General features: G+C 42.4%; 1 protein-coding gene and 1 pseudogene across 5 annotated transcripts; one reads left to right on the top strand and one right to left on the bottom strand.

Annotated features, from left to right (window-relative positions):
* Nucleotides 1-34762: 34762 nt before the first annotated feature.
* On the top strand, nt 34763-69427 carry LOC110504034 (Friend leukemia integration 1 transcription factor). Of its 4 annotated transcripts, none has more exons than XM_021582831.3 (10): nt 34763-35016; nt 37564-37652; nt 45617-45828; nt 46187-46344; nt 47118-47321; nt 53724-53792; nt 62912-62971; nt 64758-64817; nt 64965-65012; nt 66841-69427. In XM_021582831.3, the coding sequence occupies exons 2-10, from the start codon at nt 37608-37610 to the stop codon at nt 67368-67370; spliced, it is 1386 nt and encodes a 461-aa protein (XP_021438506.1). In that variant the 5' UTR covers nt 34763-35016; nt 37564-37607; the 3' UTR covers nt 67371-69427. The 4 variants fall into 4 exon arrangements, with proteins under 4 accessions (XP_021438506.1, XP_021438507.1, XP_021438508.1 ...); XM_021582832.3 differs by having other exon boundaries at nt 34785-35016; nt 46190-46344; XM_021582833.3 differs by lacking the exons at nt 34763-35016; nt 37564-37652 and adding an exon at nt 41646-41852.
* An 18735-nt stretch (nt 69428-88162) lies between these two features.
* LOC110504036 (ATP-sensitive inward rectifier potassium channel 1 pseudogene) lies at nt 88163-95278 on the bottom strand (annotated as a pseudogene). Its single transcript, XR_016491496.1, has 2 exons — nt 95129-95278; nt 88163-91607 (listed from the first exon to the last, which is right to left on the bottom strand). The product of XR_016491496.1 is annotated as an ATP-sensitive inward rectifier potassium channel 1 pseudogene (transcript).
* Between the last annotated feature and the right edge of the window lie 6134 nt (nt 95279-101412).

The following is a 101412-nucleotide window of genomic DNA, read 5'->3' on the forward strand; positions in this document are numbered from 1 at the left end:
TTAATAAAGGGGGAGGAATGCGATCCAGATCTCTTCTGATGCCCTCTCAATGCTGTTTCAATTATCGACGTTGGGAGTTCAAAGGGGAGGCCCCGATACACTTCTGCTCCACATGAAGCAGCTCTCATCACTTGGCCTCATGCCTTTCACCTCCCCATTATTGTGCCACCTTTTTCCGCTCAGCCACTCTCTCTGTCTTTCCTTCTCTCTTTGGCTCAACTGCAGTCATGCTTTACATTAAACAGATAGTGAACACCCTGCCATCGTCACCAGTAAACCCCATCATTCAGTGGGAACTTTTTTATTGCTAAATGTACTTTCACCAAAGTCATGGTGTTACTTGACATTCACAGTTTCCCTCCTGATTTTTGTCTTCGTGAAACTACAAATATACAGTGCATTCGGAAAGTACTCAAACCCCTTGACTTTTTTCACATTACGTTAGGATACAGCCTTATTCTAAAATTTATTAAATAGTTTTCACCTCGTCAATCTACACAGAATTATTCCTACTGGCAAAGCAAAAACAGTTTTGTCAAAATGTTTGCAATACATTTTTTAAATAAATACAATTTGACATTTACATAATTATTCAGACCCTTTACTCAGTACTTTCTTGAAGCACATTTGGCGGTGATTACAGCCTTAAGTCTTCTTGTGTATGACGCTACAAGCTTGGCACAACTGTATTTGGGGAGATTCTCCCATTCTTCTCTGCAGATCCTCTCAAGCTCTGTACGGTTGGATTGGGAGCATTGCTCCTCAGCTATTTTCAGGTCTCGCTAGAGATGATGGAGGCCACTGTGTTCTTGGGGATCTTCAATGCTGCAGAAATGTTTTGGTACCCTTCCCCAGATCTGTGCCTTGACATAATCCTGTCTCAGAACTCTATAGACAATTCCCGCTACCTCATGGCTTGGTTTTTGCTCTGACATGCACTGTCAACTGTGGGACCTTATATAGACAGGTGTGTGCCTTTCCAAATCATGTCCAATCAATTGAATTTAGCACAGGTGGACTCCAATCAAGGTATAGAAACATCTCAAGGATGATCAATGGAAACAGGATGTACCTGAGCTCAATTTTCGAGTCTCATAGCAAAGGGTCTGAATACTTATATAAATAAGGTTTTTCTGTTTTTTATTTGTGATACATGTGCAAAAATGTCTGAAAACCTGTTGTTGCTTTGTCAATATGGGTTATTGTGTGTAGATTGATGAGGAAATTGTTTTATTTAATCAATTTTAGAATAAGGCTGTAACGTAACAAAATGTGGAAAAGGTCAAGAGGTCTGAATACTTTCCAAAGGCACTGTATGTACTCTTGTTATTTATTTCACAATGTTTTACTTTAGGCATCAGGAGAGTTCTGCAGGTCTCAGTCCTCAATGAATTGACATAGGGTTGGGATGGTATAGTTGGCACGCTTTCGATTTTGGGGTGAACTATTGTGTTTAAACTGAGGTAAAAAGTAAGAGCAGTACTTCCCAGGGTTCCTTCCCATGGATCAGATAAGCCAGAAGAACATCAGAAATCATTCAGAATATCATTAAGAAGATCTCTCAGTCAGTCCTGTTCTCATCTCTCATTGACAATATGCGTCTGTCATCCCAATTCCCAATATTGTTTTAATCAACACCCTCCCCCTCTCCCCAACGGTGTCATGTGGTGTGTTGAGTGGGTGCAGACCATGAAGCCTTTGTCTCACTTTCTCATTTTTGGATCTTCTAAAGATAGCACTGACAGGTGATATTAATGGTCTTTTATTAGCAGTGTTCTGATTGCTTTAGGTTGGGCTGCGTTCATCCCTTTCTAAGGAGAGTGAGAATGGGGAGTTCTCCTCCCACTCCCCTCACACAGGAGATGGCCACTCTCTTTGATATGATGCCCGAATCCTTTCCTTTCCCCCCCTGAAGAAACTGGCCCGCAGATGTTGCTACGCCGACTACAAAGAAGAAGCTCTTTATGAGGAGAACGTCTATTTTGGTCCCTGTGTGTTTCTGTTTCCGAGATGTGGTGCTTTGAGAGGTAGAGACCTGATCTTTTAGCTCAAGACTTGTTTTATTCCTTGCCGAGATATTTTTTTTTATTAAATCCCCAATTCAAATTACTGAAGTGAGGATGTCATATTGTATTACATTATCCATGTGCGATCACTGTGGTAGAGTTTTAGGTCGTTGAAAAGGCTAAGAAGCTATACTGACATTGGGAAAAAGAAAGTGTGAAACACTGGAGTACTAAACTCAATGAATACTCAAGTCATAGAAAGGCTCTCTGTATTGGTTTGAGTGTGTTTATACAGAAGCGGCAGTGGTTAGATACAGTGACTTGCGAAAGTATTCGGCCCCCTTGAACTTTGCGACCTTTTGCCACATTTCAGGCTTCAAACATAAAGATATAAAACTGTATTTTTTTGTGAAGAATCAACAACAAGTGGGACACAATCATGAAGTGGAACGACATTTATTGGATATTTCAAACTTTTTTAACAAATCAAAAACTGAAAAATTGGGCGTGCAAAATTATTCAGCCCCTTTACTTTCAGTGCAGCAAACTCTCTCCAGAAGTTCAGTGAGGATCTCTGAATTATCCAATGTTGACCTAAATTACTAATGATGATAAATACAATCCACCTGTGTGTAATCAAGTCTCCGTATAAATGCACCTGCACTGTGATAGTCTCAGAGGTCCGTTAAAAGCGCAGAGAGCATCATGAAGAACAAGGAACACACCAGGCAGGTCCGAGATACTGTTGTGAAGAAGTTTAAAGTCGGATTTGGATACAAAAAGATTTCCCAAGCTTTAAACATCCCAAGGAGCACTGTGCAAGCGCTAATATTGAAATGGAAGGAGTATCAGACCACTGCAAATCTACCAAGACCTGGCCGTCCCTCTAAACTTTCAGCTCATACAAGGAGAAGACTGATCAGAGATGCAGCCAAGAGGCCCATGATCACTCTGGATGAACTGCAGAGATCTACAGCTGAGGTGGGAGACTCTGTCCATAGGACAACAATCAGTCGTATATTGCACAAATCTGGCCTTTATGGAAGAGTGGCAAGAAGAAAGCCATTTCTTAAAGATATCCATAAAAAGTGTTGTTTAAAGTTTGCCACAAGCCACCTGGGAGACACACCAAACATGTGGAAGAAGGTGCTCTGGTCAGATGAAACCAAAATTTAACTTTTTGGCAACAATGCAAAACGTTATGTTTGGCGTAAAAGCAACACAGCTGAACACACCATCCCCACTGTCAAACATGGTGGTGGCAGCATCATGGTTTGGGCCTGCTTTTCTTCAGCAGGGACAGGGAAGATGGTTAAAATTGATGGGAAGATGGATGGAGCCAAATACAGGACCATTCTGGAAGAAAACCTGATGGAGTCTGCAAAAGACCTGAGACTGGGACGGAGATTTGTCTTCCAACAAGACAATGATCCAAAACATAAAGCAAAATCTACAATGGAATGGTTCAAAAATAAACATATCCAGGTGTTAGAATGGCCAAGTCAAAGTCCAGACCTGAATCCAATCGAGAATCTGTGGAAAGAATTGAAATCTGCTGTTCACAAATGCTCTCCATCCAACCTCACTGAGCTCGAGCTGTTTTGCAAGGAGGAATGGGAAAAAATGTCAGTCTCTCGATGTGCAAAACTGATAGACATACCCCAAGCGACTTACAGCTGTAATCGCAGCAAAAGGTGGCGCTACAAAGTATTAACTTAAGGGGGCTGAATAATTTTGCACGCCCAATTTTTCAGTTTTTTATTTGTTAAAAAAGTTTGAAATATCCAATAAATGTCGTTCCACTTCATGATTGTGTCCCACTTGTTGTTGATTCTTCACAAAAAAATAAACTTTTCTATCTTTATGTTTGAAGCCTGAAATGTGGCAAAAGGTCGCAAAGTTCAAGGGGGCCGAATACTTTCGCAAGGCACTGTAGGTCTCACTCCGACCCAAAGAACTGTGAGTTTGTTGCAGTCTGACTGTGAAGCAGAGGTCTTGGGAGATATATTATCTTTAATTAAGGCACCAATCCCTTTGGCAAGTTGTCTAAACAGGCCTAAATAGGCCTACTAAATCAGACTAACATCCTCAGTATTTGATGGTTTGGGAGCGTGCAATCGCTCCAGATGGTTCATGTTTCTGGAGTGTTTCATGAGGGATGGCCCAGGACAGGGATCTTCTGTTTAAGCATTGCCTTGACAGACCTGGTTCCACAGAATCACATGCTGAACCCCCTCCCTCCCTCTCTCTCTCACCCCTTAGTCAGGGGCTGAGTTCAATGCATTTGACTGTTGCTATTCTCAGCTCACAAGTTGTTGTCTTGAAATATCTACAGGGTCATGACACTGTCACAGTACTATTAAAACAAATGCATCCCATTTCACCTCTTGAGTAAAGGGGACAGAAAGTAAAAGTCTTTTTAATGCCCCTTAAACTTTGGTAGAAGAGCAATGCAAATGCATTTTTGGAAGTTGTGGCACGTATACAGAGTTTGATTTTGACCCAATGGAATGTTTGTTCTCAGCCTTTTAATTCAAGATCAGCAAATGTACCAACTAACCTCAAGTTGCAACACAGGTATTGAAATCATCCCCTCCATAGGTCTCTTCTGAAATACAACAGTGTGGTAAAACATTTCAGAGTTAACTGACTGCCTTAAACTTAGTTTTAGCTCAAGAAGCAGAAAATAAAGATGAAAGAAGGGGAGAGAGGGGGAAAGGAGTAAAGAGGAGGAAGAACAAGATGCTGAGTCCAGCGTGCCCTTGATAAGCTGCTGGCAGAGCTCCAAAACGAACACCCACGCAGCCCCCTCCTCTCCTCTGTCCAGTCCCAGCCTGGGCCCCGGTCCCAGCACCGGCACTAACTATTCCTCTTCATTAGCTGCCTAGAACGAGATGCTTGCCATGTAATTAGAAGAGGGGTTTTCTGAATGCTTGTGAAACACATACTGTCATTAGAGACGTGAGAGAAAGCTGGTGAAGAGAGAAGAGGGTAAGAGAGCAGCACAACGTGAAGCTGGAGAGAGAGGGGTTGACAATGTCGTGTGTATAGGTGACAGGGAGGTCAGGCGCAGGAGAGTCAAAATGGAGTGTAAATGGAGTCTTTTAATAAATGTCCACGTAACATGCTCCATAACAAAAACATTTACAGACTTAAACAAACATGGGTACGAGGACCCGTCACGCACCTATACAACATAAAACTACACTGACAATAAAACAATCTCTGACAAAGACATGAGGGGAAACAGAGGGTTAAATACACAACAGGTAATGAATGGGATTGAAAACAGGTGTGTGGGAAGACAAGACAAAAACCAATGGAAAATGAAAAATGGATCAATGATGGCTAGAAGACCGGTGACGTCGACCGCCGAGCACCGCCCGAACAAGGAGAGGCAACGACTTCGGCAGAAGTCGTGACAGGGGTCAGCTGGAGTGGCTTGCCTGCTTTGTAAAGAGGGAGATGACAGTGTAAAACAGCCTCCCTTGTGACCCTCTCTTTGGTGTGTTTTGGACAATCAGTAACTCCATCCTAGTCCCGTTGTGTTAGCTCTGATAGCAACATAAGTGACACAAGTAGATCTGCCAGGCTCACTCAGCTCATCTATGCTGTGATCTGTGAAGGTGCAGCGAGGCTTATCAACGGCAGGGCGATGAGAGGGAAGATGTTGATGCTTGTCAGTGAGTGATTTTCACCAGGGTCTGGGTAGTGTCCAGTCCAGAGCCTATGCTTTCTTCCAGTCTGCCCTGGGAAAGACATCACTCCTGCCACCCCTCACTCATACGCTCCCTTATTCTTACCAGGCCTTGGTTTCATTAACATATCTGAAGGGATGTAAACTTAGCTCTACAACCCCCCATAATACTATAGGTACTCCAGCTGCTACAACGATGGAGGCCTGCTAATGCTCACCCTGAGAACAGCAGAAGCCCCTAACCCATGGTTCCCTCTTCCCTTCCCTTCCCTCCGCTCCCTCCCTCCCTCCACCAGGTCGGGCTGAGAGAAGTGTTTATAGAGCCAGAGCCTATAATTAATGACAGGATAGTTCATTTGAGTCCTCGTTCTGTTCTGTGGAGGTAGATAGATACAGCCAGGGGGTTAGATTACAACTGCTTAAATAATACCCCCCCCCCCCTCCCCTCTCCATCTCGCCCCTTTTCACTCACACTCAGTCTTATCCCAACATAACCGTCCTCTGGAGAAGTGTTTCTCACTAGCTTTCCTCCTGACTATCCCACTTGGCTCCCCTTCCCATGCCCCCCTAACCCCCACCCCATTTCCACCCCGCCCCCTTACTGTGCAGCGCAGGAGATATTTTTAGCCCAGAGTTGATGTTTTAAGGATGTATAGTACATCCTGTGCCATGATTCTCTCTGTGAGGAAACGGGATGCTCTCTGTCTTCCCCCATTCTTCTTTCCATCCTTCCCTACCTCCCCTCACATTCTCTCTCCCTCCACCCCTCTCTTTGCTTAGCCCCCCCCCCCCCCTCTCTCTCTCTCTCTTTGTCTCTCTTTCTCTTAATTCAGTTCAAAGATGCTTTATTGGCATGGGAAACATGTTTACATTGCCAAAGGAAGTGAAATAAACAATAAATAAAAGTGAGAAGAAACACAAAACAACATTAAACAAATGTACAGTATTGCATTCATAAAGGTTTCAAAAGGATAACGACATTTCAAATGTTATATTATCAGCTATGTACAGTGTTTTGACATCTTGCAAATAGTTGTTGTCACACAGCTAGGAGTGGTGGGTGCGGAGTCAGGAGCAGAGAGCAGAGGATTCATAGAAAACCAACTTTATTTTGGTGAACGGGTAAGTGATCAACACCAACACAAAAAAATATGACCGACCCAAAACAGGACACCAAAAAGGTCAGAGAACATACTACACGCAACCATCCACAGACAAACAGAAAACAAGCCCGCACAAAAGCAGGCGGGCCTAACCCGACTTAAATAGCCCTAAAACAAATCTCAAACAAGGAACAGGTGAAATCAATACAGACATAACCAACAGAAAAGGAAAAAGGGATCGGTGGTAGCTAGTAGACCGGTGACGACGACCGCCGAGCAGGAAGTCGTGACAGTTGTGGTATTAAAAGTGAGGGAAGATAAGTAAACAGATTCATATTGGTTGTATTTACAGTGTTGTTTGTGCTCCACTGGTAGTTATGTTTTCATGCCAAAGGGTCACAAATCTTGCTGCTGTGTTACTAGTCCAATGCTCTAACCACTAGGCTACCCTGCTGCCCCAAAGTATGGAAGTTCAGCTCAGTTTCCACCTCATTTTGTGGGCAATGGGCACTTAGCCTTTCTGCTTTTGAGAGCCACATCTGCCTACTGCGGCCTCACTCAATAGCAAGGTTATGCTCACTGAGTCTGTATATAAACAAGGATTTTCATAATTTTGGGTCAATCACAGTGGTTAGGTATTCTGCTACTGTGTACTCTCTGTTCAGGGCCAGATAGCATTCCAGTTTGCTCAGTTTTTTGGTTGGTTCTTTCCAGTGTGTCAAATAGTGATCTTTTTGTTTTCTCATAATTTTGTTAGGTCTAATTGTGTTGCTGTCCTGGGGCTCTGTGAGGTCTGTTTGTGTTTGTGAACAGAGCCCCAGAATAAGCTGGCTGATGGGATTCTTTTCTAGGTTCACCTCTGTAGGTGAGGGCTTTCTCTGCCTGGCCGGTTCCCCTCTTTCCACTGGGATTCTCTGCCTCTAACCCTATTACAGGGGCTGAGTCACTGGCTTACTGGGGCTCTCTCATACCGTCCCTGGGAGGGGTGCGTCACCTGAGTGGGTTGAGTCACTGATGTGATCATCCTGTCTGGGTTGCCCCCCCCCTTGGGTTGTGCCGTGGCGGAGATCTTTGTGGGCTATACTCAGCCTTGTCTCAGGATGGTAAGTTGGTGGTTGAAGATATCCCTCTAGTGGTGTGGGGGCTGTGCTTTGGCAAAGTGGGTGGGGTTATATCCTTCCTGTTTGGCCCTGTCCGGGGTGTCCTCGGATGGGGCCACAGTGTCTCCTGACCCCTCCTGTCTCAGCCTCTAGTATTTATGCTGCAGTAGTTTGTGTCGGGGGGCTAGGGTCAGTTTGTTATATCTGGAGTACTTCTCCTGTCCAATTCGGTGTCCTGTGTGAATTTAAGTGTGCTCTCTCTAATTCTCTCTTTCTTTCTCTCTCTCGGAGGACCTGAGCCCAAGGACCATGCCTCAGGACTACCTGACATGATGACTCCTTGCTGCCCCCAGTCCACCTGGCCGTGCTGCTGCTCCAGTTTCAACTGTTCTGCCTCATTATTATTGGACCATGCTGGTCATTTCTGAACATTTGAACATCTTGGCCATGTTCTGTTATAATCTCCACCCGGCACAGCCAGAAGAGGACTGGCCACCCCACATAGCCTGGTTCGTCTCTAGGTTTCTTCCTAGGTTTTGGCCTTTCTAGGGAGTTTTTCCTAGCCACCGTGCTTTTACACCTGCATTGCTTGCTGTTTGGAGTTTTAGGCTGGGTTTCTGTACAGCACTTTGAGATATCAGCTGATGTACGAAGGGCTATATAAATACATTTGATTTGTGGTGGAATGTGTGTGCATTGCTTTTCTGGATTTGTTAATTAGTTGGTACCATCCTAATTCTGCTTTGCATGCATTGTTTGGGGTTTTACGTTGTACAATAATGTTTTTGCAGAATTTTTCATGCGGTCTCAATTGGGTGTTTGTCCCATTTTGTGATTTCTTTGTTGGTGATTGGACCCCAGATCTCATAACCATAGAGAGCAATGGGTTTTAGAACTGATTTAAGTATTTTTTGCCAGATCATAATTGGGATGTCGAGTTTTATGTTATTTTTAATGGCATAGAAAGTCCTTCTTGCCTTGTCTCTCAGATCGTGCACAGCCTTGTGGAAGTTACCCCTTGTGGAAGTTACCAGTGCTGTTGATGTTTAGGCCAATGTAGGTACAGTTCTTTGTGTGCTCTAGGGCAGTAGTGTCTTGTTAAAAAAATGTAGTTGTTGTCCTTCCAACAGAACTTTTTTGGACCAACATTACTTTTGTCGCACTGAGATTAATCATCAGGGTCCAAGTCTGGCAGAATCTGTGAGCTGCTGTAGGCCCTCCTTGGTTGGGGACAGAAAGGGAAACTGAATGCATTCAACCGAAATGTGTCTTCCGCATTTATGAATCAGAGAGGTGTGGGGGGCTGCCTTAATCGACATCATTGGCCCCCGGGGAGCAGTTGTTGGAGGATAACTGTCTTGCTCAAGGGCAGAATAGCCAAAAACAAATTCCGCCTTGCCAGCTCGTGAATTTAGATCCAGAGACGTTTCGGTTACTGTCCCAATGCTCTTAACATTAGGCTACCTGGCGCCCATAGAATTACCAGATCATCTGCAAACAGTAAACATTTGACTTCAGAGTCTAGTATGGTGAGGTGTGGTGCTGCAGACTGTCCCATGCCCTTGCCAATTCATTAATATACTGAATATGTTGAAGAGGGTGGGGCACAAGCTGCATCCCTGTCTCACCCTACAGCTCTGAGGAAAGAATTTTGTGTGTTTATTGACAATTTTAACTGCACATGTGTTGTTTTTGTACATTGGTTATATAATATCATATGTTTTTTTCACCAACACCACTTACATCAATTTGTATAGCAGACCCCGATGCCAAATTGAGTCAAACGCTTTTTTTGGAATCAGCAAAGCATGTGAAGACTTTGCTTTTGTTTTGTTTTGTGTGTGTCACGGATCCCTAGGAGTGGTGGGTGTGGAGTCAGGTGCAGAGAGCAGTGCTTCCAATGAATATGTTTTATTCAGCTGGGTCCAGCCAACAACCAGGCAAAATGACAAAAAAAACGATAAGTCCCCGAACCAGGGAAGATAACCGACAGCAAACACGTAAGCGCAAAACAATAATACACCACTGGCATAAAGGATAAGCCCGCACAAAAGCAGGCGGGACCTGGGAGTTTAAATAGCTCCTAATTAACAACAAATAAGATACAGGTGAAAACAATCAAGACGGTGGCAGGTAGTAGACCGGTGACTACGACCGCCGAGCGCCGCACCTTCGGTGGAAGTCGTGACGACAGTGTGTTTGTCAATTAGGGTGGGCAGGGTGTATACCTGGTATATCATACAATATTTTGGTACAAGTGGAAGTTACCCCTTGTGGAAGTTACCAGGGCAGTTTGAAGTTTGAGTCTGCTGTTGATGATAGTGCAGAGCATTTTTCGCGAGGTTACTGTTGATCCAGATTCCACAGAAATGATTGGCGTTGACTTTTTCTCTACTTTTGTGAATTAGGATGATCAGACCTTGGTTCCAAATATTAGGGAAGATGCCAGAGCTGAGGATAATGTTGAAGAGTTTAAGAATAATCCATTTGAATTTCTGGTCGGAATATTTTATAATTTCGTTTAGTATACCATCAAACCACAGGCCCTTTTGGGTTGGAATATTTGTATTTTGTCCAGTAGCTCATCCAATGTAACTGGAGAATCCAGTGGGTTCTGGTATTCTTTAATAGCTGATTTTAATTTTTGCAAATGATCATGTACAGTATATGTGTTTTCTTTTTGTTCTTTGTTATATGGCTGAAAAGGTTGGAGAAGAGGTTTATCCATACATCATACATGGGGCGGCAGGATAGCCTAGTGGTTAGAGCGTTGGACTAGTAACCGGAACGTTGCCACTTCATATCCCCGATAGGGTCGTTCTGCCCCTGAAAAGGCAGTTAACCCATTCTAGGCCGTCATTGAAAATAAGAATTTGTTCTTAACTGACTTGCCTAGTTAAATAAAGGTAAAATATCCATACATCTCCATTTTGGATAGATAGCTCTTTGTGGTGTTTGTTTAGTGTGTTCCAATTTTCCCAGAAGTGATTTGATTCTATGGATTCTTCAATCACATTGAGCTGTTTTCTGACATGCTGTTCCTTCTTTTTTCTTAGTGTATTTTTGTACTGTTTTAGTGTTTCCCCATAGTGTAGGTGTAGGTTCTGGTTTTCTGGGTCTCTGTGTTTCTGGTTGAATAGTTTTCCGAATTTCTTTCTTAGGTTTTTGCATTCTTTATCAAACCATTTCTCATTGTTAGTTTTGTTTGGTTTTCTGCTATAATATTTTTAATTTGAATCTTAGCTGATAGGTAAAATATACTGTTCTGGTTTCCTACTGATAAATTTACACCTTCAATATTGCAGGGAAATATTTTGTCTAGGAAGATGTCTAGGATCGATTGGATTTGTTGGCCAATTGTTTTTTGGTAGGTTGTCTACTCTACCCATGTTTTAATAACATACAGTTTGTTTGGCTTCGATACATCATGGTGGAGTATTGGTCTGTTCAAGTAGACAGTGATTTGCTGTATCTGATAGGGGTGTCAGTGGGCTGACTGTGAACGCTCTGAGAGACTCTGGGTTGAGGTCAGTGGTAACGTAATCTACAGTAGTACTGCCACGGGATGAACCGTAGATGTACTGACCGTAAGAGTCCCCTCGAAGCCTACCATTGACTATGTACTGACAGAGATGCAAGAGCTGTGACCCATTTTTTGTTGCTTGTTTTGTTGTAGTTGTGTCATGGGAGGCATATTTGGGAGGGGATGCTGTCACCTCCAGGTGCGTGCTTGTCCCCTTGTGTGCTGAGGGTGTCAGGCTCTTGTCCAGTTCTGGCGTTTAGGTCACCACGGGCAAGTACATGTCACCATGCCTGGAAAAGGTTGAACTCCCCGTCTAGGATGGAGAAGCTTTCTTCATTAAAGTATGGGGATTCTAGTGGAAGGATGTAGGTAGCACAGTGAATTAAACATTTCTCTGTTGAGATTGTTTCCTTTTTAATTCATAACCAAACGTAAAATGTTCCTATTTTGATTAATTTAATGGAGTGGGTTAAGTCTGATCTTTACCAAATTATCATACTCCCTGTGTAACACCCGGTGGATGGAACTACAAGCTCTCTGTAACCTAGAGGGCAACCAAAGGCAGATGACCTCAGACCTTGTATATTCCAGGATGAGATAGTAAAAACGTTCTTCCATAGTGTCTAGTATTGTTTTTGTGTGGTTTAGGCATAGACCATTACTCTCTCTCTCTCTCCTGCCCTGTTGCTGATTGTGAAGACTCAGAGGGTTCAAATCAAATCATATGTTATTGGTCACATACACATGGTTAGCAGATGGTGTTGCGAGTGTAGAGAAATGCTTGTGCTTCTAGTTCCGACAGTGCAGCAATATCTAACAAGTAATCTAATAATTCCACAACAACTACCTAATACACACAATCTAAGTAAAGGAATGGAATAATAATATATAAATATATGGATGAGCAATGACAGTGGCATAGGCAAGATGCAATAGATGGTACAAAATACAGTATATACATATCAGATGAGTAATGCCAGATATGTAAACATTATTAAAGTGGCATTATTAAAGTCACTAGTGATCCATATATTAAAGTGTGCAATGATTTCAAGTCTGTATGTAGGCAGCAGCCTCTCTGTGTTGGTGATGGCTGTTTGACAGTCTGATGGCCTTGAGATAGAAGCTATTTTTCAGTCTCTCGGTCCCAGCTTTGATGCACCGGTACTGACCTCGCCTTCTGGATGGAAGCGTGGTGAACAGGCAGTGCCTCAGGTGGTTGTTGTCCTTGATTATCTTTTTGGCCTTCCTGTGGCATCGGGTGCTTTAGGTGTCATGGATGGCAGGTAGTTTGCCCATTGTGATGTGTTGTGCAGACTGCACCACCCTCTGGAGGGCCCTGCAGTTGTGGGCGGCAGGATGCTCTCAATTGTGCGTCTGTAAAAGTTTGTGAAGGTTTTAGGTGACAAATCAAATGTTATTTGTCACGTGCTGAATACAACAGGTGTAAACCTTATCGTGAAGTGCTTACTTACAAGCCCTTAACCAACAATGCAGTTAAGAAAAATAAGAGTTATTTACTAAATAAACTAAAGTAAAAAAAATGGGTGGCTGGAGTCTTTGGCAATTTTTTTGGGCCTTCCTTTGATACTGCCTGGTATAGAGGTCCTGGATGGCATGAAGCTTGGCCCCAGTGATGTACTGGACCGTACGTTTTACCCTCTGTAGCGCATTGCGGTCAGAGGCCGAGCAGTTGCAATACCAGGCGGTGATGCAACCAGTCACGATACTCTCGATGGTGCAGCTGTAGAACTTTTTAAGGATCTGAGCACCCATGACAAATCTTTTCAGTCTCCTGAGGGGAATAAGCGTTGTCATGCCCTCTTCATGACTGTCTTGGTGTGTTTGGACCATGATAGTTTGATGGTGATGTGAACACCAATGAACTTGAAGCTCTCAACCTTCGCCACTACAGCCCTGTCGATGAGAATTGGAGTGTGCTCGGCCCTCCTTTTCCTGTAGTCCACGATCATCTCCTTTGTCTTGATCACCTTGAAGGAGAGGTTGTTGTCCTGGCATTGTGGTTGTTCTGTGTTTAATATAGGCCTCTCATCATTCCCCTTACCACCAGGACCGTCTGTGCGGGCCAGGGGGGCCCACCAGTTACTGTCAGCAAACCACTTTATTCTATATGTTTACTGTTTTGTGTTTGTGAACATACAGATTACTGCCAAAATAAAGGAAACACCAACAGAAAGTGTCTTAATAGGGCTTTGGGCCACCACAAGCCAAAAAAGCTTCAATGCACCTTGGTATAGATTCTACAAGTGTCTGGAACTCTTTCGGAGGGATGCGACACCATTCTTCCACAAGAAATTCAATAATTTGGTGTTTTGGTGGTGGAAAATGCTGTCTTAGGCGCCACTCCAGAATCTCCCATAATTGTTAATTTGGGTTGAGATCTGGTGACTGAGACGGCCACGGCATCGTTTTCATGCTCATCAAACCGTTCAGTGACCATTCTTTCCATGTTGATGGGGGTATTGTCATCCTATGGGGGTATAGCCATGGTAGCCAAAATAATTGCCTGCCCAATGGATAATTGTCACGGTATTCGTCGTCGTCGGATAAGGAATCATCGGACCAAAGTGCAGCGTTGTAAGCGTTCATGCTTTCTTTATTAAAACTGAACACTATAACAAAGAGAATAACCGAAACAGTTCTTTCTGTAAGGTGCAAACACTAAACAGAAATTAACTACCCACAAAACCCATGTGGGAAAAAGCTACCTAAGTATGGTTCCCAATCAGAGACAACGATAGACAGAAACAAAGAAATACAAAAACATAGAAAAAAGAACATAGAATGCCCATCCAAATCACACCCTGATCAAACCAAAATAGAGACATAAAAAGCTCTAAGGTCAGGGCGTGACAATAATGGTGCCGGGGGGATGGCTGCTGTTTTTCGGGCTCCTAACCAACTGTGCTATTTGTGTGTTTTTGTAAGTTTGTAACTTATTTTGTACATAATGTTCCTAGTACCGTCTCTTATGACCGAATATCAGAACAGAACTAAGAACAGATATAACCCTTGGTTCACTCCAGACTTGACTGCCCTTGACCAGCACAAAAACATCCTGTGGCATACTGCATTAGCATTAAATAGCCCCCACGATTGTCACGATCGTCGTAAAGGGGAGAACAAAGCGCAGCGTGGTGTGAATACATGATTTAATGATTGACGAAAAACACGAAGTACACTGAACGTATTCGGCCCCCTTGAACTTTGCAACCTTTTGCCACATTTCAGGCTTCAAACATAAAGATATAAAACTGTATTTTTTTGTGAAGAATCAACAACAAGTGGGACACAATCATGAAGTGGAACGACATTTATTGGATATTTCAAACTTTTTTAACAAATAAAAAACTGAAAATTGGGCGTGCAAAATTATTCAGCCCCCTTAAGTTAATACTTTGCAGCGCCACCTTTTGCTGTGATTACAGCTGTAAGTCGCTTGGGGTATGTCTCTATCAGTTTTGCACTTCGAGAGACTGACATTTTTTCCCATTCCTCCTTGCAAAACAGCTCGAGCTCAGTGAGGTTGGATGGAGAGCATTTGTGAACAGCAGTTTTCAGTTCTTTCCACAGATTCTCGATTGGATTCAGGTCTGGACTTTGACTTGGCCATTCTAACACCTGGATATGTTTATTTTTAACCATTCCTTTGTAGATTTTGCTTTATGTTTTGGATCATTGTCTTGTTGGAAGACAAATCTCCGTCCCAGTCTCAGGTCTTTTGCAGACTCCATCAGGTTTTCTTCCAGAATGGTCCTGTATTTGGCTCCATCCATCTTCCCATCAATTTTAACCATCTTCCCTGTCCCTGCTGAAGAAAAGCAGGCCCAAACCATGATGCTGCCACCACCATGTTTGACAGTGGGGATGGTGTGTTCAGCTGTGTTGCTTTTACGCCAAACATAACGTTTTGCATTGTTGCCAAAAAGTTCAATTTTGGTTTCATCTGACCAGAGCACCTTCTTCCACATGTTTGGTGTGTCTCCCAGGTGGCTTGTGGCAAACTTTAAACAACACTTTTTATGGATATCTTTAAGAAATGGCTTTCTTCTTGCCACTCTTCCATAAAGGCCAGATTTGTGCAATATACGACTGATTGTTGTCCTATGGACAGAGTCTCCCACCTCAGCTGTAGATCTCTGCAGTTCATCCAGAGTGATCATGGGCCTCTTGGCTGCATCTCTGATCAGTCTTCTCCTTGTATGAGCTGAAAGTTTAGAGGGACGGCCAGGTCTTGGTAGATTTGCAGTGGTCTGATACTCCTTCCATTTCAATATTATTGCTTGCACAGTGCTCCTTGGGATGTTTAAAGCTTGGGAAATCTTTTTGTATCCAAATCCGGCTTTAAACTTCTTCACAACAGTATCTCGGACCTGCCTGGTGTGTTCCTTGTTCTTCATGATGCTCCCTGCGCTTTTAACGGACCTCTGAGACTATCACAGTGCAGGTGCATTTATACGGAGACTTGATTACACACAGGTGGATTGTATTTATCATCATTAGTCATTTAGGTCAACATTGGATCATTCAGAGATCCTCACTGAACTTCTGGAGAGAGTTTGCTGCACTGAAAGTAAAGGGGCTGAATAATTTTGCACGCCCAATTTTTCAGTTTTTGATTTGTTAAAAAAGTTTGAAATATCCAATAAATGTCGTTCCACTTCATGATTGTGTCCCACTTGTTGTTGATTCTTCACAAAAAAATACAGTTTTATATCTTTATGTTTGAAGCCTGAAATGTGGCAAAAGGTCGCAAAGTTCAAGGGGGCCGAATACTTTCGCTAGGCACTGTATACAAAATAATAAGACGAACGTGACTGCTAATGACACACAGTGCTAACATGCAACATAACATAGACAATAACCCACGAACCACAATACAAAACAGGCTACCTAAATATGGTTCCCAATCAGAGACAACGACAAACACCTGCCACTGATTGAGAACCATATCAGGCCAAAACACATAGAAACAGACTAACTAGACATGCAACATAGAATGCCCACTCATATCACACCCTGACCAAACAAAACATAGAAACAAACAACGCAAATAATGGTCAGAATGTGACAGTACCCCTCCCCTAAGGTGCGGACTCCTGCCGCAAAACCTAAACCTATAGGGGAGGGTCTGGGTGGGCATCTGGCCGCGGTTGCGGCTCTGGCGCGGGACGTGGACCCCACTCCACCATAGTCATTTCCCTCTTCAAGGGCCTCTTTAGAGTGGCGAACCTCGCCTCCGACCTTGGGTCGAAGTCCCTAATTAAAGGCCCCACTGACTGGACTGAGTAGTGCCTCTGGACTGAGGGGCAGCTCCAGACTGAGGGGCAGCTCCGGACTGAGGGGCAGCTCCGGACTGAGGGGCAGCTCCGGACTGAGGGGCAGCTCCGGACTGAGGGGCAGCTCCGGACTGAGGGGCAGTTCCGGACTGAGGGGCCGCTCCGGACTAAGGGGCGGCTCCTGGCTGGCTGACGGCTCTGGCGGCTACTGGCTGGCTGACGGCTCTGGTGGCTCCTGGCTGGCTGACGGCTCTGGCGGCTCCTGGCTGGCTGGCGGCTCCTGGCTGGCTGGCGGTTCCTGGCTGGCGGCTCTGGCGGCTCCTGGCTGGCTTCCGGCTCCTGGCTGGCTGGCGGCTCTGGCGGCTCCTGGCTGGCGGCTCCTGGCTGGCTGGCGGCTCCTGGCTGGCTGGCGGCTCCTGGCTGGCTGACGGCTCTGGCGGCTCAGGACAGATGGGAGACTCTGGCGGCTCAGGACAGACGGGAGACTCTGGTGGCGCTGGACAGGCGGGAGCACCTGTAGGGACGAGACGGAGAGACAGCCTGGTGTGGGGGGGTGGCACCTGATAGACCGGACCGTGAAGGCGCACTGGAGATCTTGAGCACTGACCCTGCCCAACCTTACCTGGTTGAATGCTCCCCGTAGCCAGGCCAGTGCGGCGAGGTGGAATAGTCCGCACCGGGCTGTGCTGGCGAACCGGGGGCACCATGCGTAAGGCTGGTGCCATGTATGCAAGCCCGAGGAGACGCACTGGAGACCAGATGCGTAGAGCCGGCTTCATGGCACCTGGCTCGATGCCCACTCTAGCCCGGCCGATACGAGAAGCTGGAATGTACCGAACCAGGCTATGCACACGCACCGGAGACACAGTGCGCTCCACCGCATAACACGGTGCCTGCCCGGTTCCTCTCTCTCTCCGGTAAGCACGGGAAGTTGGCGCAGTTCTCCTACCTGGCTTCGCCACACTCCCTGTGTGCCTCCCCCCAATAAATGTTTGGGGCTACCTCTCGGGCTTTCAGCCACGCTGCCGTGCTGCCTCCTCATACCGGCGCCTCTCTGCTTTCGCTGCCTCCAGCTCTGCTTTGGGGCGGCGATATTCCCCTGGCTGTGCCCAGGGTCCTTCGCCGTCCAGAATCTCCTCCCAAGTCCATGAGTCCTGCGTCCTTTGCTGCTGCTGCTGCTGGCCGTTACCACGCTGCTTGGTCCATTGTTGGTGGGTTATTCTGTTACGATCGTCGTAAAGGGGAGAACAAAGCGCAGCGTGGTGTGAATGCATGATTTAATGATTGACAAAAAACACGAAGTACACTGGACAAACTATACAAAATAATAAGACGAACGTGACTGCTAATGAAACACTATGCTAACATGCAACATAACATAGACAATAACCCACAAACCACAATACAAAACAGGCTACCTAAATATGGTTCCCAATCAGAGACTACGACAAACACCTGCCACTGATTGAGAACCATATCAGGCCAAAACACATAGAAACAGACTAACTAGACATGCAACAGAATGCCCGCTCATGTCACACCCTGACCAAACAAAACATAGAAACAAACAACGCAAATAATGGTCAAAGTGTGACAACGATATACAACTTTTCAGGGAACTTAGGAACCAATATACACAGTCAGTTAGGAAAGCAAAGGCTAGCTTTTTCAAACAGAAATTTGCATCCTGTACCACAAATTCCAAAACATTTTTGGACACTAAAGTCCATGGAGAATAAGAGAACCTCCTCCCAGCTGCCCACTGCACTGAGGCTAGGAAACACTGTCACCACCGATAAATCCACGATATTCGAGAATTTCAAAAAGCATTTTTCTACAGCTGGCCATGCTTTCCACCTTGCTACCCCTACCCCTGCCAACAGCTCTGCACCCCCCACAGCATCTTACCCAAGCCCCCGCCCTTCTCCTTCACCCAAATCCAGATAGCTGATGTTCTGAAAGAGCTGAAAATATGGGCCACTATAAATTAGCTGGGCTAACAATCTGGACCCTCTCTTTCTAAAAATTATCTGCCGCAATTGTTGCAACCCCTATTACTAGTCTGTTCAACCTCTCTTTCGTATCGTCTGAGATCCCTAAAGATTGGAAAGCTTCCGCGGTCATCCCCATCTTCAAAGGGGGAGACACCCAAACTGTTATTGACCTATACCCATCCTGCCCTGCCTTTCTAAAGTCTTCGAAAGCCAAGTTAACAAACAGATCACCGACCATTTCGAATCCCACCGTACCTTCTCCGCTATGCAATCTGGTTTCCGAGCTGGTCATGGGTGCACCTCAGCCACGCTCAAGGTCCTAAACGATATCAAAACCGCCATCGATAAAAGACCGTACTGTGCAGCCTTCTCCATCGACCTTGCTAAGTCGTTCGACTCTGTCAATCACCACATTCTTATCGGCAGACTCAACAGCCTTGGTTTCTCAAATGACTGCCTCGTCTCGTTCACCAACTACTTCTCAGATAGAGTTCAGTGTGTCAAATTGGAGGGCCTGTTATCCGGACCTCTGGCAGTCTCTATGGGTGTGCCACAGGGTTAAAATCTCTGGCCGATCCTTTTCTCTGTATATATCAATGATGTCGCTCTTGCTGCTGGTGATTCTCTGATCCACCTCTACGCAGACAACACCATTCTGTATACTTCTGGCCCTTCTTTGGACATTGTGTTAACTAAACTCCAGACGAGCTTCAATGCCATACAACACTCCTTCCGTGGCCTCCAACTGCTCTTAAATGCTAGTAAAATGAAATGCATGCTCTTCAAACGAACGCTGCCCGCACCGTCTGCCCGACTAGCATCACTACTCTAGACGGTTCTGACTTAGAATATGTGGACACCTACAAATACCTAGGTGTCTGATTAGACTGTAAACTCTCCTTCCAGACTCACATTAAGCATCTCCAATCCAAAATTGAATCTAGAATCAGCTTCTTATTTCGCAATAAAGCATCCTTCACTCATGCTGGAAAACATACCCTCATAAAACTGACTGTCCTACTGATCCTTGACTTCGGTGATGTAATTGACAAAATAGCCTCCAACACTCTACTCAGCAAATTGGATGTAGTCTATCACGGTGCCATCCGTTTTGTCACCAAAGCCCCATATGCTACCCACCACTGCGACCTGTATGCTGTCGTTCGCTGGCCCTTGCTTCATATTTGTAGCCAAACCCACTGGGTCCAGGTCATCTATAAGTCTTTGCTAGGTAAAGCACCGCCTTATCTCAGCTCACTGGTCACCATAGCAACACCCACCCGTAGCACGCGCTCCAGCAGGTATATTTCACTGGTCATACCCAAAGCCAACTCCTCCTTTGGCCGCCTTTCCTTCCAGTTCTCTGTTGCCAATGACTGAAACTAATTGCAAAAATCACTGAAGCTGGAGACTTATATCTCCCTCACTAACTTTAAGCATTAGCTGTCAGAGCAGCTTACTGCACCTGTACACAGCCCATCTGTAAATAGCCCACCAAACTACCTCATCCTCATATTGTTATTTATTTTTGCTCTTTTGCACCCCAGTATTCTATACTTGCACATCTATCACTCCAGTGTTTAATTTCTAAATTTTAATTATTTCGCCACTATGGCCGATTTATTGCCTTACCTCCCTAATCTTACTACATTTGCACACACTGTATATAGATTTTATATTGTGTTATTGACTGTACGTTTGCTTATCCCATGTGTAACTCTGTGTTGTTTTTGTCGCACTGCTTTGATTTATCTTGGCCAGGTCACAGTTGTAAATGAGAACTTGTTCTCAAATGGCCTACCTGGTTAAATAAAGGTGAAATCATATTATTTTTTTAAGCAGCGATTATTCACCTGCAACTGGACGAAGATTTTTTCTTACATTTTTTCTTTAACGCAATGGATATACTTTTTTGAGACCAGGCCCAAATCCCCTTCATTTGCGTGAAGAAAAAACGGCGGGCGAAGATCAGGGCGCCTTGTTAGAATTTGTCCGCCTCTACCATCCGTTATATTGGCCAACATGCAATAGCTGGAGAATAAACTGGATTAGCTCCGTTCGAGACTATCCTACCAAATTGACTGTAATTTCTTATGTTTCACTGAGTCGTGACTGTACGATGACACAGATAATATGCAGTTGGCTAGGTTTTCCGTGCATCAGCAGGACAGAACAGCTATGTCCAGCAAGATGAGGGGTGGGGGTGTTTGTCAATAACAGCTGGTGAGCGATGCCGAATATTAAAGAAGTCTCAAGGTATTGCTCACCTGAGGTAGAGTACTTCATGAGCTGTAGACCACACTATCTACCAAGAGAGTTTTCTTCTATATTATTCTTAGCCGTCTATTTACCACCACAAACCGATGCTGGCACAAAGACTGCACTCAACTAGATGTATAAGGCCATCAGCAAACAAGAAAATGCTCATCCAGAATCTGTGCTCCTAATCGCCAGGGACTTTTAATGCAGGCAAACTTAATTTGGTTTTACCTAACTTCAACCAGCATGTCACATGTGCAACTAGAAGGAAAAAAACTAGGCCACCTTTACTCCACGCACAGAGACGCATACAAAGCTCTCCCTCACCCTCCAAATCTGACCATAATTCTATCCTCCTGACTCCTGCTTACAGGCAAAGCCTAAATCAGTACCTCAAAACCTCGCTCAGTACGGATGTGGTCAGATGACGCGGATGCTACAGGACTGTTTTGCTAGCCCAAACTAGAATTTGGCATTGAGGAGTATACCGCCACAGTCACCGGCTTCATCAATATGTGCATCGACGACGTCTTCCTGACCATATGTACATATCCCAACCAGAAGCTGTGGATTACAGGTAACATCTGCATCGAGCTAAAGGCTAGAGCTACCGCTTTCAAGGAGCGGGACACTGATCCGGATGCTTATAAGAAATCCTGCTATACCCTCCGATGAACCATCAAACAGGCAAAGCGGCTATGACACTCGTTGGATGTGGCAGGGCTTGCAAACTATTAAGGACTACAAAGGGAAACTCAGCCACTAGCTGCCCATTGACGTGAGCCTACAAGACAGGCTAAATGCCTTTTATGCTGGCTTTGAAGCAAGCAACACTGAATCACGCACGAGAGCATTAGCTGTTCTGGACGACTGTGTGATCACGCTCTCCATAGCCGATGTGAGCAAGGTCTTTAAATAGGTCAACATTCACAAGGGCGCGGGGCCAGATGGATTACCAGGATTTGTACTCGGCGCATGCACGGACCATCTCAATCGCACTCCACACTGCCCTTTCCCACCTGGACAAAAGGAACACCTATGTGAGAATTCTGTTCATTGACTAGAGCTCAGCGTTCAACACCATAGTGCCCACAAAGATTATCATTAAGCTAAGGACCCTAGGACTAAACACCTCCCTCTGCAACTGGATCCTGGAATTCCTGATGGGCCACCCCCACGTGGTAAGGGGTAGGCAACAACACACCTGCCACGCTGATCTTCAACATGGGGGCCCCTTAGGGGTGCGTGCTTAGTCCCCTTCTGTACTCCCTGTTCACCCACGACTGCGTGGCCAAGCACGACTCCAACACCATCATTAAGTTTGCTGACAACACAATGGTGGTAGGCCTGATCACCGACAACGATGAGACCGCCTATAGGGAGGAGGTCAGAGACCTGGCAGTGTGGTGCCAGGACAACAACCTCTCCCTCAACGTGAGCAAGACAAAGGAGATGATTGTGGACTACAGGAAAAGGAGTGCCAAACACACCCCCATTCACATTGACAGGGCTGTAGTGGAGCGGTGGAGAGTTTCAAGTTCTTTGGAGTCCATATAACCAACAAACTACCATGGACCAAACATACCAAGAAAGTTGTGAAGTGGGCACGACAATGCCTTTTCCCCCTCAGGAGACTGTAAAGATTAGGCATGGGTCCCCAGATGTTCAAAAATTTATCCAGCTGTACCATCGAGAGCATCCTGACCGGTTGCATCACCAACTGGTATTGCTCGGCATCCGACCGTAAGGCGCTACAGAGGGTAGTGCGTACAGCCCAGTACATCACTGGGGCCAAGCTTCCTGCCATCCAGCACCTTTTTACCAAGCAGTGTCAGAGGAAGGCCCTAAAAATTGTCAATGACTCCAGTTACCCAAGTCAGACTTTTCTCTCTGCTACCGCACAGCAAGGGGTAATGTAGCGCCAAGTCTAGGTCCAAAAGGATCCTTAACATTTTCGACCCCCAAGCCATAAGACTGCTGAACAATTCATCAAGTGGCCACCTAGACTATTTACGTTGACCCCCCTCCCCCTCCCCCTCATCTCCTTTGTTTTTACACTGCTGCTACTCGCTGTGTATTATCTATGCATAGTCACTTTACCCCTACCTACATGTACCAATTACCTCGCCTAATCTAAACCCCGCACATTGACTCGGTGCTGGTACCCCTGTCCATAGCCTTGTTATTTTATTGTGTTACTTTGATTTCATTTTTTACTTTAGTTTATTTAGTAAATATTTTCCTAACTCCATTTCTTGAACTGCATTGTTGGTTAAGGTCTTGTAAGTAAGCATTTCATGGTAAGGCCTATCTATACCTGTTGAATTCGGCGCATGTGACAAATACAATTTGATTTGATTTAATTTGTCTTCTTGTTACTCATTTATTGAGGCACCACAAGGCATGCACTCATCCCCACATGCTCTGCTGGATATACACTGCAGCAAAACAAAGACAATTAATCCCCCCAAAATAATTGTATTCAGAAAAGAAACATTTCCATTGGTCATATTTTTTGAACACCTGTTGTATTCGGCGCATGTGACAAATAAAATTGGATTTGAATGGATGTTAATTGCCTAATTAACTCCAGAACCACACCTTTGTGGGAGTACCTGCTTTCAATATACTTTGTATCCCTCATTTACTCAAGTGTTTCCATTGTTTTGGTAGTTACTATATTGTAGGTAATTGCCTTGTCGAGTCGTGCCTTGTCTTCTAAATGCTAAATTCGCAACTGCATGTACAGTGCCTTGCGAAAGTATTCGGCCCCCTTGAACTTTGCGACCTTTTGCCACATTTCAGGCTTCAAACATAAAGATATAAAACTGTATTTTTTTGTGAAGAATCAACAACAAGTGGGACACAATCATGAAGTGGAACAACATTTATTGGATATTTCACCTTTTTTAACAAATCAAAAACTGAAAAATTGGGCGTGCAAAATTATTCAGCCCCTTTATTTTCAGTGCAGCAAACTCTCTCCAGAAGTTCAGTGAGGATCTCTGAATGATCCAATGTTGACCTAAAGGACTAATGATGATAAATACAATCCACCTGTGTGTAATCAAGTCTCCGTATAAATGCACCTGCACTGTGATAGTCTCAGAGGTCCGTTAAAAGCGCAGAGAGCATCATGAAGAACAAGGAACACACCAGGCAGGTCCGAGATACTGTTGTGAAGAAGTTTAAAGCCGGATTTGGATACAAAAAGATTTCCCAAGCTTTAAACATCCCAAGGAGCACTGTGCAAGCGATAATATTGAAATGGAAGGAGTATCAGACCACTGCAAATCTACCAAGACCTGGCCGTCCCTCTAAACTTTCAGCTCTTACAAGGAGAAGACTGATCAGAGATGCAGCCAAGAGGCCCATGATCACTCTGGATGAACTGCAGAGATCTACAACTGAGGTGGGAGACTCTGTCCATAGGACAACAATCAGTCGTATATTGCACAAATCTGGCCTTTATGGAAGAGTGGCAAGAAGAAAGCCATTTCTTAAAGATATCCATAAAAAGTGTCGTTTAAAGTTTGCCACAAGCCACCTGGGAGACACACCAAACATGTGGAAGAAGGTGCTCTGGTCAGATGAAACCAAAATGTAACTTTTTGGCAACAATGCAAAACGTTATGTTTGGCGTAAAAGCAACACAGCTGAACACACCATCCCCACTGTCAAACATGGTGGTGGCAGCATCATGGTTTGGGCCTGCTTTTCTTCAGCAGGGACAGGGAAGATGGTTAAAATTGATGGGAAGATGGATGGAGCCAAATACAGGACCATTCTGGAAGAATGTCTGCAAAAGACCTGAGACTGGGATGGAGATTTTACTTCCAACAAGACAATGATCCAAAACATAAAGCAAAATCTACAATGGAATAGTTAAAAAATAAACATATCCAGGTGTTAGAATGGCCAAGTCAAAGTCCAGACCTGAATCCAATCGAGAATCTGTGGAAAGAACTGAAAACTGCTGTTCACAAATGCTCTCCATCCAACCTCACTGAGCTCGAGCTGTTTTGCAAGGAGGAATGGGAAAAAATGTCAGTCTCTCGATGTGCAAGGTGGCACTACAAAGTATTAACTTAAGGGGGCTGAATAATTTTGCACGCCCAATTTTTCAGTTTTTGATTTGTTAAAAAAGTTTGAAATATCCAATAAATGTCGTTCCACTTCATGATTGTGTCCCACTTGTTGTTGATTCTTCACAAAAAAATACAGTTTTATATCTTTATGTTTGAAGCCTGAAATGTGGCAAAAGGTCGCAAAGTTCAAGGGGGCCGAATACTTTCGCTAGGCACTGTATATTCAGTTCTCCATTTCCCAACAGTATGTCATAACACTGACTGTCAAGAACACCTGTGACCAAACTCTGAACTCTGGACATGTTTGGTACTCAACTCTAACCCAATGTCTTTCCTATTGGTATCTGAACAAATCCAGTAAAATTGGATTCTTCTCTGCTGTAAATCTTATTTATTTCACCTTTATTTAACCAGGTAGGCTAGTTGAGAACAAGTTCTCATTTGCAACTGCGACCTGGCCAAGTTGTCAGTTTGCCTAAATTATTCAACGTCTAAATGTTTTGGAAGTTAGTGCGTGTTGAACAAGTTTGATGTTTGTTCCAATTCATTGCAGTCAATTTCTGTATTCCTTTTAATGGTCCTCTGGTTACTAGCTTACTAATAATCGTGAATAGACTTACATGAGGTTCTCAGTCTGTTCCTAAGCTCAACTGTGCCCTCTATCAGTGGAACACCATACTACAGCCATTTCCAAGCCAGTCCTCTCAGTAGCATGGTAAAGTGAAGAAGTGCTATACGGTTTGAAGTGGCAGATTACATTTGAATAAACGTTTTTTTCACAAGACCTGCTCAAGCTGAGAACTTTGATTCAGGCATGTTCTGAATTGGACTCTATTTATCTTTCCCCAAAACAATTTACACCAAATGACTGAAGTGGATATGTAATCAAGCACTGTGTTGAATACATTGTCTTTACGTACACAAAGCACATTATAATAACTAGTATGGCCACCTACTGGCTTCAACGTATCCTGCAGTCAGACCCAGAGAACAGCACAATATGTTAAAACTTTATTCAACAGATATACATATGATGACAGTGACACTGTCTCTTTAAGAGGCATGCAGGAATGCAGTGGTTTTGCCCAGGCGTTTGGGGCACTGCCCTTATAATTGCACACAAACACAACCTCTCTCTCTCACTCTCAATTCAATTCAAAGCGATGTATTGCCATTGGAAACACATGTTTACATTGCCAAAGCAAGTGAAATAGATAATAAACAAAAGTGAAATAAACAGTAAACAACACACTTAAAAGTATCAAAGCAATAGACAATTCAAATCTTATAGTATGGCTATGTACAGTGTTCTAACAATGTGCAAATAGTTGAAGTACAAAAGGGAAAACAAATCAACATAAATATGAGTTTTATTTACAATGGTGTTTGTTCTTCAATGGTTGCCCTTTTCTTGTGGTAACAGGTCACAATTCTTGCTGCTGTGATGGCACACTGTGGTACTTCGCCTAATGGATATGGCAGTTGATGAATTTTTAAATTCTTTGTGGGTCTGTGTAATTTGAGGGAAATATGTGTCTCTAATATGGTCATACATTTGGCAGGAGGTTAGGAATTGTAGCTCGGTTTCCACATTATTTTGTGGACAGTGGGCACATAGCCTTTCTTCTCTTGAGAGTCTGGCCTGCCCACGGCGGCCTCTCTCAATAGCAAGGCTATACTCACTGAGTCTGTACATAGTCAAAGCTTTCCTTAATTTTGGGTCACAGTTATCAGGTATTCTGCCACTGTGTACTCTCTGTTTAGGATCAAATATCATTCCAGTTTGCTCTGTTTTTTGGTTGAACCTTTTACTGAAGTGGGCTAAATCAGGGTCAACTTTGAGTTTACATCCCAATATTACACTTTATATACATTACAGAAGACTGAAATATTCTCTGTTTAGGGCCATATAGCATTCCAGTTTGCTTTGTTCTTTGGTTGGTTCTTTCCAGTGTGTCAAATAACTATATTTTTGTTTTCTCATGATTTGGTTGGGTCTAATTCTGTTGCTGTCCTGGGGCTCTGTGAGGTATGTTTGTGTTTGTGATCAGAGCCCTAGGACCATCTTGCTGAAGGGACTCTAGGTCTGTCTCTCCCTATGTGATGTATTTGTCTTATCTCTCAGATCGTTCACAGCTTTGTGGAAGTTACCTGTGGTGCTGATGTTTTGGCTGAGGGAGGTATAGTTTTTGTGTGCTCTAAGGCAATGAGAAAATCTAGATAAAATGTGTATTTCTCGCTCTCTCCTCTTTGAAGTTTTTGAGCCCTGTCCTCTGGAAGGATGTGTGTTGTTGTTGCGGCTGATTTTCATTTCACTCAGCGTTTTGGAAAAACAATGCTTGGCATCAGTAAACTGCACCGTCTGTTTACCCGTTCACACTTTTTTTTTGAGAGAGAGAAAGAGAGAGAGAGAGAGAGAGAGAGAGAGAGAGATGGGGTATAATAAGTGAAAGGATATAGGCTTAGTAGCTAAGGATATAGTAATGTATTATCAAGTCTCCTGAAGATCTGCCAATGGAACTAAACATATTGTTCAAATATATAAATGCATGTCTTAGGACATGCTTCTTCTCATCAACATGCCTTGTAAGATGTTTAAGACACAGAGCTAGCTAGGTAAGTTGCTCTAGCTTGGACCAGAGAGCCCTCTAGTGGTCTGAGGTTGAATGACTCCTAAAGGAAGGGGATCAATAGTGGGTTCCTTTATTAGATCCAGATTTGACTGTCTGAAGGCACAGATGAATGATTTTTGTAGTCTGGTGAACAGCCCACATCGAGAGAGTTCAGGCTGTCAGACATGTCTGGGGGGGACAGGGGCCTCAAAGTAAATGCCTGAGAATGTATGGCACGGTAAACCTGAGAGCCCTACTGCCTTCAGCCGCCTTCCAGGGAACAACACAAGTCTTATGGAGCAAAGCAGCTAGATCAAAATTAGAGGTGACAGCATATTCATTTCATTCTGTGTTTTTCTTTAAGGGCTTTTTAAATGCTGTTGAATGATGAGCGGTCAGTAGATTTATAGTCCAGGGATGATTTAGGCTTTCTAAATGGCATTACTCTCTACTGCTCGCTCCCTCCTTTTTTTTCATGGAGTATAGGCATTTTTGAAGGCTTTATTCCATCCCCATGTAGTTTGTACAAGGATGAATCCCCTTGTGTTTTACTATTTTGAGTATTTGTGTAAAGTGAACAGCACCTTGGTTCCCATGTGCAGTAAGGAATAATGGCAGCCTTCTTTACACTTTTGTACTCACACAGAGAAACGTAAACACACAGGGTAAGTACTATTTGATTACAAGTGGGATACACGTTTAAGGTGTGGTGAGACAATGGTAAGGCATGTAATCAACACACGCACACTTTCAGTGATTTTCATGAAAAGCATACCAGAACATATTGTGTATAATGAGAGCTTGTATTTGCTGTCTGAAAGATAACCCTCTGGGCAGCAGCCAGCGTGGCCTTCATATAAAGGACTTCTCATTTCTCCATGAGGTCAAAGAGGGTGTATTATTGATACTCTCAGAGCGTGATGAGTGGCAACACATCAGGGATGCCATTACCTTCAGAAATGTTTGCCTCATGAAAGGACTGCAGCGCTTTAATTTAATACTTCCCTCCGCAAATTATTATGACACACGCGAGTGTGTCTCTGATTACACAGGGTGGGATTGATGGGGGCATTTTCCTCTCATCGTCTATGAATTTATATTGCATACCATGAATCTGGAGCATTGTTCTTCTACACATTCATCTGCAACAGTCCTTTATGAAAAGAGGATTGGTGAGACTTATATAGGCATTATAGTCTTCTCTACTCATAGTCTATAGCCCCCCCTCTACCCACTCCCTCCTTACCCCCCTCCTAGGACCAGAACTCCCCAGAAGTCACGGTTTTAAAGTTTGGGTCTTTGGGTTTAACTACACTGCATCTGGGCTTGACGGGGGCTAGCGTGAAAAGATGTCAAATTCCGCCCTGCCTTGCTGTGCCTGGTGCCACGCTCCAATTTTCTCTGCCCCTGAGGAGTTAGCTCCCATTGCAGCCCTGTTTCTATCTCAATATCCAGATTATCTCTCCTGGTAGCTCCTCCAACTAAATAAATAACGAATTACAGTTCAGAGTCAGTAAGGGGCTTAATTTACTCCAGTCGATGTAATCAGAGATGTCTGTACGACGTTGCTGCCACAAAGTCCGAAATACAACTGTTTTGGTGGAATCCCAGGAGAGGGTGTGGAACTTTGGAACAACCCATGATGTTAACACCAGTCAGAGGGCCTGCCAGTGGAATGGAGATGTGGCACAGACCGGAATGCATACATGTTTTTATATAGAGCAAGACAGAGAGAATGGCTAGAGCCAAGAGATACAAAGAGAAAGCTAAAGTCTAGCTACTGTAACAATTACAAATATGCAGATCATGTAGCTGTAACACTAAAACTAGCTTACAAGTGAAAATCTAATCAATGGTACCTGTGAGTTTTTTTATATATATTTTTTTTTACTTTCTGACGTTAGATTGGAAAGCAGATTGGATGGCATCTCTCTGATTCAGAATCAGATGAGCATACCTATAGGTCTTCTTTTTTGAGAACCATTGTTTTTACTGTGTCACATAGGCAATGCAATCAATCCAAAACAACACAAATGTTCCCCCTTCTTTCACAACCCCATCCCCAAAAATACCCCTTACGGCCCCACCCAATCCCCAACCTCGGTCAACACATGAACTCAGCAAAAAACGAAACGTCCCTATTTCAGGACCCTGTCTTTCAAAGATTATTCGTAAAAATCCAAATAACTTCATGATCTTCATTGTAAAGGGTTTACATTGTAAACACTGTTTCACATGCTTGTACAATGAACATGCACCTGTGGAACGGTCGTTAAGACACTAACAGCTTACAGACGGTAGGCAATTCAGGTTACAGTTCTGAAAACTTAGAACACTAAAGAGGCCTTTCTACTGACTCTGAAAAACACCATAAGAAAGATGCCCGGGGTCCCTGCTCATCTGCATGAACGTGCCTTAGGTATGCTGCAAGGAGGCATGAGGACTGCAGATGTGGCCAGGGCAATAAATTGCCATGTCCGTACTGTGAGACGTCTAAGACAGCACTACAGGAAGACAGGACGGACAGCTGATCGTCCTCGCAGACCACGTGTAACAAGACCTGCACAGGATTGGTACATCCGGACATCACACCTGCGGGATAGGTACAGGATGGCAACAACAACTGCTCTAATTACACCAGGAACACACAATCCCTTCATCAGTGCTCAGACTGTCCGCAATAGTTTTAGAAAGGCTGGACTGAGGGCTTATAGGCCTGTTGTAAGGCAGGTCCCTACCAAACCCACCGTCGCTGGATCAGACAGGATTGGCAAAAGGTGCTCTTCACTGACGAGTAGCGGTTTTGTCTCACCAGGGGTGATGGTCGGATTTGTGTTTATTGTCGAAGGAATGAGCGTTACACCGAGGCCTGTGCTCTGGAGTGGCATCGATTTGGAAGTGGGGGGTCTGTCATGGTCTGGGGCGGTGTGTCACAGCATCATCGGACTGAGCTTGTTGTCATTGCAGGCAATCTCAACGCTGTGCATTACAGGGAAGACATCATCCTCCCTCATGTGGTACCCTTCCTGCAGGCTCACCCTAACATGACCCTTCTGCATGACAAGCCACCAGCCATACTGCTCGTTCTGTGCGTGATTTCCTGCAAGACAGGAATGTCAGTGTTCTGCCATGGCCAGCGAAGAGCCCAGATCTCAATCCCATTGAGCACGTCTGGGACCTGTTGGATCGGAGGGCAAGGGCTAGGGCCATTCCCCCCAGAAATGTCCGGGAACTTGCAGATGCTTTGGTGGAAGAGTGGGGTAACATCTCACAGCAAGAACTGGCAAATCTGGTGCAGTCCATGAGGAGGAGATGCACTACAGTACTTAATGCAGCTGGTGGCCACACCAGATACTGACTGTTACTTTTGATTTCGACCACCCCCCCTTTGTTCAGGGACACATTATTCAATTTCTGTTAGTCACATGTATGTGGAACTTGTTCAGTTTATGTCTCAGTTGTTTGAATCTTATGTTCATCCAAATATTCACACATGTTAAGTTTGCTGAAAATAAACTCAATTGACAGTGAGAGGACGTTTCTTTTTTTGCTGAGTTTAATATAGAAAACACACAGAAGAAAATTAATTTAAAAAAATAACAAATCAACACTACAATTAAATAAAATGTACACACAGTAAGATTTATGACCAGTATAACAACATCAATAAAGCATTTTTATCCCACACTTGCACCATCTCAAGGAATTCAGAGATTTCTGAAGCAGAAACTTTCCACGTTTCCAGAGTAGTATGTTTGGCTTTGTGCACGCGGGCAGTGGATAACTCTAACATAACCACGTCCTGAAAGTTTACAAACCATTTCCTTATATGAAGGTCATGTGGTGGCAACCAGCACTGAACAACAGGTCTTTTGACAGCAATCAACCCAGCCAGGCAAACTTTCCATTGTTTCTCATTCAGATACATACTTGGAACTACATCTCCAGCACCACCCTAACATCAACATACAGTGAGTATAACAAACATAAGAAACACCTTCCTAATATTGAGTTGCAGGCTCAATTCTTCAGGCCATGGACTCTACAAGGTGTCGAAAGCGTTCCACAGGGAAGCTTGCCCATGTTGACTCCAATGCTTCCCACCGTTGTATCAAGTTGGCTAGTTGTCATTTGGATGGTGGACAATTCTTGAAACACACGGGAAACTGTTGAGTATGAAAAACACAGCAGCATTACATTTCTTGACAAAAGACGGTGCACCTACTACCATACCCATTCAAAGGCACTTAAATGTTTTGTTTTGCCCATTCACCTTCTGAATGCCACACATACGCAATCCATGTCTCAATATTCTCAAGGCTTAAAAATCCTTCTTTTACCTGTCTCCTCCCTTTCATCTACACGGATTGAAGTGAATTTAACAAGTGACATCAATAAGGGATCATCTCTTTCACCTGGATTCACCTGGTCAGTCTATGTCATGGAAGAGCAGGTGTTTTTGTATACTCAGTGTATGTGAAAATGGCACGTTTCTATGTTTTACAGTAAAAAAAAGATAGAAGATAAGTGTTTCCAGTGACATCATCAACCAATTAGTAGACAATTAGTAGGCAATGCCTACTAGTAACTGGTTAAAATCACATGAATCACACTGATGATGTCATTGGAAACACTTATCTTCTATCTTTTTTTTACTGCAAAACATAGAAACGCACAATTTTCACATACAGTATGTTGATGTTAGGGTGGTGCTGGACATGATGAATATGAAGCTGAAAATGTTTGAATTGTCCTTTAAAGTAACAAAGGAATTTGTTCAAGGGTTTCTAATCCCAGAGGTGCAATGTTGCGAGATTTCGGGGAACGCTTGTGAAACAGACCAATCAGACCAAGCCTGGGTTTGGGGTTGAGAAGTCAATGAGAGAAGTGAAAAATGATTTCTTAGTTGTACATTTTCTCTCTATCTAAAGGCAGAAACTAGATACGAGCCAGTGTCTTAAGTAGTCGAGCATGTTATTACTCCAACCTTGTGAAAGAGACAAACTGACACTTTTAGATTTTAGTCAAAAACAACTTTATATTGAAGTAGTGCTTTTGATTTGACGGCCTGCCTTTGCGCAGTCAGGCACGAAACGACCATTACACCCGACGACGTGTTTCTATGCATGAGCTTAGCTAGCCAACTTTGCCATTACGTCGACCAGAAGTGTGACCTGGGATTTCTATTGGAGAAGCAGTTTTAGCCTATTTTCATACTGTACTGTCTTTGGTCACAATTTTATCAATCATATCAGAAAGAATAGATGACCTTTTCCTCCAAAACTCATAAACCTCAGGACCATCCCAAATCATATGTTTATATGTGCCAAGTGTCCTATTGAGGGAACATAGGTCACAATTTGAGCTTGGAGCCTGTTTTGCATTCAATCTTACCAGTGGTGTCCATTGCGACCTATGACAGAGCTTAAAATAAATAAATTGATGATTTGAGTTCTTTGATAAGTGAAATATATTCTTCCAGATATTATCTCAATCAATAGCCTCTTTATCAATAGCCAAATCCTTTACCCATGTTTTAACCATTGAAATAGCTCACACAAAACATCTGGATGGGAATGTAAAAATCCACTCTATCACAGGGTACCCATTGGTCTTCTAAAAAGGAAAATAAAGTTACCATATTAGCTATAAACTGTCCCGCTATAACAGTAGCATCAGTCATGAATGCCATTACCCATTTCTGTCATTAGGTTGACTTATATTGCAGATTTCAAAATGTCAAAGTTCCTCACCATTTTAACTGGAATTCCTATAGGTAGACTAGTCAGTCCACTGTTTTCTTTTCCTGGTGTCCTGCTAGGAGGCTCTTGGATGTGAATGCGTCACCAACTTTACAATGTTGAAGTCATGTGTATGTTTTGTGGGCTTTGTTTTTTAATGATCCCCCCCACCTGTATGGTTCCACACTTCAGTTATCTGTTACAAAATCAACAGATGCTCAACAGATTGTCTTAAAAGAAGGCTACTGGAATATGACTGTAGCCTGTCATGGAACAGAAGGAAACAGTATTGAGAAGTTGAGAACATTGTCAGTTAACGGATGTTAGAATTTCGGGTCATTGTTCTGTAGAAGCACAATCATGTAGCAACTGATGCTATTTTTAATAGGAACACCTTGACCACATCAGTGCACACCAGCCATGGTACTACAATAATCTACCAGCTTTGACCCATAGGCCTAGGCTACAACATGCATCCAATACAGAGTATTGATGCATGGGTTAGGCAAAGTGCCTATACCTAAGACATATGTAGATAACTGAAAGCTTCTCAATTTCACTTTGGTTGTCCTGCGTTAAATGATGACCTTAATGAGGCTGTAAAATCCTATGCTTGGGCAACTTTTCTCCCTGTGAATTGCCCAACATCCTTTGAGGGACTCTTGGGTGGAGGATAAGGGCACTGTGTAGGAAATGAAGTTACTGAACTGAGTGGGGTCAACTGAACAGGAAAAACAAACTCACTGGAGACACGTGTCTCTGTCAGGAGGCCACGAAGCGCGGATCCTGCTATGGCTGCAATTATTCATGCGGGAATTATCACAAGAATATCTCCATTGTTGGAGACATTTCAAAGTAAAATAAGAGAAATTTAGATTTTTTAAAGGTTTTACATTTAATTCAATCGGACTGTACTGTTGTAAACACGTAAAGGGAAATATAACTTATTCCATCAGACATTATGTTATCACTTTCTGTGTTTGAAAATAACACATTATGTTTAACAACAGAAAGGTTTCATATGGTTGATATCATTAAGATCTCATTTGTGGTTTCAATGTTGGCATGATATTTCTTTTGATAAAGCATTTTGTTTAAGTTTTGTACAAAAGTTCACTCGATGTCCTGTTGTATTCATAACGTAAACATAGCCTACGTGGACAGGTGTGTAGAAATGCCTATTTATTTGTCCTAAAAACACTTGGTGGCCTTCAATATCCCCCGAAAGGGCGGCGGAAGGACATTCGGCCCTATTATTTTTCCAATTTAAAAGTACCTCTGACTATTTGCCTTTTTTATGGTGCTGTTTCTATTTCCTACACGATTTTCCTTATTTCATGGTTCATTTGACTTGCAACTCCGGCTCCCTCTCACACTAAACCCAAGGGGAGTTTTTTCACTCACTTCCCATTGGTTGCCGACTGGCGGCTCTCTCATCACAGTAACATTCCCATTCATACACCCCGCGCTCCATACACCTTCTCAAAATAACTTACTGTCATCCATGGTAACGACTTTGAATAGACGGGACAAATTATTTAAATTGGGGAATAATTAAACTGAAATAATAGACGACTGACAACATAACGACAGGTGAGTGAGGAAATTACATTTGTAAGATTGCGACCCGTAGGCTATTCTAACCAGCCACAAACCTCTGTGTATGCTGTGTGTTTGGTGACCATAAATCAATTCCACTGTTTTGTTACTAATTCTGGATTAATGTAGCCTGCCTTTTCATAAAACTATCTAATTTATCAAGATTCAATGCCAGTCTGGTTTCCATTTAGATTAAACAAATGTTTTGCAGGCTATCATCTGATAAAAAATTACATTTGGTTTATTTTTCGTTTACAAGTCATGTTTGTTTTCGAAATGTGTTTTAGTTTGTCCTAATATAACTTGCTTTCGTGGTTGCTTGATGAGTGAAAACTGTGGTTAGAAAGAAGTGCAAAGATTAGGGGAAATCAGTTCGTTCTCGTGTATGATGGATAACAGCAAGCTCTCGTACAAGGTAATATGCTTAAAATGTAACACTAGAGGTTTCCAGTCCACGGGCTGTCTCAGAGGAAAGTCACTGCAGTTATTCAACAGTCCTCCTGAGCCGCGAGTCGGCTAATTGGCTACATATGCGGAATTCTATGCTCTTTTACCATTTAGAAATTGGATGCATTTGGGAAACTTTATGAGGCGAGCCTAAAGTTTGCCTACAGGAGCTGAAAATACGAAACTTGTTGGTCCCCTACAATTATAAATCCTGCCACGATCATAAATAAGCCTCTTGGATAATGTATCAGTGGCCGGTGCTGAGGCAGATATTCAATAACCAAAACATTTCAGCCAAACGTGAAAGCATTCTATAAAATATGTGATTGTGGGCCTATAAAATATCTGATCAGACACTAGTCAGTCCGTGTGTTTTACATGTATTTATTTGTTTAGAGATTGCTATAACATGAAATCTGGATGTTTAGTGGTCCATTTGTTTTCATCGTATTTTGAACATGTGATTATTTTTAACATAATGCCGCTGTGGATTTGGGGGCCCTGCACAATGCATTTTAGGCCTATAGTGACAATTTATACTTTACCTTTCGGTATTCCCCGTTTTCACAATGACAGTGAATGTCTCCTGTCAGTGGATGTGAGTCGAAATTAATGAGTCTTTGGCCGCAATCTTTGCACTGACAATAAAAAGTTCGTTTTCATTATCCACTCGTTCTGGAGACCAGTGTTTGTCTCAGTGTAATTTGCTTGATGTTAGGAATGTTAAATGCTGCATGTGCCAGCCTTCTTGATAATTGCACACTGAGGGAACCGCTAAAGACACCGTCCTCGAGCTGCCCTTTCACCCTAGACTTTGTAAACTGCACTTATTAAAGCGAAAAGTGTTTCAATATGTGGTAAGCTTTAGGGAGAAACGTGATGGGGGTTGGGGTTGGGGCTCTGCTGCCCTGCTTTCTCCACATGAGTTGTCTATCGAGAAAGTTAAAGTCAGTCAACCATGGTAGTGGTTCTGGTTATCATGAACAGTGGTATCATGCATGATAATATGTGATTGGTTGTTAGATTATCATTGCGCCACCAAATATGTGACGAAGGAAACAACACGGCAAGGTAGGTCACATGTCTGAATGAATCAAGTCTGTGTCCAATAACTTACAGTGGGCCTACGAACCAAATCTGACCCTATTCCTTATTTCAGTGGAAGTGGTTGCACGGAATGGAACGCAATTCACAAAACCGCAAGGTGCTCGTGCGCGGTCCTGGGATCGCTCTCTAGCTGTGGTGGTTATTGATAATTGTTTCCATAATTTACCCTGATATCACAACAGCATGAACAATAGCAAAAGGCTTCCGAACGTAAAAAGGTTTTCAAATTGTTTATTTAATTGAAACCACAATATGTGGTCTGAGGCTTAGAGACTTGGCTAAAGTCTATATAAATAAAGAATTTTACTTGAGGGCGAATTGAAAAAATATCTAAATAAACTAATTTGATAACACCCAGAGTGCAGAAAACTGGACTGTTAGCCTGAAGGGAATATTTTCAAGAGATCACAGCCATTGAAAATGCACAAAAGTTTGCATATTTAATTTAACATTAAAAAAATGAACTAACAAAAGAGTCGAAGAAGTATGAGTTAATTGATGAATGATGCTTGAATGCTGGCTGTGTGGATGCTAGTCCATTATGAAGAGAGGTTGTTAATGGTCGATTGCATTACTGAACGAGTGGTCAGGAAAGTTTGTTATCCCAGTGTTACGTCAAGCCTACTGTAGCTCTTTTACCAATAGGAAGCGGAGTCATTCTTCCACCAATCAGACATAGCTATCATAGCTATTTAGACGTGACATATTGGCATGACATAACATGTATTATTCTCCACACTATAGGCCTTATTTGTCATTACACTGTTATTACATAATTAATTATTATCATATGCATTGAACCACAATTGATGATCAATATGCACATTATTATAAGTATTGTTATGCACAATATTAGCATATTATGAATATGTTTTATGAATCTATTTATTTGTGTTATAATTATTTTAATGCATTGTTATTTTATAACATATTTCACTCTTTCAGTTTTTCCCTATTTTTGTGTTAATATTCCTCTACTCTCCCCAGGGCCCGTTGAACACTGTTGAACACCTCTCGGCCCTCTCGGTTCTATGAACATGTTTCAGACCGTGCCTGACACTTCGTCTTATGTCAAGGTAAGACAACATCGTCTCTTCGAGCAGGTAATTTTGGTGGACGTTCTGGGTCGTCCCTAATTTTATATTCATGAGGATACTTTGCGAATAATTTGCATCTGGTTGTCATTTTTTAAATCTCTATCGGTATGCCTACCTTACGCATAATATGAGAGGTATATTGAATAGGTATCCTATCAATTAAATCTAGGCACAATTGCCTCTCTCTATTCCATTGTTGTTATCATGTTATAACCGTTCTGCAGAATAGTCCTGTATTCAAACATTGTATGGTAGTCTACTGTATAATGTGATTCTGTTAATCTATCTGGACATCAAGTTTGATTTAATATCTTTGCGGGACCGGTATAGCACATTATTATATTTGACATCATGCAGTTTTTGTTCTCTCTCCGCCACAATCTCAAAGAATGTAAACAAAGCAAATAGTGCTGGTTTTCAGGTTTAAAACTCTGTGCATTGAATCACATGGTACAGCGTGTAATTCTTGCAAGCGGACAATGTGTAGGCCTTGGGACGATTTGTTTGAAACGAAATATGCATTCCCATTGTTAATCTTAAATCCCACATTAAACTGCCCAATCCCGGACATGCCATAATCTGACTTTGGAAAACTATCAGGGTACGTGCAGACGTCATGTTTTATGGGAATGTGTTGTGTGAGTGTATATGCCTTGTCATTGTTCTGCCTGTTGAGTGCTCATCATAACACATAAACATTTCGCCAGGCTATTATGTGAGTCAGGCTGTTTTAAAATACTATTGGAAATGTGATGCCATATCTTTCATAGATCATTGGTTGAAGACCAATTGCCTATAGGCGGAGCATGTCTGCTTGTGAAAATGAACAATTGTGCTTAGTCAAGCCATTCATAATATCTTTATAATCAAAATATTCCAAGAGTGACTTGTTATGTTTTGGCGACTTATTTCCCTTTGCATATAAGGGCTCTTTTCATACAGTCATAACGTTTGTAGCGCTCTGCAGAAAGACTTAATTTTCACTGGCCACATTGCTTGAGTCCTCTGAACAATTCACGATTTGTTTTGGGAGACTTGAACAGCAAGGAATGTTTGAGGAGAAAATGTGTTTTGAAATTACCCTTTTTGCTCCCTAAATAAGACAAAGGGGCAATGACTGGGAAACCAATCCAAGAACCTGTGCGAAGTACTCTTTGGTTAACCACTGAATGCTTAAGATTCCTTAAGCAACCCACATTTCAGACAAAGTAGGTCAGGTCAATGAATATCGCATTGCCCTCGTTTTAATCGAAACGTTCATTTAATTATTTTGCATTTTCGTGCAAAATATTGGTTAGAATGTGAACCAGGCACGCCTCAAGGCAAATTTTAAATAAATATGCTGCTTCATTCAAGCGAATCCATGGTCTAGCATTTGTTTTGTTAGGTTAAGGCCAGGCGAGGCTCGAGCTCTCCAATAAAAATAAATCTCAAATGAATTATGGCCCCGAGCAAGGGACCAGACAGTTAGGTCTTGTATGCTGCAGTCTCTGCTTTTTGCCCTGAGTATTTTACTTGTTTTTCTTTTTGCCGAGAGAGGGAAGGGGCTTACCAGAACTCTGAAGTCTAATGAACAATCTTAAATGGCCGATCCATATCTATGGCTATGTAAGCCTAGTGGTTAAAATAATAGGCCAAAAAGGTTTGTCACATAAATTAATTTATAGAAGTGGAATTTTGTAGGCCTAACGTTTGTTTGGTCTTTTCTTAATTAATATTTGTTCACGAACAATATAAACAAAGGCCTTTCAGTATGCTAATAATCTTGACTAATAATTATGATGAATATCTATAATAATACCGGCATAATCATCGCCGTTATAATTTACTCTTAGATCATTTGATTACATTATGGAGATGTTTAGGCCTATATAGGCTATTCTTGCGCACTTGTAAGCAAGTGAAGTGGTGAAGTGCTGTAAATTCACGATGAGCAAAAGGGCAACTATTTAAAAACTGAAACTAGTAGTATCCACCCACTTCTTGTATTATCCAATGGAGGAGCTATGGCTTCCCACAGCTCGTGGTAAGAAATGTCTGGCTGTCAAGTTTCAGCGTCAAGCCAGATGTTATGTGGTTCGCTATATAAACCAACTTGCATCTGCTTATTGGCCTCCGAAAATGTTTGTTACCACAGTATTCATTATGGCCTTGGCGGAACCCGGGATAGCTTTTCTCTCTTTGCATAAACCTGCATGTTTCGTGCGTAATGGCGAGAGTAATTTGATTAGCGATAGCCTAGCTCTTACTTAGTCTTTAGTTTTTTTTAGTGATTTGCCTCGCTTACTGTGCCTCTATGACCAACTCAATCAATATTGGCAGGTGATTTCAGAGTTTGGTCACATTATTCCTCAAGTAACCCCAGGTGTCAACAAATCACACAAGATTGTGTTAGCGTTCTACGGGTTGTTAGGCATATTGGAAATAGACCTACTTATATGGCCCAGAAAATGACAGACATTCACTATTAGGCATACTAGTCAATAGGCTATTTAAAATAATAAACATCTATTATTTTCTAAAAGTTAAGCCATGCTATTGCCCTCTGCTATTGCAAACTGGATTAAAATGGATAGCATCTATAATGAATATTATACCATGACATCATTCGCCCTACTTTTATTTTGAACTAAAATTAACGAAATCCAATACAAAACCAAAACAGTGGAATGTTGAATTAGAAAAAGTTACGGCCACTAAATAGTTAAACAAGGTGTCTCCCTTAATTACACGAAGCTGAACTGGCCTCAGGCAGGAGAAGCCTTGACCCCAAGCAGGATCCAGATGTGGTGGTCTCGAGGGGGCCTCTCCCGCAACAGACCCCCAAGTCGAGAGCAGACAGACCGGCCCGTCTGTCAGTCGCAGCAGCGCAGGCTCGGTTTGGCCGCTCTGTGGCCTTGCCGCTCCCTCAGGCAGAGCCCTATTGGTCTGGTCACGTTCAGAGCTGGCTCCATGTCTAGCATCTGAGCTGAAATTGTGTCTGAATTGATGAGGGCAATTTCCAAAGGTAGAGGAAAAATGGTTGGGGGTGGGGACAGGAGATGTTTGTCCATGGCTCCAGGAACCTAAGGAAGAAATTAGTTCAACTATAGCCTAGACCTAATAATACAATAATAATAATAATAATAGAAGCCTATAATAATGTAATAACATGTAATAGCAATGTAATAACATATCATGGGAGTAGGTATACTTCATCATTACATTAATGAAAACCACACACATTTATTCATGAACTAAACTCCAAACATATTTAGAGAGGGGGTTCCCCTTTGCAATATTTGGAAATATAAGCCTACAATCCATCATAATTCCCTACTGTGTTGGATAGCAGACGCACACGTGTAGAGCGGACCTTGATCTGGGGCGCTGCGTGCTTGGATGTTATTAATGGTGTTTCAGGAAAACGTCACTGAGGCTTGGAAAGCTATAACAAAGAGCATCAACCCTTGCCACAGGTAGTTCAAGTTCTTGTTCCTCTTGGTTTGATTTACAGTCAATTTCATCAGCACTCTTGAGGAAAACATCTGTCTGCTTTGAAAGTGAAACTCTATTTTATATCTCCATCTCGCAGTGGAAACGCGAATATAAGATGTTAAAAGAGCAGGGGATGAATTAGGCTAAAGTAAAATCAAGGGGGGGAAATGGACGCATTGTATTAAAAGCAATGAGGAGATTATTCAACATTATGGAATCACATAACAGTCTATACCAGTTTAAATTGTTACTTTTTCATCGGCAAATGAATTTAACATAATACATGTATATTGATGGTATTGTTGAAACAAACTCATTCGCCAGTGTCTGTGACGTTTGTATAAAAAATGACACAAATGTAGCCTACAACAACATGTGCACAACGCTGGCAACCATTCTGTAAATATTTCAGAGTAAAAACATTAACAGCGGAGGAAACACGCAATTGTTTTCCCTGCTTATCTCTTTGGGACAAGTATCCTGCTTTTTGGAGCTGCAATGAAGGCAGGGCTTGCAGTGACACACATAGCTTCCTTCTCAAAGCGGTGACTTCACTTCCCAAATGTAGAGAAAAAAACCATCCGGTAACTGTCTCTTTCTCTCTGCGACATATCGGGGACTGGAATTAATTCAGGAGCGTGTCATGTTTGGAATATTGTTGGGGTTCGCTGAAAATTGCGCAAAATGGACGGAACTATTAAGGTAAGGGTGGAAGACTGGGTGTACGAATTTGTGAGAGCTTTGCTTTTCGGAGTTGCGCCTCCTTTTAGCATGAGTTGCTATGTCTGTGAGCAGTAGCCTACAATGTTGGGCAATGAACGTTTTGTTTTTGCTCCGAAAGCGGTAACCAGATGTCCTTCTTTTTTTACTATTTATCCCGAAGTTTCCTTTTCCGTTAGGAAACGTTGAAAGGGAAAATAAGCTTTGGTTGGATAAGAAACGTTTAAGACTCGATATATGCGTTCAATGTTGGAACGAGCGCGTAGATGCACATCTGCAACTAAACAAAGTGCTAATTTTATTCAGTGGAAAGTATGTATTATATATCAAAATGGAGAACAATTATTTGTCTCCAGTTGAAATAGTGTTGGCTAGGGATTACGCAATATGTAGGCGATATATTGCTGTGCGGTTAGATGAACGTGCGTTTCTTTGTAAGGTATGGTGTGTCAAAGATGTGGCTGCGCAATTGTGGTGGCACGGTGCCCGGGAATCCTCTCACAGTTCGTGGTTCAAAACGTTACTGATGGTGTACAAGGAAGTAGAATCCATGCGTAAAACCATAGCTTTTTAACGCATATTTTCGGTTGTAAAACGAGTGTTGAACACTTGCCATTTTTAATAGCCATATCAATAGCCAGAATGTCATTTGGAAATATCACGGAGTGATTTAGAAGCGAAAACTGCACATCTCCTTCTTGTAATTCATGAATAACAAAAGGCTCATAGTCTTACCTGGGTAGTTATACTTAAATTGAACACAGAAGGTCATTCATAATAGGGAGCGCTCATATTTTAGTCTTGAGGGACGGGTATTCAAGCACGGTCCTCCATGTATTGAAATTCCAGATGCATGGCTATGCAGATGTTTGTTGGTTAGGTCACTGCATTTCGCACCACGGTATTGTGTCTTGACTTTGAGTAGACATAGCCGATTGTCAAATATAGTTATTCTGCTCTTATTTCTAACTAACTGGGCTATTATAATACCCATGGAAACGTATTGTTTTGCCAATGTGTTTTCTTTGGATGTTGAAAGAAGCGGGGTTGTGTGGTTGAAGTAGCGGCTGGGTGTGGTGTAAATTTTGGAACGGTATAAGCTTTGACTGCACAGAAAAATTGAATTAATATTAAATCATTTTCACCCGAATGGTTTGTGATTGTTTAATACACAAACATGCACAAATAGAAACATTTAGGCCTTGTGAAATGATTGTTAATATTCTGATAAATTGTGATGATGTATAACAATGATGACTATATAACAATAATATAACAGCAATAATTAATATATTATTATGAATGTATCAGGACTGTGCATGCACTGTGTGTGTATTTGATTGGCTACAAACTGTATTCAGACTTTACTCATCAAAAGGGGGGGGGGGGGGTATCGAGCCATGAGAGCTTCCTGTTCTCCACAATCTGGTTTCCTGACAGGTTTCCCTTTCCTCCTCAAACAAAGGGCAGGAATGCCTCCTGAATCGCATGCTGATGGGTGTGTGTGGAGGACACAATAGACGTGTGCAGTCTGGATGGAAGTGGTGTACTGGGTACTGGCACTTGGTACTGGCACGCATCGTGAGGCATTTGTGATCCAGGCCGTTTGGCTGTAAGGCATCTGTGGTGGCCCAGGCACGTGGCAACTTCCACTGTCACAGTTTCCCAAGAAGAGTTTAGGAAGACCTGTTAGTTTATAAATGAGGGTTGTGAGCAACATGAACCTATGTTGAGTTCATAATGGCATCATATGGTACCACATAATCATTGAAAAGTACTGTAAATCATTTAGAGAATGCAAGGCTTGGAGTGCCTTTCTGTTTGTTCCCAGTGAATATTATGTTGTAGGCTACTTGAATAGTCTACATGGGAAGGGATGTTAGCACAAGATGTTCAGGAGAGAAGAGTGTAGATCAATGAGTGTAGATAAATGAACTTTATCTCTGTCGCACCCTTACCATTGGCAGTGTGTGTGTTCCACATTGATAAAGAACACACATTTCAAATAGACTCAGACTGGTGTTTTAGATTGTCTGTTTGGAAGTGCATACACTCACATTATTTAAAAAAAACCTGTCATCTTGATAGGCACATGCTGATATGTCAGTGTAAATGTAACGTGCAACAGCCATAACAGCAGAGCTGCCCTTATCAGGAGACATTGAGACATTCCCTCACTGCTCTCAACATATCATCCACAGACCAGGCTAGCTTCTGTATAGACTTCTCTGATAGGGCATATGGCTACCAGACTGCTAGTGTGCAGCTATGATGGTTTGACTGATGAAATCACTGGCATGTCTGTCCAACTCTGAGGGCATTATCAGATGCTGTCACAAAGTATCATCCATCCAGCCCTCCCAATGAATGGCCTTAAAAGCTGTCGCCTTGGTCAGTTTAGAACCGGTGGCACATTACAGGCACATACAGTCAGTGTTAGTGAATGTACATTGAAGCATTAGTTTGCTGGAAAGTACTGTACTGTATGTGAATATGCCGTATTATTCTGATTAGCGGTGTAGATAGAAATCCCCATCCCAAGATTAGACTTCTCAGGAGATGAGTACACAGGCTGTAAACAGCAGACTGGCCACTGTATGTATCACTGCAACTCCAGTCCACAGGGAAAACTCTGCTTAACTTTTTCACTTGTTAGGACTCATTGGCTCCGGTTAAGGGCTTGTAGTAAGCATTTCACCTGTTGTATTCGGCGCATATAACAAATACAATTTGATTAGATTTTTGAAATCTAGCCCTTGTAGCCTTTTTGATCCATGTTTGCTATTTCGTGAACAGTCAGACGTGTTTTGTTGCATACATACAGTACTTTGTTCTTCGACGGGGTAAGAACTGTGCTAATGGCACATATTTGTCTTGATCTAGGATGTTATCTTTTAAAATATCTATAATCCCTCAAGATTACAGACATCTGTGTAATCTGTGACATCAGAGGCTACCAGATCAGATGTGTGTCAGACATGAGCCTAATCCTTGAAACAGCTTAATTGTAATGACTCTAGATCAGTTTGTCTCTGTTGCTGCTGCTTTGTTTCACTAAAATGTGTCATTGACAGAGCTGAGGCAAGGCAGAACTCACCAGCTCCTTCATTCATAGTAAACAGAGGTTTTAAAATGGATTTAGCTAAAAGGCTGCCACAGTCTATACAGGCATAGCCGTTTACCTGCATGTCTCATAAATACTGTACATCTCTTTGGCTCTGTGTATAGGTTGTTGCATGTCAGATCATTGGAATAGCAAGTATTGTATTCCCATTAGCCCATATACATCTCTGGCAATGATAGATCTGATATGTATTCCATGTATCAGTTACCAGACATGAGACAGAACACGTGGACACAGACAGAGGAGAGTTCCAGTGGAGCCACTGCACTGGGGTCAATGTAGAACTTACCCCCCTGCTGTTCCTGTTGATTCTTCATCTGCTGTTCCTTCTCTGTGGAAGGAAAACGCAGACTAGATCTTGCTGTGCATAGTAGTCATCAGGATTTTAGTCATGTTTGAAGTCATGGTAACATCAACAGGAAGCTGTAGTTGCTACATAGGCCCAATCACTGTATACACAAACCCCTTTGGATGCCAGATTGCGATATGACACATAACTGCACATAATTACTGTAAACAAAATGGATCTACAACAAGTGAGAGATTGAAGTTGTGAGATCACAGGTTCTCTCTGTTGTTCTAGAGGTGCCCCGCTATAACCTGTTCCTCCTCTGGCCTGCAGGAGGCACTGTCAGTGGTGAGTGAAGACCAGTCCTTGTTTGAGCCTCCTTACGCTGCTGCTGCCCCTCTACCCAAGACAGACATGACTGCATCTGGTACACAGGACTACGTCCAGCCCCACAAAATCAACCCATTACCCCCTCAGCAAGAGTGGATTAACCAGCCAGTCCGAGTGAACGTCAAGAGAGAGTATGACCACATCAATGGATCCAGGTATGTTCAGCAGTATGCACAGTCCATCTCACTAGACTCCAGCTCTTATGTCTTGTCGTAGTATGTCTTCGACTCTGCTGATTTGAGTTGATGTTCCCTAGATTAGTCTAGATTCAAAAGGATAGTTGATCATAACAATTGCTTGTGCTCAGTGAAATATAATTTTTGTCCACCTTCTGCAGAAAGTGAGCTGTTCATCTACCACTAACTCACCTGACACTTACATTTCATTGGGCTAGCTCAAGTTCTGCTCCATTGGCCCTGTGGTTGGTCTATATTGCAAACCATTTTCATCTGCTTAGAGCCAATATAAGGATCTCTTGTCTCTCTCTGACACTGACACTGTGTGTCTGTGCAGCAGGGAGTCCCCAGTGGACTGCAGTGTGGGGGGTAAATGCAACAAGCTGGTGGGGGGCAATGACACATCTCAGATGAGTTACGGAAGCTACATGGACGAGAAGAACGCTCCGCCCCCCAACATGACCACCAATGAGAGGAGAGTCATCGTCCCCGCAGGTAACAATGACTTCTATAATATAAACCGCATGGTATTTCTTTATAATGAATGAAAATAACATGTTGTTTTTTCTTTATTTCCGATGTTATTAATTGCTCAATAACTAGACCTATAAGTACTATGACTACATTCCAGGCTGCGAGAAAGGTTTATTTCTTAGTAATTTTTCTTCCTAGTCAAATGGAGGGCCTATAAACATGCTCTTAATTGGCATACATTTTCTGATGTTGTAGAAATGTTTTTATTAGCCCCGGATGTATTTAGCTATGTCACGGGTGAAGGCTCTTTCATGCTTTTGTTAGTCATGTTTTAGTTTACTCATGGGAGTACGACTAAACAAGTACAGGCAACAGAGGTCTGTTCAGTCAAAGAGCTCTTTACATTGGCAAATTGATCCACATATTACAGAGTATTATTTATGAGGGATAAATGCTTTGGGAAACGAAAGCGATTGATGGAAGCGATTGATGGTCTTGGAAGCGATTGATGGTACATCAGATATACTGTAGAATAGATGCAGGTGTATGATTTCACTCCATCAAAGTATTACATAGGCTACACAATCTGGGAAAGGATGGGTCGGATACATTCACTGAAAGATGGATGAATGAATAGCTAGTTAAATAAACAAGTGAAAATAACGAATGGATACATTAGCCATAATTTGGAAATAATTATGAGACCAAAACTTGAAATGCATTCTCAATCACTGTGAAAAGACTAGATTGTCCCGTGCTGTATACACTACCTCTGTCTTCTTGTATTTCTCCAGATCCGTCGCTGTGGTCTCAGGATCATGTCCGCCAGTGGCTAGAGTGGGCCATCAAGGAGTACGGCCTGCTGGAGATGGACACGGCCATGTTCCAGAACACAGACGGCAAGGAACTGTGTAAGATGAGCAAGGACGACTTCCTCCGACTGACCACCATGTACAACGCTGAAGTCCTACTCTCTCATCTCAATTACCTCAGGGAAAGTAAGTTCTGGCAGCCATTTGAATTGATCTATACTGAACAAAAATATAAACACATCATGTGAAGTGTTGGTCCCATGTTTCAGGAGCTGAAATAAAAGATCAGAGAAATGTTCCATAAGCACAAAAAACTTATTTCTCTCAAATTTTGTGCACAAATTTGCTAACATCCCTGTTAGCGAGCATTTTTCCTTTTCCAAGATAATCCATCCACTTGACAGGTGTGGCATATCAATAAATTGATTAAACAGCATGGTCATCACACAGGTGCACCTCTTGCTGGGGACAACAGGTTACTCTAAAATGTGCACTATTGTCACACAACACGATGCTAGAGATGTCGCAAGTTTTGAGGGAACGTGCAATTGGCATGCTTTTTGCAAAAATGTCCACCAGAGCTGTTGCCAGATAATTTAATGTTAATTTCTCTACCATAAGCTGTCTTGTTTTAGAGAATTTGGCAGTATGTCCAATCGGCCTCACATTCGCAGACGTCGTGTGGGCGAGTGTTTTCCTGATGTCGTTATGAACAACGTCTTCTCCTGAGTGGCTCAGCGGTCTAAGGCACTGCATCTCAGTTCTAGAGGCATCACTACAGACCTGGTTCAATCCCGGGCTGTTTCACAACCGGCCGTGATCGGGCGGGTTTGGCCGGGGTAGGCCGTCATTGTAAATAAGAATTTGTTCTTAACTGACTTGCCTAGTTAAATAAAGGTTATGTATATATATATATATATATATATATATGAACAGAGTGCCCCATGGTTGCGGTGGGGGTATGGGTAGGCATAAGCTACGGACAATGAACACAATTGTTTTGTATTGATGGCAATTTGAACGCACAGAGATATCGTGACGAGATCCTGACGAGGCCCATTGTCATGCCATTCATCTGCTGCCATCCCCTCGTTTTACCATGATAATGCACGGCCTCCTGTATATAATTCCTGAAAGCTTAAAATGTCCCAGTTCTTCCATGGCCTGCATACACACCAGACACGTGTACGACAGCATGTTCCATTTCCCACCAATATCCAGCAACTTCGCACAGCCATTGAAGTGGAGTGGGACAACATTCCACAGGCCACAACAACCTGATCAAATCTATGCAATGTGTCGCACTGCACGTGATACTGACTGGTTTTCTGATCCACGCCCCTTATTTTTTTTAAGGTATTTACAGTATTTACAGATGCATATCTGTATTCCCATTCATGTGAAATCCATAGGTTACATTGACTGATTTCCTTATATGAACTGTAACTTCGTAAAATCTTTGAAATGGTTGCATGTTGCGTTCATGTATTTTTTCAGTATATGTCAGTGATGGATAGTAAGACGCTAGTTTCTCAATCATCTTTATTCTCAGTGTGGTAACAAACAATAACAGAACAGAAGTTCTCTGTCTCTTCCATTAGCCAGTTTGTACTGCATTCTGACATTGACATACGTCCAATCTCGTTCACCCGGCCATGTGAGAATGCCAGAAAACGTGGTTTACCCACTTTGAATGTTTTACATTGGTCTTTTGCCTGGATTGGTTTTTCATATAGTGTAGAGGAGGCTTAAATAGCACAGACATTTCAGTCTCTGTTTCTCAGGGCATCGCCCGTGCTTTTGGATGTGAACAGAGTATGCCGAACCAAGGGAAATTAAATGACTCACTGTGTTTTGTCACCATAGTCATCATGTTACAGTCGCCAGACAATGATACAGCCTTACTGGAAAACTGGACCCCATTTCTCCAAAATGGCCGCCCTGCGGGCCTTGGCACATACAGCTATTCCAGCCATGAGGACTTAAGAGTTTTTTCCCTGTAGATAACCATCATCTCTGGACTGTAACCCGCTCTCCCTCCACTCAGGATTGCCTTATTCCACATAGGCCACAGTAAGATGAAGCCCAGGTGCATTGCCTCAGGAATCACGCGAGTGAGTGAGGTCTGTGTGTTCAGCAGAGCACAGGAAGTGTATCTGTAATATACAATGGAGGCAGCTTTACTGATTAATTGGAAGGCCTTTTGTACATTACGACCTCACACGTTTTGGCAGCGAGACACGGCTATAAAGAAACAAGGTTTTGCTGCACCAATATGCAAATGCAATCTATAAGCAAGATACCAGGAGGACAGGCAGCATCTGGCATCTCGTGGAGATTATCTGGAACTGTGTACCATTCTGTGCTATAGAGTTCAGGTTTTATAGACATCCACTGCACTTAATGGAGTTGGTGGATGGCCATCACAAAACATACTAAGCCATAATGTTGGAGGCCATCCATAACATCAGTTATTTCAGTAAACCAGTTAATATTTCCATGGATGTCCCACCCTCTATGTATGACAGTTATCCTCTGCTGTTTGCACTGTACTGTATAGAAAGAATAGCAGCTGCAAAGCGTCATGACATGGAGCAGGGTGGAGCCCTAATGGCTGACTCATTTGAAAGTTTCTCCTAAAAATTGTGATGGGTCTTGCTGTGATGTAATGGGAACATTATTCTGTGGGTGTCAACAGTTTTCTCTGTGCTGTGCGTGGCATCTGGGCCCAGGGAATAGGGATGGCTGCTGTGAGTATAACAGCCCCATTGTGTTACAATGCAGCATGGACTGGAGGCTCTATGTGTTTGAATGACCGCCGCTGGGCCCTCTTACTCTCAGCAGAGCAGTTTTCATTAGGAATGGTTGCCGCGGGACTTAGCCTGGCTTAGGCGTCCTGCACTGCGGCTCTACCCCCGCCACCATTCTTTTGATTTAGTTGTTGTGTGTTTTGGAAACAGAAGAGATGCTTCGGAATCCTCGGCTCGGGTATTGAAATTGCTTTGGACTCCTTCCCAAGCCAGGAGACAAATGCTCTCTCTTCGTCCCGTGCCAGGCTGACCAGTGGCAGGCCTTTTGAGAAATGAGCAGCATTAGGGCGTATATTGACGCGGGGCGGTGAGCTCGCGTTGAGGTGGGAGGAACTGTGTTAGTTAAGGCACGACGTTGTAAGAGTGTGGGGACTTTCCAGGGTTTACCCTGACCTCAGGGCCGCAGATATGAAACTGAAGCCGATCTCTTCCCCCTGCAGCACAAACAAACACAATCACAGACACGGAGCTAGCCCATCCAGAACGCAGACCTCTGGCTTCACTCACGAGGAGAGGTGGAGCGGGGCTAAGCTCTCGGTTCCGACTCAGACACACAGGAGAGGGAGAAGCAGGCCCTGGAAGTTTTTAGTGATTACAGGCCGTCTGATGCCTCACCCTCTCCTGTCCTCCGCCTCTCCACTCTCCTCCCAACCTGACGACAGCCTGTCCTCGACGAGCTGGAATAATTTCATACACATCTGTGTACATTATGTGTGTTACTTTGGGGTCTGTTTATTGAAACTCTGATTAACATTCTTCAGTGTCATTAAGCTTATTCACAGTAGGCCCGAGCAGGGCAGGGACATTTCCCCTCCCTGCGGCTATACGCTAAAAGTAAAAACACACGCCTGTCTCTTTTGTCTTAGTCATACACATATAAAAGTTTATGCCAGCAAGGCATTCTGCACATATCTGAATCTCTGTCTCCAGCTGCGAACAGTAATAAGGGTGGTTGCCTGTGCATTATTTTGGCCCCATTGTTGGTCACTTATCCAGATTTTCTACGCGATGGCCTCCCATTCTCCAATGTGCTTTCAATTTGGGGCGCAATTTGAGAATTTGTTCAAATTAGTCTGTCAGGGAGGGACTGCGGACTGTTTGCTTTATTGCACCCATGTAGGTCGGTTTGATACCACATGTGCTGGAACGAACCAAGCACAGCACAGTGAAACCTCCAACAAGGAGAGACTGTATCCTCAGACACAGAGACAGGAGAAAGGGGGGAGAGAGAGAAAAAGAGAGAATGAAAGAGTGGGAGTTTTTATTGAAGTGCATGGAAATAGCCTGAAGTGGCTCTGATTGAGTGCCATAGGAGAATAGCTGCATTGCTTTCTTTCCCAGGTGTCCCTGCTATGGTCTGGTCTGCTCTGTGTGGCTGACTGTGGCTGGAAGGATTTACAGAGTGATAAGTCTGGGCTCCCAGCCTCCCGGGCTGCCTCTGCTCCTGATCCTACTGCTGCTGCTGGTGCAGCCCACTCGAGTGTGGGACATTCTCAAGACCTCAATAGTTTATGCAGACCATAAACATCTGGGCTGAAGGCTGCAGAGGAAAAGGAGATCTGGAGTTCTCTCCTTCGCAGCAAGTTACTCCCAATCTCTCTCTCTCTCTCTCTCTCTCTCTCTCTCTTTTTTTAAGTTTTTATGGAGCTCCTCCTGCATTAGTTATTTCTATTGGCAGATTAGCACTGCAGTGGAGGGGCTCAGAGGCCTGGCTGCCTCTTGTTAGCTGTTAGGTACCATTACACAGCACCTCTGGTTGGTTTGGCGTTGGTCAGGGAACCGGGCTAATGTAGTCTAATTACTGGGGTCTCCTAGGCCTCCTTTAAGGGGCATTGGCTTCATCGCCCAGGTGGGTGCCCTTCAGATTGTTGATGGAGAGAAGGGTATGTACATGTTTGAGGGGGTGTGGGACTTGAGAGGGGTTTGTTGATAGAGAAAAGGGTATACATGTGTGAGGGGATAGTATAGATTTTAGCTTGGTAGGATCAACATCAGGCCAGGGCTTAGCAAAGGTCAATGACGTCTAACCATCTCAGAAGGATGTCTGTCAATATTATGGTGTGTCAAGATGGAGGATGAAGGGGCAGGAAGCGTTTTAGACTCATCATTTAGAGAAAAGAAAGAAAACAAAACACTGCTATTGGAGGTATTATGTAATAGAAGTACAGACTTTTGGCAGATGTGGCTCGGTTGGAGGAGGCTGAACATCAGCCAGTCATTCCACTGCACAGTCAGATTACTGGGATGTGTTTTCGAGGGGGAAGAGCACGTCCAAATAAATAGGCGGTTTAGCCAAGCCTCCCTTGCCCAAAGTGTCAGTGTTGGCGCTCCCCATTTTCTCTTTCTCCCTCTTTCCCTTGCTCCCTCTCTCTCTCCCGTCCTTTTAATAGCGGTCCCAGTGTTCTCTTTTGAATCTGTTTTCTCAGCAGCTCTGCCTGTCTGGGGCGGCCCCCATGTGGAACCCAGTAGGGCAGTAGTTAACCCTAACCCCGTCTCTCTCTCTCTCTACTACTTTTTACTATTCTCTCTCTCACCCTGGAGATGGGTTGGTGCCGTGCCTGCCCCGTGCGCTTACACTGAGAGTGTGGAATAATTTTTGTATGGGGAGCTGCGTTTGATTGCTGTGCAGGGATCCTGCCTCACACAATGCTGCCCCTGTTCACCAGCCCCAGGTCCAAACCAGGGCCAGAGCCTTGGGGGTGGTGTGGGCTGTGGTGTTGCGGGATAGGGTGGGGGTTAGAATATGTGTGTAGAGCCCCCGCCTCCCGCCTCCCTCCGCCAACCCGCCAAGAAACAGACCCCAGATCTGCATTGCTGTGGGCCCCCCCACTCCCCCCCACTCCCCCCCCCCCCTCCAAAATGAGCAAAGGCATCCTGCATTCCCAAGCTGTAGCCTATACTGTTATTCATCTCTCCGTCTCCTGCCCATTCAGAAAAACTCATAGAGTTCCTTCCTAACCAGCAACTCCCAATAGTAGTAGTCTTTGTCTTAAATTTTACACTCCCCATAGTAGTACTAGTACTGGTATTTTCCCAGTGCATTTTTGTTCTGTTTTTCCACTCTGATTTATGCGTCGGGGCAGCTAAAGTTAAGAGAGCATTTTGGTGCCGCCCAGGGTGCCTGTGTAAGTAGAGGAATGCAGAGCACAGTTCTGCTCCATAAGGTAAAATGAAAAGCTAGCCATTATGCTATTATAAATAGTCTTGGTTTCTGGACTTTAATAGTCAGGAGGTTTGTGGTGGAATTGTTGACTCAGCACAGCATTCTGAGTTTAAAGGATTACATATAAAAAATATTGCTGGGTCGATTCTTTATTGGATAGAATGGATTGATTGTTTACAATGTACCATGGGCAGTTTTTAAGTATACTTTTCAGAGGCATCTCAAATTAAAGGCAATTGAGATCTACTTACACTAATCAAGGATCTTCTTACTGCCACCTACTGGGTATTGGCCAGTGTTTCTACTCACAGCTAATAGCATTGTACACTGCATACCAAACATTAGAAACACCTTCCTAATATTGAGTTGACTCCAATGCTTCCCCTAGTTGTGTAAAGTTGTCTGGATATCTTTTGCGTGGTGGACCATTCTTGATATACCTTTATTGGAAATTATTGAGCGTGAAAAAACCTGCAGTGTTGCAGTTCTTGATGCATTTCTATACTATATAACCTATTAGCCAGTATATTTTAGGAATCTTGCCCTATGCACAGATAACTGTAAACATTTTTTGATCATACAGCTCTGACGTTGTGCCCATCTGGCGTGTTGCAGGTAGCTCATCATTATCCTACAACACTCCATCTCACACGGACCAGTCTCCACGCCTGGCTGCCAAAGAAGGTAGGACAGCATTATTTTCTAAAACCTTACTGCTAATGTTAAATATGGGCAACAGTTTTCTATTTCAGAGGTGTTTTTATAGGGGTCTATGCTTCCTTTTTTGAAGAGAGCCAGGTATATGCTGAAAGAGTGAGAGAGTGAGAGAGAGAGAGAGCGAGAGCGAAAGAGAGAATGTGAGAGAGGACAAGAAAGAGTGTTCTCATTTAGCACGATCATTTAGCCAGCATCATTTAGCCAGCACGCTCCGCTCTGTCTGCCAGCCCCTCAGCGCACGGTGGTCTCAGTGTGAGTGCCAGCTCCCTCTCTGCTGCCACAGAGGAGAACAGGCCCAGGTCCTGGCAGCACCAAGCAGAGACACAGCTATTGACAGGTGTATCTTTTGTACAGGGGAATAATATCAGGCAGCGCTACCCCAGTCTGTGCTATTCATGGCCTACCTGCACATGGAGGAAAGCGAGGGCCACCTTACAATGGAAGGGAATTAGCAAAACAAAAGGCATGCCGTGGCTAACCTCCCCATCCACAGGGGGAGATATAGGAGGATAGGGTGGGGGGGCTCAGTGAGATAGCACGTCTAAATAAGGTCATTTTTGTGGAGCGGTGTACTTAAAGGACAGGTGGGTCAGCCACAATGTAAACAGAGACAGAAAGGAGACAGAAAGGGAGATGAGTTGTTTTTGTTGTCACAACTTTGACTCAATCTAAGAGGGAACATGTGGTGGTAGGGAGGAAAGGTTTTTTGGCGGTTGATGTGTGTATTTGTGGAGGTTTTGGAGGGCAACTGTTACACTGAGCATTGTAGGGCACTGTTCATTGTTTTAACATGTAGATTTGTGTTCTGTGTTGTTTGGTGTTGATGAGACATGTTCATTCTCTCCGATCAGATACACTGATCAGTCTGGAAGACAGGGTTTTTTGCAGACAGCTAAAATGTGACTTTATGATCCATAAATAACTCTGAATGTTTTTTATTTAACTAGGCAAGTCAGTTAAGATCAAATTCTTATTTACAATGACGACCTACCCCAGCCAAATCCTAACCCAGACGACGCTGGGCCAATTGTGCACCGCCCTATGCGACTCCCAATCACGGCCGGTTGTGATACAGTTTGGAATCGAACCAGGGTCTGTAGTGACGCCTCTAGCACTGAGATGCAGTGCCTTAGACCGCTGTGCCACTCTGAGGAGACACTTTGTCAAATGCGCATTTGCAGTGACATTTATCAAATCACATTTTATTTGTCACATGCTTCGTAAATGACAGGTTTACCAATGCATTCCCAACAATGCAGAGGGAAAGGAAATGGAGAAATAATAGAAAAGTAAAACGCAGAATAATAATAAAATTAATAATAGACACACAATGAGTAATCATAACTTGGCTATATACAAGGGGTACCATTACCGAGTCAATGTGCAGGGTTATGACGTAAGTGAAGTAGATATGTACATGTACAGTGCATTTGGAAAGTATTCAGACCCCTTGACTTTTTCAACATTTTATTACATTACAGCCTTATTATAAAATGGATTAAATAAAAACATGTCCTAATCAATCTACGCCCATAATGACAAAGCAAAAACAGGTTTTTAGAAACTTTTGCAAATTTATTGCAAATTAAAAACAGAAATACCTTATTTACACAAGTTTTCAGCCCCTTTGCTATGAGACTTGAAATTGAGCTCAGGTGAATCCTTTTTCAATTGATCATCCTTGAGATGTTTCTACAACTTAAAGTCCACCTGTGGTAAATTGATTGGGCATGATTTGGAAAGGCACACACCTGTCTATATAAGATCCCACAGTTGACCGTGCATGTCAGAGCAAAAACCAAGCTGTGAGGTCTTAAATGAAAGAAGTTTGGAACCACCAATACTCTTCCTAGAGCTGTCCGTCTGGCCAAACTAAGCAATCAGGTGAGAAGGGGAGGTGACCAAGAACTCTATGGTCCCTATGTCAGAGCTCCAGAGTTCCTCTGTGGAGATGGGAGAACCTTCCAGAAGGACAACCATCTCTGCAGCTCTACACCAATCAGGCCTTTATGGTAGAGTTGCCAGATGGAAGCCACTCCTCAGTAAAAGGCACATGACAGCTTGGAGTTTGCCAAAAGGCACCTAAAGAACTCTCAGACCTTGAGAATCAAGATGCTCTGGTCTGCTGAAACCAAGATTGAACCCTTTGTGGTGGTGGCAGCATCATGCTGTGGGGATGTTTTTCAGCGGCAGGGACTGGGAGAATAGTCAGGATCAAGGGAAAGATGAAAGGAGCAAAGTACAGAGAGATCCTTGATGAAAACCTACTCCAGAGTGCTCAGGCCCTCAGACTGGGGCAAAGGTTCACCTTTCAACAGGACAACGGCCCTAAGCACACAGCCAAGACAGCCAAGACAACTTGGTGGCTTCTGGAAAAGTCTCAGAATGTTCTTGAGTGGCCAAGCCAGAGCCCAGACTTGAGCCTGATCAAACATCTCTGGAGAGGCCCGAAAATAGCTGTGCAGCAACGCTCCCCATCCAACCTGACAGAGCTTGAGAGGATCTGCATTGAAGAATGGGAGAAACTCCCCAAATACAGTTGTGCCAAGCTTGTAGCATCATACCCAAAAAGACTTGAAGCTGTAATTGCTGCCAACGGTGCTTCAACAAAGTACTGAGTAAAAGGTTGAATACTTATGTAAATGTTATATTTCAGTTTTTTAATTTGAATACATTTGCAAAAATATCTAAAAACCTGTTTTTGCTTTGTCATTTTGGGGGTAGATTGATGAAGAGAAAAAAAACGATTGAATCAGTTTTAGAATAAGGCTGTAACATAACAAAATGTGGAAGAAGTCAAGGGGTCTGAATAGTTTCCTAATGCACTGCAACAAGGAATAAAGTGACAGATAGTGAACAGTAGCAGCAGCGTTTGTTATGAGTCAAAAAAGTAATTGCAAAAAGGACCACTGCAGAGGTTGCTATTTGGTTAACTATTTAACTACATTTTTTGCAGTCTTATGGCTTGGGGTAGAAGCTGTTCAGGATCCTATTGGTTCCAGACTTGGTGTGTCAGACCCGCCTAAGCCTGTGTTAGTGTCTGTGAGATGAAGTACATATCCTTTACATGTGGACTGTGAAGTCACCACCATATACAGTACATGAGAACAGGTTGCAATAACACTGATAGCCTGGCTCACAGGAAAAGGGCATATCTAGCTGGGAAGAGAGGAAGAGACTAGGCTGAGTTACACTGTTCTCACCCTGGTTCATATCATCATGGGCGTGCTCGATGAGATACTTTATGTTTCTGAATGATTTTATTCAGGGTTTTTTTAGACAATAGACATAGACAAAATACATGGGCGCTAAGATTCTGCAGTGTCACCTCTGACCCCGTCTTCCTGGTTCTCAGTGGCAGGTATTTGGACTGGCAGATCCAGCAGGTCAACTCCCCTCAACACCATTTCCCCAACACAGAGAAGTGGCTACCATAATAGTGCTCCTTCTTCTCCTAATCCAAACTCAGTCACAACCAAAATTCCATAAAAGCCTTTTTCTTCAAGAAATGCCAGTATTGAGACTTTTATCAACTTTCTATCGCCAGATGTTCACAGTCATATTGCCTGTAGAAAAGGGTCACATACCATCTCAGCTCTGTCAGGGTATAGTAAGCACCGTTATTCAGCAGGAGACCTCCAAATCTTTTCCAGACTGTCTGATGTAAAAACCAATGTTATGAATAAAAGTGAGCATATAAAACATGGAATGCAGCAGCCATGAAAAGTGTGTGTGCGTGTGTTCATGTGCTTGCTTGCCTGTGTGTTGAGCTAAAGGGTACAGGGAGATAGTTTGGAGATTCAGTGATTTACCACATGGCTCCTCAGTGGTCACAGAGAGGGAAGCTTTAGCGATTGATGGGCTATTCTTTGTCTTTTATCTTTCCCTCTATGGCCTCCCAAGTGGAGAACTGCTGATTTACATTGGTTGTATAGCCAAGCATACATACAGTACTCTATCCATTGTATGTACATTGTGTCTGCTAAAGCTTGGCAGCTGCCTCTGCCAAGCTCATATAGTCAGCTCTTTTCCTTTCTCACACAGATGGCTTTTAAAGCACCTGCATACAGTATAAAGAGCCCTGCTCTGTCTGAGTCTGTCTTTGGCTTAGACTGTGGGTTAAAAGCGGTCCATGACTATGCTTCTCTCTCGTTGGTGCTCAGCGCTTGTTTTGAATAGCTGGTCTGCAGTCAGGTCTCCCAGGAGGAGCAAGCATTGCACCACACCCCAGCCCAGAGTGGAAACTGGCTCTACTCAGAGGGCCTGGAAAAAGAGGGAGAGAGAGGCTCCATACTTCTGGGGTGTCTGTTGAGTTTGCATGGCTGACTGTATTCCTGACCTGGTGTGCTCATCTGGACTCTGGTCGTCCTTCCCAGTCTGTCTGCCTGGCTTCCCCCTTTCCTATCATCTCTTCTCGTTTCCTCTCTACTCCTTTCGTACCCTCTCCTCTCCTCTCCTCTCCTCTTCTGCCCTTGAGCAAGGCAGTTAACCCCCACAACAACTGCTCCCCGGTTGCCGATGAAGTGGATGTCGATTAAGGCGCCCCCCGCAACTCTCTTATTCAGAGGGGTTGGGTTAAATGTGGAAGACACATTTAGTTTGAAATCATCCAGTTGACTAAGTATTCCCCTTTCCCTTCCTCCTCACCTTCCGTCTCCTCTCGTCTACTCTGCTGAATGGTGCTCCGCATAGGTCTCATGTCCACCCCTGCCCTTCTGGTCTGACTCAGACCCTAATCGAATCAGGAATAGGAACTTCCCCACTGTCTATAGCGGTGAACCCTTAATATGAGGATATTGCAGGGATGTGACCCTCTCTCATGTCTAAAGGCTACATAGTGGAGCCGAGTGTAGTCTATCCAACCACCTCCTCTGCTCTTTATCAGACAGTAGCGGGATTCAACGCCATTGTTTTCTTTTCAGATTCCAACATTGTGTTTCGTCTGTCTGGGTCTCTTGAGTTTCTCACTCTCTCTCTCTGTCTCTCTCTCTCTCTCTCTCTCTCTGTATCTGTCTCTCGCACTCTCTCTCTCTCCCCCTTCTGTTTGTGACCCTTCTCTTGGAAGGAGGTAGCCCCTGTGTGTTTTTTCGCAGAGGAGGGGGAGCGGGAGAGGGGAAAAAAGGGCTAGTAAAACAAAGAGAGGTTGTCTGCAGGCAAGGCAAGCAGGAAACGCAACTCTCCGAGGACTCTCCCCCAGTCGTTGCTACTTGGCTATCCCACCAGCCCACTGCAGATTGGACCTGACAGCCTCTGCTGAGCGACGGCCGCCCGACTGTTATTCCTCTCTCACTCTGTCTCTCTCTCTCTCACTCTTTCTTCTATCACTCTCTCTCTGACTTCTCTCTTCTCCCTCCCCCTCTTTCTCTACCACTCCACCCAGCTCCCTCCATCCTACCCCAGACCCATCTGACAGTGAGAGAAAAGAGAGACCCACTCTTTGTTTAGTTCTTCCAGGTTCAGGCCCATTGAGTCAACTCTGGGGTTAATAGTTTAAAAAGCAGAAAGAGTGAGATGTTCATGAGATCTCTTTTTAGGGAAATGTTTCTGCTGAAGGACGGTTTTATAAAGCACAAACACACATGAGCAAAAGGAAATTAGTTGAAATAACATCCTGTGAAAGTGTGATTAAATACACTGTTTGTAATTATTTTTATTGTAGATATGTAATTTATGTTAGACAATAAAACAAGTTCTAGTGACATTGCTTCTTAGAAAGCCTGATTTTTTATTTTTTATTACAGCTTTAAATCAAGTTTGTGGTTGAGAAGTACTCAACACTAAAGTAGATGTGCATTTTGATTTATTCAATGTTGGTTGAAGTAAACCAGTGGACGGTCTGCATTTCCAAATGTTTGTTTTATAGGAAATTACATGTTTCTGACCACGAGAGGGCAGTGTTGGATAATGTTTTGAGAAGCCATGACATGGCTCTCAACCAGTTGTAGATGCGGAGGTCACTGATGAGTCAGACGGAGCTAGTTGTGACAAACCCTCCTGTAATAGGTGGGTGTCTGCATCACCACGGTGAAGCATGTTAAGTTCTAGCTGTCCCATTGGCTGTATATGTAGCGTGACACACATGATTTAGAGCCTTAAGTCTTCACATTAGACACCTGCGGTGTCTCTTAACTGCATGTTGAGCTCAGCAGGGGCTTATATGAGCACCACTTATGTGACCAAACATAAAAACAGTGGTGACATCATGAGATTTGAAACATTAAAAATATTAATGTAGTCATTATAACACGATGGAAGACTAGTAGGACATTACATCAGCTATATGTAATATTAGTAGGACATTACATCAGCTATATGTAATATTAGTAGGACATTACATCAGCTATATGTAATATTAGTAAGACATATCAGCTATATGTAATATTAGTAAGACATTATATCAGCTATAAGTAATATTAGTAAGACATTATATCAGCTATATGTAATATTAGTAAGACATATCAGCTATATGTAATATTAGTAAGACATATCAGCTATATGTAATATTAGTAGGACATTATATCAGCTATATGTAATATTAGTAGGACATTATATCAGCTATATGTAATATTAGTAAGACATTACATCAGCTATAAGTAATATTAGTAGGACATTACATCAGCTATATGTAATATTAGTAAGACATTATATCAGCTATATGTAATATTAGTAAGACATTACATCAGCTATAAGTAATATTAGTAAGACATTACATCAGCTATATGTAATATTAGTAAGACATATCAGCTATATGTAATATTAGTAAGACATTATATCAGCTATATGTAATATTAGTAAGACATTACATCAGCTATATGTAATATTAGTAAGACATATCAGCTATATGTAATATTAGTAAGACATTACATCAGCTATATGTAATATTAGTAGGACATTACATCAGCTATATGTAATATTAGTAAGACATTATATCAGCTATATGTAATATTAGTAGGACATTACATCAGCTATATGTAATATTAGTAAGACATTATATCAGCTATTTATAATATTAGTAGGACATTACATCAGCTATATGTAATATTAGTAGGACATTACATCAGCTATATGTAATATTAGTAAGACATATCAGCTATATGTAATATTAGTGGACATTACATCAGCTATATGTAATATTAGTAGGACATTACATCAGCTATATGTAATATTAGTAAGACATTATATCAGCTATATGTAATATTAGTAAGACATTACATCAGCTATATGTAATATTAGTAAGACATATCAGCTATATGTAATATTAGTAGGACATTACATCAGCTATATGTAATATTAGTAAGACATTATATCAGCTATATGTAATATTAGTAAGACATTACATCAGCTATATGTAATATTAGTAAGACATTACATCAGCTATATGTAATATTAGTAAGACATTATATCAGCTATATGTAATATTAGTAAGACATATCAGCTATATGTAATATTAGTGGACATTACATCAGCTATATGTAATATTAGTAGGACATTACATCAGCTATATGTAATATTAGTAAGACATTATATCAGCTATATGTAATATTAGTAAGACATTACATCAGCTATATGTCATATTAGTAAGACATTATATCAGCTATTTATAATATTAGTAAGTCATTACATCAGCTATATGTAATATTAGTAAGACATTATATCAGCTTATGTAATATTAGTAGGAAATTACATCTGTTAGATGTGTGTCTTGCTTCACTGGCTGTTATATGTCCTCCTGTCTAGTGACTTTTTGCATGTGGTACAGTCTTAGCCGATAACAAAGCTAAATGTCAGGGTTGCTATAGTCGTTGCCAGCCAAATGAAGGTGAAATTGCATCTACTTTCAATTTAGATGGGAATGTGCAGTACTGTTTTTGATGCCTTGATGGAGAAAATATGCATCTTGTTTTATCTGCACGTCAAGGAGATTGATTACAACTGGTAGCAATTCAGGTACCCAGACAGCATTCAATCAGTTGGGAACCTCACAAACGTAAGGCAATTCTTTCCAGTTGCAGCATCTTACAATCATAAACTACTAGAATGTCTATCTGTCTGTTTGTGTGTCAGTTTGTGTGTATTTTCCCCTCCCGTTTGTGGTCACCATGGTGCAACCTGCTCATGAAACTGTCATTTCATCGAAGACATCTTGTTGGTTCCTTTAGTTTTGAGACATAGTTGTATGTCAGATAAACCCACATAACCGTGGCCAGATATCCTGCTGCACAAGGTTTCTTGGACAGGGCTTGGATAGGCAGGCAAACCTTTTTATAGCCAGCTCTTGGCATCACTACTCTGCCTTATTTCCGTGACAATCTCGTTGCTTGTTTAAAGCCAAGTTGTGTTCCTGAGATGGGTTCGCTTGCAGGTGGGGAGGTAGAGAGCACAGCCTAGAACATACACAGCCACATACCAAAAAGCGAAACTACCACATTTTAATTCAGGACTAGTGTATATTATGAGATGAAGTGGAGGGTTCATCTTCTCAAGCTAGAATCAGTTCATTTCCCACTCGTGCATAGGCTGCTTGATTGTTTAGCAACAAAACCGACTTGTGCGCAACCATGAGGCAAAAAAGATTGGGTTGGCCTAGATTGTTGACAACATGTAAACTATATTCAGTCTGCAAGGTTTGGGGGTGGGGGCGGGGGCGGGAGGGGTGTCGAGGGAGAGGTTGTTGTTTTATTCGGGGGGGTTCGAATGGTTAAGGGGCAGCTCTCACGTAACTGTAGGGGGATCTTGGATGGTTGATGGCCTGGCGGTTGGGAGCTTGGGCCGGTGACCGATAGGTCGCTGGTTCGGCTCCCTGTTTTTGAAAATTAAAAATTAAACAAGTTACACTGAGTTAAAACGAGCCACAAACGGTTCCCCACATGGCAGCTTCTTGTAATTGTTGCTAGCTATCTGACCATTCAGAGTCATAACACCCCACAGCCTTCTGCCTCATCGATGCGTGGGCATCATTTTCGTATACGATTTCAGCCAACCCATCTATAGGATAAATAAATGCAATACTCCGATATTAAATGTTAGGAAGTGCAGTAGAGTGTTTAATGTTGACAAATCTCTCTTTGTCGCTCTCCACTTCTCAGACCCTTCATATGATGCTGTACGGCGGACTGGATGGTCGAACAACATGCACAGTGGAAAAGGTAAGCAAGCGCTTTGCTTTACTGAGTCACAAAAAGACTTGTAGCCTAACCACACAAGGAATTAGCATATGGTCCAACCCATCATGCATCATCACATACAGTGCCTTCGGAAAGTATTCAGACCCCTTGACTTTTTCCACATTTTGTTACGTTACAGCCTTATTGGATTAAATGAAACAATTTCCTCAGCAATCAACATGCAATACCCCATGATGACAAAGGAAAAATACGTTTTTAGAAACTTTTTCAAATGCTTATAAACAAAAAACAGAAAAACTTTATTAACATAAGTATTCAGACCATTTGCTATGTGACTCGAAATTGAGCTCAGGTACACCCTGTTTCCATTGATCATCCTTGAGATGTTTCTACAACTTGATTGGAGTCCACCTGTAGTAAATTCAATGGATCGGACATGATTTGGAAAGGCACAACCCTGTCTATCAGTTGACATCACATGTCAGAGCAACAGGATTATGTTGAGGCACAGATCGGGGGAAGGGTACCATTTCTACAGCATTGAAATTCCCCAAGAACACAATGGGCTCCACCATTTTTAAATGGAAGAATTTTGGAACCACCAAGACTTCCTAGAGCTGGCCGCCCGGCCAAACTAAGCAATCGGGTGAGAAGGGCTTTGGTCAGGGAGGTGACCAAGAACCCAATGGTCACACTGATAGAGCTCTAAAGTTCCTTTGTGGAGATGGGAAAACCTTCCAGAAGGACAACCATCTCTGCAGCAGTACACCAATTAGGCCTTTATGGTAGAGTGGCCAGACGAAGCTACTTCTCAGTAAAAAGCACATGACAGCCTGCATGGAGTTTGCTAAAAAGCACCTAAAGACTCTCAGACCATGAGCAACAAGATTGGTCTGATGAAACCAAGATTTAACTCTTTGGCCTGAATTGCAAGCTTCACGTCTGGCGGAGACTTGGCACCCTCCCTACGGTGAAGCATGGTGGTGGCAGCATCATGCTGTGGGGATGGGTTTTTTAGCGACAGGGACTGGGAGACTAGTCAGGATCGAGGCAAAGATGAATGGAATAAATTACTGAGAGATCCTTGACAAACCTGCTCCAGAGCGCTCAGGACCTCAGACTGGGGCAAAGGTTCACTTTCCAACAGGACAATGACCCTAAGCACACAGCCAATTCAACACAGGAGTGGCTTCGGGAAAAGTCTCAATGTCCTTGAGTGGCCCAACCAAAGCCCGGACTTGAACCCGATCATACATCTCTGGAGAGAACTGAAAATGGCTGTGTAGCAATGCTCCCCATCAAACCTGACAGAGCTTTAGAGGACCTGCAGAGAAGAATGGGAGAAACTCCCCAAATACAGTTGTGCCAAGCTTGTATTTTATAAATTAGCAAACATTTTAAAAAACGTGTTTTTGCTTTGTCATTATGGGGTATTGTGTGTAGATTGATGAGGAACAAAACAATGTAATCAATTTTAGAATAAGGCTGTAACCTAACAGAATGTGGAAAACGTCAAGGGGTCTGAATACTTTCCTAATGCATTTTACATTCTTCCCTAGCTCATAGAGAGTCGTGTGAGAGCCCACTCAACCCAAGCATGCAAGGCAAACCACCAATGATTAAATCCTCAGTCGTCAACCCTGAAATCTGTGAACTTTAAGCACTTACCCTAGCCACCAGTTACTGGCCTGTTTTCTTTGGAACGGGGCTGACATGCCATTAAGATGTGTACTGTGGTTTATCCATGACCGCCCAACTGGCTTTCTTCCCTCCTGTTTCTTTCCCCTCCTAAACTCTCCCTCTTCAGGCTCGCCGGTGGTCACACAGAACGTGTCCAAGTCCACTGAACAGCCCAGACCTCAGCCAGGTAATGTATTTCACCCTGCTCATTCCTACCATCATGTGTGTGTGCTCCACTTAAGACAGCCGCAGTTGGTTACACCCATCTCACAAGGATGAGGATCAGCCTAATGTATAGTGATACATACAGACTAACAGACCTCTCTCTCCACAGATCCTTACCAGATCCTGGGGCCCACCAGCAGTCGACTGGCCAACCCAGGTAGGTACAGGAGGATGTGTGAGACCAATCATATATCAGATGTAAACTAAATTTCCCAACATACATTGCTTCATTATGGCCTTGGTGGATTTCTCTGAAAAAAAAAATCTGCTGAGAATTGTGCACATTTGCATTCTACTTTATTGCAGTGTTCAGTAAGTACAGTCGTGGCCAAACGTTTTGAGAATGACACAAATATTAATTTTCACAAAGTCTTCTGCTTCAGTTTGTATGATGGAAATGTGCATATACTCCAGAATGTTATGAAGAGTGATCAGATGAATTGCAATTAATTGCAAAGTTCCTCTTTGCCATGTAAATGAACTGAATCCCCCCGAAACATTTCCACTGCATTTCAGCCCTGCCACAAAAGGACCAGCTGACATCATGTCAGTGATTCTCTCATTAACACAGGTGTGAGTGTTGATGAGGACAAGGCTGGAGATCACTCTGTCATGCTGATTGAGTTCGAATAACAGACTGGAACCTTCAAAAGGAGGGTGGTGCTTGGAATCATTGTTTTTCCTCTGTCAGCCATGGTGACCTGCAAGGAAACACGTGGCGTCATCATTGCTTTGCACAAAAAGGGCTTCACAGGCAAGGATATTGCTGCCAGTAAGATTGTACCTAAATCAACCATTTATCGGATCATCAAGAACTTCAAGGAGAGCGGTTCAATTGTTGTGAAGAAGGCTTCAGGGCGCCCAAGAAAGTCCAGAAAGCGCCAGGACCGTGTCTTAAAGTTGATTCAGCTGCGGGATTTGGGGCACTACCAGTACAGAGCTTGCTCAGGATTGGCAGCAGGCAGGTGTGAGTGCATCTGCACGCACAGTGAGGTGAAGAATTTTGGAGGATGGCCTGGTGTCAAGAAGGGCAGCAAAGAAGCCACTTCTCTCCAGGAAAAACATCAGGGACAGACTGTTATTCTGCAAAAGGTACAGAGATTGGACTGGTGAGGATTGCGGAAAAGTCATTTTCTCTGATGAATCCCCTTTCTGATTGTTTGGGGCATCCGGAAAAAAGCTTGTCCGGAGAAGACAAGGTGAGCGCTACCATCAGTCCCGTGTCATGCCAACAGTAAAGCATCCTGAGACCATTCATGTGTGGGGTTGCTTCTCAGCCAAGGGAGTGGGCTCACTCACAATTTTGCCTAAGAACACAGCCATGAATAAAGAATGGTACCAACACATCCCTGAGAGCAACTTCTCCCAACCATCCAGGAACAGTTTGGTGACAAACAATGCATTTTCCAGCATGATGAAGCACCTTGCCATAAGGCAAAAGTGATAACTAAGTGGCTCGGGGAACAAAACATCGATATTTTGGGTCTATGGCCAGGACACTCCCCAGACCTTAATCCCATTGAGAACTTGTGGTCAATCCTCAAGAGGCAGGTGGACAAACAAAACCCCACAAATTCTGACAAACTCCAAGCATTGATTATGCAAGAATGGGCTGCCATCAGTCAGGATGTGGCCCAGAAGTTAATTGACCGCATGCCAGGGCAGATTGCAGAGGTCTTGAAAAAGAAGGGTCAACACTGCAAATATTGACTCTTTGCATCAACTTCATGTAATTGTCAATAAAAGCCTTTGACACTAATGAAATGCTTGTAATTATGCTTCAGTATTCCATAGTAACATCTGACAAAAATATCTAAAGACACTCAAGCAGCAAACTTTGTGAAAATTAATATTTGTGTCATTCTCAAAACTTTTGGCCACGACTGTACATAATGAGTTATGGGTCTTTGATCAATCGGCTGTTAGGTGTTCAGGGATAGAACAACTGTTGATTTGACCTATGTGTGTGTGTGTTTCCTGGTCAGGTTCAGGACAGATCCAGCTGTGGCAGTTCCTGCTGGAGCTCCTGTCAGACAGCACCAATGCTGGCTGCATCACCTGGGAGGGCACCAATGGAGAGTTCAAGATGACTGACCCAGACGAGGTGGCGAGGCGCTGGGGCGAGAGGAAGAGCAAGCCCAACATGAACTACGACAAGCTGAGCCGCGCCCTGCGCTACTACTACGACAAGAACATCATGACCAAGGTGCACGGCAAGCGCTACGCCTACAAGTTTGACTTCCACGGTATCGCTCAGGCCCTTCAGCCCCACCCCACCGAGTCCTCCATGTACAAGTACCCCTCGGACCTTGCATACGTGCCCTCCTACCATGCCCACCAGCAGAAGGTCAACTTCGTGTCCCCACATCCCCCCTCCATGCCCGTCACCTCTTCTAATTTCTTTGGACCCACTGCTCCGTACTGGAGCTCCCCTACAGGGGGCATCTACCCCAACCACAGCGTCCCCCGCCACCCCAACTCCCACGTGCCCTCCCACCTAGGCAGTTACTACTAAACCCCACTGCACCATGACGTCTTCCCCAACCTTCTCTCCCCCCAACCAAACCCACCAGTGCCGATCTGAAACCACAATGAAACCAAACCAACTAAGACCGAGAGAAAGGGCGATTCTCCGCCTGGACCCAAAGTCTGCTCTTAACTGGCAAGATGAAGAAAACTAACTGAAGAAAGCTACCTGAAGAAAGCTAACTGAAGAAAGCTAACTGAAGAGATCTAACTGAAGGAATGTTTGAAGGATAAAAAAACTGGATGTTCCAAATGGAGTACTACTTATTTACAAGACAAGAGACTGTTTCCATGTTTGTTTTGTTCAGTTTTTCAGTTTGTCTGTGTTTTTTGTGCCATGTGTCCCTTGAAAACAGCACCCATGGGCCAGTTCAGAGTGCCCCCAAAATCTAGACACGTTACCCACACAGACGCAGCCTTATCGAGAGACCATAGAGGCTCTCATACCTACTTTGTGCCTGATCACAGACATGGACCCATTCTCTATGTGTCTCAATAAACATTTCCCTCATATGATAAAGCTCCTGCCTTGTTCCTCGTTCCAGTCCTGTATGGGGTCTCAGATCAACATCATGTTCGTCTGTCTCATGTTCTGTTATCAGTCCGTCCATCTGCATCCGGTATAGGTAGGGCTTTAAAGAAAAGGACTTCTCAGCACTGAATGAAAATGAAATGTTGGCAACTGGAATATGCCATTAATTCACACTTATCTTATCCTCCAAACTGGAAGTTGGCGAATTGGAGACCAGAGTTGGAAGTGAAGCGCTGTAGCTATGTTTTCAGGGGGCCACACACCGGTTGGCTGTTGTTATAGGAACTATGCTGTTTGTCCTCTTCAGCCATTGGTTCGTTCCATTTCCAGATGTTTTGTTGGACCAAGTCATTATTAATGTGAATGCCCTCTGGTCCATGGAACACATCCTCAATTTGACAATCACAGTTGTTTGTCTGTCCAGGCCAGTCAAGTGTCTCTGTGCATTCATACTGCACTGCCATTTCAAAACGTGCATTTTCAGATGTTTAAAGTTTGTTGTATGAAAGAAATAATTGTATTTAAACAGCTGAATATGGACTTGTTTCACTACTTCTTGAAAATAAATGGTTTACTAAATAAAGAACAAAACCAATAAAGTAAGAAAGGATGAAAACGTAGAAATCCTCAGATTCGCGAATGCTGTGCGTTCGTCAGACCTATTTTCTATTATTTTGTAAACATTGGTCAACTAGGCATTAAAGCAACTTACTGTATAAATTATGCAGAGTTATTTTCATATGTGACACAGTTTTAAAAAGTCAAGAGAATTAATACGAGTTGACCTCGGTCAAAAATGCAAACATTGTTAAGTCCGTTACTGATATATAGTATGTTCAACATTTTTAAACGTTTTATATCTGTACATTTGGGCAGTCCATTTTTACATGATTTTTATTTTATTTTATGAAATTCAATTTGTAATGTCCTCAGTGCCTTGGAGTGAACACAAGATTTGTTCTAGCTAGTTATTACCAAAAACCACAAATGCCTGCTTGAATCATAATCCTATACTTATAGTCAATCTGTTATTCTGTATATACCATGCTTTTGGTTGCTTTCAATTCTAAAATAGGCCAACAATACTTGTCATGTCTCATATCATTAAGCCAACCACCCAGAAATTGCCAGCTTTTGTCTGTGCCTTTAAATTGGCCTGGTATATTATGCAAAAGAGCACAGACACCCCTTATATTCACAGCAAGCATCTCTTTTAAGCTCGATTGCTTTAGATGTGTGAATTAAAGGGAATTTGTTAGATGTAGCATGAAGGTAATAATCTAAAATGTACCCTTTACATCCACCTCTCATAAACAGTAATGTTCAATGAAAGGGGAGCTGTGCTACTTCGTATATGCAATGTATTTTGGATATTAAATATATAAATGTAATTTTGCAATTAACCATTTTATTATTATTGTAATTCCTGCCATGTATTAAGTACTAACTTTTGAAAAAGGGCTTTTGTATAGGAAAGAAATTTGACAAAATAAAAGTTTTTACTTCTGAACATATTTACTTCTGTTGGTCCATTGTCTGCCAGAAAGTAGGATACTGATCTTTAGCTACTAGGCAAAGTTACAACATAATTTGTATATTTTTCCTCTGATCTGCATCACTATAAGAAATCTAGTTAATGTGTAGCTCTGTTTCAATCAATACGTAATCATCATTACTAGCAATACTATCCAGACTATAACACAATTTCATTCATTTTTATAATTTCAGTGTTATACAAAATTATTTGATGAGAAAATACATTTCCTGTGGAGACGAGATTGTAACAGGAAATACTTTATTGGTTTCTCTGATGTTTCTTATATACTGTATAATGACAACACACATCGACCCAAGTCCCAATATATGTGCTAACAATATCAGATGACTACTGGGGTTGTTGGGGTGTTATGTAAGTGCCTCAGAAGAGTATGTTGTGATTTCTTCTCAACTTGAGAGGTACATGGATGTGAGGAGAGACCTTTGTCCTCTTGTTATCATAGAGGATGTCAAGTGTGTTTATGATAACTGGGTTATTTACAGTAATGTATTCAGTGTACCCCATCAGCCTACGTACAATTAAGTCGTACAAAATGACAACGCGTGCATGTGTGTGAGAGAGAGAGAAAGAAAGGAGAGAAACACTTTCCTATCCTATACTGTCATACTCATTTATCGATGTATCATGTCAGTCGGTCAAGCAATGCAGGTCTCATCAGGCTATAAGTTTCCATATCAAGTTTTTTATGTGATGTCCATTGAAAGCCTTGATTATTTGCATGGATTTTAAACAGCTGTGAAATATTCTGTGAATGATAAAACATTTATTGTATTCCATTAAACAGAGAAGGCAACATCCATCACATCCATCCCATACCACCTTTAAAATCGACAATTGCAGTCATGCAAATTACCACGAGCAAAAACACTTCACTGTCGCCACCATGTGGCTAGTACAGGCCAATGCAATTGACGAAGCAATTCACTGTGTAAATCAGCCTCGAACAGGAGTCTTTTTTTTCACATCTTGTCTTATCACCTAGTGAATGATAATGTCAGGGAGAAGTAATTAAAATTTTAAAGTGAATAGATTTGGTCGATAGTTTTTCATTATTTCCAAGACCCGTTCTCGTGGGTGCTTTTTCAAAGCCTATGTCAGAGACTCCAGTGAGTGTAATGAGCTTAATATTAGGACTTGAGAAATAAAGTTAACATCATTAGAAAGAAGATGTTCCCCTCTTATCTACTGTAGGAAATTTCATATAAACATACACAAAATCACTTTTTTAATATATATACAGTACCAGGCAAAAGTTTGGACGCACCTACTAATTCCATGGTTTTTCTTTATTTTTACTATTTTCTACATTGTAGAACAATAGACTTCAAAACTATGAAATAACAAATATGGAATCATGTAGTAACCAAAAAAGTGTTAAACAAATCAAAATAAATTGTATGTTTAGCCAGACTTTGCCTTGATAACAGCTTTGCACACTCTTGGCATTCTCTCAACCAGCTTCATGAGGTAGTCACTTGGAATGCATTTCAATTAACCTCTTTATCCTACCCCCTCCTTTTTCGAACATTCTGTTAAAAATCGCGCAACTTTTCAGCGTCCTGCTACTCATGCCAGGAATATAGTATATGCATTTGATTAGTATGTGTGGATAGAAAACACTCTGAAGTTTCTAAAACTGGTTAAATCACGGCTGTGACTATAACAGATTGTGTGTTTCATCGAAAAGCGCAAGAAAAACTGCTCTCTGAAAGCTAAAAATAATTTCCATGCGTCACTTTCATGGGTTGTTAAAAGGGCACAAAATTAATTATGGACCTGCATGCAATTCCTACAGATTCCACACGATGTCGCCATTGTCGTCATTTTCCAGGGAGTTTTTTGTTGGTAAATCCAACTAAGTGGATTCAATTTCTTCCGGTCTCCGACAGGATGGTGTGAAGTCCACATTTTCAGCCATTGATTTGAAGACGAGGAGCTATTGAATACACATCGCCCTGTAATCATTTTGATAGATTATAAACGTTTACTAATACCTAAAGTTGGATTACAAAAGTATTTCGAAGTGTTTTGTGAAAGTTTATCGTCGACTTTTTTTATTTAAAAAAATGACGCTGCGTTTTAAAACGATGTTTTTTTCTGAATTACACAGCTTCCATAGAAAGCTAGTTTGGGTATATATGGACCGATTTAATCGCAAAAAAGACCCAATAGTGATGTTTATGGGGCATATAGGAGTGCCAAGAAAGAAACTCGTCAAAGGTAATGAATGTTTTATATTTTATTTCTGCGTTTTGTGTAGCGCCGGCTACGCTAAATCTTTGTTTACGTCGCATTCAGGCATTTTGGGGTGTTGCATGCTATCAGATAATAGCTTCTCATGCTTTCGCCGAAAAGCATTTTAAAAATCTGACTTGTTGGCTAGATTCACAACGAGTGTAGCTTTAATTCAATACCCTACATGTGTATTTTGATGAACGTTTGAGTTTTAACGAGTACATTTAGCATTTAGCGTAGCGCATTTGCATTTCCAGGTGCCTAGTTGAGACATCTGCGTCTCAAGTAGGAGCAAGAATTAACAGGTGTGCAATGTTAAAAGTTAAGTCCCATTTATTTTGTTCTTATTGCGTTTGAGCCAATCAGTTGTGTGGTGACAAGGTACGGGTGGTATATAGAACATAGCTGTAACGGATTTCCTCTTCCTCTTCTGAGGAGGAGTAGGAGAGATCGGACCAATGCACGGCGTGGTACGTAACCATAATGTATTTTAATGAGAATTAATACAACATACAAAAACAAGAACAAGAGGATCAAAATGAAATCCGAAACAGTCCCGAATGGTGCAAACACTGAAACGGAAAATATTCACCCACAAAACACAGGTGGAAAAAGGCTACCTAAGTATGATTCTCAATCAGAGACAACAAACGACACCTGCCTCTGATTGAGAACCATACCAGGCCAAACACATAAACACAACCTAGAAAAACGAACATAGGCTGCAAACCCCAACTCACGCCCTGACCATACTAACAAAGACAAAATAAAGGAACTAAGGTCAGAACGTGACAATATTTGGTAAGATACCAAGTCCATATTGTGTCAAGAAGAGTTAAAATAAGCAAAAAGAAACAACAGTCCATCATGACTTTAAGACATGAAGGTGAGTCATTCTGTAAAATTTCAAGAACTTTTAATGTTTCTTCAAGCGCAGTCGCAAAAACCATCAAGCGCTATGATGAAACTGGCTCTCATGAGGGCCACCACAGGAAAGGAAGACCCAGAGTTACCTCAGTTGCAGAGGATAAGTTCATTAGAGTTAACTGCACCTCAAATTGCAGCCAAAATATATGCTTCACGGAGTTCAAGTAACAGACATATCTCAACATCAACTGTTCAGAGGAGACTGCCTTGAATCAGGATTTCATGGTCGAATTGCTGCAAAGAGACCATTACTAAAGGACACAAATAAGAAGAAGATACTTGCTTGGGCCAAGAAACACGAGCACTGGACACCAGTGGAAAGCTGTCCTTTTGTCTGACGACTCCAAATTTGCGATTTTCGGTTCCAAACACTGTGTCTTTGTGAGACGCAGAGTAGGTGAATGTTTGATCTTCGCATGTGTGGTTCCCACCGTGAAGCATGGATGAGGAGGTGTGATAGTGTGGGGGTGCTTTGCTGGTGACACTGTCTGTGATTTATTTAGAATTCAAGACACACTTAACCAGCTTTGCTACCACAGCATTCTGTAGCAATCTGGTTTGCGTTTAGTGGGACTAATCCCATCTGGTTTGCGCTTAGTGGGACTATCATTTGTTTTTCAACAGGACAATGACCCAAAAAACACCTCCAGGCTGTGTAAGGGTTTTTGACCAAGTAGAGTGATGGAGTGCTGCATCAGATGACCTGGGCTCCACAAGCACACAACCTCAACCCAATTGAGAGGGTTTGGGATGAGTTGGACCGCAGAGTGAAGGAAAAGTAGCCAGGATATGTGGGAACTCCTTCAATACTGTTGGAAAAGCATTCCAAAATGGCGTAGCAGTGCAGACCTGTTTTGTTTGTCTTCTCGTCTACTTTTTAATTTTTCGTCCTTTTTTTGTATATATTTCAATTTTATTTTCAATCTCCTTTCCATTTCAAATCAATTGTACCTTCCGGTAACCTGCCTCACCCAATGTGATAGGGAACCGCAATTATAAAAAAAATAATTTTGGACCTTGCAGCCAGAACCACCTGGCCATCAAAGCTAACCAGCTAATTAGCTACTAGCTATTAGTCATTGTTAGCCACTGCTAGCGGCCTTTACCTTCTGCACAGATACCAGCCCTTTCTTTTGTAGCCTGGAAAATACTTGCCAGCCTACCAGTATCGGACTGTTTCTCCACAACCATTACTCCTGATCTTCACAGCTAGATAGCTGCCACCGAGTGACCCAGTACCGAAGCTAGCCCTGAGCCAGGCCCACCTCCCGGGCCTACTCAGTTGTTCACCCGGACTCCACCCAAACATGGCTAGAATCCACTACCGGATCCTTGCCGTAAACTCTGGACCTTGGCACCAGATCACCGCTGCTATCGAGTGGCTATAGTGGCTAAAGCCCCTGCCCCGAAGCTAGCACAAGTTAGCCATGAGCCAGGTGCATCTCCCGGCTAGCAAAGTCAATTACTACAACACCTCTTTTGCCATCTGGCTTCGATCCTTTGTCGACACGGCGCCCCGCCGCACCACCACGACTGGTCTGCTGACGAATACTCCAGCCACTGTGCTTTCAACCAGCCTCTGTCAGATGTCAGAGCAGACGCTTCTACTAGCCCGGGCTGCTAACTTTAAACGCTGTGTCGCCCGCGTGCTACCATATTAGCGACTACTCCGCGGCTTCCCTGTTCCATCTATTTTTTAATTTGTAATTTTTTTTTATTACCTTTATTTAACTAGGCAAGTCAGTTAAAAACAAATTATTATTTTCAATGACGGCCTAGGAACAGTGGGTTAACCTGTCTACGATACTGGTTCCCAATTGGGAATCAACCCTCCCACGTGCAGCTGGAACGGTGGCGCATGGAACGCAAAAATATTCTTAAAAATATTTAACCTCCACACATTAACAAGTCCAATAGCTCAAATGAAAGATAAACATCTTGTTCATTTAGCCAGCAAGTCAGATTTCTAAAATGTTTTACGGCGAAAACATAGCACATATATATGTAAAACCACCACCAGACACAGCTCATTTCAATAGCCAAAACATGCAATCAACAAACGCAGGATTAAAAAATAAATCGCTCACTAACCTTTTGAAAATCTTCATCAGATGACAGTAATATGACATATTACACAGTACATATTTTTTTTTTTCAATAATATGCCATTTATATCCATAAATGTCAATTTACAGTGAGTTCACCTTCAGAAATTACTCAAAAACGCCCGCAGGAAATCTATGTAGCGCGGCAAGATAACGTAAAATAGACATCATAAACTTTGACTAAATATACATGTTCTACATATAGTTAGAAAGATACACTGCTTCTTTATGCAACCGCTGTGTTAGATTTATTTTTAACGTTACAGAAATCGCACACTATTCCATATTGTGAGACAGCGCTCAGTTCCAAGCTACATTTCCACGTAATGTTGGAGTCAACAGAAACACAGATTTAAGCATAAATATTCCCTTACCTTCGATGGTCTTCGTTCAGAATGTTCTGGAAGGCTTCATACTTACCCAATACATCGTTTGGTTTCAAGTCTTGCGTCTTTGTATTAGCTACTGCTAATAACATCAGCTGAAATGCACCCAAAACGTCCTCTGGTCCGGATAAGTTGCGCATCAAAACTTCAAAATTACACATTATATGTCGACTAAACAGGTCAAACTAAGTGCAGAAGCAAGCTTTATGATGTTTTAGACGTGCAAAACAAACTTCAATTCAATCGCCCATCGTCTGCCCTTCTCTTCAGTGCTGGAAACAAAGGAATGACTGTGACCAATTCGCGCCCATACGCACAGCCTATTCTCTCGTGGCACGCACTAATTTCACTCCCATAGGGTCAATTCTCGCGCGATTTGAACGGTTTGAAGCTCTAATGAAAGAGGACATCTAGGAAGAGATAGAAAGTGTCCCCAGAATCATAGCTGGTTGGGAAGGGTGGGGGCATGACGTCAAAGTTGCTCCAACTTTCATGGCCACAGAAACTAGTTTGGAAGAATGCCTGCCCTGTGAGTTCTGCTATACTTACAGACATAATTCCAACGGTTTTAGAATCTTTAGAGTGTTTTCTATCCAATAATAATTTTTATTTGCATATATTAACAATTTTTGAAAGATTTTTTTTCCAGTTTACTAGGGGTACCCAATCTCTCCAAAGGGGGCGTATATCTGCCATATCCTCAACAGGTTTTAACTGCCTGTTCAGGGGCAGAACGACAGATTTGTACCTTGTCAGCTCGGGGATTTGAACTTGCAACCTTTCGGTTACTAGTCCAACGCTCTAAAAAACTAGTCTACCCTGTCGCCCCCTATTGCTGTCCCCTGGACCCTATGATCACTTGGCTACATAGCTGATGCCTGCTGGACTGTACATTAATCACGGTACTCCATTCTGTTTATTTTTGTTTATTTGTCGGCCCCAGCCCACGAACTCAGGCTCTATGTGTAGATAACCGACCCTTTCTGCCTATTCATTGCCATTTTACCTATTGTTTTTGTCTTAGCTGATTAGCTGTTGTTGTCTTACCCATTGTTGTCTTAGCTAGCTTTCCCAATCAAAACCTGTGATTGCTTTATGCCTCGCTTTATGTCTCTCTCAAATGTCAATATGCCTTGTGTACTGTTGTTTAGGTTAGTTATCATTGTTTTAGTTTACAATGGAACCCCTAGTTCCACTCATCATACCTCTGATACCTCCTTTGTCCCACCTCCCACACATGCGGTGACCTTACCCAGTATAACTAGCATGTCCAGAGATGCAACCTCTCTTATCATCACTCAGTGCCTGGGCCTACCTCCTCTGTACCCGCACCCCACCATACCCTTGTCTGCACATTATACCCTGAATCTATTCTACCACGCCCAGAAATCTGCTCCTTTTATTCTTTGTCCCCAACGCTCTAAAACGACCTAGACGACCAGTTTTGATAGCCTTTAGCTGTACCCTCATCCTACTCCTCCTCTGTTCCTCGGGTGATGTGGAGGTAAACCCAGGCCCTGCGTGTCCCCAGGCAACCCCATTTGTTGACTTCGTTGATCTATCTACTGCAGAGATAGCCTGCAAAGTTCTGCCATACTTTCCAGGTCAATGCCCAAACAGTTCGAACTTCTAATTTAAAAAATGAATTTCTCCAGAAATAAGTCTCTCACTGTTGCCGCCTGTTATCGACCCCCCTCCGCTCCCAGCTGTGCCCTGGACATCATGTGTGAATTGATCACCCCCCATCTAGCTTCAGACTTTGTTCTGTTAGGTGACCTAAACTGGGATATGCTTAACACCCCGGCAGTCCTACAATCTAAGCTAGATGCCCTCAATCTCCAACAAATTATCAAAGAAACCACCAGGTACAACACTAAATCTGTAAACATGGGAACCCTCATAGACATTATCCTGACCAACTTGCCCCCCAAATACACCTCTGCTATTTTCAATCAGGATCTAAGCGATCGCGGCCTCATTGCCTGTATCGGCTATGGGTCCGTGGTCAAACGACCACCCCTCATCACTGTCAAACGCTCTCTAAAGCACTTCTGGGAGCAGGCCTTTCTAATTGACCTGGCCCGGGTATCCTGGAATGATATTGACCCCTCCCATCAGTCGAGGATGACTGGTCGTTCTTTAAAAGTAATCTCCTCACCATCTTAGATAAGCCTGCCCCTTTCCAAAAATGTAGAACTAAGAAAATATATAGCCCTTGGTTTACTCCAGACCTGACTGCCCTTGACTAGCATAAAAACATATTGTGGCAGACTGCAATAGCATTGAATAGTCCCTGCGATATGCAACTCTTCAGGGAAGTCAGGAACCAATACACGCTGTCAGTCAGGAAAGCAAAGGCTAGCTTTTTCAAGAAGAAATTTGCATCCTGTAGCTCTAACTCCAAAACGTTTTTGGACACTGTAAAGTCCATGGAGAACAAGAGCACCTCCTCCCAGCTGCCCACTGCACTGATGCTAGGTAACATGGTCACCACCGATAAATCCATGATAATCGAAAATTTCAATAAGCATTTCTCTACGGCTGGCAATGACTTCCTCCTGGCTACTCCAACCCCGACCAACAGCTCCGCCCACCCTGCAGCTACTCACCCGAGCCTCCCCAGCTTCTCCTTCACCCAAATCCAGATAGCAGATGTTCTGAAAGAGCTGCAAAACCTGGTCCTGTACAAATCAGCTCCGCCGCCATTGTTGCAACCCCTATTACCAGCCTGTTCAACCTCTCTTTTGTATCGTCCAAGATCCCTAAAGATTGGAAAGCTGCCGCAGTCATCCCCTCTTCACTCTAGACCAAAACTGCTATAGACCTATATCTATCCTGCCCTGCCTCTCTAAAGTCTTCGAAAGCCAAGTTAATAAACAGATCACTGACCATTTGGAATTCCAACGTACCTTCTCCGCTGTGCAATCCGGTTTCCGAGCCGGTCACGGGTGCACCTCAGCCACGCTCAAGGTACTAAACGATATCATAACCGCCATCGATAAAAGACAGTACTGTGCAGTCGTCTTCATTGACCTGCATCGGCCTTCATCGGCCAAGGCTTTCGACTCTGTCAATCACCGTATTCTTGTCAGCAGACTCAATAGCCTTGGTTTCTCAAATGACTGCCTCGCCTGGTTCACCAACTACTTCGCAGACAGAGTTCAGTGTGTCAAATCGGAGGGCCTGTTGTCCGGACCTCTGGCAGTCTCTATGGGGGTACCACAGGGTTCAATTCTCGGGCCGACTCTTTTCTCTGTATATATCAATGATGTCGCTCTTGCTGCTGGTGATTCCCTGATCCTCTTCTTCCGACGGCACCATTCTGTATACTTCTGGTCCTTGTTTGGACACTGTGCTAACTAACCTCCAACACGAACTTCAATGCCATACAACACTTCTTCCGTGGCCTCCAACAGCTCTTAAACGCTAGTAAAACCAAATGCATGCTTTTCAACCGTTCGCTGCTCGCACCCGCCCGCCCGACTAGCATCACCACCCTGGACGGTTCTGACTTGAATATGTGGACAACTATAAATACCTAGATGTCTGGCTAGACTGTAAACTCTCCTTCCAGACTCATATCAAACATCTCCAATCCAAAATGAAATCTAGAATCGGCTTCTTATTTCGCAACAAAGCCTCCTTCACTCACGCTGCCAGACTTACCCTAATAAAACTGACTATCCTACCAATCCTCGACTTCGGCGATGTCATCTACAAAATAACTTCCAATACTTTACTCAGCAAACTGGATGCAGTCTATCACAGTGCTATCCATTTTGTTACCAAATCATCTTTTACCACCCACCACCACGACCTGTATGTTCTAGTCAGCTGACCCGCACTATATATTCGTTGCAAGACCCACTGGGTCCAGGTCATCTATAAGTCTATGCTAGGTAAAGCCCTGCCTTATCTCAGCTCACTGGTCACAATAACAACACCCACACGTAGCACACGTTCCAGCAGGTATATCTCACTGATCATCCCCAAAGCCAACACCTCACACTGCCGCCTTTCCTTCCAGTTCTCTGCTGCCAGTGACTGGAACGAATTGCAAAAATCAGACCTATATTTCCCTCACCAACTTTAAACATCAGCTATCTGAACAGCTAACTGATCACTGCAGCTGTACATAATCCATCTGTAAATAGCCCACCCGATCTACCTATACTGTTTATTTTACTTTTCTGCTCTTTTGCACACCAGTATCTCTACTTGCACATCATCATCTGCTCATTTATCAATCCAGTGTTCATCTGCTAACTTGTAATTCTTCGATACTATGGCCTATTTATTGCTTACCTCATCATGCCTTTTGCACACACTGTATATTTTTTTCTACTGTGTCATTGACTTGTTTATTGTGTTATTGGCTTGTTTATTGTTTATTCCATGTTATTCCATGTGTAACTCTGTGTTGTTGTCTGTGTCACACTGCTTTGATTTATCTTGGCCAGGTCGCAGTTGTAAATGAGAACTTGTTCTCAACTAGCCTACCTGGTTAAATAAAGGTGAAATAAAAATCAAAAAATTAAAAAATTCCCCATTAAGCTTTTTGATAGAATGACAAAAGTGTGCAAAGCTGTCATCATGGCAAAGGGTGACTTCTTTGAAGAATCTAAAATCTATAATATATTTTGATTTGTTTAACACTTCTTTGGTTACTACATGATTCCATATGTGTTTTTTCAAAATGTTGATGTCTTCACTATTATTCTACAAATGTAGAAAATAGTAAAATAAATAAAAACACTTGAATGAGTAGGTGTGTCCAAACTTTTGACTGATACTGTATATATATTTTTGTGGACCCACTGCAGTACCTCCCGGTTGAATAACCCTGCCCTATATTTGTTTTCTCAGTAGTCACAAAAACATTTATTTTCGCGATAAAGTGCACATAGTCGGGAAAAAAAAGACTATTTAGCAATGTCAGTGTTATCCGAGATCCTTGGAACATCCCTACCCTAAACCCTAACCCTAAACTCTAACCTAAACCTTACCCTAACCCTTCCCTAACCCTAACCCTAACCTTTACATTAACCATTTTAAATTTCAGCTTCAATGCGGTAGGGACGTCCCAAGGATTTTGAATTGCATGTAGCGTTTAGCAATGGACAGCTCTGTCTTCAAGTTCAGTAGCCAATTTGGCATGGAAGCACATTCAATTCTTGTGTTATTAAAACGCTATCACTGTGTTGACAATTCAGGTTGGTTGAAAAATTATTTTGTTCTTCTAAAATGAAAGCACAGTTTGCTATTCCGTAGCCAATACAACGGTGTGATATTGTTCAAAGAGAGATGTTCTTCACCTGGTTTCCATCATAATGTAAAGATAATGCTAATGATAGCTGACTAATCTCCATTCCATGGTGAAGGAAGTTTATGATGAACTCCACAACGAAGTGGAGCAGAGACCAGGCTTTATGTAATTCAGCTCTGATTACATCGATTCGCCCGAGGTCAATTTAAAATAAAAATGAAAACGATGAAATGCTTGCCTTGTACCTATGATTGTCCTCTGTAGGTGCCTTTTTTTGTTTGCTGAAATCATTACCTTTTCAATAAACGTTAATCAAATACAACCACCAACTGATGCTGTCATTTGTCCTATCAAAGAACCTTCCAATGAAAATAGGAAGTATTTTTTTGTGAAGAATCAACAACAAGTAGGACACAATCATGAAGTGGAACGACATTTATTGGATATTTCAAACTTTTTTAACAAATCAAAAACTGAAAAATTGGGCGTGCAAAATTATTCAGCCCCTTTACTTTCAGTGCAGCAAACTCTCTCCAGAAGTTCAGTGAGGATCTCTGAATGATCCAATGTTGACCTAAATGACTAATGATGATAAATACAATCCACCTGTGTGTAATCAAGTCTCTGTATAAATGCACCTGCACTGTGATAGTCTCAGAGGTCCGTCAAAAGCGCAGAGAGCATCATGAAGAACAAGGAACACACCAGGCAGGTCCAAGATACTGTTGTGAAGAAGTTTAAAGCCGGATTTAGATACAAAAAGATTTCCCAAGCTTTAAACATCCCAAGGAGCACTGTGCAAGCGATAATATTGAAATGGAAGGAGTATCAGACCACTGCAAATCTACCAAGACCTGGCCGTCCCTCTAAACTTTCAGCTCATACAAGGAGAAGACTGATCAGAGATGCAGCCAAGAGGCCCATGATCACTCTGGATGAACTGCAGAGATCTACAGCTGAGGTGGGAGACTCTGTCCATAGGACAACAATCAGTCGTATATTGCACAAATCTGGCCTTTATGGAAGAGTGGCAAGAAGAAAGCCATTTCTGAAAGATATCCATAAAAAGTGTTGTTTAAAGTTTGCCACAAGCCACCTGGGAGACACACCAAACATGTGGAAGAAGGTGCTCTGGTCAGATGAAACCAAAATTGAACTTTTTGGCAACAATGCAAAACGTTATGTTTGGCGTAAAAGCAACACAGCTGAACACACCATCCCCACTGTCAAACATGGTGGTGGCAGCATCATGGTTTGGGCCTGCTTTTCTTCAGCAGGGACAGGGAAGATGGTTCAAATTGATGGGAAGATGGATGGAGCCAAATACAGGACCATTCTGAAAGAAAACCTGATGGAGTCTGCAAAAGACCTGAGACTGGGACGGAGATTTGTCTTCCAACAAGACAATGATCCAAAACATAAAGCAAAATCTACAATGGAATGGTTCAAAAATAAACATATCCAGGTGTTAGAATGGCCAAGTCAAAGTCCAGACCTGAATCCAATCGAGAATCTGTGGAAAGAACTGAAAACTGCTGTTCACAAATGCTCTCCATCCAACCTCACTGAGCTCGAGCTGTTTTGCAAGGAGGAATGGGAAAAAATGTCAGTCTCTCGATGTGCAAAACTGATAGAGACATCCCCCAAGCGACTTACAGCTGTAATCGCAGCAAAAGGTGGCGCTACAAAGTATTAACTTAAGGGGGCTGAATAATTTTGCACGCCCAATTTTTCAGTTTTTGATTTGTTAAAAAAGTTTGAAATATCCAATAAATGTCGTTCCACTTCATGATTGTGTCCCACTTGTTGTTGATTCTTCACAAAAAAATACAGTTTTATATCTTTATGTTTGAAGCCTGAAATGTGGCAAAAGGTCGCAAAGTTCAAGGGGGCCCAATACTTTCGCAAGGCACTGTATCTTCTGAGTCTGCATAGAGTCAGTGCAAGATAGGCTCAGTGCAGATAGTCCTGGTAACCATTAATTAACTCTTTTAGCAGTCTTATGGTTAGGGTTGTTGTGGTGACTGCATTTTGCTGTTTTGCAATTTGCTATTTAAGTGCATAGATGACATGTATTTTTCCCGCTGCCCCTGTTTTGAGACCGGTGCATGATAATGGTCCATTCTAAATCCCAAAAGAATGCACACATATATTATTTAGTACATATGTAAGGCAAGATTAAATCAAGAAGAGTCTGATTGGTGACAATATTAGCCTATCACTTGTGAATTATATATTACCACTTGTGAATGACGCCCAGCAGAAGAAACAATGTGTCACGACTTCTGCCGAAGTTGGTCCCTCTCCATGTTCGTGTGCGTTCAGCGATCAACGTCACCGGCTTTCTAGTCATGTTTTATTTTCATTTTGTTTTGTCTTAATTATACACACAATGCCTTTTTTAAATACTTTTTCTAATCACAGTCGCACACCTCATGTTGCCTAGCCCATAGGCCTATATGTTTTGCTAAGGTTTGTATCACAACTAAAGTGGCCAAATAACTTTAGGCACATTTAGGCACATTAATCCGCTTTACAATGGCCGTAGAGCCTAACTGGCATACATAAGCAGCACATGAGTTTCAAGTTTGGGGAAGATAATTTTCACCATAAAAATGCTACTTTATAATGAAAGCATGACATCACTTTTGATAATGGTGTTTTTCTGCTAATGGAACAATTGTGCTTATATTAATGTTTATTGCAGCGCATATAATGTGAAGAAATAGCCTAATAGTTTATCAACATTTTAAGCTAAATGCTCTGATCTGTTGCGTCAGCCACATGGTGTAAAACATTTTTTTTTTTATGCTAGTTGTATTAATTTGGTATCTATCGCATCCTACAACTTTCCCAGACTATGTTTGTAATATTTATTTCTCGCACAGAAGAGAATAGGTTGACTTTTGCACTATGGGGGATAGTAGATTGACATAGGCTAGTGCTTTTGCTGTTCGTTAGGCTGACTCATCTTGTAGGCTGACGAAAAGTAAATGTGGACAGTTCTTCCAATATCTTCAATATGCACCTCGGAATTGGATAAGGACGCGCGCAGTTGTGTCCCCGATGTGTCTGTCTTCACTTGTAGCCTCTGAGAAAGACACGATCACGTGATTCAGCCATGTGAGTGAGAGGTGATTGAAGCTCTACTTCTTATGGCTTGGGGGTAGAAGCTGTCTCAGAACCTATTGGTCTGAGAGCTGATGCTCTAGTACCGTTCACTGGACGGTAGCAGAGTGAACAGTCTATGGCTTGGGTGGCTGGAGTCTTTGACATTTTCTTCTGACACCGCCTGATATAGAGGTCCTGTATGGCAGGGAGCTCAGCCCCAGTGATGTACTGGGCTGTCCACACCACCCTCTGTAGCTCTTTGCAGTGTTAAGTTCTAGCTTGAAATTTACTGATTCATGTTGCTATACTAGAACTCGTGAAATACTTGACATGTACATGGAATGTATGTGTTGGGGTCAATGACGGGTAGATGTGGAACTAAGAAACGTAATCTTCTCTTCCATGTTTCTGATGAGGGAGGCGAAAGTCTCTGATAAGGCAGGCTGGCTGTGGAAGTAGGGAGGAGTGAGGAATGTTTCTCGAGGTCAAATCAACAGATGAAGTGAGAAGAAACCTCTGGGAGGGGGTCAGAGAGGCCCACCACAACGACTCTCCTACTGCAGTACTATTTTTTTTGTTTTTAGTTCACCTTTATTTAACCAGGTAGGCCAGTTGAGAACAAGTTCTCATTTACAACTGTGACCTGGCCCAGATAAAGCAAAGCAGTGTGACAAAAACAACAACACAGAGTTACATATTGGATAAACAAACGTACAGTCAATAACACATTAGAAAAATCTGTATACAGTGTGTGCAAATGAAGTAAGGAGGTAAGGCAATAAATAAGTAATTAGTTATTGCGAAGTAATTACAAGTGGCGAAGTAATTACAATTTAGCTGTTTACACTGGAGTGATATATGTGCAGATGAGGATGCGCAAGTAGAAATACTGGTGTGCAAAAGAGCAGAAAAACAAAAACATATGGGGATGAGGTAGGTAGTTGATTGGATGGGCTATTTACAGATGGGCTGTGTGCAGTGATCGGTTAGCTGCTCTGACAGCTGATGCTTAAAGTTAGTGAGGGAGATGTAAGTCTCCAACTTCAGTGATTTTTGCAATTCGTTCCAGTCATTGGCAGCAGAGAACTGGAAGGAAAGGCGGCCAAAGTAGATGTTCGCTTTGGGGATGACCAGTGAAATATACCTGCTAGAGCGCGTGCTATGGGTGGGTGTTGCTATGGTGACCAGTGAGCTGAGATAAGGCGGAGCTTTACCTAGCAAAGACTTATAGATGACCTGGAGTCAGTGGGCTTGGCGACGAATAAGTAGCGAGGACTAGCCAACGAGAGCATACAGGTCGCAGTGGTGGGTCGTATATGGGGCTTTGGTGACAAAACAGATGGCACTGTGATACACTTCCACACTCAGGGCTGCGGCTACACCAGTGACAGAAACCAATTACATTCATGCCAAGCAACAGTGATGTATTGGTTGTCTAGATGTGTAAGGAGTTGACCACGCCTATTAGGAGGTTATAAAAACTTTATTTGTGCTTGTGTAATCATGTCTTGTCTTTGCAGCTGTACGACCCAGTGGGTGAATAAACTTGGTTTGATATTTTTATTCAATTTGTTCAGAACATGATAGTTCTCGATTTTTGTAATCACAGAGTAAAAAAAACGTTGGGGTAGATTAAAACACACACTGGCCTCCTTGTGAACAGAAGTTATCATGTTTTGTGTTGTCTGTAATTAAAACCTTTTTGTTGCTGATTAAGATTTGGCAAAGTAAAAACTAACGAAATATACATATTCTCTTTTAGAAGAGGATGGGGTGTCCATATCTCTCCCTTTGAAATGTTTCCCGAGGCTATTGCTTTGGGAGAGCAGTTAATAAAATTCTGCAGTTCTATTAGTATAAGTGTACCCAGCTCCCAATCAAGTAAGGCCTGGCCATTTGTTTGTTTTTGCCCTATGTGTTACCACACACAACCCACCTGTTATGAATATTTGTTAGTGATGTTAATACTGTTTGTGATTTATTTGGTATTAGTGGGTTCTTCACAGGTTAGAAAGGATGTACCTTAAAGGGCACACCAATGAAATTTTCTGAGGTATCCATTGTCCGAATTTTGGTTGCACACATACATTCTCTTGATAAGAAATGTGCTGAAAATCCCAATGTAAACCTGGTGCACATAATGTTTGAAATGTCTTTAAATAATGAGTCTGAAGTACAGGGAAAAAAAGGGAAAGAACACTCACTTAATGGTGTTGAACGACCTCTGTTCTGACTTTCTGGTGAGACCTGATCACCCTCACCAGAAAGGCTAGATACATTGGGTGAGATTTAATTATATTATGTACATTCTGGTAAATATGAAGAAGTGTATTGCTGTGATTGTTTTTTGTTGTTCTGTTTTTGTCTTTGCTTCAATACAAATCTCATCAGATAAGGTCAGCTGTATGGTCGGAATGTCTCCCTAAGGGTTAGCCCTCTAAGAACACCATACCTACTGTGAAGCATGGGGGTGGAAACATCTTGCTTTGGGGCTGTTTTTCTGCAAAGGGACCAGGACGACTGATCCGTGTAAAGGAAATAATGAATGGGGCCATGTATCGTGAGATTTTGAGTGAAAACCTCCTTCCATCAGCAAGGGCATTGAAGATGAAACGTGGCTGGGTCTTTTAGCATGACAATGATCCCAAACACACCGCCCGGGCAACAAAGTAGTGGCTTCGTAAGAAGCATTTCAAGGTCCTGGAGTGGCCTAGCCAGTCTCCAGATCTCAACTCCATAGAAAATCTTTGGAGCGAGATGAAAGTCTGTGTTGCCCAGCAACAGCCCCAAAACATCACTGCTCTAGAGGAGATCTGCATGGAGGAATGGGCCAAAATACCAGCAACAGTGTGTGAAAACCTTGTGAAGACTTACAGAAAACGTTTGACCTCTGTCATTTACCAACAAAGGGTATATAACAAAGTATTGAGATAAACTTTTGTTATTGACCAAATACTTATTTTCCACCATAATTTGCAAATAAATTCATTAAAAATCCTACAATGTGATTTTCTGGATTTTATTTCCTCATTTTGTCTGTCATAGTTGAAGTGTACCTATGATGAAAATTACAGGCTTCTCTCATCTTTTTAAGTGGGAGAACTTGCACAATTGGTGGCTGACTAAATACTTTTTTGCCCCACTGTACCAATAGGTCTAATTATGATTTGGAAAGGCGAGAAGGAGAGACAGCTGCCCCTAAACTGTGAGGAGAGCACAAAGTGAAGGGAGGGTGGACTGCTTATCCTGCAGGTGGTTTTTGAAACTAATTAAGTATTTGTGGAAATCCATTGAGTCTAGGGAGGTTATCAGAAAATCGACTAGATTGTAGCATGGGCTATCCATAATTGGGATGATGACGGTAGAGGCTTTGTGGTCCTTGCCCCAATCTCATTCTTAACAAGGTTGGTGTGAAACTGTTATAACATGTGTTCTCTCTCTTCCCTGTGAAAGTCAATAAGGTTTCTAGGTTGTGTGAAATGTGAGTGATCATTGTTCCAAATGAGGGAAATGGACTTGAGCACTATTTTAGTATGTTTGTAACTATATAAGTGGCCAAGCAGTAGTAATTATTGGGTTAGATGGAATGATTTATGTGCAAATGTATTTGTGGCCGGCAGCAGCCTGTCTCTGAATCTAATTGACCGAGGCCACCTTCTACCTGACAGGGAAGACTGGGGGAAAGCAGGAGGAAGTTTTTAGGGCATTCATTTTTGTGTGCCCCAGCAGAACAGTGTCCCGAAGGTTAAGGAAGGTGGGAATCGTCATGTTATCAAACTTCGGTTTTTGTTATATATGAATATGCATAGCTTAATGCATTACTGCCTGTCATATTTTGTGTTTTCTTTTTGCTTTTCAAGTCTTTTGCTATCACTCTCGTAGGAACCCGAAGGAGGAAGAGAAAGTCACAAGCTCCGGCTGAAATGTCAGAGGGGTGTTGGCTTGTGAAGGGATGCATACAGCCGTGATGATTACGGATGAGAACTCTCTTGGTAGATAAAAGTGTCTGCAGCTTACTATGAGGTATTCTATATCAGGTGAGCAAAAGCTTTCCTGAGATTTCCTTCACACTGGAAGCAACGTTCATGAAGAGACTCACCCCTCCTCCTTTGGACTTTCTCTAGGCCACCTTTGTCCGATTGTGCCACTGCATGGAGAAACCATGGAGTGCATGGAGTTCTATGTACAGAGTCATCCAGCCATGTCTCTGCAGGGCATATTATATTGCAGCTTTTTAAGTCTCTCCAACGAAGGAAAGGGTCAGAGTGTCAAAGATGGTAATGGCGAGAGGTTAGCATGCCTTGGGGGTATGATCTTCGATCCTCTTTAAAGTTCTCACTCATCATTGTTCACGATTCATTCAGGATTATCCATAATCATGGTAGCGTCCACATTAATGTACAGTAGAAGTGTTTGGAAACATAATCTATTGTTATTTACAATTAACGTCACTCCAAAATGACACAAGACATTATTTACTATTCGTTTTGATTGGGCTCAAAATATTCGCTTACACACCAAAACAAACTGCAAATGCATCCAACAAGTCTGTAGAGTCACAAGCTTCATGTAGTCATTGCATGCTAGGAATTGGGACCAAATAAAAATCTTATTGGTAACTTATTGAGAAAAAATATATTATCTTTCTCTGAGCAGTTGTGGAAATGTATTTATTTGTATTTATTTATTTGTATTGGACAATGCACATTAATCAACATCAATATTACAATAATGAAACATCCATGTAAATGGGCCGGGTTTAGTCAAAAGCTCATTTGCACCCGTAGTCCCTGGACATGTAAGGGTCTTTACACAGCCACTATACAAATTCTCACTAAAGTAATACAAAATACAAATACATTACATCCAATAATATATAATTCTAACAACAACAACACTATCATCAATTGGCGTCTTACGTACGAGGAACCACAGATAACTCATGTGTACAGGTTTGGATAGATTTGAGCCATGTTTTAAATTACATTTTAAAAATACAATAACCATTGCGGCTTCTCATGTCCATGGGCATTGCATTCCAGTATACTGTAGCTATAACAGAGAAGGCCGATTGACCGATTTTACTGTGTTGAAAACAGACAATGGAATCCCCTCTAGTTACTGCCCTTGTTATCCCGAGGTGCTTTCCTTGAGCATGATATATTGGCATAGGGTTTTTTCCTCAAAAAAAGTTGGATTGAATTTAGCACAGTTTTTTAAAGTTATTTTATACAGTCAATATTGCTCATCTTTATCAAGGGTATATTTAATATCGTACCCTACTGTATGTATATCTACAGTTGAAGTCAGAAGTTTACATACACCTTAGTCAAATACATTTAAACTCAGATTTTCACAATTTCTGACATTTAATCATAGTAAACATTCCCTGTCTTAGGTCAGTTAGGATCACCACTTTATTTTAAGAATGTGAAATGTCAGAATAATAGTAGAGAGAATGATTTATTTCAGCTTTTATTTCTTTCATCACATTCCAGTGGGTCAGAAGTTTACATACTGCACACTCAATCAGTATTTGTTAGCATTGTCTTTAAATTGTTTAACCTGGGTCAAACGTTTCGGGTAGCCTTCCTCAAGCTTCCCACAATAAGTTGGGTGAATTTTGGCCCATTCCTCCTGACAGAGCTGGTGTAACTGAGTCAGGTTTGTAGACCTCCTTGCTAGCACACGCTTTTTCAGTTCTGCCCACACATTTTCAATAGGATTGTGGTCAGGGCTTGTGATGGCCGCTCTAACACTTTAACTTTGTTGTCTTTGACCCATTTTACCTCAACTTTGGAAGTATGCTTGGGGTCATTGTCCATTTGGAAGACCCATTTGTGACCAAGCTTTAACTTCCTGACTGATGTCTTGAGATGTTGCCTCAATATATCCACATAATTTTCCTCCCTCGTGATTTCATCTATTTTGTGAAGTGCACCTGTCAATCCAGCAGCAAAGCACCCCCACAACATGATGCTGCCGCACTGTGCTTCACGGTTGGGATGTTGTTCTTTGGCTTGCAAGCCTCCCCTTGCAAGCCTGCAAACATAACGATGGTCATTATGGCCAAACAGTTCTATTTTTGTTTCATCAGACAAGAGGACATTTCTCCAAAAAGTATGATTTTTTCCCCCATGTGCAGTTGCAAACCATTGTTTGGCTTTTTCATGACGGTTTTGGAGCAGTGGCTTCTTCCTGCCTGAGCGGCCTTTCAGTTTATGTCGATATAGGACTCGTTTTACTGTGGATCTAGATACTTTTGTACCTGTTTCCTCCAGCATCTTCACAAGGTCCTTTGCTGTTGTTCTGGGATTGATTTGCACTTTTCGGCACCAAGTACGTTCATCTCTAGGAGACACAACATGTCTCCTTCCTGAGCGGTATGGCGGCTGAGTGGTCCCATTGTGTTTATACTTGCGTACTATTGTTTGTACAGATGAACGTGGTACCTTCAGGCGTTTGGAAATTGCTCCCAAGGATGAACCAGACTTGTGGAGGTCTACAATTTCTTTCTGAGGTCTTGGCTGATTCATTTTGATTTTCCCATGATGTCAAGCGAAGAGGCACTGAGTTTGAAGGTAGGCCTTGAAATACATCCACAGGTACACCTCCACTTGACTCGAATGATGTCAATTAGCCTATCAGAAGCTTTTAAAGCCATTACATCATTTTCTGGAATTTTCCAAGCTGTTTAAAGCCACAGTCAACTTAGTGAATGTGTACTTCTGACCCACCGGAATTGTGATACAGTGAATTAGAAGTGAAATAATCTGTCTGTAATTAATTGTTGGAAAAATTACTTGTGTCATGCACAACGTAGATGTCCTAACCGACTTGCCAAAACTATAGTTTGTTAACAAGAAATTTGTGGACTGGTTGAAAAACTATTTTAAATGACTCCAACCTAAGTGTATGTAAACTTCCCACTTCAACTGTACATATTATACATTTTTCCTCCAAAAGTTCACAACTTGGTCATATTAAGTTATTCTAGGATACCAATCACTCCAAATCCACCGTTGTCGATTCCATTAATGGAGGAGATGTGGTGTCCTACTATGTTGTGGAAGCAGTAGGCACAGTGTGCAGTGGTCACCGCCACCACCTTGGAGAAGTTGGAGAAGTCCACTCTGTACTTGCCCTCTTTACTGCGGGAGATGATGGGCAGGAAGTTGTAACCCCACATGATCTCCTGAGGGATGAAGGAAGTCCTGACCTGGCAGGCTGAGCTGGTGGTCTCGGCTGTGCCGTCCAGAAATACCACCAGCTCAAACTCCTGTTTACGGAAGGTGTCCTCTGCCATGTCAAAGAAAGGGCTAGCCTTGTCAATCACATGGTAGAGTGTGAGAGGGCACACAAAGAAGAGGTTGTCCTTCCCAGCGTCCATCAGGAACTCAATGTTCACCTGGTCCATGATGATTGTCTCCCCATCGGGCTTGACGGTTGTCCTCAACAGCTTGCCGTAGATTTGGCTCCCGATCATCAGGGTCTTGCGTAAGTTGGCCACTCTTATCATGAGGCAAAGGAAGTCCTTCTTAGGACAGATGACAGCCATCTCACTGAATGTGATGGTCTTGGCCCTTTTCTTAGGGAGGGATATCTTGGACACGATGACTCCACATATGAAGCAGTGTATGAGGGCCCCTATGAGAGTCTGGATAATGATAAGGGCTACAGCAACAGGACAGTGAGGGGTAATGGCGCGTACACCATACCCGATGGTGGTCTGGGTCTCCAGGGAGAAAAGGAAGGCTGTAGTGAGACCGACGACGTTCCACACACATGGGGTGTGATCGTTTGAGGGGTTCTGCCACTTCAGATCCCCGTTGTTCCGGGCAATCCAGAACCACAGCAGGCTGAAGATGAACCAGCTCAGGGTGAAGGAGGTGATGAAGAAGAAAAGGACAAAGCGCCAGCGGAACTCCACAAAGGTCGTCCAGAAGTCCACAAGGAAAGCAAAGTGGTTGCCGTATTTGACGTTGCCAAATTCAATGTTGCAGCGGCCATCTTTGGTCACCAGCCGAGTTCTGCGGATTCTTCGCTCCACCAGGTGGTCCTGGATGAGCTTCTGGATACCAAACACCATTTTCTAGCTCCTGTCGTCTGTTAGAGAGGACAATGTGTTAATTTAAATTTAGTACACACCCAGCAAAATAAATCAAATATCCTTGTCATCCACAAACTGTTAGATGTATACAGACTGAGTACTATTAATACAGAATACTGGGGGTTTTCATTAATATGTTTAATCTTCCAAGATTAACCTGCATCCCACCCTGTAACCAATCCCTCCCTCTATGCCAGTTGTTTAAGGTTCTTGGACGCTTTGAATTGAATGGAACAAGTATTATGAACCAGAATTCAATGATTAATAATGTCCTTATCCTTTGAAATCATTGTTTTTCAGATGAAATAGCTGCCCTTCACAATTTTCTAAATGCGATAATGACAAACCAAGCATTGGTCTATAAGAGGCTGTAAGAGAGAATGGAGTTGTGTAACATTCACTCTTGGATTCAGACTTGTGAAAAAGTTAATGTTTTACCTTCTTTAATTCTTAATTTCACACATCGTTATTAAACTAATTAGGTAAAACACAAGTTAATAGTCCCACTGACCTTAATTCTCATCAAAATATCATTATTTGAAACAGCTTAGTAGCACAAACGCCTCAGCCAGTCTATGATCAATGAAATGATTTCACCTGCCCCAACCCTCAGTCTTATTACTTAACTGTAAAGTGTTGCTCTAGTTACTAGCAGTTGCTATGCATCACTTGCACATTTTAATCCACACTTAAATCCTGTAATCCTGGGCACATGGCATAGTTAAGACCCGAAGTCATTACAGAAAGAAAGTCATTGTTGAAATATATCACTACACTGACCCAAATCAGTCAGATCCCCATAACTTCCCTAAAACCATTATCATCTAGCCTACTACAACCATATATAGTTGAAGACGGAAGTTTACATACACTTGTTGGAGTCATTAAAAATTGTTTTTCAACCACTCCACAAATTTCCTGTTAACAAACTATAGTTTTGGCAAGTAATTTTTCCAACAATTGTTTACAGACAGATTATTTCACTTATAATTCACTGTATCACAATTCCAGATGGTCAGAAGTACACTAAGTTGACTGTTCCTTTAAACAGCTTGGACAATTCCAGAAAATTATGTAATGGCTTTAGAAGCTTCTGATAGGCTAATTGACATCATTCGAGTCAAGTGGAGGTGTACCTGTGGGTGTATTTCAAGGTCTACCTTCAAACTCAGTGCCTCTTCGCTTGACATCATGGGAAAATCAAAATGAATCAACCAAGACCTCAGAAAAAAATTGTGGACCTCCACAAGTCTGGTTCATCCTTGGGAGCAATTTCCAAATGCCTGAAGGTACCACGTTCATCTGTACAAACAATAGTACGAAAGTATAAACACCATGGGACCACTCAGCCGCCATACCGCTCAGGAAGGGGACGCGTTCTGACTCCTAGAGATGAACGTACTTTGGTGCGAAAAGTGCAAATCAATCCCAGAACAACAGCAAAGGACCTTGTGAAGATGCTAGAGGAAACAGGTACAAAAGTATCTATATCCACAGTAAAATGAGTCCTATATCGACATAACCTGAAAGGCCGCTCAGGCAGGAAGAAGCCACTGCTCCAAAACCGTCATGAAAAAGCCAGACTATGGTTTGCTACTGCACATGGGGACAAAGATCGTACTTTTTGGAGAAATGTCCTCTTGTCTGATGAAACAAAAATAGAACTGTTTGGCCATAATGACCATCGTCATGTTTGGAGGCTTGCAAAGGGGAGGCTTGCAAGCCAAAGAACAACATCCCAACCGTGAAGCACGGGGGTGGCAGCATCATGTTGTGGGGGTGCTTTGCTGCAGGAGAGACTGGTGCACTTCACAAAATAGATTGCATCGTGAGGCAGGAAATTTATGTGGATATATTGAAGCAACATCTCAAGACATCAGTCAGGAAGTTAAAGCTTGGTCGCAAATGGGTCTTCCAAATGGACAATGACTCCAAGCATACTTCCAAAGTCGTGGCAAAATGGCTTAAGGACAACAAAGTCAAGGTATTGGAGTGGCCTTCACAAGCCCTGACCACAATCCTATAGAAAATGTGTGGGCAGAATTGAAAAAGCGTGTGCTAGCAAGGAGGCCTACAAGCCTGTCTAAGTTACACCAGCTCTGTCAGGAGGAATGGGCCAAAATTCATCCAACTTATTGTGGGAAGCTTGAGGAAGGCTACCCGAAACGTTTGACCCAAGTTAAACAATTTAAAGACAATGCTACCAAATACTCTTTGACTGTATGTAAACTTCAGACCCACTGGGAATGTGATGAAAGAAATAAAAGCTGAAATAAACTATTCTAAAGTATAAGGTATATGTAAACTTCCATCTTCAACTGTAGCTGCATATAAACTGGCACTTTCATAGTGATCACTGGTAGGGTATAGCACATAAATATTTGATGGATGACCTCTGGCAATATGAAAGGCATAGGAGTTTTCTGAATAAATTGGTCTTGTCCTGCTGCCAAGTTATGCCAAATACTGATTTTGGTGGTGGTGCGCTTGTTAGGGGGTGGTGTGTACAAAATGACCAGTGCCGTAAGCTTGTGCCGTAAGCTTGTGCGTTTGTTTCTACGCTCAAAGCTTTGAAACGTCCTGTATTGTATTTCACAAACAAAAACCCGATAATCACACACCATGCTTTGTTGTGAAGCTTTTCTTGTTTGGGTCTCACAAAGCATTTTACCACTAATCATTATTTCTTCCCCATTACTGTATCGTGATGTAATGAATGCTGAGCTCATTTTAGGTTTACTTTGATACGATGCTTGGCTGATGCTTTTCAGTAATTTACTTTTGAAATAGTGATACTTTTATTAGTATTGTATGGTTCAGTTGTCATTGTCAGTAATAACTCTTCAACAATGAATGGTTTCCTCAAGGAAATCTTATAATAATTAATTTAGGCGTATTACACACTGCTCTGCAACCAATGCCATGGTAATAGGGACCATTTCCACCCTGTGATTAATTGCGATGTTTTGACTACACTTATTCAGATTTGAATGTTTGAGCCAATTAGATACTTCACTCAATATTTACACTGACAAATGTAAACACATGTTGTATACTTTGCTTCTGCAATGAGAGGTCAGAAAGTCCGCAAATTATTTTACCTTTGGTGAGAAAGGTAATAACAATAACAAAAAAATATATTAAAAAAAATATATTTATTTTCCCAAGACCATTTCCTTTTAATGATAAGATCCTCAACAATTTACAAGACGACAAACTAGCCCATACATGTACGTGCACACAAAGTTAGGAGTGGAGTCATATCAGTCATACTACATACAATATGCTCACTGGCAGACATGACACTTTCACTCATAGTGTTTTGGGAAGCAGCGCTTCTTTTATTAAGGAAGAAGAACATAACGGAATGCCGATTTAAAAATATATGCATCACATATTTGTAGGAGAGAGTAGCTCTAACACGACAAGCTCACCCTAGGCTCAAAGTGGGTACATTTAAACATGATAGATATTATAATTACACTGTTGTTATAACAGGAAAATACAAAGTACTCACTGGATGATAATGGTCCAACTACAGAAGATGAGCTCCTCACTCAAACTGAGTTTTCCTGTGAGTGTGGAAACTGTGTTGCACCCTGGATCACCTCTGTCTCTGTCTCTCTCTCTCAGCCAGTCTCTGATGGTGTGCCCTCTGAACTGTAGTGTCTCAGTGCTACAGCTGTGTGTGCTTTTATAACGCCTTGTACTGATGGGATTGGAATCACTTCAGGTGATGTTTACACACACACAAACATGAAGTAGGCTACCCATACAGCCCTCGAGCAGGGCTGTTGAGTGGGCATGTGTTTACCCCACACTGCGCTGGTACCCAGGTCCAGCCTGACTACCCCCTGCTACACCACCTGTGTCTGGGGCAGGGCTCTCAATGTTCAGATCAAGAGGAAGCTGTGTGCCACTGTTTACTGTACACACACATACACAATCACACACACTGGGAAAAATAAAGATCTTGAATCGAGGGACAGATTTTCTGATAAGACGTGTGACATAGGATTTGAGTTGTATCTGCTATTGAATTGTCAACCTGAGTCAAACAGTGATGCTGCATTTATGATGCACAGTCGCACAGTCACACAGTTCCCCTGATCTACCCGTATCTCACAGCTCCTGAAGTGCTGTGACTTGCACTTTCTCCTTTTCTTATTCACAGATTACTGTAATACTTCTTAGGCCTGGTGAGCTCATCCCCATTGTGAAGGAAAAGTAAACCTAGCAACATGCGTAGGTTAGACTAACACAGAGAAACGAGATGAAAGAAAGAGACCATGTCCTAGATCAGATAGCAGATAGCTCTCTTGGGTAAGACTGGTATTATCTTTGTTCATGATCGTGGAGGATATGTGTGAATGCGTGGGGTAGGGGGTAGACGTGGTGTGAATTGCTGTTTGTGTCGTCTTTCACCTCGTATTGTTTCCATGAAAAAGTTGTGTTTTTATCTTCCAAGTCTACATGTCTGTTGACACACAAGAAGGGTTCATGGCTGACAAAAATGATTACTTCATCTTCCTAGGTATAATGGTTTCCACTAGCTACCACAGCCAAAAAGTCAAAATTGTCTATATCGTAAAAATCGTAAAAATGAATTAAAACAAATATTAGCTTTTTGGTCTTCATTTCTGGTTAGGGTTAGGCATAAGGTTAGCGGTGAGGTTAAGGTTAGGTTTAGGTTCAAAATCACATTTTAATAAGAGACATTAAGAGAAATTGAAGAAATAGGCAAGGTTTATGACTTTGTGGCTGGGGTAACTAGGGACAACCAGGTCATTTTTTTGTTGTGTTTATTAAACAACTAACAACTAAAACTTGAAAAAGCCATACATGCACATTAGTAAAATCATAGAGGATAACACACAATAACATCTTGGACTTATTTACATTGTGGTCCTCTTAAGACAAGATCAAACACAGTTGCACACAGAATGACCTTGAAATAATAAAACATAAAAACAAAGAAGAAAAACATCCATCTCATCACTGCAGTTACATCATAGGGCACATTCACTTGGGCACAGAAGACATCAAACAGTTTGGTACTTTATTTTTAAAGCTGCCCAGAGAGGAAGTTGTTTTTATGGGCAGAGGCAACTCATTCCACTCTGAGGCTCCAGTACACAAGAATGTACCTTTCCCAGCATTACTCCTGAAACTGTATAAGCTATACTGCTTTATTACCTGTTAAAAGCATGTATGAGCCAGCATTACCTTAATATAAGGTTAATAATACACTACATGACCAAAAGTATGTGGGCACCTGCTCGTCGAACATCTCGTTTAATAGGGAGTTGGTCCCCCCTTTGCTGCAATAACAGCCTCCACTTTTCTGGAAAGGCTTTCCACTATATGTTGGAACATTGCTTTGGGGACCACAAGAGCATTAGTGAGGTCAGGCACTGATGTTGGGCGATTAGGCCTGACTCGCAGTCAGCGTTCCAATTCATCCCAAAGGTGTTCGACAGGGTTGAGGTCAGGGCTCTGTGCAGGCCAGTCAAGTTCTTCCACACTGATTTCGACAAACCACTTCTGTATGGACCTGGCATTGTGCACTGGGGTATTGTCATGCTGAAACAGGAAAGGGCCTTCCCCAAACTATTGGCAAAAAGTTGGAAGCACAGAATCGTTGAGAATGTCATTGTATGCTTTAGAGTTAAGATTTCCCTTCACTGGAACTAAGGGGCCTAGCCCAAACCATGAAAAACAGCCCTAGACCATTATTCCTACACCACCAAACTTTACAGTTTGCACTATGCATTCGGGCAGGGAGCGTTCTCCTGGCATCCGCCAAATCAAGATTCATCAGCCAGATGGTGAAGTGTGATTCTTCACTCCAGAGAACACGTTTCCACTGCTCCAGAGTCCAATGGCGGTGAGCATTACACCACTCCAGCCGGCACGTGGAGTTGCGCATAGGAAATCTTAGGCTGGTGTGCGGCTGTTCGGCCATGGAAACCCATTTCATGATGCTCCCGAAGAATAGTTATTGTGCTGATGTTGCTTACAGAGGCAGTTTGGAACTCGGTAGTGAGTGTTGCAACCGAGGACAGACGATTTTTATGCGTTACGTAATTTAACACTCGGCTGTCCCATTTTGCAATATCCCTCAATCAATTAGATTTTCAGCTCTTTTTCATGGAATGTTTATACGTTTTGGTCGAAAAATTAGGTCAGAGGAAGTCCACAAAGACTTGGAATTAATTCAAGTTGGAGGATAATTTAGGCTTCTTCATGATGGTTTTCAGCAAGGGGTCCGTTTCTCTACAGGGAAGCTTTCTGCAGTCATCATATTGAGGGACATTCAAGTTCCTCAAACATCAGTCTGCCCTGCAGAGTCTCTGGCAGAAATGGTAGGCTGCTACGCTCTCAAATGTCTGACGTGGAAAATTGGGTCGTACTCAAAAATGATTGGCTGCTTTTGATCACACAAATAGTCCTTCAAAATGATTTGTTTGGCATGTAGCTGCCTCATTGTCTGCACGCATCGATGCTCACCTCTAGCTGACAGATGAGAAAAATTTAAACATTCAGAGAAGCAAGCTTTTATCAATATGATTGTAGGACAGAGACATACTGTGATATCTTTGTGTGGATGAGGTGGGTGAGGCTGTACATGTCAATGGTACTGTTCCAGTTAGACCTTGATGTGGCTTTCAGGCTTTCCTCAAACACGCTGTGGCTGCTGGTTACCATGCTGGCATCTAACAAGAGCAGGTATAGACTCTCAGGGTCACATGGAGGTGTGGGTGTGTGCGTGCGCGTTTCTTCCTCCCTTGTCTTGCATTACCTAGCTCATGTCCTCCCCTTGCATGTCCTCCCCTCCAAAGACTTAATGACGATTAAGCAGCCGTCTAGCTTGAAGAAAGTAATTACACTGAAGTGAAAGAAAAGGCCTAAATTAAATCTGAGCCTATGAAAAGCTGAAAATCTATTATTTTCTCTCGAGCGGCCTTTTTCATCCTGTTCTGTTCTATAAGGGGTGCAGTGGCGTGTGTTATGGTATGAGTGCCAATGTAATTTCTTACAGATGTAGGATCTTAATTTGATCACCCTGATGCAGGAAAACTTGTCGTTTTTTTTAGGTTTAAAAAGCTTCTGAAGTTTGTGATTCTCACTTTCTGACTTGATTTTCCCTTACAAAAAATGTATCTACCCCTAAAAAAATGTCCATTAATTATAATCCACAAAACAATTCACATTTCCTGTTGCTGTAGTATTATTTTCCTGCTGTAGCAAACAGGCTCAAATTAAGATCCTACATCTGTAGAATGTTATGTGACACTAAGAGGTGGAAAGAGCACCATTTGTAAGAGAGAACATTAAGTTAAAGCCTTCTGCAAGCTCTTTCTATTGTCCCCCCTGTCTGGTTTAGTTTTGCCACGTCTGCTGTTGTAGATAACACCGCACCATAGTTAGTTCCCATTTAATTTATAATTACAGGTACAGTCCTTTACATTTAAGCTTCCATTTCTGGTTGTTGTGAAATAATAGAAACATTGTCTGACCACCTTATCCCACTGCTGAACATTTCCTTTCAGCCTGTGTTATTTTTCTCTGTCAGCACTTCACTCCCCTACGTTCACTCCCCTACCACAACACGAGGCTGATTGGGGTCAGAATGAGCCTACAAAGTGGAGGTACTGATCCTTCTAACCCTGCCAGGCCTCCCTGAGAACCACAGGGCTGGTCAGCTTGATGAGGTATTACTATCAGACATTGGTGCCAATCCAACACTGTTCCACTTCCAGAGACCAAACACCGGCTGGAGTGTTTTTTTCCCCTCTAAGCATGACAGGACCTCCCAGCAGACAACATGAACATTTGTATAGACAACACTGTTACAAGAGATGGCTTACAACAAGCCTAACTCTCCAGCCCAGCCAACAGCCACAGCCTGTCCTGTTGTAGTTATTCACCTCTACAACAACAGTGCAGCGATACTTACACACTGTACATTCACACAGAGAACTGCAGCAGTCAGGGCAATTCTTCAATGGTTTACTGCTACTGCTTCTCTCCACACAGTGTCTGTGTGTCAGGGCTGTCCTTCTCACGCACAACACACCATCATGGGCAAATGGTCTAGTCTTCCAGTAGAGTGCATCCTTGCTTCCCTGTTTTTAAGTTGAAATCCAAACCTCTTCCAAAGAAATTGTTGCAGTTCTCTCAGTTTAAATATTGTGCTTGATAGGAGGTAGAACGTTGGAGAATCTAACCAGTTCTTCAAAAGCATTGACAATCTTTTTAACTGCGGTGTCAGAGATAGTTCAGTGGTCCTGGAATGTTAACTTTTATCGGCCCGTTTTATGATTTATGTTAAGAGCCCCAACTGAAAATGTCCTAAACAATAGGATCAAACCGCATGACATGAGCTTGAGTAGATCTAGATGAATAATGTATCCTCATAAAAGAAATAGATCCACACACCATAGAATAATTCATAATTTAAACACTAATAGAAGTTATCTTTCCCATAAATTAGTTAGTGCATCAAACATGTGTACGTGTACTGAACAAAAATATAAACTCAAAATGCAACAATTTCAATGATTTCACAGTTCAGATAAGAAAATCGGTCACTGGAAAAATATTCATAGGCCCTAATCTATGGATTTCACATGACTGGGAATACAGATACTGTATGTACCTGCTGGTAACAGAAACCTTTTTAAAAAAGGTAGGGGCGTGGATCAGACAACCAGTGGGTATCTGGTGTGACCACCATGTGCCTCATGCAGCGCGACACATCTCCTTCACATAGAGTTGATCAGGCTGTTGATTGTGGCCTGTGGAATGTTATACCACTCCTCTTCAATGGCTGTGTGAAGTTGCTGGATATTTACGGGAAATGGAACATGCTGTCGTACACGCCGATCCAGAGCATCCCAAACATGCTCAGTGAGTGAGATGTCTGGTGAGTGTACAGGCCATGGAAGAACTGGGACATTTTCAGCTTCCAGGAATTGTGTACAGATCCTTGCGACATGGGGACGTGCATTATCATGCTGAAATATGAGGTGATGGCGGCAGATGAATGGCATGAAAATGAACCACAGGATCTCGTCACTGTATCTCTGTGCACTCAAATTGCAAACCGCTCTCCTACACGATCCCATACACATGCTGACAAAACTGCCATTTTTTTGTCCCCAACACAAGGTGCATCTGGATAATGATCATGCTGTTTAATTAGCTTCTTAATATACCAAGCCTGTCAGGTGAATGGATTATCTTGGCAAAGGAGAAATGCTCACTAACAGGGATGTAACCAAATTTGTGCACATTATTTGAGAAAAACAAGCTTTTTGTGCAATATGGAACATTTCTGGGATATTTTATTTCAGCTGAAACATAGGACCAACTGAAACATAGGACCAACACAACATGTTGCATTGACATTTTTGCTCATTGTATATTGATGGTTGGCTGGTAAATGGATGGTCTAATGATCTACACGATCTGAATGCCAAAATGTTTGCTTTGCTGACAAGGTGATTTATTGAAGTTAAACAAATCGGTCCCAGCACAGACGATAAATTAATAATTTAATCATTTTCTGGCGCCAATTGATATGCTTCATTATGAATATATCATTACTATGCTATTCATGTTGGCCCTCTCTGCTTAATATGAAAATGATAATTTAGTGAAAATGATAAATATTGTAGTCATTAACGCAGGTACTGTACCTTAAAAGCAGTTAAAACCTGCTGCACTATTTAGTTAGCCAACAAGGCAGAGTGATTATGGAATAGTATTTCGATTTTTTTAAGCAATCCCTCCCTC

The sequence above is a fragment of the Oncorhynchus mykiss genome, chromosome 24 (genome assembly GCF_057628025.1).
Source record: "Oncorhynchus mykiss isolate SJ-2025 chromosome 24, ASM5762802v1, whole genome shotgun sequence".
In the NCBI taxonomy this organism is placed as follows: domain Eukaryota; kingdom Metazoa; phylum Chordata; class Actinopteri; order Salmoniformes; family Salmonidae; genus Oncorhynchus; species Oncorhynchus mykiss.

Coding starts and splice junctions, on each gene's coding strand:
- LOC110504034 (XM_021582831.3), top strand. CDS start 37,608: ATGAACATGTTTCAGACCGTGCCTGACACTTCGTCTTATGTCAAG. Junction 53,793..62,911: donor ACGCCTGGCTGCCAAAGAAG/GTAGGACAGCAT, acceptor TCCACTTCTCAG/ACCCTTCATATGATGCTGTA. Junction 64,818..64,964: donor ACAGCCCAGACCTCAGCCAG/GTAATGTATTTC, acceptor CTCTCTCCACAG/ATCCTTACCAGATCCTGGGG.